Here is a 121,896-nt window from a genome sequence, read left to right on the forward strand (position 1 = left end):
AAGGAGACGCAGTTTGTTATTTTCTTTGATTATCGCTCGGCAAATTGCAAAAAAGCTGCAAGTTAACCCTTTTTTCACATTTATTAGGCAAAATTAGCGTCGCCACCATGGCTAAACATGCTAAAAATGGCTTTGCCATCCTGAGGAAGCCTTCGCCTATGGCAAAGTGGCGAATGGCTAGCACAAGCACTGGATTGGACTCTGGAGCAATGGATGAAGGTCATGCGGTCTGATGAGTCCAGATTTACCCTGTTCCAAAGTGATGGGGGCATCAGGGTAAGAAGAAAGGCGGATGAAGTGATGAACTCATCATGTCTAGTTCCTACCAGCCTGTGGGGTTAGGGTTATGATCTGGGGTTGGTCAGGTTCAGCAATGTTATGTTTCCAAAGAATGAGATCAGCTGACTACCTGAATATACTGAATGATCAGGTCTTTACATCAGTGGAGTTTTTCTTCCCTGATGGCGTGGGCATGTTCCCAGATGACAATGTGAGGATTCATGGGGCTCACATTGAGAATGAGTGGTTCAGGGAGCATGAGACGTCATTCTCACACCTGGATTAGCCTCCAGACTCCAGAGCTCAGCCCCACTGAGAATCTTTGGGATGTTCTGGAGAGGACTTTGCACAGGGTTTCGACTCTTCCATCATCAATATAAGATCTTGGCAGAAAATTAATCCAACTCTGGAGAGAAATAAATCCTGTGACTCTGGAGAAGCTTATCGAAACAATGCCACAATGAATGTGTGCCGTACTCAAAGGTAAAGGTGGTCCAACAAAATATTGAGCGTGCGACTATTTTTTTGGACAGGCAGTGTATGTATATCTCATCTGGCCTGGGAACACTTTGGAGTCCCAGAGGAAGAACTGCAAAGTGTTGATGGGTAGAGGAGTCTTTGGAATGAGCTGCTCAGCCTGCAGTGGAGATCGACTGATCTGACCAATGCCAATAATTTGGGAATCAAGAAAGGCCGATAACTGTTATTTGTAAACATTAAAAGACTCTAACAGTATGTGATAGCAGGAAACTTGTCATTCATAACTGGGCTTCTTCATTAATAAGGACGACTACAACTGAATATGTAAATCTAAATTATTGAATTAGGACGCCCTCCTCTGTTTATGTTGGATTGAATGAGATTTATCAGTGGCATCTTCTGTTCTTCTCTATTTTCTTTCACTGTTCTATCATTTTAATGTCACCAAGGTCCAGATGTTAAAACATTATTAATTATTGCTGTCCTGACACTGTTTCAGGTCCTGACACCTGTTTCAGCATAGCCCCGGCTATGCTGGGCTATGACACCTAGCATAGCCATAGCCCAGTGGTTAAGGCTATGCTAGTCGTTAGCATAGCCTTAGCCACTGTGAAAGTAGCTAATATCCTGGTTTGTGGCACTTATTTGTTTTTTGTTGAGTTTTTGCAGAGAAATATCTGAGACCACAGAGTGAAGAGAGAGAAGAGGCTGAATCAGACCTGAAGTAGCGCGTTTAATTCACAGCCATAATAATCGGCAGGCGGATAATCGGTCCATTTCTAAGCAGAATGTAATGAATGGGTTTGAATGTGTTGGGTAAATATGTAATATTAATCTTGTTTCTCTGTTGTCAGGTAGCGTGGCTCAGTCAGTAATAACATGACTTCACTTGCAGCTTGTCATTTCCTTTGAGTCACTGTGGGTCTGAAAGCTCTCTGTATTTGACTGCATTTATTTTTCTGTTCAGCTCTGAACAGTCTCCTTGTTCCTGCCACTGAAAACATCCCCACAGCATGATGATGCCATCACCATGCTCACTGCAATGAGACCATCAGCAGGTGATGAGCAACGCCTAGTGATATGAGCAGAACACAGACTTTGTACTCTCAGTCTTTTCATTGCTGTCCTGTGTTGTTAATCGAGCGGCTTTTGTCCAGCTTTCCAGCTATACAAACTGACAGAGCCCTACTGAGATGGTCATCCTCGGGGAGGGTCTTCATCTCTGCAGAGAACCTCCGTGGTTCTGAGAAACTGCTCCCTTGATGAAGGATCCTCTTACTTGTTTAGAGACTAACACCAGTGACAGTCCTGATGCTTCCAAACGTCCTCCATTTCACAGCTATGGAGGCCACTGTGCTTCTGAAAACACTCATAGCTTTGGAAATGGTTTTACATGCTCACTCTGATTTCTGCAAATTTTACAGAGTTCTTCCACTACGTGGCTCAGTTTTTGTCCTAACATGCAGTGTGAAGTGTAGGTGTGCATCTTTTTAATCTCTAATCAGCTCAATTTGCCACAGACTCCAATCAGGTTCTGGATGGATGGAGGGATACTGCCTTTTTTTAATCCTGAGGGATATTCAAGAGCAGCACATGGTCCGAATACTTTCGTAAGTTAGATTTTAAAAAATCCCATTTCAAAAAAAAAAGATGCATTAACTTTGGCATCGTAAATTACTGAGTCTAGACTGATGGGGAATAAAATGACAACTGTACTAACGAAGTAATAAGGTGCACCACAAGTGAACAAGCCTTAATACTTTCTGAAGCGACTGTATATCCAGAACCTTGACAATAAATTATAATAATATATTTTGTTTGTTTTCAAAGGGGAAGCCAGTGCAGTTCTGGCAAAATAATTGAATTTTTACATTTATGGAGCGAATCGGCTCAACCTGAGTTTTGGAACTTTCTCAAGAATCATTTGAAATTGTATCATTTGGAAGAAATTGTATTCTATTTAAATTAAATAAACTGAAAATATGAAGAATAATTTTGAGAACGTTATAAACTGAAATAGCAGTGTGTTTAAAGTAAAAAAAAATAAACTGATGTGATGCAAACAAGAAATACTTTCTGCTCAGGAAAAGCAGTGACTAACGTGTGGGTTTTTGGACCTGTTAGTTCTTAGTTTGCTTTATTAGAAAAAGATCCACGAGACAGACAGGGATGGGGAAGCTAGGACATTATTTATGGGTGGAATGTGCTCACTAATCTCTTGCTTCTTGTATTAGTTCATCTGCTGACTGTTAGCACAGTCAGCAGATGAACTTCTGGAAATTCTCTTTAGTCGATTTGACTATAACGATGATTTTGATGTTCAATTATTTTTATGTTTCGCATTAAAACATTTTTGAATCTGCTTCCATACATCCTACTCACTGACCATTTGCTTTAATTCAGGATTTAATTAATACAGATTATTGTGTTTGTCCAGCAGATCAGTGAGATATCACCCACATTCTCCGTAACAGCAGAGTATTTTCTATTTTCCGTTAAAGCGTGAAATAAAACTTTGACGTAAGACTTTCATTACAGATAACAGACTGTTGAAAGCTTTAAAAAGGGAGTCAAACCTTTTTTTATGACACATTTTCATCCTTAAAATCTTCTTAATGGCTGTTGGCTACAAATAAAATCTATTATAATTATTATTATGATAATTAGTAGATAAGCTCATTCATTGTATTGTAATGATGAAAAATTTGAAACAAAATAGCAAAAACTGCTGCACGCTGAGTTATGATTAACTCATTATTTTTTAGGCTAAAAAGAGTACAATAAGAGTAATAATAAATATTTGTTATGTGGTTTTCACATTCAGTTGATAATTTATCACCTTCACTGGTGCTTAGTTACGTTAGCTTGATGCAAATCATTGAAGTTCTCATCAGTCATTTCTGTTTCCCCATGCAATTTGCAGTTCTATCGTAACACTTTCATCATAGTTTCTTGTTGCAGCATGCACTCAGTTTCTGTTGAAGCAAAAATTCAATCCATGCATGCATGGTCACATTCCACCAGTGTGTGACAAACAACTCTGTCAACAAGCACAGCAGACAAACAACTCATTCTGGTTTTTGTTTTTACGATCACCGTTTTGTGCAGGTTTGTTCCTGTGCTAGGCAAGGGTAACGTAACATGTATGAGTGTGGTTAGAGGTTTGAAAGATTTATTTTACATCACTATGTACACTGCATTATTTGAAGACATAAAATAAAACAAGTATCAAGAAAAATAAACCCAACAGTTTCTCTATAAGCAAGCGTGAAAAATACCTAACTTCATAAAACCAACCCATTCCCTAAAACGTCAGGTTTTATCTTTGTAGGGATGAAACTCTCCTTCATTTCTGAGAGCTGACAACACCAGAGTATGCACATACACTTAAACACATATTGTTGAAGATATTTTGTCTCAGCAGTAAATTGGTGATGAACTGAACAAATAAGGCTAAACGCCATCGTCACAGAAGAGCTGGATGAGCACCTTATCTTGAAGCGCTTCGTTCTCCCTGTAGACATACATTGGCGTGTCACTAACAGACGGGCTGGCCTCCCCACCAGCCTGCTCTTCATTTCTTTCTTTATCCTCCTCAGAGATCAGGTCGTTGTAGGAGTTCACGCAGAGGTCGTGGTCCTGGAGGGACGCGGGGTAACGGACTGAAGCTCTCTCGATTCGCACCGACCGTCTAACCGGGGTGAAGAAGCGAACCTCCTGGCCGTTGACCCTCACCGGTTCCCTCTGCTGGCTTGGAGGGCACCTGAAGGAAAAGAGAAACAAAATCCATTTTAGTTCATCCAATCTGCAAGAAACACTTGTGGCTTTTCTGTATCATCATCGCTAAATGTGTGAGAGTTCAGAGACAAACACATCGTCCTAACTGACCCAAGACGCAAGGAAGTAGAAAAAGAAAAAGCGAGTTGTATTTATGGAAATCTGATTTAAAAAGCGGGCAGGCTAGCACCCCAGTTTCTAAACGCTCAGCCTTCATGGTTTGTTCTTGCCAGGCGGGAACCTTGAAAGATGAGGGAGAAGTACCTCAAACGGCCACATGAGGCCAACTCCAAAAGTGTCTCCATAGAAGTCAAGGTTAAAATAACTTTACAGCAGAAACAAACATGATCACAACCTTGAACAAAAAAATCTCTGACCTCTGTGGTTATTTTTTCCATTCACTATACAGGAGGTGAATTTTTATAAAAGTCACCTATATTGATTCTATCAGTGCTTGAAGTTATGCATCATTAGCGGGTTTCTGCAGAAATCAGCCGGTCAAATTTAATGCTTTTTAATGTTATACTGTAAAAAATTTTATGCCATGACCGTGAAGTCAAGAAAAATTACACTGGCTTGTATTTATTTGTAAAAGATTTTTTTAATAACTAATATTTTTATATATAACTGTCCCTACATTTTACTATTTCTGAATCCGGAAACATTGCCTGGAAAAATTCAGAAATGCTTTCATTGGATGCATGTAAGTGATGCTTCACAACAGAGTTCAGACACCAGAGAACCTCCGCCTGCAGTGGTGGTCGAAGACGTTACACCGTTGAACTTTACTATGCCAGTCTTTGCCTTTTCTGCGAGGCGTTCTTGAGGAACTTGTCCACAGTTCACGTCAAAACAAACCCAGGGTGAATGGTGTAAGGAAGTAATCTGCAAGTTACAGCATCAGGCTGCATGCTATTGTGGTTATTTTGCTAGAATGTGTAAACACTGTAATGTACAAAACAGGAAGTGATCAGCAAATGGAACACAAATCGACATTTTAAATGGCCAGCTTTTTTTTCCCAACAATGCGCACTGTCACAACAACGTGTCACGTTCCTGGACACCATTTCGAGTCCTCGTGATCTTCAGCCCCACAGCTTTGACCTCAAGTCTTTTAGGGTTTAGTGATTTGGCCTAATGGGAAGACAAAGGCCAGAAATACACAGAAAAAATCATTCATGAATTCTGTGGAAGACAAACTTGAAGCAGAAACACAGCGGTGCCTCGTATCGTGGTTCACTTTTCACGGTCTCACTGTATCATGGATTTTTAAATTGTATTTGGTATCGCGAGTTTTGCGGTATTTAGGTATGTTTATATAGTATTTGAACTATTTTTGCAGTAAAACAAGCATTTTTAGCCTAAAAAATTTTAAAAAATATAAAAAAATATTTAAAAATAAGAAGAAAGCATATTAAAAGAGTATTAAAATGAAATAATATCCTGCTCACTGACCATTTGCTTTAACTCAGTATTTAATGAATACAGATTATTGTGTTTGTCCAGCAGGATAGGATCAGAAATGATCATATCCTGAGGGATATATATCAGAGGGACAGCACATGTTAGAGGCTTTGGAGATAAAGTCAGAGAGGCCAGACTGAGATGGTTCAGACATGTCCAGAGGAGAGAGAGTGAATATATTGGTAGAAGGATGCTGAGTTTCCCACTGCCAGGCAGGAGGCCTAGAGGAAGACCAAAGAGGAGGTTTATGGATGTGGTTAAAGAGGACATGAAGGTAGTTGGTGTGAGAGAAGAGGATGCAGCAGACAGGGTTGGATGGAGGCAATTGATTCGCTGTGGTGACCCCTGAAGGGAAAAGCCGAAAGGAAAGGAGGAAGAAGAAGAAGAAGAGTGTTCGTCCAGCAGATCAGTGAGATATCATCTACATTCTCCGAAACAGAAGAATATTTTCTATTTTCCACTTAAGAAATTTAAAAAAAAGATTGTCATTGCAGATAACCGACTATTGAAAGTTTTAAAAGGGACTCAAAATCTTTCTTTTTAGGAGACATTTTAATTCTTAAAATCTGCTGTTGGCTACAAATAAAATCTATTATAATTATTATCATAGTAATTATTAGATTAGCTCATTCCTTATATTGTAATGATGAAAAATTTGAAACAAAAATGCAAACACTGCTGCACGCTGAGTTATGACCAACTAATTTTTTAGGCTAAAAAGAGTACAATAAAAGATATTTGTTATGTGGTTTTAATACTCAGTTGATAATTTATCACCCTCACTGGTGCTTAGTTACGTTAGCTTGATGCAAAGCATTAAAGTTATTAATATTATAATAATTATTAGGTTGGCTCATTCATTATATTCAGAAATTCTGCAGATATCAACCAGTCAAATTTAATGCTTTTTAATGCCATTTTAATGGTATACTGTAAAAATTTGTCGTAACTGTGAACTCAACAAATTACACGGGTTTGTTTTCTTGTAAAATATATTTTTTTTTAATGAAAATTGTTCCTACATTTCACTATTTCTGAATCCGGAAACCACCCCAAACAACCCATGGCCTTTAGCCATTGTCTGAATTCCATGTTTTCTTGCTATTTTTGCTGGAATTTGCGTTTTCCCCATTTCCTAGATCTCTCCTCCACTTTCCAAACATGCAATTTTTGGCAATTGTACCTGACCGGCTGGAGCAATTATCACAATGCTTCGGCATGTTTATGCAGATTTACATATCTGACAAATCGCAGTCTATAATTATATATCACTATTAACAAATATTTTTCTTGAAAACGGCAGAAACAATTTTTAATGCCACCGAGAATCAAACTTAATGATTTTTCATGCCATTTAAAGCCTTAATTTTCACAAAATCTATTTAAGGACTATTAATGCCTTTTTAATGCCCTGCAGAAACCCTGATATTGTAATGATGAAAAATTTGAAACAAAACAGCAAAAACTGCGGCACGTGAGTTAAAGTTAAATCCTTATTTTTAGACTAAAAGAGTACAATAAAAGACATTTGTTATGTGGTTATAATATTCAGTTGACAATGTATTTTCTTCATTGGTGCTTAATTACGCTAGCTTGACGCAAATCATTAAAGTTCACATCAGTCAGTTGAGTTTCCCCACGTCATTTGCAGTCATGTCGTAACACTTTCATCAAAGTCTCATGTTGCGTCATGCACTCAGTTTCCGTTGAAACAAAAATCCAAAATCAAATGCGTAGCGTACAGCGCTGGGTGCTGATTGGCTCAGCGACAGTAGCGCCAGTCTCCTCTGTCTCCAGTCTATAGCAGCGTTCAGCATCATGACCTTTCCATTCTCACTGCACTGTGCATTCATCTCATCGTCATCAGTACTGCACAGCTAATTCATCATCATCTTCATCATTTAAGTTGTAGCATATTCACCGGTGAGCACCCAGATAAAATTTTATATGCTGTTAAAATTACGTAGGTTTAAGAGTGTACAAAGGGTTTAAGAGCACAGAAAGTCTTTATAAGAGAGTGGGAAGGGTTTCTAAGAGTGTATTGAGGGCTACTTCGTGGATTCGGGGGGGGGGGTCTGGAGTGTAACCCCCGCAATAGACGAGGGACCGCTGAACTAGAAGGCTTGACTAGCAGGCAATACTGAGGTCATCTGGAAACTGAGTAGTGGAAAGTCAAGTTGTGTGTATATACATGGAGTGGGCTGATTAGATAACGGTGTGCAGGTGACACAAAAGGCCAAAAATGTCAGTGAATAACAAAACGGAACTTGAATTCACAAAGTGGGACGTCACTGAGGGACACTGAGGGCCTCTGGTGGTTGGAAGGAATAAACCAGAAGGAAAAACTTTGAAAAAGGCTAGTAAAACAGCAGCATCAGCAGTAGTATTAATACTAGTAAGAGTAGTAATAGTATGAATATTAGGAGGAGTATAATAACATCAGTAGTAGTATTAATATTAGTAGGAGTAGTAGTACTAATATTAGTAGGAGTCATAGCAGTATTAATATTAGTGGGAGTAGTAGTAGTATTAATAGTAGTAGTAGTAATAGTATGTATATTAGTAGGAGTAGCAGCAGTAGAACCTGTATATATTTCTCACTCTTACTTTTTCAGAAATAATAGTAACAGAATAAGGAGACATTAGAAAGACAAAAAGATGCAGAGTGTTGAGGAATAGATCAGCATGTCTGTTAGTTTAGTATCCTCTGGCAAAACACTGCATACCTTCTGTTGGAATCATTATTTATTTATGTTTATTATGTTTCTTTATTTGTACTATGTACTGGCCATATGTTAAGTTCATGTTGATCTGTAGGGGGAGCTAGGGTGCTGGGCTCCAGGTAATTAGGCCAGGTGTGCGAGATGGAGAGCAAACAGTTTTAGACCGTGCCAGCGTGGCAGACAGGTTTGTTGGTTTGTTTGTATTTCAGCGTTAAAGGAAATGTTTTACCTAAATTGAGAATGGTTAAAGGAATAAACGGATTGATATATCCAAAGAAGAATTTGTGTAGAGGACATTTTTGTTGGATTTGTTTGCCCGGAGCACGCGTCCAGAAGTAACATCCCATCCTCACCACAGTGGCCTTTAAACTGGGTTAAAGGCTGCTACACCTTCAATATCTAACTAAAATTAAAGAAAAAGAATTAATATAAACCTAAAATAAACATCTTTTAAAAGAAACAATATGAAGAAATTCTTGGAGTGGAATTAGCATCAATTTAGATTAAGATAATAAATCTAGTCTGAAATTAATGTAAATGCAAGAATTTTTGTATGTGTTGCTCAGACACCATCGCTGCACAGTGAAACTGTAAAATAGACAAACATCATGGTCTTAGCACGGCAGTGACAGTAAAAGTCACTTTTCTGACTGTATGGAGCACCAAAGACAATGGAACCCTGGTGACTCCACAGTTAAGGTGTAGAGAGCTGCTGGTGGTTAAAAGTTAAAATATGTGCAGGCAGTATTTGTTGACGCCTGTCTCAAATTCACCGCTGTGGAAAATATCAGCAGATTCAAAAACCGGCTACATGACGATTGCATCCATTTCAGGGTTCTCACCAGGATTTTTTTAACAGTGTAACGGCAGGTCGGGACGGTCCGACACTATGCTCACGCGCAATAGCCTTAATTAAATCTCGCGAGCGGCCGGCCCAGATGTCAGCCAATGAGCGTCACGCAGATGCTCCAAATGCTCTTGATTTAGGTCACTATTCACCATATATGGCATCACGGAAACAACCGAGACATGCTAATTGTAACCCTGAGATTGGAAGCGACCCTTAATTTTAGACGGGAACGGGTCAATCAACAGGAAAGTACGGCTGAGGTGGGGAGACATAAATTAACCTAGATAGGCACCCAGTCGATAAAAACAAATGCACATTGCGTTATCTGTCAAAATAACTCTCTTTCACAGCACCAACTGCCCCAAGAAAGAAGTTTTCTCACATAAATATGGAAATATTACGCAAGCAAATATGCTCAAAACACAATACCACAACTTGAAAGGCAGCGTAGCGGCCCTAATCACAGCGTAATCTTTTAAACTGACAGCGAAATGCCCTGGCGAGAACCAACGGTAACGAAATACTTTGACACACTCGTCTTGGCAAAAACAAGCTAAACATGTCAGTCACAGAACAACAGGACGGTTGTTGTGTTTTCTTAGCTGCTTACCTGGTAATATACTAACGTAACTTTGGAACGACCTGCCTGAGGACATAAGGCTTGCAGAGTCAGTAGCTTCCTTTAAATCACTTCTAAAAAACCCACTTTAACAGACTTGCTTTTATGTGAAGTTAACTTTGAGCTTGAATTAGTTTTAGTGTTCTATTCTGTATTATGTCCTGTTTGTTGTATATGTTTCATTATAATTTTAGCTGCCTAGTGCTTTGGTGTGATGTTAGTTTTTTGATTTTTAATTTCTCATTTGGAATCATCAGTCTTATTCTTCGATTTTTAAACTGCCATAAAAACTTTAAATGTTACCCTAATTTGTGTAAATAAAAATGTCTTTTAAGATTGATAATCAACACGTGGCTCACATACAGTACTAAGTATCGAGCTCAGCTCCCTGCAGAGAAGTAAACGCTGACTGTCCTTGTGCAGCTGAACCCTGTTTATCGAAGAGCTTTACATTCTATGACTATTTACACCTTTTTTCTTCTTTAGGATTTAAATCTTGCAACTGCAGCACACAATGCAGCAACTACTTGAGCAGGGCCATAGCCAGGATTTTGGAATAGGTGAGGTCCATGATGCGTGCGCAAAGCGCGCGCCGAAAATTTTTCAATGTTTTTTAAAAATATTTATTTTTATATATTTTTTTTAGGCTACAAGTCACACAAGATGTTTGTTGTTTAAATATCTTTTAATGATGTGAAATCAGCATTTTCCAAACAAAAATGTATATTTTTTCAAAAAAACAAATCAACTTTTTACATCAAAGGCTAGCTGAATCCTCCTGTGACCAGAGGCATCCCACCGTCGAAGGATATTCTCCCGGTTCACCTCCACTTTCTGATGCACATGCATCATCGCCAGGCCTGTCAGTCTGTCGTTGGACATGGTAGATCTAAGCCATGTCTTAAGTCTTCGCATGGCTGAGAATGTCCTCTCACAGACACAAGTCGTCACTGGCAAGGTTAGAAATATCTTCAACATACATTGTATGTTGTCTGATGAGCCAGGCGCTCATCAAAAAAAAAAAAAAAAAGCGCCGGACACGCTCTCCGCTGTGGATAAAAGTAATTAAACTCTTTGATCAGATGATCTGACAGGCCGAACGAGTGCCGAATTATCTAAAAAAATATATTGTGGTCACCTTGGTGTAGATGGGCGGGGATGTGGTCTACAAAGTGCTAATAATAAAAACACTAGTTTTTGAACGGGGTTTGGCCCGCTGCCAAGCGTGTCACAGGACGCATTTGCGGGTACGTGCATCAGCTGATCAAACAGCTTTTCACCGCAACACGCACACAGGCACAAACAGAACACAAAGCCCATGGATGTTTACCACAATTTACAATTTACAAGCACGTTTCACAGAGAGGTTTCAAGTTTTTATGAGTTTATGTTTTATTCAGTTGGGCATATTTGGCGAAAAAAAAAAAAACTCGGAAAAAATAAGTGAGGTCCAGACCTCGCTGACCTCATACCTGGCTACGGCCATGTACTTGAGTTGTGGATTAGTAGCAAAATATTTTGTACTCAGTCCAAACTGAGCAGAAACACATATGAGAAACTGTCTTGCATGAAAACAGTCGTCTTTTGTTTTTGTTTTGTTTTTTGGCATTTTGCCTTAATTGATGGTGACTGGTGGAGAGAAGTAGACAGGAAAGGAGGACCTACAAATATTTAGTTGCTAGGCATGTAAAAATAATTCAAGCCTTCCTAGGAGTTGTTTTGATCTTGGAATTGACTACTGACAAGTCTCCCTTCTCTCCACAGATGAATGCCCTGACTGGTTTTGGTGTCACCAGTGGGTTTAACTGATGGCAACCGGTGGTGAGAAGTAGACAGGAAAGGAGGAGCTCCAAATATTTAGTTGCCAGGCGTTGTAAAAATAATTCAAGCCTACCCAGGAGTTGCTGTGATCTTGTACTTGACTACTGACGAGTCTCCCTTCTCTCCACAGATGAGCGCCCTGACAGGCTTCGGTGTCTCCAATGGGTTGTTGTTACGCTCCGGAGTGCTTTCAGCTGTTGAAATGTGCTCATCCTCTTTCTCATTTTCTTTAGAAGCTGGCAAAAACATGAAAATCTGAGTTATAGCAAAACTATTTATTAAAAAAACACTGTAATGGTTCACATTTTGTTTCGATTTCACTTCTGGTAAAGCTGCCTAGATTCAATTTTTTGGCCAACAAGCTGCAAACACAAACAACGTTACCACCTCAGAAAACATGTAGCAGATACAGATTATTCAGTTGGAGTTGGAGGCAAATGTGCAAATATTCCCTCTACCTTTTGCTTAGTTTCGGTCTCCAACAGAAACATATTTAGCTCATTACATTCTAAACATTCTGATAAATTTGTCTATTACAGAAGGGAAATTTCCGCAAAGCTTTAAAATGGCTATTATTACCCCAGTTTATAAATCTGGTGCATTAACTGATGCCAGTAATTATAGACCAGTATCAATTCTCCCAGTAATGTCAAAAGTACTTGAAAAGGTTATCGCTAATCAATTGATGATCCATTTTGAAAATAATCAGTTTTATCATCCAAAACAATTTGGATTTCGTAAAAAATTTTCAACTGAGATGGCACTGTGTCACTTCATTGAGAGAATAAAATATTCACTTGACAAGGGAAACGTGGTTGGAGCAGTGTTTCTGGATTTGAAGAAAGCCTTTGACACTGTAAGTCAAAAAATACTTGTTAGCAAACTGAGACATCAATTTAAATTTTCTGCTACTGCTGTTAGTTGGCTTAGCTCCTATTTAGAATATCGACAACAGTGTGTTCGTTTAAAGAATGTGAAAACATCTCCTCTGTACAGTAAGACTGGCCTGCCACAGGGATCAGTCCTAGGTCCTATTCTTTTTTGTTCATATATAAATGATTTACCTACTATTTGTACAGACTCTGAATGCCAAATATATGCTGACGATACAGTGTTTTATGTCTCAGTAAAAAAAACCCATCAAGCTTCAGAGATCTTAAGCAAACAGATGGTCAGTGTTTTAGAATGGTTACAAAGGAACCACTTAACACTTAATTACAAAAAAAAACAGTATCAATGTGCTTTTCAATAAGAAAGAAAGTTCTAGATAAATTTCACATCACTATTGATGCAAAATAAATAAATGTGGTAAATAATTTTAAATATTTAGGAGTAATTTTAGACTCTCAACTTAAGTTTGATATACATACAAAGAAGATATCTAAAACTGTGAAAACCAGTCTGAACTGCTTTAGACTTATCAGATCATGTCTTTCCTTCAAGGCAGCTCATTTATATCTGCATGCCATGGTTCTTTCTCATTTGTCATATTGCATCACTGTCTGGGGCCAGGCCACAGACTCAACTACAAAGCCTTTATTTTCACTTCATAAACAAGCTTTGAAAATTTTAGACCAGAAGCCACAAAAATGGCACCACTGCAACATTATTGAGAAATATAATTTGTTGACTTTTTCCAATTTTATAAAATTATCTTTTCTGAAAGTTGTGTTCAAGTGCTTGAATGGACTGGCTCCACAAGTGATTGGTTCAGAACTTTACAAAGATAGACAGTTGTAGGACAAAAACTAGGAACATAACACAACAAAACTGTAAAATCCAAAGGTGCAGGACAACATTTGGGCAGTCATCCCTTTCAGTGCAAGGCGTACACCTATGGAACTCCTTACCATCTGAAATTAAATCTCAAACAGAACTTAAAAAGTTCAGTGCAAAAGTTAAACAGTGGCTTAAACAGCAGCAGAAATGTGAACATTAATTTCTCACAAGTAATTATCAGTACTGATGTTAAATGTAATTTGTGTTTTAGTTTTAATTTACTATAACTGTGTTTATTTATTTGTGGCACTCATTGATTGTATTCACTGTATTATTTTATTTGTAAAATTGTATCTGTATTCTGTATAATTAATTTTATTGTAAATCCTGACCAGGGACAAAGACTGCAAATTAGCTGAAGCTAGACGTCCGATATACATTCACATTTTCCCGTTGTGGCAATGTCGTGTGTATCATCCCTGTTAAATAAACATTAAATAAATAAATAAAAACATACAGTATGCCTAACTTTGGCTACACTCAGGCTGCAGGCAAATCTGATTTTATTTTCCTTATGTGTGACTTAAAAAAAAATAACAGTATTGAAACCAGAAATCAAAGTGATTACGGCTACCTTGGATCTCGTCCTTTTTCTTCAGAATTTCAAACACAACAGTCCGCAGCTCATCCACTGGCTGGAATAAAACAGAAGCACAGAAATTTAACACAAATGCCCACCTCAAGTCAAATTTGCACAATTTCATGCTAAAGCCACTGAAACTGCTTTGTAAAATTGTAGACAGACAGGCTGCACAAATTAAAAACCCACATTGAAAACTAACTGACAGGCTGGTAGCAACCCATATCCTGATTATCTTAAGATAAGTGTTGAGTGACGGCAGGAAAATGGAAAAGTTCCAGTCGTGTAATTGCTCATGCTAGATAAGACTTCACCTGAAATCCCACCTCACTCAACATGAGGATGATATTTGCTTTATGCTGCCATGATTGACAAGGTGAAGAAACTACAGCTGACATCTCACTGCAGAGATATAGATGGATTCTGATAAACACTGGCACTGGTGTTTCTAAGATAAACACGTTTGAGTACACTAGTATTTTTCCACAAAGAAACTAGATCAGAACGTGATGAACTTATGGCTCCCACACAGAGAGGTATTAGTCAGTGGCAGTGGAAAATTACAAAGAACTGCAACTGCTTTTACAAACACGGATAATTTTTTCAGCTAGTCATGTTAGTTAAGTTCTTATTTATTCAAGCATAATTGACATGCTTTTTTTCCAATGATCTCAGATAATGGGACACAGACCCTTAACTGGAAACATTTACCCCCAAAAGACCCCTTCTGAAGAATGAAAACTGAATCGTACAAACACATGTCCATAGGTTTGCGGTCACCTATGACGCTGATCATCAGTAAACAAAATGGAAGAAGCGTTTTCCTGCTTGTCCTGGTCTCTCAGGAAACAAAACCCAGTCAGCTGTCAGAAATGAGCAGAAACAAGCTGCATGCTTGTGTGATGCTATTTGTGCATTCGCTCAATAACCAATAAACAATGTTGGATTGAAAATATTTTTTAAATTGTCTTTGAGAGTGTTTTATGAGGAACAAAATGTGATCAACACATCCCTTTGGTGAGCAACACTGAATGTGAACATCCTCATGTTAGAAAATTCCACAGAGTAAACCTTAAAAATCTCTGACTGAAGCAGCTTTAAAGTCTGAATATCATGGATGTCTTACCTCCAGCACAATGCGAACAGCCTCTTCAAACATGGGCAGAACGTCCAGGCTGCCTTCTTGCTCCATCAGACGGACTCGACAGATCCAGTACTTGGCAAACTTCTGGGACACCGGCGGCAACCGGGAGAGGACCTCCTTGACCTTGTCAGGAGCACAACCCTGTAGGCGTGAGACAGACGCAGAAAATCAGGACATCCATTTATTTCAACCATAATGCTTATCATGTATAGCCTAGCCGTGCTGGACAACCCACGGCAACGAATTTAATTCTCTGCCAGGGTGGGTCTAGTTACCCTCGGAAAGGCTCGAGGTTGGATGCTCCTAAAACTGGCCGGACTAATCACCATGAAGTGTAGAGTCAGAAGGCGGGCGTAACTAAGCAGTGTTTCCCCTGGGTTGAAATGGCTGTGAGGTGGTGGGTTGCGCCGGAGGCGTGAAGCAACTAGGGGGGTCCGGGTCCGGGTCCCCCCCCGGAAAAATTTTGAAAATCAAGATGCAAAATGGGGCATTCTGGCACAATTTGGAGCACATTTTGTTGTATTTGTAGCCATTTCCAAAAACTAAATTAAATAAAATTTTCATGTTTCTTTTCTAAAAATTAGTGATAGGGAGAAAATATGACAAATAAAAACCCACTTGTCCTTGCGATCAAAACATGTCAACTAGTCCAGTCTATTATATTCTGGTCAGATTTCCACAAGCCATTCCAAAAAGCCACATCAGTTCTTATTACAAATTTGAAAAAGATGACAAAGGACATGAATCTGGAATCAAGAGGGGACTTTTACTTTTTTTCTAAAAACAACTACATGTTAGGTACCAAATTCCCACTTCATTTTTATTTATAATAAAAAGGTTATGTCATGACCTTCATTTTACTTAAAAATGTGAAAGAAAACTTCAACTCTGGGTTAACAACTGGTTTTCTGAAGGAGTTAGTTCTGTTTTCAAAACTGTTACCTTTTTGAACACAGAACTAGAATTTGAACACAGAAGTTGTTTTGCCATTGAATGCTATAATTTCGGGCACTCTATAAATCATTTTATCAAAAGAAACTAGGAACTTTATATTCCGTTGAAATCATTTGTCTCGTTCGTGAGAACGGGCTTTGTTGTGCCTAAATGTTTTAACGGGAGCCATTTTTGCAGTCACTGTCAATTCGTATCGCCACGGACAACAAAACAGTAAGCAAACTCAGTAAAGGAAGCGAGATCGATGCCTACACTGCGTTGCTCACTTTATTTTGATGACATGCTATAGTTTTGATACTTAATTTGACATATGTCTGTGATACACACCTGCTTTTAGCCCCGAAAAACGAAATTATGGAGCGCTGCCGCTTCTTGTCCGCCATGCTCGTTGTTCGCCAATCGGAACGACCGACATTTGACACACGAACTCGCGGGATGTCATACGAGAACTGAGTGTTACCGACCAACAGGGATGTGTCTGCTGTCTTCACCTACGGTGAGAAAAGGCTGCCATTCTGTTGATTTCAGCGGCGAATATACCGGACTTATGTGTCAATGCTTTCTAATATTTAGCATTACTTTTTTTTTGGTGCGGACCAGTGAGGCGGCAATGTCGGCAAAATTGTAATGAGGCGATAGCCTATTCCAGCGAGGCGGGCCGCCTCGTCGTTTATATAGGAGGGGAAACACTGCTAAGTGACAACAGAGGCGCAACGATTCTGACAGAAACAACCGGAAACAACTAGCCTAGCCGCGCTAGACAACCCACGGCAACGAATTTAATTCTCTGCCAGGGTCGACAACAAAAACGACAACAGTCGTTAAGCTCCATTAGCACAGACTCTGAATAATCTTTCTGTTAACATGTCTTTAATATACTTGAGCTTCACCCATTGACTGTATAAATAAGGCTTCACCGGACTCCCGCATCCTCTGATTTCCGGCGCTTTAGGAACTACGTCAGCCTATTCGTTGCGCTGATTGGTTGTATACCTACCCAATTGCTGCAGAGTGATTTGATAGACAACCTTTTAGCCCGCCTCCCTCCCTGCTGAGGGTAACTAGACCCTTGTGTCTTCAGAGCTGGGTCTAGTGCGGCTAGGCTATATCATGTATGGTGTGTGTGAAAGCCTTCCCCATCACAGCTATCCAAAGTCATCACTGGAAGACCAAATCTGACTTCACGCCATGATATGATTGGACATGGCATGTGAGAAAAGCAAATGCAAGCACTAACTGAATTTCCCTCTGAATCTCTTTTTTCGTCTTTACGCAAATATTTCTTTCACTTCTCATGTGGAAAAGCAAGCGAAAAACTATGACTGCCTTCAAGAAAGCCCCTAGAGAAAGTGTGCAAAATATACATGATTATCACATGTCAACCCTTCATATATAGAATCTCGCAGGTTTGAAAACTTTTCTTCTTCAGAGAGGTCTGACAAACCAGTTCATTCTGAGTACACCTCATCTTCAATTACAAAGTAAACAGTCAAACAATCACCAAGCACATAACTTTGAGTGAGATTTAATATACAGTGGGGGATTACATCAGATTAAAAAGGCCAAGAACTGCTTCTTTTCACTCCATGTACCTCTACAAGCAACTTAATGCAGTCAGCCAGGGATCTGTCCACAGCGTAGATGAGGGAGTGGGCCTCATCTTCCTCCTTCATGGACGCCCAAAAAGGCTGAGGCACGGACACAGTGCGCCTGACCACAGGTTTCACTGGCATTGGAGGACGTTTGTAGGAAATCCCCTTGGCTTCCCGCCACTTCTGAAGTTTTCTCCTTGAGACCAAAGTACATGGCACAGTTAAAATTCAACATTTTACTTGCCTGTATGCTTTTACGTTTTTTTCAGTTTTGGCCTCATATGAAAGAAGTAAACAGACACCGAAAGTTAGCCAGGGTTGACGCTGTTACCATATTCTGGGCAAACAGGTCTTAGTTTCAACTTCACATTTAAAAAATCATCTCATTTAACTACCCGCTGCACATTTTGAATGCAAGCATATTGTTATTTTGTATCTGTTTATTTTAAACATACTGGTAAGATACTGGGTAACTTAGTGAGGTATGTTTAAAAGCCAAATTTGTAACCTGAATCAACAATGTAATAGCAATATTCATCAATAAATGAACCAGTTAGGACTGTGCGATATCATTAAAGAAGCGGTGGTGATGAGAGTAATTACAATAATGATGAAGAAGTAATACATACAGATATCCATCCATCCTCTATACACCGCTTTATCCTTACATACAGATATATGTAACACAAATAAAAACTATTCTCAAACAAACTTCTAACTATAGCTTAGTCACAGCGATTCATTTAGATATGAAAAACCATAAGAGTAATAACACATTACTGACATACAATTAAGCTAAAAGTTTAACCACGTCAAAGTAATACTGGGGAAGTATCACCCAGCCCTAAAGGCAATTTTTCTTTTACGTCACATACAACACGGTCTGAGCTACTGGGGCTTTAAACCAGCGAACTGCAGTGGAAATGTCGTGACTGAATGGCACCTTGTAATGAATTCATGCTATGCAGTTACCAGTAGTTGTAGTGTTTTACTTACAGTCTGTCCTCCTGGGCAGCAGTCAGTTTCTTTCCCTCAGTCTGGGGAAGGACCTTGACCAGGACCTTTGGTGTCTTTGTGTTTGTGGTTTGGCTGGTAAGGCTGATGGTTCTGGCAGGTTGGGGCATCGTCTGTGACATCACTGGAGCACCTATTCGTTTTGTACTTGTGCGTGGTAACGTAGCATTTTCTGAAAAGCTTTTCTTCTTGCAGTCTGCCTCTTTACTCGTCTTGGTTTTCCTTCCCTGGTTGGTCACAACAGCTCCCGTTACCCCACCAACAGCTCTGGAATTGCACCTGCTCACTAGCTTTGAGGCGGTTTGGAAGGCAGCATTTTTCTGCCCTACAGCTCCAGATTTCAGCTTTGTGGACCTGTCTGCAGGTTCCCCAACTGATCTGGTAGTTGCTACTCTTGCCTCGGGCTTAAAAGGTGCTGTTGTGCACTTGAAGGAAGTGGATCCTGATTTCAGCCCCCTTGACAGCTGATTCTTACAAGACGGCTGAGAATGTTTACCAAGAAGTGGTTTAGAGTTAGACTTGGTCTGAGCTTGAAGTTTACTCCCAGCTCTTGCAGTAGAAGTAACAACCATGGCAGACCTCTGGGAAAGACAGACTGATGATGTAGTGCTGGAGCGTACCTTCTTAGCAACAAGAGTAGTGGTGGTGGTGGCATTAGCTGCTGTGGCAGAAGTGTGTGTTAAGTCTGACTTGGTGGTCCTTGGCTGAGTCACTGCAGGTATCAGTCCTGTTTTTGTTTTGACAAGCGGGCCAAAACTCATCCTCATACTGACTGTCTTCACTGGACCTGATGAGGCAGCATTGAGGCGGAATTTGCTGTTTGATTTTGCTCCAGCTGTACGAGCTGAATTCAAAGGGGCTTTGCCTGAAGCTTGGATTCCTGTGTGTGGTTGCTTTTTGAGATGGGTCGCTGTGTTCAGGTTGGATTTGGAGGACACAACAGAGTATGTTCTAGTGAGAGCATGGTTTAGATTAGGTTTTGTCTGCAATGGGCCACTGCTTGAAGACAAATGAGCAGCCTTCTGCTGTCCTTTCAGTATGCTGCCTTTTACATTCGCTTTGTTCGTGATACCAAATGCTCTTCTGTCAGGGTCTTGTTTGGACAGAGCATTCAGAGTATGACTTTTCGGGCCATTACCTCTGAATCGTTCAACTGGAGCTTGGTTCTCTTTTCCAGTAACAACCTGAGAAAAGAAAAACAATTTAAAAACACTGCAACACAGTAACAGCCTTATTCCAGTAAATAATACCTCTGGGGCAGTTCTGACACATTAACAAAACACAATCAAAACAATATGACAAGTCAGATAGACTATCTGGCCATCTCTGCATAAAGTCAATTTACGTCATTCTTTTGTAATTGTTTTGTTTGTTAAAATGCCCATGCAAGAATGTTGGCTTTCCTGCTCTTTAATGAGAGAAGTATCAGTCACATATTGTAGGCACACATAATTATACAGAAACCCACACCCTACCTTTACTGCAGACATCACAGGCCTCTTAACCTGACAGTCTTCTTGGAGGTTTGGCCTGAGGAATAAAATTTAGTTAATTCATTTGCCCTTTAAAATAAAAAACAAAAAATGATTAAAAACACACTGAGATCTCATGCAGAGTTTTAGTTTCACATTTACACAGGATTTGATGGCTTCATCTTTGCTTTTGCAGCCAAGTATTCCATCAACTTCTGCTTACGTAGCTCTGTAAAAGAAAATTAAACAGGAATTTAACATCGGCTCAGTGAATCATTTTCCATTACATTCAGGTTTAAATGTCATACTTTGCCACTGAACTAAAATAATGTGGACCTAATTATCCACCGACATACTGTACTTCTACTGTAACTCTTTGGAACAATACCCACAACTGATGTTGAAGATTTTAGAAGCGTCTAAAATGCCAAACACACAAATCCAGAGAAACTTACTGCCATCTAGCTGCAGCACAATTAAAACTCTTGTCAAGTGTGGAAAACAGAATGTATAGTAGTGCCAAATATTACGCTCTAAGCAGATTTACAGGCAAAAAATCAGCAACAATTTTGATCATTTGTTTAAATATTTCTAACAAACCAAAAAAAATCGCACTGATAATGGCTTCATAATTATAGACTAAATGCACCTGTACAGCAACCCATATATAAGGTGGCCTACAAAGCTAGGAAATGCTGAGGAAAATCTAACATGGTCCTATACATTTTTCACTGTCTGTACTGTCCTGCAAGGTACCAAGCACAAATACTTGGAACAGCAGATAATAGTCTCTGTGTGAGAGTCCTAACTTCCCGAACTGTAACTTTTCCCCCTGACTAATGCACCAGAGAAGAAAACAACAGACAGTTTTCTAAGATGCAGATAAACCTTTGTGAGCCACTTTCAGTTCTAATGATCAGAGGCGAGCAGATCAGTTACTGGACTACTGACACTATTCAGATCTACTTTGGGTCTTGATGCAATTATCACAGGGATCAAAATCACAAAAACAACTCCATAACATATCCATATCCTGACCCTGATATATTAGTACTTCTGCTGTTGTGTGCATGCACAGCAATGATCTCTTCAGTGATTCATGGCTGAAAAATGACCCCTTATTTTAAAATGTATGTAATTAAAGGTCTTAACAGAGAATAGCAAGAAGAAATGTCTTGAGTTTGGCAAATTATTTGGCAGTAATTAGTCAAAAGCACCCACTTAGTAATGCATTCGCTACATAAATAATGATGCCTATCATACATAACAACAGCATATCCGTAATCCTAGCATCAGGCTGCAGCGTACTATCACCATCTTTTTAATATAATATAAAAAAGCAATTTAATGGCAGACTCAGGATGGAATCAGCAGGGCCTATAAAACCTAAAATATTTAAATAAGTGCATTTATTTATTTTTATTTTGCATGTCATAGTTATGCATGACAATAATCTGGATCCAGTTATGGATGTAAGACTATTTTATTTTATCCTTGCTGTTAGTAAAAGCTTGAATTCAAATTGTGAGATGATGATGACATCTCTTGTCACACAGCAGAATCGACAGTGTTTTGGCTCAAACTGGGCAAAAAAAGTTGTGAACAGCTGCCCAATCAACTGTCTCACCAATCCCGCTTTTAGTTTAGAGATGTAGAACAGCAGCAACTAAAAGTTAATGCCAATACTGTTTAATAGTCCTTTTTCTAAACTTTTCCCAGGCCTGCAGATACCCTGTGGTATGATGCTGCTTGATTTAGGACTGAAGCCACGTTCTGAGACTTCACAAAACATGATAAACACCGCAGTACCCACAGATGTATATATCATCAAGATGAAGAAATGGGCAGGGAACGAAAGATTTCATCTTGTTTTTTATTATATTTCTTGCTGAATATGCGTTACAAATGCTTATTCACTAAGTAACGTGATATTTAAGACTGTTTGTGGCTAACGTCCGCATAACGTTATACATCTATGGGACCAGTACTAATATCAGCTTATAACTTTCAACAAGCCCTTTCATCGTAGTCCCATTTACGTTCCAATCACTAATTTATCTGACGAGTTTCCCACTAGATGTAAGGTAACGTTTTCGGGCTAACGTTAGCTTTAGCAGCGGTTAACTGTTAGCTAACCAAGAGTAGCTAACACTAACAAACGTAACTAGCTGTTAACAACTTAACAAGCACGCCGACCTTTTCTTGAAAGTATTGGTACGGATTCTCCTTGTTCCATGTTTATATTTTGAAATAAAAGCCGTTTTCTTCGTTCAGCTTTGTCCAGTTTCGTTCAAAAAACACGCTCTTATCGCGGCGATTTACAATATGTTAGACGGGCTCCATAACAACTGAGCTCCTAAATCTCGTTTTAAAATTACCGCGAGGAAACGCCTCCGCTTCTCTGATTGGACGATTTAAATTTTCAAAAAAGATCAGCACGCCTGCGCAAAAACATGTAAACAAAAATACGTGCAGACAGTATGTGGAGATTCATTTTTATGAATGCGTTTACTGTTTTTGGTAGTTTTTGTTTCTTTGTATGAATCCTGTCTCTCCAGTGCATAGAAGCAACTATGTAACTTTTGTAAAAAAAATAATAAAATAAAATTAAATTAAAAGTTGTATAACTAAAGTTTGTCATTTTTTGTTATTATTAGGATCAGTAGTAGTAGTAAGAATGTTTTTTGTTTAAAGTGATGTTTTTAAAACAATGTAAGTAAGTAAATGAAATGTATTTATATAACACCTTTCACAGATACAAAATCACAGAGTGCTTTACAACAATAATAAAATAAAAAAAATGATAAAGGTATTAAACTGTTTAAACAGGAGTGCAACAGCTAAAGCACAGTGCATCAAAAACAATAAATTAAATAAAATAAATAACATAAAGCGCTGACAAGACAACCAAAAGCCTGTCTGAATAAAAAGTTTTCAGCTGCCTCATAAAAGCTTCACAGGAGTCGACCAATCTCAGCTGCAGAGGAAGAGTATTACAGTTTTGGTGAGAGAGCATGGAAAGCACAGTCGTCATGGGTTTTGTACTGGGCTATTGGGACAAGTCGTTTTTGCTGGCCTGACCTGGAAGCTCTATTCAGGGCGTAAGGGTCAAGGAGGTCGGAAACCGACCAAGTACTACAGTACTAGCCTCTGAGGATATAACTTAGTCTGTTGTGTATTATGAAGTCATTTATCCCTCCTTGAGTTGAGTCATTTACCAAATTCTAATAATAATAGAACACATCAAACACAGAATTAGCATAGTTATAATTTATTTGGGATTCACTGCACATTATATAAACAATTGTTAGTAAGTAGATTAAAATGGTGCATAAATAGATAAATAAATAAATACATAAAAGCATTAGCATTGTGCCACAGTATTCAGCAAAATAAATACACAGGACGCTCACTAGGCATCACAATAGTGCCACCTTGTGATGAAACTTGACTATGTCAATACATTAAGCACTTCACTTTCTGTACTTTGTACATACAGTAAACACATAGTCCTGCTTCTTCATTGTTGTTGATTATTTTAAAATAGCTGAAGTGCAGTATATTATACACTCTTCAATGCAGAGATGTTTTCCTGGGATGGTCAAACTTGACCTACACATGCAGATCCACAATCCACTCTGTGTGTCTTTGGCAGGTTTTAACTCTGACGCTGGATGTTGAAGGATCGGTAGCGTGGGGCGACCTCCTGGCACATTTCCACCGGCTTGCTGTCCTGCTGCGCTGTGCTGATGTACCAGTCGGGGTAGCGGGCAGACATGAGAGTGCTGATGTTCAGTCCGCTGTCCCGTTTATAGAAGAGAAACCGCACCATGTCGCTTTCTGAGCCGATTCTCAACAGACTGTCTTTGTCCGTTACCTCCTGAGGAGTAAAAAGATCCATGTCAGAAGATTTCACAGTGGACAACATTATGCCTCAAAGGATATATTAAAATGTAAATTAATCTATACACTTGTAGCATTTTTTTAGATAATAACAACCTAGATGATCTGACAGATCAGCTTTACTTAGTCCTTGTTCATTTTTATGACATTAGTCATGTGACTTTGCTCTCAGTACTACAAAGTGTTTCATCTTAATGTGAGATTTGTGTAGTTTTACCTCCAGATGCAGGGTTGGTTCATCGCCCTCTTTGTGGCAGGACAGGAAGAGATTCGTGTCCTTGATGCCCAGAGCCACAGGTCTGGCCTCGGTGGTGGGAGCAGGGTGTATGTAGGTGGACATGTTCAGCTGAACTGAGGAGGGAATAGAGGATGCAGACTCATTTTAATGTCAGCGATCAGACAAACGTTCTGTACATTTTGGTGAAAGCATGTTTGAATTCACACAAAAAGTTTGAGGCCTGTCAAAAATCCATTATATGTCATTACCGTTTTCTGCTTCTTTATATTTCAATTCCACTGCATTTAAAAGTGTGTAAAATTCATCACTTGATGGTTCTGAGCCTCTTACACTGCAGTCAAAGTTTAAATTACAAAATCAGTGTGTGTTGTCTTACAGAATGGTGTCTAGTTTGCAGTGTTCAAAGGAGACTTGTAATCTTGGGAAATTTTAGGAAATTTATTCTGTCATCTCTGAAGATCTTTTGGCAATGTTTCAATTAAAAATCAAGCAAACAGTACACAAATGGGAAAAAATGCTAATCTCTAAATTCAAATATCTGCAATGACCCAGAGCATGTCTGTCAAACCATTAGATTTAAATGTCACATGCAATTACCTTTGCGGTTGTCACTGCCTCCCTGCAGCCTCACTGCGTGGAGCTCCATGCTGTTCTGGACCAGAACTAAGCTCCTCTTCTGACTGTCAGTAACGTCACACTGGTGCACAGCAGTTCTGCTGAACTGGCTTGGTGCGACTCCACTTCTCTCAAACACAATTTTCTCTGAGAGGAAAAGAAGCGTGTCTGGTTAGTTATGTTGTTGTTATGGTTTCTATCTTCTTAAATCACTGAGGGCAGTTAGATTCAACTTCTATTTACAGAAAATCCTAAACATTCTATTTCTGAAGACGGTTCATGTTTACTGAGTTATCAGTGACTCCAGTGACACAATAAACAATATAGATGACAGCTACTGCTTTAAGAATTTGAGATAAAACTCAATTCATTTATGGCGTGCTAACAGAATAGAGTGGAAATAAACTCCTTCCTGTGTCATTACCTTCCACGATGCTGTCCAGCATGATGTTGAGCAGGTTTTCATCTCTAAAGTCAGTGCCCAGCACCGTCTCCGACCTGCTGGCCTTCAGCCTCTCTATGGCGATGATGAGGTTGACTACACGCTTCATGGTGACAGGATGATCTGAAATCTCCAAGTCCAGTCCCTGGGGCATCTTTTGGCTCCACATATTGCTCATGTTGCAGCTCATCTCGGATTCCATTTTTTTTTAAAAAGATCTGCAGGGAGACAGAATGTATCATAAAATGTTTACTGAAATAATACAGGTTAATTATTTCCCATTAATATATCACATCTGCCTGTCTGCCTAGCAAAACTCTGCTAAACAAACTGTCTTGTCGTATCAATGTGTCCCAAAGCAAAGCAAAGATCCTGTTTAAAACCTGCCAAGACTGTGAGGGAAAAGTCAGTTTACCTGTTAAAGCCTGTAGATCAGAAGCTGTATTGTTTGCTTGGCTGTCGGTGTTGTTCTGCCTGCCTGTGCTGACCTGCAGGCTTTTATATCTCTCGCCGCATTCACGGAGGGACTTTTTTGTAGACAGGAAGTGGGCCAGTCTTTACGATTATGTCGCTGTGATCCTCTGTGATGATGAAATACTGTACTTACACTGTAGTCACACTTCACTCTAGTAAAATATGAGATTGTGACACACACAAGAGAACGTGGTAAGATGAACAGTAGTATTACACATACTGCTGAGGAGTGACTGTAGTCAATAGAGTTTTGTTTTTATTTACATTTTTAATTATATTTGCCACTGAAGCACTTTAAAGTGAGAAATGAAGTAATTCAAGAACAGTTTCTCTGATTCTATAACATAAAAAGCCTGAAAACAAATTCAGTGAAACTGCTATATAAAAAACCCACAAATTTAAAGAGAAACTAAAACATTGTTGTGCTTTGCTGCAAAAAAAAAAACAACAACAGAAAAACATTAGATTTCAATTCTGATTTAAGATTCTTCAATTATCTACTACACTGGGATGAATTAATGACAGAATGCTTTACATTAATACTGCTACACAAATCATTTCTACACATTTTTTTTGTTACATTAAGTTAATTATTTTTCCTTGGCTTCTACAATCTATTTAATAGACTTCAATTTTGTCATATGTTACCGGCTTTGAGTAAATAACCTTTATTGTTCTATATGCTTAGTGCTATATGTATTTTTTAAATGTTAAACAGAGTTGGCCAATTTTAATTCAGGATTTAAAAGATTAAGCACACACCCTGATAATCAGTTAAAGGTCACTGATGGTTCCTGTTTTCTGTGATTGCTGTTTACGATATATGTCTGCAATTCACAGTAATGTTTATACATTTTCAAAGAAGAAAATGTTATAATTTACAGGCATCTACAGTTAAAGTTTAGTTATGGCAACACAACTAGTATGTAAATGGAGTATATCCCTGGAAAGTCTAGTGACAGTAATAAAGAGAAACCCTCACACTGTACTGTAGAGTGCTGTCATCAGTTATACAGCAAATATGTGTTTAAGTAAATTACAATTGCAACACTGCAAACTTACAGTAAAATACAGCCAGCTGCGAGTATTTTTTACTGTCATTTTAAAGGAAAATGTGTTATAGTTTAGTTTGGGGGCTTCATATTTGGTATAAAGGGGATGTTCTGTAAAAATGTACGACAATATTGTTTCTGTTGGTCGTTTTAAAGTGAAGAAATAACTCAACCTAAAGCTTGTTTTTGCTCCAGTTAAAGGTCAGTCTCACACTCTTGTAGTTAGTACAGACATGTAGGTTGGTTGGTTTTTTCTAACTGTGATAAACTGGTAAATTTGCAGATGGTTGTTTTCACTTATCTGCTTTCACACACGTTGAACAAATAAGATCTGAAACGTTAATTAGACTTATAGGTGCCTTGATTTTAATTAGCATCAAATGGTTAACTGAATATAAGTTTAATTAAGGGACTTTTAAAAAAAATTTTTTTGCTGTTGCATCCCTGAGAAACACTGAAAAAAAAACACAGGTTACAGTAAATATGTGAAAGCTCACTGAATGAAATGTTAAATTTCCACAGACCGTTTGAGGTTTTGTGGTTGTTTTGATGTGAGGAAAAAATTCCACAAGTCGTAGCACTTTGTAAAGTTGCAGCACAGCGGCTGAATCTCAAATTTCTTCACTTCCCAGTCAGGCTGCGTCATCAGCGGCTATCACTTTGTGTTTCTAATTGTCTTGAGCAACAGAAAATTCAGACTGACTGGTGAGGAGAAGCCCTGTAACAGACTGGCGACCTGTCCAGGGTGTCCCCTGCCTTCACCCGAGTCAGCTGGGATAGGCTCCAGCACCCCCCGTGACCCTAGTGAGGATAAAGAGGTGTATAGAGGATGGATGGATGGATGGTGAGGAGAAGGCCTGCTGCAATATATACTGCTAAATTTATATTTTATACCCTTTGTGCTTCAACAGGGGAGAATATGCAGCTTATATATAATCACAGGTTTCCTTTGAGTTTAAAAATGTGTACAAATGAGATACTTCTCAGGAGTGCATGGACTGTATTGTGTATTTACAACTTTGTACCCTTTTTTTTTATTTTTTCAGTAAATCGACATAATATCAATTGAACTTACCAAGGAAGTCCAAAATACTTGGTATGTTTAAAATAGACAAGACAGGTATAGTCGTGTTAACAGCGCTGATAATTACAACTGTTTTCTCATCCTGACATTTAGCAGATATAATGTAAACCATCACATCATGATGTAATATGCCCATTAGTTAACACACATGTATTTATTTCTTCTGCATACATTTGGTTGCAAACCATTAGTGGATCAACTTACCCAAAGACGGGAAAATTAAGATTCATGATGTGGGAACCGTAAATGTCTGCAACCAAATGTCTCTGCAATCAGTGTTTGCAATAACTGTTGAAGTGCTTCTGCTTGCAGCACGGCAAAAAAAAAGTTGTTGAAAGTTTAACGGTAAGTTTGAAGAGGAAGAAACCAACATTTGCAAATAACATCACAGCAGAAATACAAGAAAAGCACTCAGAGAGCAGTACTCAGCCAAGGCTGCTCAGTTGTTGGATCATTTCCGATGGCTGAAATCTTGAAAAAAAAGTTATAGCAGAATGTGTCCATTTGATATAGATGTACCCACAAACAAAATGATTTTGTGCTGAACACAGGCTTGTGTCAGGCATGCGTACGTTATGTACGGATACCAAATCGCGTGACCAAATTATGTAGCGAGTGGCTGGAATTGATGGGACTCAGAAACCCCCCCACAGATTAATGTTTAATTAATCAAATTTTCCTTGCATCATTTCGGATGGATAAGTCCTGATAAGTCTGCAGTGGTCGATTTGCAGTAGGATCACAGTCATGTGATCGTCAGCAGGCAGCTGATGTAGTGTTCACCTGTTGTCATAGTTCCAGTGACACCGTACCGCTTAATTTAAAATGATACAGAAATATTTAACAAACTAGCCGTGGATCCAGACTATAAGCCGCATCACTGTCAAAATATAATCATTTGATCCTTGTGTCATTTCTGACCTTCCCTGAAAATTTCATCCAAATCTGTTAGTCCGTTTTTGAATGATGTTGCTGACAGACAGACAGACAGACAGACAGACAGACAGACTAACAAACGTATGCTGATAGTCACATAGCACCGCCGTTCCTTGGTGGAGTAATAAATGTATTTTTTAGCTGAATTCATGTGAAGAAGGTCATAACGCAGAAAATATGTAAGATTCATTCAACATTTCATACATTTATGAATGTACATTCTATAGAAAATCCAATTTGGACATTATTCAGTTACAAACTTTAGTGTAATTTTATATTAGACATGCAAATTCTCAGTGTCATTTAGCATTTCTTTTAGTTTAATTTTCTGTTACATTATCTGCGGTGTGGAGGTGAGCGAGCAAAGAGAACTGTGTGTGAGACAGCTAACTCAATGTGTAATCCAAAATTACAAAAGTTTTGTAATCTGAATTGCAAAAACAGGAAATATTTACATGAACGTTCAAACGTTTGTGGTCACTTAGAAATGTCCTTATTTTTGAAAGAAAAGCATTTTTTTTCCCATTGGAGATAACATTAAATTAATCATAAATACAGTCTAGATATGATTGATGTGTTAAATGACTATTCTAGCTGGAAACAGCTGATTTTTAATGGAATACCTCCATAGGGGTACAGAGGAACATTTCCAGCAACCATCACTCCTGTGTTCTAATGCTACATTGTGTTAGCTAATGGTGTTGAAAGGCTAATTGGTTATTAGAAAACCCTTGTGCAGTTATGTTAGCACATGAACAAAAGTAGATTTGAGCTCATCATATCAGAAAACTATCTACATGTAATTGTTGTTTATACACAAAATAATAACAGAAGACAGCCCAGTCCTTCATGTGGCTCACTAAAATGAGTCTATGCAAATCCATAAATCAATATAATTACAATTAACCAACAAAAAATCCTCTTGTACCAAACAAAAATATAAATAACTTCTAAGAAATTACATTATGATTCAGGAAATCTGCATTAAAAAAGTAAAAATCAATCAGTAAACCTGCAGTATGATGAGACCTACAAATTTCAAACCAGTAATTCTCAAATGCAGTAGAAGTTGTTTTAGGGACATCGAGACAAAATACCAGAAAATCTGGACTGTCCTGCTTTAACCCGGTCAAAAGAAAAGCAGTGGAAAGATTTGATTTATCTCAAGCGGAAGTCTGTAAGTGTGTAAATATAATAGAAGGTGTGTTGTAACCCCAATGAATCACTGGATTTTAATTCTTGCTGACTAACGTTGGAGTTCCTGTTGGCATTGGGAGCTGGAGTTTCTTTCTGTGTTGAGGCAGCACTTTCACATCACTTATTAGCTGTTTGAAACTGAGGACGTACGTGACACAGAGGAGCTACTGATAAAACACAGGAATTTGCCTTTTTTAGTCAAAGTTTAAGTTTATACTTTTACTGCAGGGACAAAAGGTCCACCTCTACAAATATGCATAATTTCACAGCTTTTAGAGCAAAAACTGTTTGGGCGTAGGTTAAGAACAGTCGCACAGTATTCGATTTTATTGGGGCCATCCCAATTTGGATGTTGTCAGCTCAGTAAATGATGTTAGTAATTGCAGATGATTCACTGTATACATAGGCCTGAAGAGTAAGTGTTTATTGAAACTCATTATGGCCAATTTTATCATTCAGATTGCACTAGCTGCAGCTTTCTGGTAACAGCCAGATGTGTCACAAAACAAGGTGTGGCTCAGTTACTTTAGCCTACAAATCATTATCTCCAGATATACTTGTTTTGTAGAGAAAAAATGTGTATGTTTTTGCTTTTGTTTTAAATCCATGCTTGTATTACAATCACCACACATGCCAAAATGATTACAGTCTGATTCTGAGAGTAGAGACTTCCTTCACCTCCTCATTGGCTCAGGGGGTGAATTATCATCTATTTGGATCATTGATAAACAGAAAATAACCCTGATAATGTTGGAAACATCTTGTGTGTGTCAGATATGAAGCTGTAACCCTGGAACATGCGGTGAAAGTAGCAACAAGGTGCATTTTAATCCAAATCATGATATTTTTCTAACATAACCAAGTTTGAGTAAAAGCAATGTAAAACAAGAAAAGCACTCAGAGCACAGTGTTCATCCAAGGCTGCTCAGATGTTGGATCGTTTCCAACGGCTGAAATCTTGAAAAAAGTCGTGACAGAAATCACGGCACTATAGAATGGAACCATTTAATATTTAATATAGATGTACCCACAAACAAAATGACCTGACACTGAGCACAGGCGTGTGTTATGCACGTGTATGTTACATACGGATACGGAATTGCATGACCTAAATATGTAGCGGGCGGCGGGATTTGATGGGACTCAAAAACACCCCCACAAATTAGTCAATTGTTCCTTGTCTGATTTCCGACGGATAAGTCCTGATAAGTCCACAGCGGCTGATTTGTAGGAGGATCACAATCATGTGATCGTCGGCACTCAGCTGATGTAGTGTTCACTTGTTGTCATAGTTACAGTGATGCCGTGCCGCTGTCTCGCAATGATACAGAAATCTATAACAAATCTGTGGATTCAGACTATAAATCTAATCAGGTGGTTCTCATGTCATTGCTGACCTTGAATGAAAATTTCATCCAAATCCATTAGTCCGTTTATGAGTAATGTTGCTCACAGACAGACAGACAAACCAACGGCAATCATCACATAACCCCGCTAAGGCTCCACCCCCTTGGCGGACAAATAGATCTATAATTATGATCAAAGACATAAGTTCAAGCTGAAAATATGCTAACTTACTTCTCTGACCTCTAAAACGTCCAAATTTACACTTGTGTTCCTCTTTATAATGCTAAATTGATAAAATTATATGGGATGATACCGAAGCTTCATTAAATGTCCCTACTGACTCATATGTTTGGAAATGATCCACTGTGATAACAACTATTTAATGGCTTGATAGCATCCAACTATAAAGCAGCTATGAAGCTAAAGAGGAACACTAGGCACTTCTGTAATTAGAAGACACACATGTAGTCCTTATCCTTCTGTTCTGACTGACTCATGGGGAGTGTCAGACACATGCTGCTGAACGGTTACCCATTAATGACCCAAGACGGTTCCTAAAAGAGAAGTGACACTCCTCTGAAGACAGATGGACAAATACAGATGGTTTGAGACAGGGAAGCAATCCAGGTTTAACTGGATCATTCATCTTTACACAGAGCAGGGGGTCGATGGCAACACTTCTCAGATACTTACGATGCAGTCTTGACGTTTCTCCCCACAAAGAGTTTCACCATCATTAACATCTTGAGTCATCTCTTTCCTGGCAGTTTCACAACCATCCACACCTGGAGGCCTGCTAATGATCAGAGCCGCTGTGGGTGCTGATGTTTGTATTCTTACATAATCAGTCTTCTGTTTATTTCCGGAAAATACGGAAGTCGAGACGTCTCAGTGAGTTTTACATCTGGCCTCTAGTCAGAGATTCGACTACTTCCGCTGCTTCATACATCTCCTTCACTACTGTTTAGAGACAACTTTATACTTTTTACTCGATTATATTTACTACTGTAGTTATGATTTAAAAGGGTTGCTATACAATTAAATGTAAGGTATTGTCAACTACACTCCCAGACACTGTGTTAAATTGTTACACATCATTGATGCATTGCTCTAAATAATCCAAAATACAACACTTTCTCGGGGGAAACTCTGCGATCTAAAGCCGTTCTTTTACATTTAGCACTTTTTTTTTACATGTTCCTGCTGCTACAGTAAAATTCTGAATGCTTGTGAAAGTGCATTTTTACTCTGTGGTGGCGGAAGTAAAACATGTTGGTGCTTCTTCCTTCACAGACTCTTCAGTCCTCGACCAGGCAGCTGTGACCAGATCAACGTTTGATTATCAGGTTGTGTCAGAGTGAAACTTCTGCGATCCTGATGAAATCGGTGCTGATACACTGAGCAGGATTTGGAGGGCGGTGGTTGAATCTTCGGCTGAGCCCTTGTGGTGGGTGTAATTTAATACAGTAAGAACAATGTGGTGAGAGGAGCCCGGTTAATAAACCAGCAACCATCAAATCGCCTGCAGCTTCTTTCTCTGTCTTCTGACGTCTGGTTTCTGCACTGAACTCGCCCCAGTTTATGAGACAAAAGGAAGTTTCATCACCTCCTATTAAATTACTCCACGGGACCGCATACTTTATCTCCTTATTCACCTCTTTTTCTCCTCTGGTGTCTACTGGTAGAACTGGTTTCACAAACAAAATTCCCAGTGATGACAGCAGCACGACTTTGGGAATTTTCAGCTCAAGCAACTTCCCAAAATCACAGAATTTCACTTCCTTGTCCACACCTTGCCCTCCACACTGGCAGCAATCAAAAACTACAAGGACGTTTCATCATCATGCGGCAATTATGTTGTCTGTGAGTAAAAAGGGCAGACATCTGAGCATCGTTTCACTGGTTTGTGGCTGAGTTAATGTGGTTTCAGAGAATTTTACTCCTTAAGAAAGAAAGAAGATGGAAAAATACAAGTGAGATCTCCATTTAGCTGGAAAAAGTTTGTAAAAAAATATCATATGGCTGATTATATTGTTTAAATAGTACAGATGACACAGCAGTAAAAGTTATTTAAGAGTGTTGGTGGATAATTGAAGAGTTCATTTGCAAAAACAGATATCTCCATTTTGATAAATTTTCAGAAAACTTTTTTTATCGTTTACTTGAGATAATATAAGTCAAACTGAAGTTGAGTGTATTTGACTCAGTAGTAAAATACATGACAAAATAGAGAAAAAATAAATTATTAGTGTTATTATTATTATCATCTCAAGTAAACAATATAAAATGGAGTTTTTTGAAAATGGAGTTACCTGTTTTTGCAAATTAACTCTTCAATTTAGACCTCAGCAAAGAGTTTCATAAATAAAACCTCAACTCAAAGACATCTGAAATGTGACAAAATGATCCAAATAAACACAGTTCTTCTATTTATTTTCAAGTGGTCCCATCTCAGTATTTATGTCATATATTAGTTTGTAAAGTAAATGTTTACTTGTGTTTGTATTGTACTCTTTTATATCTATTTATATGCTTCTCTGTTTTGGACACTCTTTATATGTACTGCACATGTAGAGATATTGACAAGAAAGTTCGCTTTGACTTTTGACCAACTTTGATAAACTATATCTGTCAAGTAATGCAGTAAAGATTTGTTTTATTACACCAATTATTTTCTGTTAAGCAAGGCTTATAAATGGGAAGAATAGCTATAGGTGTTCTGCCACAAAGATAAGATTTGTCACGTTGCATATTTATAATCTAATGTTACCAGTAACCTTTGGATTTCAACTTTAGCTGACTGTAGACTTCAGTTGGGCACATGTGCACATCTGAACTTATAGTAATACTTCTCTTGTGCATCTGGGATGATGTTTCTGCCATTAGGGTTTATATGGTGGACTTATAGTAAAGGCAAAAATAGAGTTGAACAGGTCAAAGATAAGCACAGTACATAGTATATTTGTGTAGGTATATAGAGCCCTTTAACTGCCTCTTCGTGAGAAAATGTTGTAAATTGGGAAACTGAGTGATGAACAGTTTTAATGTGATATCTGTGATATGCACATACACAAACAATACAGCATTTGTCTATAATAAGGCTACAGACACTGTCCACTTTATATATGTATGTTGTATTTGTGAATAACTGGAGCTGCAGTCGACCAAGGAAATCTTGGTTGAATAAAATTGTACCTATTTCTGTCAATCAAATGGTTGCTATCTTGAGATCCAGAGTGTTTCCACTTGTGTAGAATAGTCTGACTGCACCTCATCGGCATTATGTGAGAGTTAATAAAAATCTTTGGAATTTTTGTATTTCTTTAAACCAATCACAGTTATCTTTGGTGGGGCTAAGAACAGGTTCCCATCTAAAATTAGGAGTCGCTTCCAATCTCGGGGTTACAATTAGCATGTCTCGGTTGTTTCCGTGATGTCATGTATGGTGAATAGTGACCTAAATCACGAGCATTTGGAGCATCTGTGTGACGCTCATTGGCTGACATCTGGGCCGGCCGCTCGCGAAATTTAACAAAGGCTATTGCGCATGCGCACGCGCATGCGTGCGTGTGTGCGCGCATGTGCGTGTGGGAGGACCTGCCATTACGCTGTAAAAAAATCATGGTGAGAACCCTGGTTAGTGTAATTTTTTTGTATGATTTACCATGTTGGTTGGTGCATCATGATGTGAAAATTGATGTTTGCAAAAATCGCACCAAGCAACGGCCTTCGGGGATGAAAAATGAAGCAAACATGAAACACCAAAAAACTGCAGTTCCTCGAATGGCCACTTGAGGCTGCTTCCAATAGTGACTGTATCCCCATAGGCGACCATGTTAAAATGGACAACTTCACAGCAGAAATAAACATGTTCACATCCTGCTACAGACAATAGTTTTAGTCTCTTTAGGTACTATCTCTGTTCATGACAACTGTACAGTGCAGAATTTCTATATAATTGACCTGTTTAATTTGGATTAAGGCTTAGAATTATGCATAACTACGCACATGGCTGCTTTAAGTAACAGGTGGTTACCATCATAGAACAGTCCATGTCCACTCAGAAATCGGTAACAGCTAGAACCTCCACATTGCTTCAATTACAGTTTCCACACTCATAAACTTTGAGGCGAATTCCCATGATGTCCATGAGCTCTTGGGGTTTTCCTAATTTCAAATCCTCCAGAGCATGAGGGCTCTGATGTGGATAGTTCATTAAAAAAAAAAATCAGTGATGTCGAAAAATGTTTGTCCTTTCACCTAGTAACTACACACAAACCAAGCACTGATGTTGTAGGAAAGTAATTTTCTAGGAAAATTGTCTGACAGTATCTGTTTTGTTATTGCACGATTGTGGTTTTAGTATTTTCAGTCAAACATCCGCGTAAGATTTTCACATGGTCATGACTTTCCTGACTTCCGCTTGTCTGCTAAAAATGTATAAACACTGAAACCTCACAAACAAGGAGTGACAAACTGAGCAGCTGGTCACACTATGAATGACACAAAGAGTAAATTCACTGCACTGTCACGATGGCGTGTTCTGTTCCTCTTTTTTGTTGCGTTTCAAGCCCTCGACACACAACTGTTACGCTGTGAGGTCAGTTAAGGTGTTCAGGCCTTAGGATGGAGACTGAGGCTGTGCTCTTCACTAAACATCGTTGCACTTGAAAGGCCACAAAAAGAAAAAAAAAAGTCCTATTATCTCACACACTGCCTGTAGACACCAAAGCCTTATCACAGTTGTTTTATGGCTCTTACCCTGATTGTTTTCTTCTGACTAGATCTTTGGTTGTGTTGTATTTACTCTCAGCTGTACATCGCTTTGGGGAAATGAAATTACAGAATTGCAGATTAGAACCAAGACTTCAAATGTCCCCGACACTACCACCACCAAAAACAATCCATTAATTCTGGAAAGCTATTGAAGTAGGGCTTTTCTCTTAACGAAAGTGGGAAAATTCGGTTGGCATCACTTCACCCACCTCTCTTCTTACCCTGATGCCCCCATCACTCATCAGACCACATGACCTTCTTCCATTGCTCCAGAGTCCAATCTTTATGCTACCGAGCAAACTGAAGCCTTCTTTCCTGATTAGACTCACTGATCAATGGTTTTCTTGGAGCTACAGCTGCTAAGTCCCAATTCTTTCAGTTTCCTTCGCATTGTGAATGTGGAAATGTTCTTACTTTCACTGTTAAACATAGTTGTGAGTTCGACTGTTGATTTCTTGTGATATGATTTCACCAAACGTTTAACTGATCTCTAATCACCACCATATAAGAGTTTGTTCGGACCACATTTGTTCCTCAAAAATGATGGTTCACCACTATCCTTCAGGTTTTATTAATGCATTGGACAGTTCTTAATCTGATTTTAGTAGTTTCAGAAATCTCCCAAGTTGTTCTGCTTGATGCAGGCGGATAATTTGACCTTTCTTAGACAGATTAACATCTTTTCCATGACCAACATGGTTGTTTAAGAAATGAGAAGCTCCTCACTGCTAGCCCAGCCGCGCTAGACAACCCACGGCAACGAATTTAATTCTCTGCCAGGGTGGGTCTAGTTACCCTCCATAAGGCTCGAGGCTGGATTCTCCTAAAACTGGCCGGACCAATCACCATGAAGTGTGGAGTCAGAAGGCGGGCGTAACTAAGTGACGACAGAGGCGCGACGATTCTGACAGAAACAACCGGAAACAACTAGCCTAGCCGCGCTAGACAACCCACAGCAACGAATTTAATTCTCTGCCAGGGTCGACAACAAAAACGACAATAGTCGTTGAGCTCCATTAGCACCGACTCTGAATAATCTTTCTGTTAACATGTCTGTAATATACTTGAGCTTCACCCATTGACTGTATAAATAAGGCTTCATCGAACTACCACATCCTCCGATTTCCAGCGCTCTAGGAGCCTATTCGTTGCGCTGATTGGTTGTATACCTACCCAATTGCTGCAGAGGGATTTGATAGACAACCTTTTAGCCCGCCTCCCTCCCTGTCGAGCGTGCCTAGACCCTTGTGCCTTCAGAACATGGGTCTAGCAGGGCTAGGTTACCTCACTGCATCAGTTAGGGTTAAATAAGTTGTTGCAGCTGAAACAGATTAATCACTGCAGTTATTATCCTATGGAAGACCCCTACCTATTTGCTTAATTAAATCCAGGTGGCGACTTTTTCTTTGGACAGGCAGTGTATAAACGCAACTGCATCCACATGAAGAAACCAGGACAATCACCAAGCTCCATAGAGAAATATATCTCAGGTTTATTAATAACTTTCATCATCTTCAAAACTCATTAAGACAGAAATTATAAAACAGTATGTACACCTTGTTTCGCTGATTTTTCTCTTTAAGTTAAAGCATGCCAGAGAGAATGAAGGACAGTTTATTTTTCCCCAAATGCCAGTCGCTCCATTCGCTCTGTTCCCAAATAAAAAAGTAAAGAAAAAAGAAAAGATTGTTGTTTATCACGATTACTGACAGTGTTCTGAGGTACAAAAAAAAGATAACCAGACTCGATTCACAGGCACTCACACACACATTCACACACACCATAATGAACCCAAACCCAGTTCGATTTAAAGCAGGCGGTGGTGGCGGGGGCACTCCAACATGTACACAGGTATAAACAAAAACACATTTCAACAACCATAAAAATCTACAAAAACAGTCATTTGAAATGGAAGTGTGAGTGTTTCTTAAAAAATAACTCAGGAATGAACACAAAAGAACTCCAGCACAGTCATTAAAAGACAGCGAAGGCAACAGAACGGCGAGCCAGGAGCTGCTCAGGCTTTTTCAGACGTCACAGTGAAATTCAAAGGAAAAGCGCTGCATCATGATAAGGAGTCAGCAAAGAGCCGGTTATGAAATCTCGGCACTGCAGCAGAGCGGCTGAGCAGATTTATCTCAAAGTGGGAAAATACTGTTTTTCCAACTAAAGTGCTGCTATTATTAATCACAGATGAGCTGTTTTAGTGGAGAACAGTGGCGAGTTCTCATAAAAAGACCGGAAATGAACATTTCTCAAAAGCAGAAGTTACATTAATGGATGAGTTAAACATCAGCAGGTGGAGCGCTTTTAGTCACAGGGATTTTCTCTAAAAAATTTTAAACATATCACTGGTGTTTTCTGGACATATTTTAGGATAAACTGGTGTGCAGAGCTGAACGCTTAGTTGATATGACTACTCCAATAGCACTGGTCAGTGTTAGCTCCAGCTGATCACTTTGGCATGCAAAAATCCGTTGTATTTGATGTTTCCATGCGCTCAGAAATGTCCAGAATGTGCACGAAATGATGCAATGTTTTCACAGGAGTATTTTCTCAGACTGCACTGACAGAAATATTGGCTCTGGGTCTGAAGGAGACGGTGACGTAAAGTGAGATTTAAGAAAAATGTTGCTGCTTTTCAGAAGAAAGTTGTGGATTCAGCTTCTGATTTAAGCTTTAGTAGCTGTATTTGTGCAGAGCTTTAAAAAATCTGCTGCTAAAAATATTATGAGCAACAGCTGTGAAAATGACTTTCTTTTAAAATTTTGCATTAGTTTTACGTTGGATGCTTCTATTATAAAAACAACCTACACATTACCACATAACTATCACTGACACCACATATGGGGACATTTTAGGTTCATTTTCATCTCTATTTGCGGCTCTCCATCGGCTAATTTTGGCTCTGAAATATCTGTATCCTTCGCTTCACCCGCCAAATTTTAACTCCGCGGATAACTTTGCTAAAGCTCCAGTCTGTAGTGACTTCAGTGTTGTGAATCCCCACACTGGACATTTAAAAACATCAACTGGACAGAGCCACTGTGCACTTCAAGGGATCAGGGGAACTGGACTCAAACTTGAAGGTTTTAAGGCAACGCTGTGTTACACGATGGCACGGAAACAGTCACAGGTTCTATAAAGAGAAAACAAACCAGGTGTCAAAGACAAATCGGCTCAGCTCAAACAGCTGCAAACCTGGTTTTCCGTCAGCTTAGATCCATTTATAACAAGGAAATATCTGTTTTGGTTTTCTCTTTGTAAAAGTACATCAACTAAATGTACCTGTGAGTGAATTTTCTTGGCCTTTTCCAAAAAACTTGTGACATTCAGGCTTTCCCCGAGTATGAAAGAGATTCATCAAACTTGAACGGATCAGCTTCCTTCAAAAACAGGAAGCAAATCAGCATTTCCTCGTGCTTTGGTTCCCGATTCATGTTAAAAACCTGAATAAAAATGCTCTGTATTTCCTCTTTTCCATACGGAGGACTCCTGTTGCGTTTGGATAACAATGACAAGCTGAGCAGATGTTTCGCTGCAGCTGCACAGGCGCTTCAGTAGTTCTATTTTCACAAAGTTTCACAGTGTTCATTCACTGACAGAAGAGAAATGAAGCGATTTGAAAACACGTCAGCTGTGCCGATGATATTTTGATGCTGCAGCGATAAAAAAAAAAACAATCCACCTTCAAATACGTCGATATGCCCAGTTTGTGATGATCTGTGTCAATATCCATTTTCCTTCACCCACGATTCCCACAATACCTTTACCTGTAACTTAAAGGTCACTGGAGTCACCTGTGATTTGCGTGTCTTTAGTGGAAAAACAACATGCCAACAGAGCAGCAAAGACAAAATTGAGAGCAGCGCAATGCACTTAAAAAACTGAATGTTCTGTTGCGCGTCTTTGTGTCCTGGTACATGTAGTCATTAGTGTGCAAATCAAACCAACACTGGTGTTTCAAAAGCAGCTTTTTCTCTTTGATTTTAAAAGCAAAAACCTGATGCGGTTTTACTTCTCACTAAAATAAAAACACCACTGTGACTCTGCTAGATATCGAGCAAAGAAAAATCCATCACGAGACTCAAAGTGTTTAATTGTTTGGACAGATTTTTCTTCTAAAAACTCGTCTGAAGGTACAGTAAAATACAACTGGAGTGTATGCAGCTCTATGAGAAAAAAATGCATTTATGGTAACGTATAAAAACACACTAAATTTGGCTGATGCCAGGGCTGAGCGGTGTGTTTGGCGACAGAAATACAAATGTCAAAGTTTGCTGTTCACTATGTTAGAGTGACCCCCTTCTCCCAGATTAAAAAAAACAAAACCCTAACATAACCACAACGAAACGTTTCACAAGCAAAATCTCACAACGAGGCAAAATAAAATTACATTTCTTGCCCCTACGTCAACAAAAATATGTACACAAACATTGAACTGAATAAATAAAGTCTCAGATTTCTTAAAGTATTTTCTAGTCAGGAGGTGATCAAGCCTTCCTCTTTTGGTTTCTGTTCCCACCGAGTCAGGTGATGGCCATTTTTGGTCTCACACACACACACACACACACACACACACACACACACACACACACACACACACACACACACACACTATCCACGCTCTCACGTAAAGCAGGAAAGGACTTGTCAAGTCTCTTTGCTCTCAAACGCCGTCATCTCTGTGAAAAGATCTAGGTTAAAAAAAAAAATCAACAACGAAAAAAAAAAATAACTGCCCACCACGGTTTCAGGATGACAGCTACAGATTTCACAGAGAGAGACGGCAGTTTGAGGGCAGGGCGGTCGCAGTTAACGTACCCTACACATTTAATTTAACACATTCATTATATTCATATTGATTGTCTTAATCATGATACAGACTGACTGTCTATCAGCGGCGAATCTCTTAACAACTCTGAGATAAAGGCTCTGGGCTACTCACTGTTTCTATGCAGGACACGAGAAGTTGTATATATACACATCATATGCAGAGACACACGAGGATGCTTCAAAACGAGTTCTTGGCCTCCCATTTTGGGGCATTACTGTGTACTTTAATGCTGTGAATCAGTGTCAACAAAAAAATCGAAAAACAGACCAAAGAAGGAGAGATTTTGGAGCTGAACTGTTGCCCGATGCAACTATTTCATGCAACCAGCACCATCTGATTTCTATCGGCTTCCCAACCTGAATTCCAGCGTGTGTGAACTGTTTTCAAAGGGATGAAGATGTCTTTGCTTGTTTGTATCTGGAGGCTCAAGATGTGACCTTCTTCAGTGAAGGGGTAGTGAGAGAGACTCTGATGAACAACAACGCTTTCTCCTGTGATGTTTTCTGATGAGGCCGAGAAGTTTTCGAAGCATCCTCGCATTTCTACATACACATGTGTATATCTATCTGTATATCCACCCCCCACCCCACCAAAACAAGAGTCAGTAGGAGCCTTGTGTGTCCGTCTCACACAGATTTCGTCAATAAATATGCGACAAAAAATTTCTACGGAACATATATTACTTTGTTGGAACTCCGCTGACATGCTCGGGTGCTCTTTGTCTTCTAGCTGTATGGATGCGGTGGAGGGGGACGCAGGCTGCTACACATGCGGGTTTGGCTCGCGGCTTTTTTTCCACCACACTTGCATTTATGTACATCTGGAGGGGCAAAAAAAGGGGGGAGGAGGGCGGAGTCTCCCTGAGTCTCTTGACTGGGGGGGGGGGGGGGGGGGGAAGTGAATTGGAAAGCAACTCAAATCAGGAAACGCCTTCTGAACGGAGGCGCTCTGTGGTCCAGACAGGCAGGTCCTTCGGATGTTTGTCGTCGGTTAATACGTGGAGATGCAAACACACACACACGGATGGCGCTCTCTGTCGGTGAAGTATAGCGGGTGGTTGCCGGGTTTGCGGTGGGTCTGTTGAGTGTGAAAAAGTGGATGTGGTGAGCTTCCACAATACACTTTGGTACGTGTAAGTACACTGATGAGGAAAAACACTATGGCCATCCCTGCCTCACACGCTGCACGGACTCCTGAAGGCGCTCCAAAACACAAGAAGCAGATCTTCTAAGTCCTGGAAGACGCTAATTGGAACTATCTGCTGGTTTGTCCCTCCTTGGACAGCTTTTTCTTCTCATGCATCACTTCCAGACCTCTCTTAACACTTCATCCGTGCGTGGTTTTAATGTTCTGGCTCATCAGTGTATACTTTGGTGTGGGTGTGTGTGTGTGTGTTTTTGCTTAATCCTTGCATATGTACACAATATGCGCGCACATGGCTTGTCTCTTCGAGCCTCGTTGGCTCTTCCGAGGCTCGGGTCTAGCATTCCCGCTCGCTCGCGCTAACACGCCGACACGCAGTCCTCCCCTCCTCGGCGTACGTCTGAGCGCAGCAGTGCATGTGTGCAAACGCAGGGGAGCGGAGGATGGGGTCGGGGTCAAACGCTGTTCTCCAGCTGGCTGTGGTGGTGGTTGGCCGTGTGCGGTGAGTTCTGCTCGTTGAGGAGGAGGAGCGTCGTCTCGTCGGGCCCGTTCTCCGTCGGGGCGGAGTCGACCACCATGTCTGTGATGGTGGTGTTGGCGGTGGGAGTCATCTGGTCCAGGCGGGTGGCGTTGTGGCCGCTCTCAGGGGACTGAGGCGTGCTGTCCAGACGGGACGCCATCAGGCCGTTCTGGTACTGAGCCCGGGTGATCTGGAGCAGAGGGAGAATGATTTTACTGTAATCTGGTAAACTTTCCATTGAGCCACATTATAACTCATTTGGAGAAGCGTCAAATGATTATCTGCCTGGTCGATTATCAGGGCCGATATTTGGCGTTTACCGATTTGGCACTGAGCGATTGTTGATTAATTAAATGCTTCAGATCCGACGTAATCTCCTCTCTCTGGTCTCAGAAATGTCTCTCAAGCAGCAAAAAATTAACCAGAAACACAAATCGTTGCCACAAACTACAAAATTAGCTGCTCTGACAGAATGCTAACGGCTAGCAGCTAAGTTAGCCACAGATGATCCTGGAACACAGTCTAGAAAACAAGCATACTTTAAGATGTGAACCTTAGTGACCAATAAATGTGAAAGCACAGTGAAATATTACAAAAAACAGAGGAACAGCAGAGCTAACTGCAGGAGGCAAACCGATAACTGTGACTGAGAACCGTGTTTCTATCAGAAGTTTTAAACACAAACTGAAGAAGCTGCTTAAGGACACTTGGAACTGGAACCACTGATGTCTTTATAATTTGTATTTGTGTGAGTGTGTGTCCGTGTTTGCAGTAAGAGTGTGTGTGTAATGTTTTATATGCGTTATTTGTATTTTAAAGTCAATGTGTGGCATTTTAATATTGTGATGTTTTCATTGTGACCTGTGAAGGGACTGACAGTCCAAGTTTGTGCAGCAAACCTCCTAATCCTCTAATCTTACTTTCTCCCACAGGAGGCAAATAAACATCTTTGACTTGACAGTTATAGTCTCCCTAATGATGAAGAAGCCTAGTTATTAATAACACGTTGTCATCATCATAAATCTGTCAATTATTTTCTTAATCAATTAGTTGTTTGGTCACCAATCAACTAAAGTGTTAATTAGAGCCTCTGCTAATGTTTGTCTGCAACACCAAAATATACAGTTTACTGTTATAGAGATGTAAGGAAACCAAAGAAAATATTCAAATTTAAAAGCTGGAATCACAAAATTTCGACTTATTCTTTTTTTTGTCCACCACATAAAAACATGCAGCGTACTGTTATAGAAAAGTAAAGACACCAAAGAAAACATTCAAATTAAAAGCTGGAATCTCAGAATATAGACTTATTTTCCTTTATAATGACTCGTGATGTGATGTTTTCTGCTGTAAACCAGTAAGAAGCCCATAAAAGGGGGCTCATCTCAAAAGTAGCCACAAATAATCCAAACCAACAGTGATCTATCACAGCTAAAATCCACAACCAACCTTGACAAACTGCAGGTCGCTGAGGGCTCGGACGTAGAAGTCGGGCGTGTACTGCTGCGAGGGGATGCTGTTGTTGAGCTGGCTGTTGCTGCCGCTGACGGAGAGCGACTCGGTCCGGTCGCCTCCGCTCAGGGAGGCTGTTCGGTTCAAGCCGCTGAGGTGGGACGGTGAACGAAACTCTGCAAACAGAAAACGTTATTAGCGAGAGGGCCTGCAAGCGATTAAAAGACGGAAGTGCGTGAAAAACATCTATCGGGCCGTCCTGCGAACAAACTGTTGATCGCTACAGAAAGCTGCGGCGTGAGCTTCACTCTACTGCTTCCAAGCCATTCATGAATTCATGGTTCTACGATGCAAACAGGAATCAATGAAGACCTCAAGATGCAGCGTGGCTTCGAATGCAGGTTAATGACATGAATGAGTGATTAGCGACGAACGAGGTGTGATGGACACACAACATAAAAATGAGAGTAGCAACTAAATAAACTGTGAGAGAGAAAAAAACAGGGACGTAAACGATGAGTTATTTCATTTACTCAGAGCTCAACAACTAAGTGATGCATCTCTCACACCCAAAATCAGTGACACACAAAAAATTTCCAATTGCATGACAAGCAGTGACTCAGTCTGTTTTGACCAGGAAGCCCTACATATGCCAGACTTTTCATTTACCTACAGATACATGTAGTAGACTTTAGCTTTTATTAAAAGCTGAGCAGTGCAGGATGCAAACTAACATGTGGCTTATTAACAGAGGTGGAAACAATACTGGATTTATTCCATTTTTTGGAGGAAAAGGAAGCATCGTTTAGTTTATTATGATGCAAATTTGCAAAGTGAATACAAAGAGGTGAAAAAAAGTCAAAAATTTTTACCATCCAATGTTGGACCCACTTAAAAAAAAAGCACTATTCAGTCAGTAATATAAAACATAACATAAATATGAATGAATTCACTGATCAGCCTCTAATTTTGGTGGTTATATCAGATATTATCAAAAATAACGCCTCTTCCTATGAAGCACCAATGAGTATGAAAAATCTTTTACTGAAGGTTATTTTTAGTTATTCTGCCAGATCTGATTAATCATCAAAATGTGAGTGAATAAAAACCAAGACATTCAAAATACAATGATATTAAACTGATATAAGCAGAAAATAATACAGTTTAAAAAGCAGATGTTTACCAATTTTGCTTGAAACGTCATTCAAAAGATGAATCAATAATCATATGATGGATTACCTGAATAATCATTCCAAATTTAAAATAAATCGGGTTAAATCCCTCTTTTTAAGTTTCTGGTCCAATCAAAACACCTGGAGCAAATCTTCATTTGTACGAGTCTTAGTCATGGTTGTGAACAGGTTCTCCAACAACAATTACACCTCATAATTGATTTAAAGCCTAAAGGACTTGGCTGGTTATTTTCCACCTCTGCTCCAACACGCTGAAACCACCATGACTAACATTCCCGTGTGTCATCCAGGTGACAGTTTAGTTTTTACTGGGGCATGCCGATTAAATCCACACAAACTAATGGATGTGTCTCACACACACACACACACACGCACACTGCACACACAGGCTTCGTTACCAGGTGTGTATTATTACCAGTAGGTGTCAGTCTTCCAGCAGGGGGCCTCAGTGAGTCATAGGAAACTGTTTTACCTGGACACGTCAACTGCGTTAGCTTTCAGGGAATTAAGCTGGCTAGTTAATCCTGGTTATCTACTGCTGGTTTTATAGTTAGTGGTTAGAATTCACAGAGCCACGAAATAATATCTAATATGTTGACACTGAAAGAGGGAACCTTTGAGATCCAGTAGGGAACTTTTCTTCAGTTAGATCCTGTCAACTGGTGCGTGATGTAAATTTAATCACCCATCCAAGCTCTCAAGGGTCTATATGGACTTTCTACAGATGTCCGTACGCAAAACTAAATGTAAGGCAGTGTGGACTGGAAACACTGACTGCACATGTGCAACCTGAGCTACAAAACAAATGTTTATTAAATTCTTCCCCTGTGATTAACAACCTTTTAAATTTATCGTTAAAACAGCTGCAGTTAAAGCAGTTATTGCCAAACTTTAGAGGTGCTTTGATTTGTCAATCGATGGCATCCAGACACAGTTGGAAGGTCTAAAATCTCCAGAAATCTCGTGCTGTGTCCGCCCACTGTGGCTCAGACTAATATGGTGCTACAGCCAAATCTAGGACTAGCTGTTATGTATTTTTTTAAAATGCAAAGTAACAGCCAGTCATTTAAAACATCCACAGGAGCGTCGTGTATTTTTCTGTGTACGATGTGTGGGTTAATGTGTACGTCAACGTCCACATCTGTCAGCACAGTGACCTGGAAACCATGAATTGGCCTTTAAAAATCCAACCAAAGCTCTTAGTATTTACTTACGCTTTTCGATCACATCTTTAATCCACCATTAAATATTCAAATGAACCAAGACAGATCTGTGATTCAGAACTTGTACTTCCCTCATTCCTCTTCTATTACTCATCTGGTTAATAATTCAAACTGGCTCCACTTGCAGCAGCTACAACAGTAATGATGCTGACACACTGGTGCTTCACTATTATTAATCTAATGACACCAAGTACACTAATACATCCGTCACAGGAAGTAAACCAGTATTTTTCCTTTAAACATTATCCGCACTTCCATTCATAAATTCTGAAGCAGGACTGTCCATGCTGGACTTTTACTTGTAATGGAGTATTTTACACTACTGTATCAGTACTTCTACTTAAAGATCTGAATACTTCTTCCACCACTGAAAATTTAAAGTAAAAGCCAGTCTCTAATGCAATAATCTAATTAAGGCCTGTTTTTTTCTGCCACTATATTGGAATGAACATTAAATTAGAGAACCGTTTTAACGTAATCAAAATATTTGCATCATAATAATATCAGACTGCAGTGTAATGTTGTTTCAGAGATGGTCACATCTTGTAAAAAGTACAAGACGGTTGCTCGAGCTTTAATTTTTGCAGCTGCGGTTGTATACTTGACAAAAATCTTTTACAAAAGTTTAGATTTGTGTCTGTGTGACTAAACCAGACCGCTCGCTATTTCAGCTTCCTGGAACATATTTCACTTTTTACTTCATACGTTTAAAAGCCTTTAGTGCATTTTTCATAGAAGTGTTGTTTTAAATTCTGTCTCTGCCACAATTCTGTTCAGAAAAGTCACCTACTGGATCTTTATGAATTACATTAAGCAAAGGTTTGAAAGGAATTAACGCCTACTTGTGACCTCGTACTTGAACGCAGAGTGAGTTAGTGTTTTTAAAATAAAGCACAGAAGTGATGGGATCCAATTCCAAACAGCAATCCTCACACACAAACTCTCTCATTCAGAATTACAAGACTTGAGTTGGGATTACATTTGGAACTGGGCACTGGTGATTCATTAGTTTTTAAAAATGACTTGTGATGCTCCAACAGACTACAGCAGTTAATGCACTTTAGTCTATTTAAAACTACAGTTTAAACTACATCAAAGCATGGAAAGGACAACAATAACCAAAAAAAGGATGCATCTCAATAGCTTCACGGTCTCCTCTTCATTTATTTATTGCAAGAGCACATATAACGAGATACTGATGTGAACAAACTGAGGAAGAATCAATCTGAAGCTACTAAGATGCACCAGAGTTGACCCCTCGAGGAGATTCAAGTCCCATCTGGGCGTCTCATGATGTTGTCCCGTCCTTTAATCTTAGACGAGCCATGTGATCTTTTTTCTGCCCCCGTGTTCCTGCCAGTTTAAGAGAAGCGCTGACATTTTGGCAGATAAACTCCTTCATCAGTTTTCTTCATTTTGCATCAACACAAGCAAAGTTTCCCCTCTACATGTCTGCTGTGTGTCTGGTTTCCTTTAGTAAATGTTCATATTGTAGCATTTTGTTCTATTTCCTGCTGATTACCGATGACTCACATCTGATCTTCATCTCTTTCTATTTAATCACTCCAATGTGCTTTTCTATATAAATAATTAACTCTGTGAGGTTCAACAGGTCCCTGAACACAGTAGATGCACCTTTGTCATTTTTAAAGACAGAAAGTTCAAAGTACTGCTTTAACCTGTTCTATCATGAATAAAAGACTATTGCAGGCAAAGGCAAACCTTGTTGAAGACTGGCAATAAAATGTCCTCAGGATCTAAACAGAATATCTGGTTAAAATAACTTAGAATAATAAATTAGAATGTGACTGTTAGCATTTTTCAGGGACCAATATTTATATTTCAGAGCCAAAAAGTAAATAATATGTTACCTATATTTAAACACATTATTATTACTAACAAAGAAAATATATTGGGTTTTAATTAAAAATGCCAATCAAAAGAGCCAAAACTGCAGTTTTGCAAACGACCACTAGATGCTGGCATCAAAAGTGGGACAATCCCTATAGACACCCATGTTAAAATGTCCAACTTTATAAAATAAACTACTATGAAATAAACTATTTTACAACCCAATACCACAACGGTTCTGGTCTCTATAGATAATTTTTCACAGAGGGTGAATTTTTATAAAGATTATCTCCTTGAATTGTATTAAAGCTTGACATTGTGCACAAATAAGTGCATTAAGTTGTCAACTAGATTCTAGAAATCACTGGTGGAAACTTCATAAACACTGACCCCATCATTATCACTGTTCTATGTTTTTAAAAATATTTGCAATATATAGATTTGCTTTTTTACTCCATAAAATCAGCACCAGCCTCAAAAACTCAGGATCAGCTTGGCTCTAGTCATAATTGCAATGGATACTTGATCGTTTGACTTTTTGTTCTATTAGTTAAATGTTAAAAAGTAAACTTGGGAGTCCTAAAACTGACATGAAGTGGCCAAACTATTCACATACAATCATAACAATACTTTGAAGATCATCTAGTAATGTTGACCATGTCTTTACATCAGTCAAGCGCTCATTAAGTTGATTTTTCCAAAGAGAGAAACTGATCATAAGTCAATGCGGATAAACGCCTGTGTGATAAAATAAATCTGAATTCATGCTGCAGAGCAACGTGACCTACATTAGGAATACAGGGATTCATCACCTCCTCGCTGCCTCCTACTCACCCGCTCTGAAAAATGCTTGCAAATAAAAAGCTAACTCAGTATGAACAGATGTAAAGGAGGTAGTTTTAGTTAAACAAAGAGCTTGTTTGCCAAAACGTAGCTGCCATCCTGTTACTCTTTGCTGTCCTTAAAGGGTAAATCTACATTGAATCACAGGGAGAAGAAAGCTGCTGTTGCACCTCTGGATGGGGGCTGAAACCTGGACATGTTCCAGGGATTTCAAACCAAACTGATTGGGATATTCAGTATATAAAAGGGTCATCTATAATCCATTGTTTCAACCCCATGAAGAGCAGCACAAGAGCGGTTTTCTGCCCTCTGTGATTGAGCATTAATTTACCCAGCATGTACAACAAACAGGAACCAGGCCCACCCAGTCAAACTCCCACCCGCCCACCATGAACCCCGCCTGTCCTCGGTGTTAAAGGACCCAGACATGCCGGCGTTTACCTGGCAACCGAGAGAACAGAGAAAACCTCTTAAAGGAGAGGAGGCGAGGACGAGGTGCAGCCACTGAGAGGAGAGAAGGTTGGAGGGAGGAGGTGATGGATGGGGCAGAGGGGTGAAGGGAGATGAAGGGAGATGGAGGGACAGTCGGTGAGAGACAAGGAGACAGATCTGCTTCCAGACGGGGCAAAGGCATGCAAAAACCTGGGAGAGATTCTGTTCCCCTGAATGAACGCCATGTCAGACAACACTGTTGGAAGGGGAGGGGATTTACTGAGCTGTTCTCTGAAAGTCTGATCGATCAGACGACTGGTGAAATGGGAGAATGAGGCTGACGGAGGATGGGAGGTAAGAAAATGAAAAAATAAATCATGCTTCACACATTTCTTCCTCTCTGAATGGAGAGCCTGAAAGAGAAATCTGCTGAACATTAGACAAGAGAAAAGACAAAAAAGAAAGACAGGTGCTGGGATAAGAACATTTATGTGTTTCTATTTATGTCATATTAGGTGTTCATTGTGGCATAAAGTGCTGCCAGTCTTTGTTTTTGTGTTTTCACAACCTCTGTGCAAATCGATTAGACATAAGGAGCCTTTTCCTTTCATGGTTTAATAAGTGAACCAAACAGTAGTCATTCTTCTCCTCATCACAATCATTTGGGTATCAATCAAACATTTTCTGAACTACTTGCAATACAGGTGAGCACTTTCGATTTGCAGCTAGAAGATCAACGGTTTGCGTCTCGGCCTTCCTGGGATCTTTCTGCATGTTCTCCCTGTGCATGTGTGGGTTTTCTCCGGGTTCTCCGGCTTCCTCCCACAATCCAAAAACATGCTGAGGATAACTGGTCATTCTAAATTGTCCGTAGGTGTGAATGTGAGTGTGATTGTTTGTCTGTATATGTAGCCCTGTGACAGACTGGTGACCTGTCCAGGTGTCCCCTGCCTTCACCCTAAGTCAGCTGGGATAGGCTGTAGCCCCTGTGACCCTAATGAGGATTAAGTGGTGTATAGAGAATGGATGGATGGATGTTTGCAAAAAAAATTATTTTTATATTTTCTTACCAGAACGAGTAAGACTAAACTTTGGAGAAAAAAAGTGTTTTTCTACAAAATTCTCATATTTACTAAATAAAAGACATTTTTTTAAGAACTAGTCATCCATCCGTATAATTTTAGGACAACTGCTAAACAATAAATTAATGCCCCACATCTGAAAGATCGAGCTGTTACGAGCTGATATCTTTTACTCTAACTTCACGAAACCGTCAGACACATGAATGAAAAGACCGAACTGACACAAGCTGACCTCTGAAAGCAACGACAGAAACAGATCAAAACTGGCACACAGCAAAAAGATAAAAGCCCCTTTTTGCGTTTGAGGAACTGAAAGAGAGTGTTCGTATGATATAGAGGAAGAAACGGAAAAGAAGGGACGAGTTCAACGTTCATCAGCAAAAGAGCCACTATTGCGTTACACTTGAGCCCTCCCTGTGCTCTCAGTGAACTCTCTGCTTCATAATTACATCCAGAGAGCTCAACTTTTGAATTTACCTGGTATAAAAGAAGATATTTTTACTACTGGAAGGTGAATCAGAGGACGTTAAGGAAGATTGTCTACATAAGCATACTAAACCTGAATTAAACTATAATAATTAAAAAAAAAAACACATTTTAAGCATTTACTTTAACCCTCTGAACCCCAAAAGCTACTAGCAAGTTGGACACACGTTATCTTTAAATAAATACACACAAAAAATATCACTGTTTCTCACAGCCAGAATCTGTAGAAACGCAGAATTGAGAGATTGTGACTTTTCTGGCGTTTATTGGCATCCCATTTCATCTGGACAAACATCTAAGCTTAAAATTGTCACAATTCATCAAAGTCATTTTACTCTGCATGTTTCATTCAAAATATTGCCAAAAATGAACTGCTTTTATAAATCAAATTCTGCCAAGGAGACAGGAGAAAAGTATGGAGACTAAAGAAAATGTAAACCGTAAAATATGTGCATATATCTGCGTATGCAGAGCCACTGCTGTTTCCTGTTTCATATCTGTCGGAATGTTGTGCTTATTAGTTCCATTTTTTGATCATTTTTTCAGAGTTATTTTTTATGATTTATGTCCATATACCTTTATCATATTGCACAAAAGATATTTTTTGAGTCCTGCCTAGTTCTAGTCATGTATGTTGTTTCCACAGAGATGCAGGGCTTTATATTGCAGTGAAAAACTTGTGTGTCCGTTTGAGCGTAGTAAACCAGTGGAAAAGCTTGAACTCGTGAAGCTACGGAGACTCAAGGAGCAAATTCCACAAATCGTTTCACGTGAGATTAAGTTGAGCAGAAGTTTCCATAACGTTTACTGGCTGTGATTCACATGACTGACTATGTGTTATCCAAGTTTAACAATCCTTTAGACCAGTAAAGCACCACCAGCCGCTTTATAAGGTGCGTTTGTAAAATTTAACACAGTCCAAGGTCTGCTATGAATTCTGCTTTTATGAGATTTCTAAATTATGTTGAACGGCTGAATTACAAGAAGGTTCAGGTGTTCTTTGTTCCTGTCACATCTTTTACACACTCTGCAGTAAAACACAGTCATAATGGCATAATCATAAAAAAAAAAAAGTCAAACAAAAGTTGAATTATTTTGATTGTTCATTTAACACAAACTTGGAATCAGCATGGAAAATATTTTCTACACACTCTAGGTATCATAATACTGACTTACTAAGTGTTTAATTTGTTTCCATACTTGTCTCCTATGTGCTCTTTGTAAACACAGCCTGCAGTTCAACCAAATATTGCTTGAATTTTTGTACAACTAAACAACAAATGGCCTCACAATTTTTTTGCTTTCTACACAATCTAGTTGCGACAAATAGTTTATATTTGGTGAAAATTTCAAAGAGACATCAGTGATTTTGTTGAAAAATGACAATTTTACGCTTAGATTAGGTTAATTTTCTGTATTTAACCACGTGTCACAGATGAGTGGTTTATCAACTATTGGAAAATTTTAAATCTGTCAATTCTATTTAATTTACAGTTGATTTTCTATAATATTTGGTACAACTCAGAGATTTGTTTTTAAAGATGACATGCTTGTAAACCCCACTGACAGACTGTGGGGATCAGAGTGTTAACTGTAATGCAGTCCAGTACAAAACCTCCATGACCTCAATAATAAATCTGAAGCAGATTCATAGCAGAGCTGTTGTAATGGATTGCATTAGATTCACTGATGCACCTAATGAAGTTGCTGCTGAGTGATCACATACTGTGTATTATTTGAGGCTGCACCTTTGAGAGAAACTGTAATGACTGGAAGTGTCCACCAGGTGGCGGTGTTTGGATTTCTCAGTACACATTCTGCTCTTTTACAGCCGCTTCATCTCAATTATACTGTATGTGGATCAGTGACAGACAAAACTGAGTCAACTGAGATTTAGCAGCCTGTAATAAACTAAATGTTTTTATTATTTGCACTATGGACCATTGTGTTCTGAGTCCTGTTCTGATGCTGCCTCATTGTCTACATATACAGTAACAGCTGATTTCTTGGTCTAATACATAGTTCATTTGGATAAAACATGAGCAGTAAAATTCCTATACAGTAGGAGAGGCCCATCCATGAAGCCTGGAGTCACACATTTTGCTGACTCTTTCCTACTACTTTAAATGTTTCTTCTTTTTGGCGTGCTATGGTGCATTTTTATCAGTTAGAATTAACTACTAGGTTATTGATGTTCTTCAAGAAACTACACACACACAAAACTGTCCTTAATGTAACTGGTTGGGGAATTTTAAATCCAGAAGTCTCATTTGTTGATTTCAGCTGATTGTAGGAGTCTTTTCTCTGAGTTTCCTGAATCAAACAGCCGCAGGATGCATACGAACATCTCCTAAGAGAGATTTGCGTGCATTTATGTACGTGGAACAGCGGTGCTCACTCACACAGCTGTCACCATTTATCAGCTGCCATTAAATAATGTGTTACATAGTGGATTTACATTTATTCTTTAGTTTATTATGCATTATATGTCACTAGCTACATATCCCATGTCTCATTTAAACCTAAGCGAACTCGACTTCATCTATTTCATGAAGCAGATGCCTAAGAGAGGAACGAGTGTATTCAATAGGTTCAAAAAGACAAATTCACACTCTCTAATTTGCAAAGATAAATTTACTAGTGGAACGTTTCAGTGCTGACCTTCATCAGGCCAATTTATCTTTGCAAGTCAGACACTGCTGGAGTTCGTTTAAACATATCCCACATCTGAAAAGGGCATTTTAATGACAACATTTCCCACCAGGTGGCAGTAGAAGCATTTAAGACGCCCACAAATACACGGCAAATGTTGACGTAAACCTTGAAAATGTAAGTAAGATTTCTAGAGTAGAGCAGAGTAGAGTAGAGCAGAGTAGATAATTGAGACTCACCCAGAGTGGGAGCACTGAGCGCCATGACACCATAGAAGGAGAAAGGTCCGGTCTCAAACTTCATGTTCTCGTTTCCGGCCTCCACCTCCACTCGACCCTGATGGCGTCAACAGAAACATGGATTTCATATCAACAAAGCTGTTCAAATTCATTTTGTGCAGGTGAAATTTCTTCTGCAAACTCGTCTGTGTGTCTCTCATATGCCAACTGTTCTTTTCCATTATTTATTAGTTACTTCAGTTTGAAATGGATTAATGGAAAATGCAGTTTGTTGAAGCTGCAATCAACAGATGTGAAGGTATGATAATCCCCTGTTATTCACACCAAAGCTACTAAACATGGTCTCTCATCTGAATCTATCTTGGGGTATTTGTGTACTTTATATTCACTTAAAAACTCTTTTTGATGTCAACATGGTGTGGAGAAAGATACAAATGTTCTGTTTCCCCTACAATGGAACCCACTGTGACAGAAAGAGCGGTGGAACATCACATGACACAAAAAATGTCAAGTGAAGGATTGTTTTTGATGGTTAATCCGCTCCATAAGATTCCAGAAAGTGCGAAATAAAACCTAATCATATCCTCAACCTCCATTATAACAGAACTAAAGTTGCAAAACAACGTAATTACCGATTAATACACCCACTATTTTCCTGATCATTTTCAAACATATTCAGTTTACCACTGTGTAAGACAGTAATATACAAGGCATGTTTTCTTTTTTGTAAAAAAAAAAAAAAAAGGGCCAAAATCACAATGTATCTTAACAAGAAACTGAAAAATTGGCAGATATTCAACTTTTTTGTGGTCTATGAATGTATTATGTTTGACATACATCTCTATTAGAAAAAAACAACCAATAATGAGTTCCAAACTGTGACGTTAGATAGAAATTAGGGATTTTACATTTCATGTCTTTAAAAAAAAAATCACAAAAAACAAACTGTTTAATCTCATTCTGTAAAAAACTACAAATTCTGTAGTCATCATCACAACTGAGAAAACAACACTGACTCAATCAGCTGCCACAAAGTTCAGAGACTTTTTAGCTGAACTGCAGGCAGTGTTTAAATAAGAGATAAGTATGGGTATGAAAGACATGTTTCTTTTTTAAAAAATGTCAAAACGACATCATTTATAATTACAAAAAACTTTAAAAACACAGAAAATTGTCAGATGTTCAACTTTCTAATGGTCCATAAATTTATTATGTTAGACATAATTTATTATGTCATGAAAAAAAACACCAAAAATATGCATCAAATTGTGACATTTAATTGAAATTAGTTTATTTTACATTTCCTCTTTTAGACTTATGCCAGAAATAGATAGCTTTGTTTATTCACAATCTGTAAAAAAAAAAAAAAAAAAAAATCTATGTTTGTCATCATTCTGGGACTTTTTGACTGAACTGCAGGACTTTTTCAAGTGTTAATAACACTTGTATTGATTCCACTTTTGTTCAGATTTCAAAAAATAAGTAAAGAAATCTATTTATGTGTTGTCTCCACAGTGGTGCAGCTGGACTTCATATTGTAATGCTGGAACGAGTTGGAAAAAATGACAGGAGCAAAACAAAAGCACTGGTTCAGAGCGATAAGAGGACTAAAAAACAAAATAGATGCAAATAATTTTTCTGCTTTGTAACCCTGACTTTTAGTTTTCTAAAAATGACACAGTTTGGCCTCTAGATGGCGGTGCAATCACAGGTAAAATCCAGCTGATGTGCAGTATTCACTAGTGACTGTCCTCTGGAGAGACTCTGCATCATTTGTGGGAGGAAACATGTTTACTTTGGACTTGATTAGACTCCAGTGAGCTCCCAGCCAAACAGAATTCACATCTAACAATAGCGGAAGGATGAGGTGATGCAATAAAGAGAAACGGGAGGCAGACTCACAGAAGTTTTTTTGTAAAAACGAAAATCATTGGAGAAGGACGGAGGAAACAGAAGCAGAGAGAGGGAGATGGAGCGATGGGAGGACTGAAGGGGGTTAAGGAGGCCTCTGTGTTGGTACAGATAGTTGGCCCGGATCGGCCCGCTGGAATGTGTGAACTGCAGCAACAACACAGCACAGTTAATCCACGCTGCCATCCGTCCTTCCCTCCATCCTCCCATCCCCCAGCACAGGGACCGGGCTGATGAAAGGATAACAGGTGGTAAAATAAAAGGGAGACAGAAGAAACAGAAGGGCAAACGGGACGATGCAGGGAGCATCTAACAGCGACAACTAAATTAGAACAATCATCTCAGGATTTAAATTCCAAGATCCGATTTCTCTTTTGTAATTCTAACATGAGCTGTCCGTCTGCAGGAGTTTGATTTGTGGAGCATAAAACTACTGATGGATTCAGTTTGATAAAGTTGTGTCGCGCTGCCAAGCTGCATGACAGAAAACACAATTTGAAGCCTTTTAAACATATTTAATGTGTCAGGATGGGCTGATATGAGCTTAAAATGATGCTGAGCTGTAAAACTGGCTCCATCTGACTTTAATATTTCTATTTAACCTTCACTTGACCTTAATTGATCGCTACAACAAGCCGTAACAAAAGATGCGCTCTAAAATGCACCTTTGCAGCAATGTTTATGGGACAAACAAAAAGTTCATGAAGCACGTCTGTATGTAAAACCAGACAGAAAGGATCTGATATCGCCGTGCTATTTTAGGGTGCGTGCCAGTTTAGAAACCTGATTATTACGGGAGAGGCGAGGAGAAGGGGGTGTGCGGCGGTACTGTTCACAGAAGTAACCGAACAGACTGCTTCAACCGGAAATACTCTCAACATCTCAGAGCATTTCACAACTATCTCTGTTCAGAACCTAACACTCTAATGTCCAAGCAGTTTGTGGGCACTTTTGTTTTTGCTCTCGTCACTTTTCCACTGCAAAACAAATCCTGCACCTCTATGGAAACAACCAGTATGTCTCAGTAGAAATATCATCCAGTAATTCTAGTTTATGACAACTTAGATCTTATTTTCTGGAAACAGCACAACTGTGGACATAGAACTCAAAAATATTTTTTAAAAAAACCAGGAAGCAACATGTACAACATTTTCCAAAGCGCTCATATGTGATCACAAATGACAAAAACTACTTATAAGTCGTTTCCATACTTGTTCCTCTCTCTGTTGTGTGTGAACACAACCTGCAGTTCATTCCAGTTCAGTCAAAAAGGCTTAAAGTTTTATCACAACCGTTTTTATTTTGGCTCTTTTGCAGAATCTGGTTACTGCAAGCATTTTATTTTTGGTGATTTTTATAATATCGTCATTTTCAAACGACTGGTTCATCACAGGATTACTTCAAGACATGAGATGATCACAATTCTTACAACTGTTTTTGTTTTTACCGTTTTTGACACTAATAAATGGTGCAATTATGTTCACCTAATGGTTTAACCCTCTCGTTTACGAGCTGATGTGCAAAACCCTTTGGTTTCCTTTCTGTTTCATGCATATGCTTTGATTCTTAAGCAAAATGTGGGCAAAATATGACGACACATCTTCAAGATAAGAACAATCCTTCCATCTGTCGGTGCTCAGTGTGTGGATGAACTTATTTCACCTTCATTTCAAAAGGCACGTTTCCCTTTGCCAAAGTGTCCTCGTCCAAATTTGTCCCGTTAAATTCACTCACACCTGCCGAGTGCAGCCACAGGCGTTTACCGCTGACCTCTGAGTAATCAGAGGTCAAACGCCTCGTTCAAGGACAAAAAGAAAGAGGACCACGCCATCACTGCAAATCTCCTCTTGGTGTTCTGCTAGGTCAGAAACAAACAACCATCCAGAGGATCCCACATTCCTCCAACATCTACTCAGCTGCAAGTTTGGAAGGTTTACAGTAGAGCGACTTCCACGTTTGACCCTAGATGCAAAGGTTAAACCTGCCACTTAAAGCACATCAGTAGACTTAGAAAGATGCTCATCACCTCTCAACATATGGTCAACTCCGTGTGCATGTGGCAATCAGCTGGGGCCAAATATTTAGCCTGCAACTCGTGACCATACACAAAAAAAACCTGGCCAGCGAGCATGCCGAAGGCTCCGGGCGATTTGAGGCCGTCCACGGTGCTGCACGACCGGTGTTTAATTTAAAGGGAGGCTCGGGGGAGGGACGAGAGAAAGAATAGAAACAGGGGGAGGCGGAGGACAGGCGTGAGAGGTGTAAAGCCTGCCGGTGCTCCGGTCAGACCCGTTCTCCCAGATCTGCTCTGACAGCACTCAGACCAATATACTGCTCCAACAGCGGGTTTTTATTGAAATTAGATCACTGTGGTCCACCACTGCTGCTGTCATATTACACAGAATCAACCCCAGAGCCAGTCTTTTTTAATCATTTCTTCTTTTCTTACATCTCATAGAACTTTTACTTCACAGTTTGTAAGATCTGCAATAAAACCTGCTTCAAGCATTAATTAAGAAAACGACTAAACCACCTAAACCTTCTTGATCAGGCTTCACTGTCACACATTTGATGATGTAAAACACAAAGACAAAGGCTAAAATTTTATCATTAAAAATGCTTGAAATGAAGCTCACATGCACACTTTATAAGCAAAACTACCAATGCAACTCAGCAGAAATATAATCCAGTAAGAGCCTGAGCTTATATTAAGTAGAATTCCAGTTTACAAAAACTTAAATCTTATTTTTAGAGATTTTGAGATTGTTTCTCTGAGTCAGAATAATATTTTACTTCCTTAACAGAGCATAACGACAGAGATCTGGGAATAAACCACGTCCCTGATGAATGAAAAGATCAGACAGGTTTTAAACTACACTGTAAAAATGTAAAAAAAAAAAAAACAACTGTAAAAGTGTTTTAAAGAAATGCAAACAAGCTTTTAAAGAAAAGCTTAATAATTTTTAAGCTGATTAAAACAATAAAATAGTTTAATTTTATATATAATATAACATTGTGAAAGATTGTATTACTATTTGTGAAATTTCAGATTTGTGACGTGAACATTATGTACAGTTATAATCCACAAGGACATAATTAAGAATCAGAACTGTTATTCATATGACAGGTTTATAATTATATATTCAAATGTTCTCTGTGCAACAACAAAGAAAAATATTTGTTATTGATGGTGGTGGCACAAAGGAACAACGACCAAACTGGTTATCGTGTTGACAGATGATGTAACCACGGTTACACTAATCACAGGTGATAAAACAGCGACAGACACTTCATCTGCCTTCACTTCAAAAGCTGAGTTCAGTTTTTGGAACAAACCCAAAGCGTGTTTCCTCCCAGACTCATAAACAGCATGTCATATCCTCTGATAATGAAACTGTGCATAAAGGGGTTAAATTCAAACTGAACCATTCTTTTCTGTTGGTCTCTACTAAACAAAAGTCATTAAACATGATCAGTAATTATCTATACTGACGAAAATTAAACATCTTATGAGAAACATGGCTATGTGACTCTACAGTTTGACTAACTTCATGTTTTGTCCCACTCTGCTGACGTTGACCCTAATTTTGTCCCAGCAGGTTTTATTTGAATAAAAAATTGCTGAAAAGCTGTAAAAATCTAAAACATTATATGCAATACTATTTGAAAGTTTGGAATATTCTGATTTTTTTCTGATCTTGAACTTGAAGTCTCGATTAAATCCTTTATTTCTGATACAGATTCGGTGTTGTACTTGTGTCTTGGACAGCAATAAATTAAATCAAATCGAGTATATTTATGTGGCGGGATAAAAACAACCCGAAATGACCGAAGTGATGTATACGTTACCATCAGGCAGCAACAAAAATAAGGGCTAAAAAGTCATCAATTTGTACAAGAGAATAGAAAAGCACAGCTTTAAAACAGGATAAAAATCCATAAGATCAAAGTTTAAGATAAAATAAATATAAAAAAGGACCACTGGAAAGTACTAAAAGCCATTAAAAAACATGTACGTCTTGACATCTTACGCAGCAGAGGAACATTTTACTGCAAGATGAATAAAAAGCAGTTAATTTTTCCCTCCCTGTGTGTTTGTCAAGTACAAACAAAGCACTTTAAATTGCATTGGTCTTGTATAAAAGTTGATTTATGAATAAAGTTTGATTGAAAGCTGTCAACAAATTGTATTTTCTCATCATTTCTTCTTGTTTTTAGCACCATAAAGAACCCACAGATGATCAGCCACAATTAAAAACACCCACAGCTTTAATAACCATACTGAAAACACCCAAACACACACAATATATGGGTTTTACTGCCAAAAGAAAGCACATTACCAGCTTTGCTTTCAACCATAAAGTTGGTAATTACACAGGCCCTACCAGGAAGCACAATCTCTTACTTATTTCTTACTCAGTTCAGCGATTCGGCTTAAAGTTCAGCAGGAGTGTGTGTTTTTGCTGAGATGTGTGTGGGACCTGAACCGTAGGTGGGTCTTGGCCAAAGTTCAGCTCGTCATGAGTCATCGACTACGTGAGCGAGAACTCGGTGTCTCTGCTGCAGCGTCTATCCATCAAACTATTCACACACAAGACGCCGACGTATGGCCATTTACAACAAAAAGGTGTGGCCTTCAGCGATCAGGCGTTCTGTCTTCTACGTTTGAGGAGAGCTTCAGTCATAAAACAAAACAAAAATCAAGGTTGGCGAAGGCAGAAAACAGGATTGGAAAAAGGTGGAGTGAAAGTACTACAGTTGAACCGTAAAGGAGGGCAGCTTGTTTTGGTGTTAAAATCAGGCCCAGCCGTCAGTAAAGTGACATTTTGCAAACCTGAGAAGTGGAATGACAATTCAAAACCTTCATATGGAGCTTATATAAAGTATAGTTCTCATTTGTGACAACTTAAATCATTATTTCTACAGTTTTGGTCATTGTTTCTCTCAACAATAATAATTTACTCACCTAATAGAGTAAAATAACAGAAATGTAGGAATAAGCTGCATTGTCATAATGAAGTCTGAAGCATAAAATGATCAGACAGGTTTGAAACTACACTGTAAAAAAGTTTTTGTTTTTTTTAAAAAGGTGAAAATCTAGCAGAAAGGGTACAAAAAAGTTAAGTATTGATCCACTAATGTAACATTCATAAACTGCAAAAATGGTAAAAACAAAACAAAACTGCAAATATCCATAAATCATTGATATTTTTTAGCAGAAAACAGTGTAATTTTACACTCACATTATGAAAGAATGAACTACTATTTGTAAATACTGTGATTTCTGATGTGGACATTATTTACAGTTTTGCTGCTTTTTTGTTTTCACAGTCTGTGATTTTGTGTCATTTCATAATCTGTAACACAATTAATCACAACTAATACATCTGCAAAATAACTGTTAAAAAAACATGCAACATTTTTCAATCTATAGTATAAATCATTTTTGTTTTCAAATAAAAACATCTGTAAAATAATATTTTCTCCACTTTAAATGCATAATTAAAATAGTGTAATATCATGGTCACTCATTTTAAGAGGACAAATTATAAAATTGCAGATTTCAAATTACAGTTGAGGTCTATTTTTTTTTTACAGATAACATATAAACTGATCTATTTTTGTGTATGTTTTTACAAGTTTTGAATTTGTCTTTTAACAAAATAAGAAAAATCTGTAAAAGAACAGTTTTTAAAAACTTATTCACACATTTTTGGTAGCAAATAATAGCAAATAATAAGTTTTCTTTCAAATAATAGCACCTACCTGTAAAATAACACGATTTCCGTGAGCAAAAATTGTAAGATAGCAACTTACCACTTAAATTGAGCTTTTTCATGCGTACATTAGGCACCGTTTGGCCTGTTTTTGTGCAGTTTACAGTACAAATTACCATCCTGTGGTGTTACTATCTATTATGTGTATTTTAACAAACAGAGAAACAAGAGAGGACAGTTTGTAAAAGTGTTAAAAATGAGTCATCTGGTTGCGAAACGAGGAAGCATCAACCAGGAAAACTCTCACGCAAGGAGGGATGATGAGAATACTGTAAGAGCTCTGAGTGCAGGTAAAAGCCATTCAGTGTGTGGAGTAAGAATGACTGGAAAATACAGTTCAGAGGCACAATGAGGCTTTATGGACGCACACTGTCTGAGGACGCTGCACAACGTGTGTGCTGTATGTGTGTGTGAAGCTGAGATGAAGCCCTGCTGAGGTCTGAGGTCGCAAGGTTTGTTAATAACTTACAGCAAAACCAGCAGGGGGTGAAACACACACACACACTTCCTGACAGCGTGCGAGAGAGACAAAGACCGTGGTTGTGTGTTTGTATCTGTGTGGTTCTGAGTGTGTGTCCTACCAGCGTCGGGTGTTTAGTGGTTTGTGACCATGTGTTTGTCATAAAATGAACCGCTGATGTCAAACTGAACAGTTTTCTCAATCGGTTTCTTGCAAAGTTGCTGAGTCACTTACACTGCGACACACACACACACAATGACAAACACACACACACAGACACACGCATTTCTTCAGTGTGTAACAGTGTGAGTCAGTGTCACCGTACAACCAGCTAAACCCTGCCTGACTCTCAAGTGTTGATGGCGTGAGGACACACACACACACACACACACACACACACACACACACACACACACACACACACACACACACACACACACACACACACAACACACACACACACACACACACACACACACACACACACACACACACACACACACACACACACACACACACACACACACTGGAGCTGCCTCCTTTTAAGTCCAGGAATATTTCTTATTCTCACAGGACGCCATTTTTCCAGCTCTTGTTCACAACAGGAAGAGCTGCCCTCAAATGATGCTCTGACGTAATCCTCCTGGAATGTGCTGTATTTAAAACAACAGCGTTTACGTGACAAACACAGAAAATTAATTAGCGACAGTGTTGATAATAACTACCATTTGTCTCCAGTTTCTTGAATGTGAATTATAAATTCAGAGGTTTTCGGCACACAAAATTTAAGGCATATTTTCGTCTTTGTTGTTTGTGAAATTAAAATATAACTGATCTTTTTTTCAAAAAAAAAAAAGATCAAAAGTCCCACACAACACCAAACAGCTGTTAGCACTTGTTACTCAGTGTGGGTTCATTTTTCACTGCAATAAAAAGCCATGTATGTCTATGGAAACAGCACAACTATAGTTAGAAGTAAAGAGAACTCAGAAATGTATTTTGCAATATATGACAGTTATAACGTCATAAATCAAAAGAAGGGTAAAATTTATTTAATTCTGCATTCTTAAACATTTTACCAAGTGCCCACATGTGTTACAATACTGGAAAAATGGTGCCTCTGCTTCCTATAGATATTTTACTACTTGTATTTAAAATGTGTTCCTGTGCTTGTTGTCAGTCTGTTCTGTTTGAACACAGCCTGCAGTTCATCCCAGTTCAGCTGAGCTTCTCTCAATGCAAAGTCGCTTTGGATAAAAGCGTTTGTCAAATGAAATTATAGAAAAGTTTTTGAATTTTCTTCACATATCTGTTGGTTGGAGCCGAGTCACTGATGGCTTCACAATTGTGCCAAAAAGCACAAAATGTTTTATATTTTTCAGACTAAGCAGACCTTTAATAAATGTGTCATTTTGAGGTCAAGCCAAATGACACAAAAGCATGAAAAAGCAAAATAAGGCACAACGATAAACAATTCCAACAAATATGCGTCCAGTTTCGTTTAAATTCCAATTCATTCTATAGGAGATGTAACGTTTCTGTGGGAACTGATGGCAAACGGTTTATTATTGACAGTTTTTTTTAAATGAGACCTGTAGAATAAAGTGATTTTTAAGCTTTTGAAGAAAACTTTTAGGAATTTTTAGCAGTTTAAGATTCAATTCAGATTTCAGTTCAGGCGGAATGGGAATTATTAGTTCCCCAATCTGACAATTTGTCCTGTTTTACAGTTTCTAGCACTGATAAAAGGTGCACTTCTGGTGGTTTTCCTATAGATGACATGCTTTTAAAACTGCTGGAAGTTTTAGAACAGCTGAACAGTGAAATGAACCTATTTCCTGCAGCAGGGCAACATGCTGTACAGTATTTCTATCGGGCCTTTAATTTCTATTCTTGGTTTATCTACAGCATCTGGTAAACACAGTCCCCTTACAGAAAACTCACAAAAATTTACAGTAAAAATGACACGAAACAGTCCAAAAGCAGGACTGATACAAGCTCTTAAGTCACTGCTGTGAAAATACTAGCACCCTCCTATCTCAGTGATTTTCCTGCTTATGACATAAAAGAACTAAACTTCTAAAAATGTGAAGAAGAATTTTCTTCAAAAGGACATTATCAGAACATTTCCGGAGGCTGAATACGTGCCGTGAACACGAGAGAAATCTAGCTGTGCCTGTGTGGGGCGACTGCTTTATGAGAATCTCAGAGCATCTTTATAGACGGATGAATCACTCTGGCCATAAACAAACAGCCCGTCTGCTGACACTGAAGATCACTACCAGGGAAACACACTCACACACAAATCATACACTATAAAAGGAGTGGAAATCAGACGCTGAATTATCTGCATCTGAAGCTTTGTTCATGAGTCGACCAGATTCCAACAAATCAAATGGAGACGCACAGAACAGAATATAAACAAACATGTAAATATGGACACACAGTCAAACATAGACTGGAGTTTCTGAAAAATAGTTTCCACAGTCACGCAGCAGAGATGTCACTGGATGCCTACGTTACCCACAATGCCGCAGTTTGGTCTAATATTATGGTATCTTATATATGGCCTGATTTTCCTTGTAATTTTTATTCAGGCAGATGATCAGATTTCACACAGCTCTGTCTGGAGACACAAAACTCTGCTTACAAATTTTCTCACATATTCACTAGTGTTGCTTAAAACCTGCTAACAGGCTTTAATGTATAAAATTGGCAGCTTTATTTGGCTCCAGTCAGCCAATGTTACTGCACAAACCTACTGCTAATATTAACTGAGCAGGTACGGTGCCCTTTTTAAGTATGTGGAGTGAAATTTATGCTTTTGCTACTGTTGGCATCTGAATTAAAGACCAAAACAGGGCATTTTGCTTCCATTCCACACTATTAGAATGGGAAAGTAGCATACACTGACCAGCCAAAACATTAAAACCACTGATAGGGGAAGTGAATAACATTGATTAGCTCATTAAAATGTCAAGGTTTGGGATGTTTTCAGTAGCAAGTGAGTATTCAGATCTTGAAGGTGGTGTGTTGGAAAAACAGGGCCAAAGTGTGACTGATATGGTACGTGTCCACCTGATGCGTTTTCCCGCATCCGAAAATGGCTCGCTCGGTGGTCGTGTACTTGAGGCCAGTAGGCAGTGTTCAACTCCTGCCGGCCTTCTTCTCCAACTATCCTGCCCATCCCTGACTGGAAAAATGCATCGACTCCAGGAGCATTTCAAGCTGGACCAACATAGTGGCTCGGTCCAGCTTTCTGTTTTTTTTACGAAAACAGTTCAGCAAAAAGTATTTCTGAAAGCATTTGAGGTGAGAAAACAGCTGCTGAATCTGTCCTTGTTTTAGTTCAACAACAGCTAGCTTAGACGATGCGTCGGAGCACCGTACTCCGCATCAAATCTGCATAAAGTAGAAGTCGAGTCTACTTTATGCAGATGAGCCGTACACATTCAATGAACTTAAATAAAAACTTGTAATATCTCAGAAACCGTAGAAGTACAAATGAAAATATTAACAGCACAAATAAACACAAATGAAGCACTAAAAAAGTAGATCGGTCTGGTTCATTTTGGAGCAAGCTCGGGGGATGATGATGACCTCTGAATGACCTAAAAAATAATCTGTAATATCTCAAAAACTATAGCAGCACAAACGAAAATTTTAACAGCACAAATCAGCACAAACGAAGCGCTAACCACTCCGCCTGTTTGCTTGGATTTTGTATGTAGATGAGGGGTCAGCTAGCCTAGCCGCGCTAGACAACCCACGGCAACGAATTTAATTCTCTGCTAGGGTGGGTCTAGTTACCCTCCATAAGGCTCGAGGTTGGATGCTCCTAAAACTGGCCGGACGAATCACCATGAAGTGTAGAGTCAGAAGGCGGGCGTAACGAAGTGACGACAGAGGTGTGACGATTCTGAGAGAAACAACCGGCGCACAATAAACAGTTATCTTTCGACTCGGCTTTGGCCACAGCCCTTAAAGATATGAAGCTAAAATTCAACTTGAAAGATAAACAAAGGACGGCACTGAAGTGTTTCATTGAGAAGAAAGACGTATTTGGACTTATGCCGACGGGATATGGCAAATCCTTAATATACCAGTTGGCTCCGCTGGTTGGGAAGCTAATGAGACTTAGCCACAATCCGCCGGTGCTCTAGGAACTACGTCAGCCTATTCGTTGCGCTGATTGGTTGTATACCTACCCAATTGCTGCAGAGGGATTTGATAGACAACCTTTTAGCCCGCCTCCCTCCCTGTCGAGCGTGCCTAGACCCTTGTGCCTTCAGAACATGGGGTCTAGCGCGGCTAGGCTAGGGGTCAGCTTCACTGAGCTGCTTAAAGCGCACTGGACCAGCAACATCGTTCATTTCACATAGACATAAATGGGATGCGGGACATTGCCGGATCAGGTGGACACTATGATACCTGAGCATTTCCAAAACAGCAGATCTTGTGGAGTGTTGCTGCTATGTGATGGTGAGTATCACCACAAGAGGTCCAAGAAAGGAACCCAGCTAAATCGTCATGGGTGGCTGTCTAAGGCCGGTCAGTGTGGTCCGATGCCACAGCAGGTTGTAGCACAAATTACTGAACACATTTAGGGCTAATTTCATGCTTTCTGCATCCGTCTGATAAGCAAATGTGCACATGACTCTGTTCATACAACAGAACCATGCATGTCTGTGCACACGGTTGTGACGCCCTTCTCTAACACAGAAAATAACCACTTGGATTGACTGAACTGAAGCAAAGTATCAGCGAAATTTCCTGAGATGTGTCGAGTTCAGTTGGCAGATACAGCACGGGACATCTGGAGATTTTAGGACTTCGCACTGTTTATGGAAAGCATGTTAAAATCAAAGCACCTTCAAAATGTGGCAGTCATTACTGTAATTTAAACTCTGATAATAATGAAATATCAAGGTGTAGATAAATCCTGACACATGTGCAGTCAGTGTGCAAATAATCACAAATTTAGGTTTTGATTAAATGTTATTTCAATCAGTAAGTTGTGGTTAAACATCCAATATAACAAATGTCAGATTAAATCAGCATCTTAAATCTTTCTCATCCATCTTTCTCCTTCTATTTAAAAAAACACACACAAGAGAATAGAGCAATTTTCACACACACACACATGCTACTCCAACACTCTTTAGGTGAACCTGAAATCAATAATTCATTGAGTCATCTGCAGCGTGTCTGTGATTGCTGTGATAAAATATTTACCAGCACAGGAGCTAATGAAAATTGTCGGTCGATTGTGAGACAGAAACCCACGTTAGGCAGGAAACGACCCACACAAAGGGGCCGCAGGTGGTTTTAAAGTTGTCGTCAACCTTAAATTCAACCTTGCTTTAGCTGATATTGACATTATTAGAGATATTTTAACAGTAAAAAAAAGCTAAAACAGTATTTCTGAGTGAAGACAGAAAACATCAGTTGAGAAATACTGTTTTATCTGCAGAAGCAATTACAACTACAGGCTCCGGTGGTATCTCTCTCACTGCAGAAAGCAAAGGTGGAAAATTATTTCTCTGCCACGCTGACACTAAATGCCGCCGCCTTCTAAAGGTTTCAGGGGATTATTCCTCGTGTGGGGTCCACGACAGCCTCGATATCCGGCCTCCCACCGGGAAAATCTCTCCGAGGAGAGCGGCGGAGAGAAAGCCGAAATAGATCTGTGGATTATTGGACCCGGCTAATGACTGTTTGGGGACAATGACGTAACTGACGTGTGGGAAATAAATGTGTGTGAAAGGGTGAGATTAAGACAATGAAGCGTAATTTTCCCACCCTGTTGGATCTGAGCGCACATGTACATGTACACAGAGCAGAAGCACTGATAGTGACTTTTTATGTATTTAAGGTGTCTGAACATGCAGAGGGAGGCAGAGATTGTCAGACTGAAGAGGGTGTGTGTTTGTTTGTGTCTGGGATTAGTGTATTGACAGCTGACTGACAGCAGGACAGCATATGATGTAATGGGGATCAATTAATGCAGAGCAGCACTCCTCCCATCACAGTCTTACTAAGGTCACAGCTGTCAGAAACCTCCTAAGTTACTCATTGAAGAAGATTATGGATCATTATTTCCATTTTTATTTAAAACAAAGAAGAATATGGCAATATATTTCTGCTACTTGTTAAGGAGCACAATGACAACCATTTGGTGCAAATTAATTCAATGCAATTTGCTGGTTCAAATCTAAATACTTTAGGGTGAAAAAGATAAAAATCTACATCTAACGAACAGTGTTATATTTATTGAACATGATACCAGTCATCTGGGCCACCTTTTACATTCACTGTAGGAGCTACAACAATTCAGTGCTTATTTGATTTTTCCCCTGAACTCAGCAGGTCAGCGGGTTTGAAAAAAGGGGATGTTATAAACAAATCACCAAAAATTACACAATTTATCAGAGGCGGAAGGAAACAGTAAAACAGGAAGAATTTCTGACGGTTATGGAACTGATTGTGTGTGATGTGCAATTCAGCTGGGAAAGCTGACCAAATCAGCAAAATTACAGTATTCTAGATGTCTCAGTTGAAAAATTGACAAAAATTAAAAAGAAACTGCAATAAATTGAAAACTAAAACTTCTGTGCTTCTCAACATAAGTGAGTAGATTTTAAGGACTCAGTCACATGACAAAAAGTCAGCGATTCTTCAGCTGAACTGGGTTGGACTGCAGGATGTGTTCATACAGAACAGAGAGGAGACAAGTACGGAAATACATTCAGAAAAACATCTATAGTATGGCAGTTATTATGATTTTCAAGTATTGGTAACAGTTGTGGGCAACCAGGAAAAAATGTTGTCCATATTTATTGCGGGGATTTCCAACTTTAGTAAAACAAATATGAAAAGAAATCCAACGTAAATGTGTCGTTTGTTTATGATTTATGGGATTATAACCGTGCTGTACTGCACAAAATGACATTTCTGAGGTCTCCCTACATCTAGTCACGGTTGTGGGGTTTCCATAGAGGTGTAGCATTTTAAAATCCGATAAAATATTTGCTTTTTCTAGTTTCAGCTAGAAACAAGTCACTGTTGGCTGGTTTTCTCTGGGTGCTACAGGTTAATCATACAGTCCAAAGACATGCATGACAGCTTAAACACAAAATAAATACTGCCAAAGATCCGTCAGCTGTTGCTTTACTTCCTTTTCTACAGTAAAGAACACTAATTGACCGTAAATCACATTAAATCATTTTAAAATAAAGTGTCTCAAAGTGCAAGCAAAACAATCCGATACAATTAGTATTCGTCTTGTGGCATTGTAGAAATGCAAGACTTCCTTCCCTGAAGTGAAATTTTAGTAACAGCTGCTGCATGAAGCACAACACTACAGATTTTGAGTCACCAGGTGAAGAGGTGGAAAGTGAAAGAGTTGAGATGAAGTAACTTTAACCTCCAACCAGTCTGGCACTGAAACAAAACTTTCTCTGTAAACCTTCAAAGAGGCTGACTAATCTCCTTACAGAGTTGATGAACTGCAGGATTTCGTGGCTCAGTCTGACTTCCAAACCGTTTATTTATAACCTTTATTTACACTTGGAAAGACACGCTGAGGAATGAGAGCTCTCTTATACAAGTGTGCCTGGTTTCCAACGTTCAAACGCACGAAAATAAATAAAGCAGCTGCTCAAAGAATAACAAAAACTTAACAAATAATAACAAGACTAATTAGATCATTTCAATAAGAATGCAAAATAACAAGTAGGAGCATCCGTGTGTGAAGAATTAATGCACCAAACATGCACAGCTAAGACTATTGGAATGCTTAATGAGGCCTATTTTGAGACTAATTTTAAGCTTTAGCATCTGTCGGAGATAATCCCACCAGAAGCAGACTTTCTAAATGGAACCTATAACCGGCCAAAATGTTTGGTATAAACCAGATCTCCGGATGAGAAACGAGGAGAAATACACTGATAAAAGAGAAATTAAAAGCCCTGTCAACCTTTATACAAACACAGGAACGAAGGATCTCCTCTTATAAAAACATAAAAACCAAGACAATGTTCTCGTCTTTTCTTCACCGCTTGGCTTTAATTTCTCTCAATAGACTATCAATGAAAATAGATCTTTCGATGTAATCTTGACAATTACAATGTTTGTCAAATCACCACTTCCTGAAAGAAGCATTTGGAAGCTTTAGTGAGATTTCACTCAGAAATTAAAGCCAAAGTCGGCGATTCTAATCCGATTTGTCAAATTCAGTGCATGATGGGGAAAAAAATCTGGTGATTGCAAATGCCCAGCGTGTCCTGTCTGTAGTTTAACCTCCTAAGACCCGAGCTTTGGTTTGGTTTGCATTTTAGTTTTTTTCTACTCACCTGGGATAAGGAGTAACCAATAAATATGATCACTGGATAATATCTAATATCTGATTATTTTATTACATTTGCATTATTTTATTTTTTTTACTAGATTTACATTGATATTACTATTATTTTTTTGTAGTAGTAGTGGTTAAAGTAGTAATCTTAGTATTATTATTAGTATTAACAATATGCCCTTTTGAGGAAAAAAAAAAAATCCAAAAACAAAAACATGTCCACATATGTGGATGTCAGGTCTTAAGAGGTTAATAAAACAGGAAAATCATTTTTAACAGTTAAAAAATTATTGACAATTTTTAGATCCTATTATAAATATACATTTTACTTTTGAATGACAACAAATATCTATAAAATAAGAATATTCTCTGCTAATTTAAATTTATTTTGTGGTCAAACATGGTAAAAGAATGAATTACTATCTCTAAAGATAGACTTTTTTAAGTGGATGTCTTTATTTTTTTGTACTTTTAAATTAGTATTTGTTGTAATTTTACTAGATATTATCTGTAATTTAACAAAATAGAGAAAATCTATAATAACACATTAAAAAATATTTAAATGATACTTTTTTTTTCAAGTAAGGGCAAAAATCTGTACAGCTATTATATTTTTGGATGATTTCATTACAGTAAAAATATTGTGTATTTTTATGGTCAAACACTTTAAAAGAATGAATTACTACTTGTAAAAATACATATGTTGGATGTGGACAATATTTACTCTACTGGCCTCTTTTTTCCAGTCAGCTTTTAAATTAATAGTTTTTCTGTGATTTCACTGGATATTATCTGTAATTCAACAAAACAGGGAAGGTTTTCTTATTAAAATCATTTTTACAGTTCATCGTAAAGCATTCACACACAATTTATGCACAATACACACACCACACAAAAGCAGTTTGCAGTCAAGAAATGCAAACAGGATATCCATGTGCAGGCCGATCATGTCAAACGCATCACCGATAAAAGATAACCTCAGTCATACTGAGCTGTGCAGAACCAGAAAAGGAAACAAAAAACATTTCTTAGGGTTTCAAGAACCCCTTTTCGATATTTCTGTTCTTGTTGAGTAGCTCGTGTTAGGTTAATTTTGAGTACTGTGAACACACAAACCCAATGCAAACCAAAACAAACACTCGTTGCTTTATCAGCTGTTTCAGGACTTGTGCAGGGTGAACGCTGTGCACGACGCCTACCACCATCTGTCACAAGCTGCAGCTCAGAGACACATTTAACAACAGGACATGCCACTCAGCGGTGAGGGTAAGTTGACAGGGGGAGAGAAGAAGAAAAGGAGGAGGAGGAGATGAGGGCAAAAGAAAGAAGAAGAGATGCGCGCTTCATATCCAGGCTGAATCAACAGGAGAATGACATTTAGAGGGCAGCCGGTCTATAAAAAGTCATCTGATGACATTTCATGCCCACATTCGGGTCTGATAAACTGCTAATATACTCTGTTAAGTTCAATCCCTCTTTAACTGAGAGTTAAAAATCGAAACTTCAAGCCCACATGGATGAGAAATCAAGTGATTAGTACTAATATATGTTTCCATAACAACATATGATCAAAAGCTCCAAATCCGCCACCAAACAGAGCCAGTGCTACGTCTGTTTGACCAGCTGCTGTTTCCAAGGTGAAGAATGAATTTTGACACCAAAACAAGGCAGAATCCGTGACAGGGTCTACAACGTGTTTTGCCCGATGGAGGTCTAGCACCGAAACGTTGCACTAATAAATGCAGTTTTACAAGTTAGACTGTGTGGGGGAGTCTGTTAGAACCTGCTGGATAAAGAAAGATCTGTTAGGTGAGATGTAGCCTTAAATACTTCCAGGTTATCTCAAGAGATCAATTTATGATCAGTGGAGCTGATGATCAAATCCCATATTTAGCATTTATCTGATTATTGATATTGTTGATTTTCAATCAAATAAATACATTTTAAAATGTGCTACTCTATCTACAGTCATTTGGTGTCACTGAGTGGTGCCCTGCCCACAGCACAATCTGACTGGCTGCATTTTTGAATAAAAATAACAGATGACAAAAGTTCTCTTTTAATCAAACACAAATAACAATCATTTCAATAAACTTTTGTGTTGCAGTTTGGGTCATTCTGAATTTAGATATTAAGAGGTTTGTTATTATTTCCTTCAGTTAGAGTTGCTTCCTAAGCACAAAAAGAAAAAAAACGACTATTCAGCTGCAACTCTTGACATTTTCTGAGTTTAGAAGTCTGTGTGGATATACAAAGACGCAAAAGAAATCCACTACCATAGCGGTGTCTACCACTCTGGATCTCTGCATTCAGACAACCGGCTTCACTAAAACTGAAGCAGCGAGCAGTGATAGACCGAAGCGATGCTGCGTACCTGCAGGATGAGGATGAAGTAGTCGACAGGCTTCCCCCTCTGGTAGACGTAGTGGTGAGGCGAGCGCTTGTCACTGTCGTTGAACTTGATCTCCTGGATCACGTCGGGATGACGCAGGATTCGCAGCAGCACCTTCTCTGAGATCTGAGATGGGCTGAACAAGCTCACCTCTGCAGGAAGAGGACAGAAAGCAACAGAGATATTTCACACACTTTCCTTTAAAGGAGACTGAAAGCCTGTTTGTGGTTCCTTTTTACTACGCTAATTATTCCAAGTATGTTAGCTGACGTCCAACAGTGACCAAGACAAGGCTCTTATTAGTCTTTCATGTCATTGTCTGCAGTACAACATGGAATTAAACTGTGACATAAACAGTGTTCCAAGTACATGCAGTCATACAGCAGGTGAGTCTATACTTTACAGTCCAACATGACCCACTAATGACAACGCTACAAGGGCTGTTTAAGCAGATAAGCTTAAAACGCTCTACAAAATAAACTAGGATTGCATTTTTATTTTATCTACATCTTAATTTATTTCTGTACTTAGTTTACACTTTTCCCTTTGCTGCTGTCAAACTGCAAATGACCCCATTGCCGTTTTGTCAAACTGTAAAGAAGGATTCTTGTTTTTACCAGCTGTAGTATTTGTGTTAAGTGCAACAATGTGAGATTAGTGGAGAGGCAGAAAATTAATAAGCACCAAATTGTAGGGCTGGTCTGAATAGTAGTTTCTTGCCTCCGAATATTGTTTGTGGAATTATAGTGTTTGTGGCGGAGACTGTCCGAATATTCGGATCCGTTCGGATACCAAAATTAATATCCGGATACCGTCGTAGCGACCGAATATTCGGATATTCGGGATATTCCAGTCCAGCCCTAACAAATTCAACAATAAAATAATTGTTTAAACTTGTAGGATGTATTTTTAAGAAGCTGATGTTTCAGCATGTAAAATACAAAGAGGCGATGCTTTTCTATGTTCTATGTGACAGAAAACTGAATATCCTCAGATTCTGACTGTTCATCACATAAAAACAAGACACGTGAGAGCGTCAGCAGGCCTGTGATGGGCATTTTTTTCTATGTTCTAAGTCATATTCCTGGACTTTTTGAAAGACTGGTTGGGAAACAAAATCAACTGGAAGTGTCAGCAATCACAGTCGCCACAAATGTCTCAGTCCCCACCCAAAGTGAGAACAAAGACACCTGCACCCCGCAAACAAAGCTGTACGTAACACACAGTGAGAGGTGAGGCCTTTATAACCAGCATTAGAATCCATCATGTAAACTGCAAACACAAGCCTTTCATTCTAGTTTACATATTAAGCCAGCAAGTTCATCCATTTCACTCCAAAAAAAAAAAAGAGAGAACTGTGTGTTGCTCAGATGCAGTGATTTCCTACAAAGTCACACTTTCACAGGTTATGAAATTTAGACTGTTTGATCAGCTCAGAACAACTCAACAGACTGGTGGAGCTCGATGTTGCAACACTTTGAACTTATGTACTGAAGCATAACATTATGATGTAATAATAAACTTGTCACGCCTGACTTTCCCTGTTTGGAACACATGAATCAGAAATACTACAGAAACACCACGTCAGATATCAGAAGGAATGAGAATAGAGCTGGGAAGAACTTATTTATGTGAACAAGAGCAAAATAAACAGAGAAACGGTCATGCATGATTATAATAAAAACAGAAATCCAAGTCCTGTGTCATGAATCAAGAAAGAAAACCGACTTCCTGAGAAAGAAAACAGAAATACAGTCAGCAGACACTGACGTTATGCCTGCAGAGGCAGACACATACCACAGAGTGTTGAAGGGAGGAAGTGCTACGTCATGCCAGCAGCGGCTAACAGCTCCTGGCAGAGGATATCAGCTAACACGCTAACCAGACAGATTGCAACACGTTCTCAAGAGACTTGCAGCAGTGATGGCATCCAATCTAGTCAGCCAGAGACTGTGGTGTGGTAGGCACAGGCAGGCATACTGCTTGGGTCTGAAATAGATCTTCCAAGTAAATAAAGAGGCTTAAACCTGCATGTATGGACACGACTTTTCTGTCAGATGGCAGGATGGAAGAATCAATCACTTACTGACAGCCAGAGGACAAACATGCTGTGGCTACATAGCAAAGACATATGTTTAAATTTATATTTGGCTTACAGTAAAGCAAGGAGCTCCTGGCTATGTGAAAAATAATGCTGTGATGAGTCACTGTGCATGTTTTTATCAGTCCAGCTCCCACCTGTAGCCAGGAAGCGATGAGCAGCCAGCAGCAGCTGAGGAGAGATCTTCACTTTAGATTCACTCTCGTGTTTGAAGGCCGAGAAGTCTCTCTTGTTCTTATTGGGCGCCACCTTTTTCCTGGTGCGGTTATCGGCTGAGCAGCAGCAAACACAGGAGAAAAACGTAATCATTAATAAAGTTAAACTCAGATAAAAGTTCATAAAGGTCAAAGCAGTTAACAGAGTGAGGCAATACTGCACACAAACTTTAAAGCGGGTTTGTGAAAGAGTCACTTGTTGCTTAATCCTCTAAACCAAAAAACCCTCCAGCAGGTTTGAAAGGCATTAAAAAATAAACAATCCACAGCCAGAACCTATAAAAACAAGGTTATATCTGTGATGTGCCAGCTGAATGAAAACTTTACCAAATCTGAGCTTAAAATCGTGATTTCCTTAAAATCTCGTTACTTCATTTTTTGAAAAAATGCATAAAAAATGCTGGCTCTTACCAGATTCTAGAAAAAAACAAAAAAACTCTACATCATGGTAAACTTGAGAAGCCACAAAAATACTTTTCAGTTGAACTGCAGGCTGTGTTTACGAAGACAACAGGAGACAAGTATAGAAACAAACACCTACAGTATGTCGGCCGATCATTTTATTAGATTTTTTAAACACCTCAAAAATGCTGTACTAGCAAAATAAATAATCAAAGAAATTTAACTTACATTTTTTCCTTTTTTACAATTTGTGGCATTATACATTAGTAATATACCAAAAAATAGATTTTTAATTGTCTCTACCTCTAGTCATGGTTGTGCTGTTTCCATAGAGTGAGTAAAAATGTGACAGGAGAAAAAAACGTTTAGGGCTTAGAGAGTTAACATAAACTGATACAAAAGTCTGAACACCTCAAGCAGTCTATTTCTATTCATCTCAAAGAGAACAATAATACTTTAGATTTGAATAATAAAGTAATTAAAAAACTAATTGTGATGACAGTAAACATCAGCTAAGTGATAAAACACAATAAGACAAACTTACTGTAAAGATCTGATTCATCCAGAATCTCTGATTTAATTATTTCTTCGATTACGTCCTCCAGAGTGACCAGACCCAGGACTTCGTAGAAAGGATCTCCCTCCCCTTCGTTGTTCACCTTCTGCACAATGGCCAGGTGAGATTTTCCTGAGTGGGACAAAAAAGAGTTTGGTTACCAATCTATCTCTTAATTAAAGCCTTTCAGTGAAGAATACAAGAATCAGGGTTAAAAGACGATTATTCTTCTTGACGTCAGAGTCCAGACGATTTGCATTAACAACCAGAACAGTAAAATAAAGCAAGAAATTCAGATCAGCATCTCAATTCAGACGTACCATTCACACATACAGCACCGTTCAAAAGTTTGGGGTCTCTCAAGAACTGCAGTTACTGGTTTTTGGTTAATGATCTGCTGTCAGTTTTTTTCTTCAGAGTAGTTGATGCTAGAAATGACCACTAATAAAATTTACAGCAGATGGAAAACTGGACAGTTTGTGTGACTGTCCAAAACACAGCAAGAAAATGCAAGAATCATGTTGAAATCATCATCAGAGGAGAGATAAAACTCTTCTGTGGTTCTTTGTAATTTCAAACACTCGCTAACAGCCTTGTGTTTGTTTGTATCTGCTAGCTGGTGGTTTTTCGTTATCGTTGTGTATTTTGTAATTACCTGCTGCTGCATATTTGTTGTCTTTGTGTACTCTGGAAGCGCTTGCTGGTTACTCAGGTTCTTTGTTTGTTCTGGACCTGTTTAATAGTGGCTTCTTGTTGTCTTTTTTATGCTCTGTATCCACTTTAAACCTGTTACTCATAGCTTTTTGCTATCTGAGGTTTGTTGTACTGACTGAGGCACTTGTTCCGCCTGAAACTGGTCCGGGTTCAGCTGATTTCACAAACCTGTACACACGTTAGTAATTTTTTGTTTAAATTGGGAGTTTAGTTTTCTTTTGTAGTTTGCTTAGCAAGTTGGAATCCTGCTGGCATTCTTTTGATATCATATGTTTTATTGCCTGTTTTTTTTTTCCTCTTTTATCTTAATAATGTTACTAAGCACTTTCTTAAACCCCAAAAACATGGTTTTATGTTGCTTCCCTACACCTAAAAAAACCTGGGTCACAAAAGACTTCAACAAATGCCTTTAAATGCTACTATTTCGACACTATCAACACTGCAAACTGAAGCTGTGAAATATGGTTATAGTGGTACAATAACAGGAAGTGCATTTATTTACAACAGCACTGATTCAGTTTGTTGCTTAAGCTGTTATGTCACTACCACATTAATTCTGACAACTATATGCGATCCTCTGATGTTTCTTTTCCTCTGTAAACAAATAAAGACGCGGGTGAAGAAGGACGGTTTGATTTGGCTGCTGGTAAAATGCTGCACAGCACTGAGTCACTATATAAACAGTTGTCAGAGAGATCAAAGCAGTGCGAGGTAATAAATTGAACATCCACTGAGGATATCAACACTTGGTCATGTTGGTATGTCATGTAAAAGCTATCCTCAAGCGCTTTTATGAGCCGTCACCTAAAAACGCTGCCGCACTTTGATCAGATGATGCTGCAGCGTTGTCTCAGCTTTACTCTACATCTTCATCACAACGAAACCAGCACAGAATATGATATGCCTGAATCTACACGCTTTAAAAGTTCATGCTCATTTAGGCAATTACATCATGCAATATTATCACTGTTTACCTTTTCTCCGATTCACTTACTGTCACAGGCTGTGTTTCCATGTAGCTGTCAACTGACCTTCGGAAAGGCCACAAAAACTTTTTGAAAGGAAAATGCAAATTAGTTTTGGTTCCATTAACTGCTCTGGAGCAAACAAACTACACTGTGTCGTGTCATCAGGAGCTGCAGTATGACTGTATATGACCAAACCAAACAGAGTAGTAGAATCCAGAAAAAATAAAACCTGTTGTTTGCTAATTGCCAAAGGGAAAAAAAAAAGCCTTAAAAAAGTGAAAAGTCTCCAGGAATTACTTTCAGTTGGGCTACATGCAGTAATACTTTCCTGTCAGCTCATATTTTCCATGTTTCAGAATCAGAAATACTTTACTGATCCCTGAGAGGAAATTTCTTACTTGCTCCTATTCAAAGTCCTAGAAATATAAGTAAAACATATATCGATAAACATAAATAGAAAAATATGTCCTGAAAATGTAAACATGAGTAGATAAAGTTGAGAATAAAGCGTATAATGTCTGTGTAAAATTGTTCTAAAGCAGGGGTGTCAAACATGCGGCCTGCAGGCCAAAACCGGCCCTCCAAAGGGTCCAATCTGGTCCGCTGGATGAAAATTACAAAGAAAACATTACCAGCAAATGGTTAATTTGTAAAACTGTAAATTTACAATAATTTCTAGATCTTGATATTCTGTTTTGATTATCAACTAAAATACTGCATTGCTCATTGTTCTTTTGTCATTTTGTGTCTCATTTTTGGAATATTTTGTCATGTTTTTGTCTTTTTTTGTCATTTGTCTCGTGTTTTTGTTGTTTTGCGTTTCCTTTTTGTCTTGCTTGGCTCCACTTTTTGTTGCTTTGTAACTTTTGTCTAATTTTATGTTTCTTTTTTGTCATTATGTGTCTCATTTTTGTAATATTTTGCCTTGTTTTTGTTGTTTTTTGCTTGACTTTTGTCATTTTGATCATAAAGTAAAATATTATAATGTCCGGTTCCAGATCACTGAATGTTTTGTTCCTTTGTAGACACTCTTTGTGATTTGTAAGTTGTAATGTTTAAATGATAAACTGAGGCATAATATTGCTGAAATTGAACTTCTTTTTCTTGATAAATTCCAGGTTGTTCATAATGTTTTGTCAAAAGATAATTCCTTAAATGTGAACATTTTCAGAACACACTTTTCTTGCACTAAAAGAACGGAGCATTTTGGAGTTGTGGTTATTTATAGGCTATTATTTTATGATTTTACTGGTCCAGCCCACTCAGATTGAGCTGAGCTGAATGTGCTCCCTGAACTAAAATTAATTTGACACCCCTGTTCTAAGTAATCAGTTAATCGCCGAGTTACACGTTTGCTACTTCAGAATTTACTTTAAAAAACTTTTTATCTCTCACAATGCACATCACCTCCTTCAGAAAGTCAAAAACCACCTCAATCAACCATCAAAATTTTACTGCACAAGTTTTTTTCCGCAAGTTTGCCATTTTCATGACCTTTTTTTAACACAATTCTTCCAAAAAAAGGAAAGAAAACATGTTATACAAAGACAGCTAATGTGGCAAATTTACGTAAATGCTGTTATGTCTTCATCACAAGACAACTGTTGCTCATAAACGCATGTAACAGAGCATGCTCACATGATTCAGTTTTGTACATTACAACATTAAAACCCCACCATTGTGACCAACACTCAAACCAAGAAGTATTGCTTCCTGATAACCCCTCTGCTCTGACATTAACCCATCAGCCCACGCCCTCCACCTGCACCACAAATAGCCTGTTAATGTGTACAGGTGCTTACAGCTGGCTCTGGACTTCGGCCACGAGCGTTACCGTACAACATGAGAACACACACGTGGGCACAAAGACACATACACACACACACACACACACGCCCTTCTGAACTCTTCAAACGACAGACTCTTCAAAGTGCAGACGGACGCCGGACCAGCTGCATCTCCGTGTCCAAACAGGAGTCGGCCTCTGAATTATTAAAACGCCGACAGAGAGAAGCATCAGAGGATATCGGAGGGGTTTGGTCCGCGGCTGGATAATTTCCTCGACTCCACCCAGACAAACATATGAAAAACAGCTGGTTTTGAAGTGTCACAATCATACGCACACACACATGCCATTAAGAGATTAGATTTGAACAGCAGGATGACGATTGGATTCCTAAATATAGGAAGAGCTGCTGTCCTCACGGTCAGTTCTGTTACACCACAAACACATTTCTATTATTTATACTCATATTCTCACCCAAAACCACAACGATAAGACAAAGAGGAGTAGGGAACGACAGATCACCGAGGTCCGTCACTGTCTTTGTTTCCAAAATGAAAGCAGCAGATCAATGGGATTTACAAAGAGCTCATATGACCAGCAATTAAACGAACAACAAAGTCTCTAAGTGTTTTTTCTCTGTACGTGCGTGCCCTTGATGTCTGCCTGCATGTCCTGGCAAAGTGGGCGCTGCTGGCACGACGACACAAACACGCTCCACACATTCTCAGCTTCGACCTTGCTCGGTTTTACTACATGAATAGACTACAGGGAGTCCATTTCTCACTCAGCCGTCTTTTACAGGGGGGAGCCGACGACACTAGAGGTCGGGGTGGGAGGATGATGTAACGTACATTTAGTCTGGACGCTCGAGGCTCCAGAGGAGGCAGCTGGGCTGGACATTCATCGCTGAATGTCAACTTACAAACAGTCCAAACAGATCCAGTATTTTCATGGCATGAGCGCCAATCCAAGGTCATTCATTTTATAAGACAGAATGTTTTTCACCAAATGCACAAACTGTTGTAGCCTCACGGGGTAAAGTGACATTTATGTGGAACCTTCATGCCTTTACATTGCCATAGCACCCTGGCAGCAGCCTGGATATCAACAGGAATCTGGGATTCAGAGTCTAGTTCAAGGACTCTTCAATATGTGCACAAGGTTGGAATCATCTCTACAGTTAATGGCAAACCTGCTCTGAGCAACGTGTTGTACCAAAGTGGCAGCAAGGGCTTTGAGTTTCTTATTTCACGAGCTCTCATGTCTTGTGATTCTGTACCGTCCAATATATAATGAAGGCAGTCACAGTTACCTGAGCTGACTGCGATTATTTTACATCATCATTAAAATTAGAAAACAGAACTGTCATATTTTAGTCCATTTTAGTCATTTTCCACCTTTTGAAAAAAAAATTAACTAAATATCAATAAGCTTCTACTGAGATTAACTTCATGGACTGAAGCTGCAAGACCAAACACTACAACAACACTGTGGGAACATTTTGGTTTGAATGCAAATGAAAAAGTAGAGCTGAGCAACTTTAAGGAGGCGCTTTGTTGGATTTGCAGCAAAAAGGTGGCAGTAGAGGTGCTGGTATCACTAATTTAAACCAAACAGAGGCTTAAGATGAACAGAAACTCATCATTCAATCACAGCTACTTTAGTAACGATTAATCATCAGCTAATATTTTATGATCATGATGCCACGGATGGAGCTAAAGTGATGTAATTACACATTTATGAGCATGCTGCGCCTCCTATCAAATCCCACTGCCTGTGTCGTCATAACTGACTCATGTTTTCATACGTTGTGTCGCTCACCAAGTCCTTATTTCATCAGGAATGGCATCACATGAGGGAGGAATGATATATTTCAGTGGGACCTTTATAGCGTGATTTTGACAGCGTGGACAACATTAGTCAGCGGTGTCCCACGGTAAGAAAGCCTCTGAGTGCGTTCATTAGCGGAGGGTTATTCAATCCACACAAGTTCACTGTAGCAACAAAAACAGAGACATCATGTAATGGAAAAGGCACTCTGTGTGTGTGTGTGTGTGTGTGTGTGTGTGTGTGTGTGTGTGTGTGTGTGTGTGTGTGTGTGTCTCCCTGCAGTGCTGAGTCAATATTTCAGAGGAAGCAGGACCCCAGGGGACACACTCACCCCCAGCTACTAGAGAGTCACTTGAGAGTCTATTGACACACACACACTACTAACAGACACACAAAAACACACACTCCTGCACTTTACAAAGAAGTTAATCCAAATTCAAGCTGCTTCATGATTTTAGAGCATGACCCGTGTCCTTCGAGGCTGTGGTTTAAAAAAAAAAAAAAAAACTGCTGATTTTCAGGCGAGATGCGTGTTTGTCACAAAATATGAGATAAGAAAACCAAATCAGTGCAGCACACTCACCTCAGGCTCACTCTCTCTCTCTCTCTCTCACACACACACACGTCACTTATCAGACAGTGAATATGAAACGACAGCAGAGGGGTTTTTGGTCAATCCATCCCACCGCCAGTCATCGTTTTACCAGCTGTGAGCCGGAGTGACAGTGAACGCCTCTGGCACTCCTTGACTTTGTAAAACGTTTAGACTGGTCACCTCTGAAGTCACTCTTACAGGAATGTCTTTTAGCGTAATAATCCTTTAACTAATCTCCACTTAGTATGCTGGAAAGTATGTGCACTTTGAAGCTTTAGAATGAGCTGGAAATTAGAGATGAGATTCAAAATAAAAGCACAAAGTTAAAATGGGCTGTTTGTTAGTTGTCAACGTGGGACTTTCAATGCCATTAAACAATTTGTCATGTCTTGGGCTGATATTTGTGGACATCATATTGTTGGTGGGTTTTTTCTACTACAATTCAGCCACACATGAACATCTTATTAATGCTGACAGCAAAGAGTAACGCTGCAGGTATAATACTAGTAAGAAACGAAATCCCTGTGGAAATTTACAGTTGCAGTTGGGGACAGTTGCTTGTCTGGAGGACGCCACACAACAGTATTTGGGAGCCCTGGAAGATCATTTAGTTGGTTAAATACTAGTTACACAATTCTAACTGATGGACTAAATGTTTTCCTGTAAAAGATCACAATCAATCCAGTTATATACAGACGCTAAAACACGGACACTTTATTAATCCCCTGGGGAAACCGCAATCAGCTTTCTGAAAGGGATCTTTTTGCCTCACATACTTTAATTTTTGCTATTTTTAGTATAACTTATGCTAATACTTTTGCTGCAGGACTTTTACGTGTACACATATTTCACAAAGTGGTATTACTTACACTTAATTAGAACAGCAGGCTGCATTTACACACACAGGAGACGCGTATAGAAACAAATTTAATTGCGAGTAGAAAAGTGTCTATAACACGTAGCGACACCATTTTTTCTAGTATTGTAACACCTGTGGGCACTTGGAAAATGATTCTACATGTTGATTCCACATCTTTTCAGTGTTCCAGTGTTTTTTTTCCCCCTTTTTTACGAGCTGTGTTGTACTGTGAAGAAAAAAACTTTACTTCTAGTCATGATTTACAAAGAGGTAAAAGACTTTATATAGGTAGTAAAAAATGAGCCCAGACTGAGGGAAAATGTGATCAGAGTTCAGAGGGTTAAAGAGCGGAAATTTTTGCGATTAATCACGTCAAAATTGTTACATCCTCATTATTATTACAAGCAGCCTTTTTGCATTCATTTGCCGCTTGGGAAAAGTAATTTAACACTTGCAGCTTCAAACCCATAAAGGTCTGAGCCTCTTTACAAGAAACTGAAGCGAAACATCTCCAGTCATTTCAAGATGATGAAGGTAGCTGACAAGAAAGGGGACAGATTGAAAAAAATCGTCTCAGTGTGTGTCCTCCAAACAGGGGATTTTGTGTTCAAGGGGGGAAAAAAAAATCTAACACAGATTTTCTCCAAAACAAAACACGCAGCAAACTGTGAGAGCAGAGGAGAAGAACTCGCTAAAACAGGAACCGAAAAACACATTGACCTTTGTCATGAACACGAAACTGTGCTGAGCGACAGACTGCAGCTTCTCTCTTCTGTACGCAGCACTTCTACAACCAAACGAACAATAAACCTTTCACACAAACATTTCAGAGTTCAGCTCTCAGTATGAAGTTGCGGTTTTCTGTTAATCGAGTCCGATCCGCTACCTGCTCGGGTTTTTAACGTGAGGATTGGCTTTCTTTCCTCACTTTCATATCATCATTAATTGGCTTTCCCTGCTCTGTGCTCACATGCAGATATTCACAGCAGGTCGGGTGACCTTCCAGTCTGCTTCTCTGCCCTCTGGCTCTTCTGTCATCAGGCTGTGAGCCGGCCTGTTTGTTGACATGAAACATCGGCGACAAAAGGGATGAAGGGGAGAGCGATGAGTCTTTATGGGAAAGGAATGCCACACACATGCTGCCCACGCACAAAACACAACTACAAATCAGCAGCAATGACCATCGACTCCAAAACATGCTCGCTGTGAGAGGACGAAACAAAACCACGCGGCTGCAGATGTCGGCATGCATGCTCAAACGTACATGTTTGCACATGTACATGTCGAAAAGCTTCTTCTGTTGGACAGGTCAAGCTCTCCTAACCTGTTTTTCCACTTAAACCTGGCCTTGCCTCCACTTTTCTCTGACCTGAAGCCACAGTAGATTAGTAAAGCAGTGGCTGAAATGGTTGTTTCGTGTAATGGATTCAATACAGATCCACCTCAGTGTTTTTCGTGTCGACATTTTAACCACTTTTGGCTGCAGCAGAGGCGGTGAAATGTTACGGCTCGGGCTGTGTTCAGACTTTCAACAGAACTGCATAAAAAGAGAAAATCCAAGCGTGGTGCGTTGGTGTGGACATGCTGCCCAAGATTACGAGTGAGGCAACATGAAATACACACCAACACCGAGTCCAAGTTTGAAGGCTTATCAGACACCAAGACGGTGCACAGCAATCTGTTCAGTTACAACCCTGCAAAGCTTTTACAGCAGCAATCGTTTGCTCGCATGTCTTCACACTTGAAAGGTAAAAAAGCAGAGTCAGCACAACACAGCAACATGGTGCAAGAAGCACGTATTTAAGTAGCCAATGCACTGTTCTTCAGTAGTATAACACTGTACTGTGTCAAAGTGTTATACTACTGAAGAACAATAAGTAGCCTATTAAAGTTAAAACTATTATCTGACTAACTGAACATTTAAGTAGCAAAAATAGAAGTATTTGTCAATTATTAACCCATTGTAGCTAAATTATTGGAAGAAAATGGCCAAAATGAGCTGATTTCAGCTTTCACTCTGGTTTTCTGTCGTGGCTGTGACTAAACTACAATAATTTTGCCTTGGAACAGCTGGTTAGAAGAAACTGTTGGTGCAGTTTGTGGAACAAAGAGGTTATCAGCTAATCATCAACAAATTAATTACCAATTAAAACAATAACTGCAGCCATAGAGAGTGAATCTTTGGACGACTGTCAATGTGATTGCAGTCTTTTTATTGCCAATTATGGCTGTAATTTGAATCATAATAATAACCGGACTGAGCACAAAGCGCTTGCACTAGAAACTGGTCAAATCTGGAGCCGTACAGTCTTGAATCTCTTTCTGTTTGTTGTGCAGCATTAATTAGCTAGCTCTAGTCTAGTTTATACACAGATCAGCCACATTAAAGACACATATTATGCTTTCTAGGGTCTTCCCTTTTCTTTAGTATACTAAAGTTTAGCTGTGCATGTAAAAGGTCTGTAAACTGACTAAACCACCCAACTTACAAGTCTACACAAAAGGTTGTTAGTCTCTCTTACAGAAGACACTGTTCCTTTCCTGCTTGAAACAGCTCATTTGAAGTCCAGGCTTTTCTTGTGTTACTTACACACGTGGACAAAATTGTTGGTACCCCTCAGTTAAAGAAGGAAAAACCCACAATTCTCACTGAAATCACTTGAAACTCACAAAAGTAACAATAAATAAAAATTTATTGAAAATTAAATAATCAAAATCAGCCATCACTTTTGAATTGTTGATTAACATAATTATTTAAAAAAAACAAACTCATGAAATAGGGCTGGACAAAAATGATGGTACCCATAACTTAATATTTTGTTGCACAACCTTTTGAGGCAATCACTGCAATTAAACGATTTCTGTATTTGTCAATGAGCGTTCTGCAGCTGTCAACAGGTATTTTGGCCCACTCCTCATGAGCAAACAGCTCCAGTTGTCTCAGGTTTGATGGGTGTCTTCTCCAAATGGCATGTTTCAGCTCCTTCCACATATGTTCAATGGGATTCAGATCTGGGCTCATAGAAGGCCACTTTAGAATAGTCCAACGCTTTTCTCTCAGCCATTCTTGGGTGTTTTTGGCTGTGTGTTTTGGATCGTTGTCCTGTTGGAAGACCCATGACCTGCGACTGAGACGAAGCTTTCTGACACTCGGCAGCACATTTCTCTCCAGAATGCCTTGATAGTCTTCAGATTTCATCGTACCTCCAAAGAAATTAAAGGTGAACTCCAAGGCCAAGGTACATCAGTGTCAGATCGCACCATTCGTCGTTGTTTGAGCCAAAGTGGACTTCATGGGAGACGACCAAGGAGGACACCACTGCTGAAAAAAACTCATAAAAAAGCCAGACTGGAATTTGCAAAAATGCATGTTGACAAGCCACAAAGCTTCTGGGAGAATGTCCTTTGGACAGATGAGACCAAACTGGAGCTTTTTGGTAAGGCACATCAACTCTATGTTCATAGACTCAAAAACCAAGCATACCAAGAAAAGAACACTGTCCCTACGGTGAAACATGGAGGAGGCTCAGTAATGTTTTGGGGCTGCTTTGCTGCATCTGGCACAGGGTGTCTTGAAAGTGTGCAAGGTACGATGAAATCTGAAGACTATCGAGGCATTCTGGAGAGAAATGTGCTGCCTAGTGTCAGAAAGCTTGGTCTCAGTCGCAGGTCATGGGTCTTCCAACAGGACAACGATCCAAAACACACAGCCAAAAACACCCAAGAATGGCTGAGAGAAAAGCGTTGGACTATTCTAAAGTGGCCTTCTGTGAGCCCAGATCTGAATCCCATTGAACATATGTGGAAGGAGCTGAAACATGCCATTTGGAGAAGACACCCATCAAACCTGAGACAACTGGAGCTGTTTGCTCATGAGGAGTGGGCCAAAATACCTGTTGACAGCTGCAGAACGCTCATTGACAAATACAGAAATCGTTTAATTGCAGTGATTGCCTCAAAAGGTTGTGCAACAAAATATTAAGTTATGGGTACCATCATTTTTGTCCAGCCCTATTTCATTAGTTTGTTTTTTTAAATAATTATGTTAATCAACAATTCAAAAGTGATGGCTGATTTTGATTATTTAATTTTCAATAAATTTTTATTTATTGTTACTTTTGTGAGTTTCAAGTGATTTCAGTGAGAATTGTGGGTTTTTCCTTCTTTAACTGAGGGGTACCAACAATTTTGTCCACGTGTGTATGTCACCACGCAACACGTTTCCATAACGTCGACCGGGTTTGCGTCTAATTTGGTTCTCCAACAATAAATGAGCAGCTTCCTCACAGTCCGTCATTATGACTCTCTAGAGCCACTTCTACTATCGCCACATCTGATCCGTACTCCTGGATTTGGTCTTACAGTAGATGTTACTTCACTTTTATCAGTCCAGCTGACAAATCAGAGCAGACTAAACTTTTGAAAAATCAGTTCTTAGTAAGACAGAGTGTTTCAGGCAGATGGTGAGAGGACGCACTGAAGCAAAGTTCAAGATGTGTTTTTGAACATTTGAGCATGTAAACATACTCGAGAAGAACCCAAAAATGAAGTTAGAAACATTTAAATGTGCATAAAACGGGCTCTTTAAGTGAATTACACTTAGAATTTCATTAAAAACTGTGGAAAATCTTCCCGTTATTCATGAGGATGACACTTTGACTCAAGCCATCAACTTAAACACTACGATCATTTGAGTTTAACTGCACCATATGTGGATGGCAGTCAAGACGGACCGCTTCCACCACCCTTCAGTCAGTACAGGACATTTCAGAAGTACAGTGATTTATTGAAATGCTTTCAGACGCATATCGGCTTGAACACATCAGGGCAGCCTGTTAACATGCTCTACAGGTGGTCTGTGATCTCTGTTCACGGTTCAACCTCCATTTCCTATGAACTGACGCATAAATCAGCACTCGATCAGTTTGCCGTTGTTCACAAATCAGCTGAACAGATCCGTCCGTAATGAAAACACTGACACTCAAATACAGTGGAGAGAAATACAGGACAAGATCTTTTATTTCTGATGTGTCAGATATTCAGACTGTCAGGGCTGAACCGGGGAACAACCATGGGGTCTGGTTTCAAAAATTGCAGCTGTCTTGATCTCAGGATGATATCATTGTATAACATCAGCACAAGTCTGGATCAAATCAGACATAAATCTAATCGGTCTGCATTGCTGGTGATCAAATCATCGAAAGTCTTACTCATCTTGAATATACTACTGCCACCAACTAAACCCCACTACTCTTATGGAAATGGCAGCAGCCTCCTACAACAGGACGATGCATCCCATCGGCAGCCAAAAAAAACTGCTCAGGAATGCCTCACTGAACACGACAAAGAGCTCTAGGTGATGGCCAGCCAATAAAATCCTCAGATCCCAATCCTAGCCTGATCCACAAAGGGCCGATGTCACTAACCTGATGCATCGAGGTTACTTTGGTGACATCAAGAAAATCTACAAAACATTAGGCAGAAGGCTTTACCATGGCATCTCTCTGGTAATTCGACAAAACATAGCAAACACCAAACTAGCATCAAAGTCAGATATGTCCAATGATGCTCAGCCCTATTGGCAAAAAAGTCTACTCTAATCTCTGCTTTTCCCAAATACTTCTAAACACGAGATGAATGGTTCTACTACGTTTATGTTGCACGCAGTAATATGTAATACAATGTGCAATTCAAACAAATAGACAATACAGCTGGGTGTACTTGTGTTTGGGGCATCAGTACGTTTCTGCTGAGCTGCTCTTTCTCCACGCTGACTGATATGATTGCAGCACGCCGTCTGGAAGTGTTGATGTAATGTACACATGCACACATGTAAAAACATACACACCAATTTGGAGTGGCGAGGGCAGCAGCTGCAGCGTCAGCACTTCAGGCTACTCTGACAGGACAGGAAAGGAGGAAAAAAGCAGCAGGCGGCTGATAACGACACAGAAAGAATCTGGCTGCTACTGATTTCCAGCCACTGACGGTAAGAGCTTTGATTAGGAAGAGTAAAAGTCTGTGCAGTCCAGATCCACCCTTGTTTGAAGCCTGTCCACACTTTCCACAGCACTGATGTGTCTGGGCTGCAGATAATGATTATTTTAATGTATTATGGCGATATTATATTACCAAATTATGGTTAGATTGATGCTCCCAAGGTGAAGAATGAACTTTCAACCTCAATTTAAATCCTTAAAGTGCTCAGAAATGTGGAAATATGGAAGAAGATGCTGAAACTATTAATCAATATCAGCGATTCTATTCATTTGAAATCAGTTTGTGTACATTTTTTTTTTCAATTTAGGAGACGATGTGCTCAGCATCACAAGACAATGTGCTTTACAACCTAAAAATGACAACAAATACTGTATGAACACATTTTCTTCGCTGACACTGAACCCATTTAAGAAAAACAGTTTTTCTGCCTGGGAAGCAGCCTGTCTTTTACATTAACAAAGTGTTTTCAGACGCTGTTATACGCAAGAGTCAGGAAATAAAAAAAGAATTGGTCGCAGATCCATATCAATCACCCTAGTTTTGTGTAATACAAATGAAATCCGTGCACTACAGGGAGAAAAGAAAGCTGACAAGAGGGTGAGTGAGTGAAAGCCGGTGTGTCTGTTTACTCTGTGTGACTCAGCAGAACACCTGAGGGGGACGTCTCTTAAAAATAGAAAGGCAAATATTTGTTGACAGACACATACAAACATGACTACCTGCAGAGAAATGACAGTAGTAGAGAGTTCATTTATGAGTCAGATTTTAGGTAGATATTCTACCAAAACAAAAAGGCTGGCCTACAGTACCTCAGCATTACTGCGGTCAACTTGTTTGGCCAGAGCACAAGAAATCTTGCATCATTCCTACCACAGATAAGATGCTAAATCTTATATATTTTCCCAAGTAAACGGGTTTAAACACAGCTACTAAAAGCCACCATTTTCATGTGCTTAATACAATCAGGCAGGCATCAAAAAAAGAGCTCCTTTGTTGACGGTGTTTGGTGAACAACATGAAAATAAGCAGAACAGAGTGAAGGATGTGCAATAAAGCAAGCACACAAAACAAGTTTACTATTCAGGAACATGCACTATTGGCACACATCCTGCACAGAGGCGACCAAATTTACACCACAGGGATCTTTGTCAACAAGCAGAAACCATGCAGCTTGAATGAATGTCAGTAGTAAATGTGCAGCTTCCAGAATAACATCATCATCAGCGTTAATATTTCAAACTCAGGAAACCTCTCCACAGCCACAGAAGACATTATAAAAGGTTTTTTCACAGTGCTGAGTACCACACATTACAACAAAACTCATCTTGTAGAGCGCCGGTTCAAAAAATCTGGCGATGACTAAGGATCCAACAGTTTGTCAGTGCACAGAAGAGGCACAATAAAATGGAAGTAGAACCATTTCCACACTTGTCTGGCACGGTCGTTAACAAAGTAGTGCTCAATCAAAATGGGTTTAGTGGCTGAGAGGAGGGCAGCCGATGCCACATATTCTTGCATTTTCTATTCAAACTTAGATTTTGGCTCACTATTTCTACTTCTACTAATGTAAATGTTGTGTTATCACTATTCTATCAGGGACAGCATTTATTCTCATGATACTGTAATTTTTCCAGGGCAATATCTGGCTAAAGAATTCCCTTCACAAGTAATAAAGTTCTGTCGCATCTTACTTCAGATTTGTAACATCACATTTTACATTCAACAACAGCATTCATCATCATCATATAGTAGTGTCTCCTCAAATTGATCTGTTAAACACGTTGATATCTGATGTTGCAATAAGCATATAGTGTCATGTAATGTTCCTAACAGTTTATCTTAGCTGATTTAATAACACAAAATCTCTCTGTGCAGTGGCTAAATGCTCCATTTTAGTACCTCTTTTGTTAAGTTCCCTGCTAATTTTCACTTAATTCATACTTAAATGTAGCCTAGCCGTGCTAGACCCATGCTCTGAAGACGCAAGAGTCTAGGCACGCTCGACAGGGAGGGAGGCGGGCTAAAAGGCTGTCTATCAAATCACTCTGCAGCAATTGGGTAGGTATACAACCAATCAGCGCAACGAATAGGCTCCTAGAGCGCCGGAAATCGAGGATGCGGTAGTTCGGTGAAGCCTTATTTATAAAGTCAATGGGTGAAGCTCAAGTATATTACAGACATGTTAACAGAAAGATTATTCAGAGTCGGTGCTAATGGAGCTCAACGACTGTTGTCGTTTTTGTTGTCGACCCTGGCAGAGAATTAAATTCGTTGCCGTGTGTTGTCTAGCGCGGCTAGGCTAGTTGTTTAAGGTTGTTTCTGTCAGAATCGTCGCGCCTCTGTCGTCACTTAGTTACGCCCGCCTTCTGACTCTACACTTCATGGTGATTCGTCCGGTCAGTTTTACGAGAATCCAGCCTCGAGCCTTATGGAGGGTAACTAGACCCACCCTGGCAGAGAATTAAATTCATTGCGGTGGGTTGTCTAGCGCGGCTAGGCTAACTTAAATGTGCTATTTTCAGTCTTCAGATGCGTGGGCAGACCTTTTATCATTTACCAGATGATCAGCTGATGTCTATTATGACATTAAATGACATTTAAACCACACGAATAATGGGCTGGCTGGTCAACTGGTCTATCGCTACAACAAAGCACAGATGAATTTTAGTTGGGGTATACAGATCTGATTTGTAAACCAGATTTCATGAGTTTCCGGTCAAAACTGGACGAAGTTTAAACACATGTAGCTTTTAATTTTTCACACACTGCCACACAGAAGCCAAACGTGTAAAAAAGTAAAAATCGAGGATAAATTAGGAACAAAAGAACACAAAAATCACACACATTCCAGTGATATGTTCTAGTTGCTGGACAAAAACATGTGATATCTCTCTGGAAAAATATAATCCGCAAACTAGTATAGATATATTCCCAAAAACCTTTACTAAATAACCACCTGATGGTTGATGTTTGCAGCATAAACACTCTTCTTCAGGCAAAAGAACATCCAGAGGTGCCACCTACGAATATAAACCAGGAGAGGTCACCGGACAAATCAGCTGGTCTCCATAATCATTTGAGCATAACGTCTCATAAAATGACCGCAAAGGCTTAGAGGATTGACAAAATATATTCAACATACATACAAAATATATATACAAAGCTCAGTGATGCATGTAGAGTATTGATCATCTTGTGAATATCAACAGGCCAGTCAGACACACATATACAAAACCGATGAGCAAATATGGAGAAAAGTCCTCATAAATCCTGAATCTTTAACAAGTCATAAACAAAGCATGACTCTGCAACTGAATGTCCCATTTCATGCTTCAAATGTACTCCTAAACAGCTTCTAATGAATAATTTAGGAGGGACAATGTTTTCAGAGCGTTTAGCTATCAGTCCTCTCACATTTTCATTTCCCTGGCATACCTCCAGCTCTAATTTGAAAGTTGCAGTTGTTGCATAACCTGCTAACCGCTTTCTACCAACCTGTGGGTTTTTCTGACTTGCACGTTTTAGCACGTACAGTCGCTACCACGGGTAACTGAAGCTATTCTTCCCCCTGAGAGTCTCAGCAAACAAAAAAAAAACAAGGACAGATGGGCTGAGACAGAAACAGGGGAGGGCAGAGCGACAGAGAGACACACCCATCACACAAAACGAGGAGTGGAGTCTCAGGTTTGCTCAATGACAGCACTATCAGCCTGACATTGGGTAATCTTTTACTCAAAGCCGTAAAACTCAGTGTTCTTTTATGAAAAACATAAATATTGCCCGTCACCGTCCTCTTAAAGAGTCACGGTCATGCGGGTTACATATTCAGGTTAGCTCAGATTTCGAGTTCGAACAAGGGGCTGAGGAGGGAACGTAGTTAATGAATGTCCTCCGATGTATGGCTGTGCAAATGTATGTGTGTGTCTGTGAGCAGGGAGTGTCACAGGTCGCATTAAGGCTTAGAACAGCGTCTAAGGGCCTGTGTGTTTGAGCAGAATACAAAGGTCGCCGAGGCCAACATGTCAGAACTCATAACAAAGTGAATAGTTAAGGTATGATCAAATAAAGGAAGAAACAAAGGAAGGGTTGGGAGAAAATAAGCAACACGCACCACCAAGGGCTTCGCAATGCATCGTGGGTCATGTGTCCGCGTGATGCAAATGTCATCTTCTGCCTAAAGTCTGCAAGGGTCCACGTGCAGCTCAAAATTAGAGGTCGAGCTGTCTGAACTTGCCGTTCACACCAACTCCATGCACATTTTGTTGCATTTGTGTATTTTTTTTACGTTTTTCTGTTGTTCAGCCACACACGATGAACACAGGAGTTGTTCGTCTTGCTCTTATGTGTTCAAGTGTAGCACAGAACCACAGCTTGACTAAATGTGCATATTAAAAAACAAGCATGCGTTCCAATATCCATATTAGCATACTTGCTAGCATGCCAGAAAAGGAGCTAGCACAACACAATGTCAAACGCAGCGCGCTAAAAAATACCTGGATGTTCTACTATATCTGGTTGGATTTTGAAGTATGCAAATCAGCAAGCTTTTCTGGCCATTCTGACCCACAATCCTTTGCACAGTTACATCACGTGTGTCACGGTGTCCCACGTGAGTGCGAACAAGCTTGCACTGCCAGGAGTGCACATAAAGACGACAGCACATTTTCATTTACACGCTGCAACGGTGAAAGTTTAAGGCCAGTTATAATCAAGGAGTAGTACTTCCCAAATGTATGTATACTGCACAAAACAGTATGTTATAAGGTTAGCTGCAGTATGTACTTAAAATAAATGGAAAAGTATGCAATCTGGAAAGCAGTATACATGCAAAGAATCATATATGGACAGTACATGATTTGAATTGGGGTGCCTGTATAGCTCAGCGGGTTAAGCGGGCGACCCATATACAGGGGCTGGTCCCAACGCAGCGGCCCGGGTTTGATTCCCCCTCATGGCCCTTTTTCTGCATGTCTTCCCCCGACTCTTCTCCCCTCATTTCCTGTCTCTCCTTCACTATGCCTATCAATAAAAAAGCCGAAGAAAGGCCAAAAAAATGCAGCAATTTATGAGAAAAATACCAAAATATTACCTCCAGAGAAATTATTTTTAGTTTTTAACAATGAACTTTTAGCTGCATCCTGATTCTGTCGTAATTATTTAGCATATAAGTTGCCAGAAACTACTGAAGACTCACCATTTTAAATTTCTATAGCCATGATTTGCTTATTCTGTCCAACTAACAGTCCAAATTACCACAATTTACACTGATAGAAAAGAGAGAAAACCTGCAAAAACGTTTCTATAGTTCTTATCTGTCAACATGCAGTAGTGTTTTTGAAAAATCCTTAACACACACTAGAATCTAACCACTTGTTGGTCCACTAAATCTCATTTTAATCTGTTTTGGAGCTCTGGCTGCCTAACAGACAAACGGTCATTAAACCGTAGTGCATAAAACGGGATCCTGGAGGCTGGGTGGGGTGGCCAGATAAGTGCCCAGACACAGATAAACTGCAGACAATGTAGACGCTCCTGACAACCACAAACAAAACACGAGCTGCTTCATTTCCTGAAGGGCTCACAGTGTTAAACTACTACATTATGTTTAGTCTTCGAGTCCCGACCGCCTGCCTACTCGCTCACACCCAATCAATGAATCATATGTTTTCTCTAATTATAGCATCCAACGTAGAACTCAGTTAAAGCAAAACAGGTGTCATTTTTCTCCAGAAAATCAGTAAGAAATCACAGTTTTTACAGAAAAGAAGGAGAAATGTGCACAAAATATGAAGGACATTCACACAGGATGGTAAAAAAAATCTCAATAAAACAGTAAAATCAAATGTGTTTCGTAATTGATCCATGTGTAGAGAGTTACATAACCACTGAATGCACCACAAAGCAAAGACTACAATGTTAGCTTATAAATATCCATTACCTGTGAGTTCAGTTTGATGTTATTTTTACATTTAATAACAAAAATAATCACTCGGGTATAAAACAACAACCTAAAATTATCCATTTTGTCTATCCGTATGAAAGAAAACAGCGAACACAAGTACAGAAAAGAAGATTAGCAACACAAAGAAAGATATTCTTGTGTTTTTTTTCACTAATATATGCATATACTTGTATAATCAAAGTGAAGACTGAGCCCTGAGGGTCAACATGTGGTCCAATATAAGCCAAACCTGAGGGTACAGCATGTGACAGTGTGTTGACAGAGTGCCGTGCGCCTCCAGTGACTTCACGGTTCACTTGTGTTTGTGTGTTTTCTAAATTATGCCCGATGCCCGGCGTGCATTAAGTTTAACCTCCTAAGCAGCAATGACAACACCAGAGGCACAAACGGGCGCTGTCTATATTTTCTTAGCACTTTCTGTTAATTATTTTTAAGAGGGCCGAGCCATTTTAGTGAATCTCAGCACTAGTTTCCATAATATACACCACGTTTATGTCTGCTGCTATTTCCTGTGATGACACTCATCAAAATTGTATCTCTTCTAATAAGGTCACGTTGCAGTCCTTCTGAAAGGTCACAGCACGTTGACTTAGAAGCCTGTTATTTATACTTGACATACACACACAGACACACAGAAGAACTATATGCAGCAGCTGTTGGTTATTATCTTTACTATCAATCCAGAGCTCATCTTGTTCCTCTAAAGTCAACAGTATAAAACCAAAACTGAGTGGATTTGATCATTTGGAGTTTATTGTGCACACACAGACACAGCTGGATGCCATCGCCGTGGTAACTGATGCCAAGCAGCAAGTGAGAGGAACTTGAGATGCTGGCAGGGAGTCAGGTCAGAAGAGAAGCAGGGGGTCGGCAGGAAATCAAGCCTGTTCACAACCTCATCAACGCAATCCGCCACTACCTGAGCGCTTAGAGATGGCAGTATCGAAAGTTTATCCATCGATCACTGTCAGCAAGCAGCTGCCATGTATTTGTTAGATTTCAATTTAAAGCTTTTATGGCTGATCTTCCGGTCGAGCTTTAGCGGCTGCAGCTAATCGAGTCTGATCGTTCTGTTTAATCTAAACAGACACTTCCTGCCTGTCTTATGTGTCAGAGGATTTCTCAAGCAAAAACCTACTAGATAGTCAATAGCAGAGCTTCGCTGTAGCATCGACATTGTGATGTGTGCATCCGCAATGCTCACGTTGCTTGAAGTTCAAAGCGAAATGGGTCAAATTAAGGTTCTTTTGGTGCCTGGCATAAAAATAGAACTTGTACAGTTTTCAGGTTTTTGTCAGTGGATTCAGATTTTAGCATTCTCGAGCACAGTAAGTTGTTTTCTCTAAGTTTATTCACAAGAGATGAACCTTGTTGGCATGGAGGCTACACGTACAAGGTAAAATGAGCGAGGAAAAGGAGGGAAAAACTAGAAAAGAAGATTTAGTTGAGAAAAGAAATGCAATCCAAGTTATATGGAGACACTTCAGCTACAGAAAGGATGGTGCTGACCGGCAACAGGTATCTCCTTCCTCGTAATCCTTGTAGTCACTTAACGCAACACAACTAAACAAAAATAAAATCAGCACCACAAACCTCTGTATGACAGGTCTGATTTGAATGCAATCCAGATTTTTTCTGCTTTGTTTTGGGAATTATTTATTATTTTCTATGCAGATGTACTCATCTACAAAATCATCCCAATCATTCTATAATGGCTAATTCTTTCCAAATACAATTATTCAAGTTATCTGGTGAAAAGTCCTGTATTTTTCCATATTGCATAAAATCTCAATGCCAGTTTTTTTTTTTCATGCTGTGCAGCCTTAGTCATCAAATATAAATGCAGACGATTAATGGCAGGAAATAGCTGGCATCTGTTTTCACATGAAACCAGCAATGAGACCACAGATACACATCAACCCCACAGTGATCATGTAAACGCTGTAAGTCGTGCATCTCTCCTCTAAATATGAGGCTCCATTTGAACCTATAGACATGAATTTAAGTTGTTTCTTAGTGTAAATATGAAGATTCTGCATTTACACCCTTCTCATGTCAGACAATCACATTTTAAGCCTTAAATAAGTGCATTTTGCATATTTGGATCATTGATTCACCTCAAAATTTTACTCCTCGACACAAAAACACTGTTTTACTACCTGCAGATTTAAAATATTCACTTTTAATAACTGAAGCCCTAGAACAGGCACAGAAAGGTAAACCATGAACAACATATGAGTTCAGATGAATTTATACTTTTGCTATTTCTACTAAATATCTGATGCATGTAAGACCTTTAATCGTTGAACACATTTCGGTTGACTGCCTTAATCTAAAAGCTGTTTACTTAAATTTTTTGACCTTCATATTTCCGTTAGAAGGCTAAGAAGCAGATCCTGACGCCCCCACCACACATAACATCACATCACAGGATGCCATCAAGCAGCTGCATTGCCCAAAGCTTTTCAAAGGGAAGCAGCAAACATTCAGCTGAGGCTCCATCAAATATAACACTAATCACACCGCAGTAATCTTACCATCCAGTTGTTGCAGCAATGTAATTGTACTTGATATCTGGTTAAAAAGCAAATGATTCACAAGTCGTATCTACAGCTAAACATGTTGTTCATTATTAAGCTGAGGTGTGGAGAGCTTCCAACTCAAGATTTTACACACGGCAATCTGAGTGTATAGTCTCATAGCTACTTACAGTAAATCTCTGCTAAACTTTCAGCCAGTGTAGATTGGTTTTAACTCTCCGTTCAGCCGGATTTATGTGTGTGAGTAGGCACTTCAAGCTTGTTGCCAAAGCCTCCCACCTCGCCAGCCAAGCCCCCTCAGATGAGCCGCAGAGCCCTTTCTTGGCCAAATGTCACACAGCAGTAGCAGCACCATGCGCCACTACAGCGGCTCTAATTAACAGAAGCAGTGGTGAGCAGGAAGCAAGTATTCTGCTGGGATTCATCTGGCGAAAGTTCAGTGAATTTTTTTGCCTCCGTTGCTGCGTCTCACACTGATACTTCTACAGAGACAGAAGGGGAAACAGTCACTCCTCACTCTGCCATGATATAGACACAGCAAGTCAGTGTGTGTCTATATCTGTGACCTTGAGATGCCTGAGAAAGGGAAAATATACCCCTGCGGGAGATGGCGTCAGTGTATGGACATCCTCCTCAGAGAGAGTGTGTGAGTGCATGAGTGTGTGTGTGTGAGGCAAAACAGATGAAAACCTGGGAAGTGTTTTGACATCTGTAAACACAAACCTGCAGGTCACATTTGATATCTGATAAAGACTCAACAGCAGTTCTCAGCGGAGCCATTTTTGTCTGACGCACAGATTTGGTTTAGCAACACTAAAGTTCCTGTTTTTAGTAGGAAATCCAGCTACTTTCTCATTGATGGTTTTAACAGGAGTTTCTTTAGGCAAAATACAATAAATAACAAATCTGGAAAATTGATTGACTTGGAGAATCTCTGCCACTAGAACTAATATTTTTTTATTGAACAGTGAAGACAAAAAGGAGGCTGTCTTCAAACTAAATATTTGAAGCACACAGTAGTGACAGTCAGTGTATCTACCAGCTATTTTGAGAGTGCTCTTTGCTCTGTTGCAGGCAGGATAAATCACTCATTCCCCAGATAAAAGTTTCTACTACTGCTGGGTTTACTTTACACATAGGTCAAGCTCAGCAACAGACTGATGATAAATTGATATGTTGGCCTGGCAATGTTTGGCTTCACTTGGCCATTTAGAGGACAGAGTCAGTGCAAATCAATAAAAAGTTGCACTGAGTGATCACCGTTCTCCTACGAAGACACACTTCTCTCCTGATGGGAGTGGTCGCTTACATGGGAACAATAGTTCCATCTGTAAGAGGTCCCTGAAGGGTTTAATAAAAATGATTTGAATCACACACACCAATGTGGTCTTCACAATCACCAGCTCTCAGTCAAACTCAACATCTGTGGGAAAATTTGGACCAAAATTTTAAACAGTGTCTCCATTATAATCTTGAAAACACCTAAAGAAAGAATATGTTTTGAAAGAGTCTGATTCTGTCCCTTCAGGTGAGCTCCAGAGACTTAAGCTGTTTTGTCAGCGCATGGTGGCCCAACACCTGACTAAAACAGTTTTCGTTGGATTTTCCATTCATTTGTCACCTGTCAGTAAAACCTCATTGTTTAAACATTGCCTAACTTCTCACTAAACCTGACTGAACACACTGTTCATTGATAAGATCATGGAGTCACGGCCACATGAAAGAAATAAGGTACTAATAAAGAGGAACAGAAGTCGCAAAATGTTAAAGCCTAAACAAAATGATACAACATCACAGCCAGCCTCTGACTCTGTCGACACAAATCCACCTTACCTGGCTTTGGACAACCATAAAACTGAGGTTCAAACCATAACATTTCCACAAACCTTTCTTGAACTCCTCCAGCATGGAGTCCAGCTTGGTGTCATGGAACACAAAGTGGACTGGGTGGTTGTAGAACTTGGTGATGGTCTTCAGGGTGGTGCAGTCGTCCGGGTCCACGAAGGCCAGGTCTTTGACGTAGAGGATGTCCACGATGTTGGAACGCTCATCTTCGTACACTGGTATCCTGGTGTATCCGCTCTCCATGATCTCAGACATGGTGTTGAAGTCCAGCACAGCGTCGCTGTGGATCATGAAGCAGTTGTTGATTGGGGTCATGACATCCTCCACTGTTTTGGTCCTGAGCTCCAGAGCCCCTTGGATCATGTTGAGCTCCTCTTTCACTAGGTCATTGTAGGGCTCTGTGACCTTTAACATCTCCACCAGCTTCTCCCGGTTGTACACGGTGCCGATCTCCTGGCCCAGCACGCAGTCCAGGATCTTGCTGATGGGCCAGGAGAGGGGGAATGTCAACAGCATGAACAACTTGGTGACCAGGATGGTGTTGGCTCCGACTGCCAGACCATGCCTGGAGCACAGCGCCTGGGGGACGATCTCACCAAAGATCACGATGCCGATGGTGGAAGCCACCACTGCGCCCAGCCCCGAGCCGATCAAGTCGTCTAGCAGGATGGTGAGGGTGGTGTTGACCAGGACGTTCCCCAGGAGCAGTGAGCACAGCAGGTAGTTGCCTTTCCTGCGAATGGGCTCGATCTTCCGCGCGTACTTCTTCTCCTTCTCGGTGCCGCAGCTCTGGACGATGCGCAGCTCCATCGGGTCCAGCGCCATCAACCCCAGGTTGAGCCCGCTGAACATGCCGGACAGCACCAGCAGGAAGGAGATGAGGATCACCTGCAGCCAAATGGGCAACATGGGCTTCTTCTCCTCCACCACCAGTAGTCTGCCGTCCTTGTCGTCCAGCAGGTACCACTTCTGCTGCTGCGTGTCGCGGACGCACACGCCGAACACTTTTGCCACTTCGCTCTTACGAAGCTGCTTGATGCTGAGGCTGACCACTCCGGAGGTGTTCTGGTTACTCACCACCATGGGCCCATGCACCGCTATATCCTTCGTGTGTTCGGGACAAGTCCTATTGAAGCCTGTACCATCGTCCTCTTGGCCACTGGAGTCCAGTTCCATGAACCTGATGAGATCCGAGCTGTTTGGGAACAAGTGGAGCCCGTAGAACCTGAAGAAGATGTTGCTGTCCTCGGTCACCTGAATAACCCCCGTCTCGGTGGTCGAAGCGGGTTTGTCGCTCCTCTCCAGCCTCATGCCGAGTATCCGAGTGGCGCTTCTCGACTCCGAAACCGCCGCCTCGGTCTGGCTGCCCGCAAAAACACAATAAAACACGAATAAAGTTAGCGTGAACCTCCGTCCACTCGAGTCTATCGCCATGTTTGTGTCGCTCTCTGCCAACGGGGGAACTGACGTCACCTACTCCTTTCCCCAGACCTGCCCCTTAATTTGCATACAAACATTTAGCCAATAAGCTGGAGATACGTCACACATAAACTTCGTCGGGGCTCCGCCAGCTCTAATTTTTAAGGTTGACTGATGGTTTGCTGTTAAGGTCGACCGAGTGAAGTTCTAAATTTCACTCATGCTTTTCATTGTTTGTTGTTGACATCAGAAACACAGGAAGGATTTATTTATTTGCATTTCTAATATTGTGTATGCAGTATTTTTCAAGACAGCATTATGATGTATTTTTACAAATAATTACAAACTCGTTTATTCATAAAAAATGATAGTTATTTATTAACATCCTTGACAGTTTTTTAAGTGAAAAATCTGAAACTCGGTATAGAAACAAATTAATTTGTTTTCTACAGAAGAAATATACCAAATAAATTTACATTTAGGTACTATTTGATGTGACTCATTATTGGAAAAAAATAGACTGTGGTTTCTTTTCTGACATATCAGGTTAAGATCTAAATGCTGATAAGAGACTGTGCTGACATGCAACATCAGCAAAGCCAATCAAACTCAAATGTGACTTATATATTTTAGAAAACTGGGTAAAGAATATTGTGACAAAGACATAATTAAATTCTAATTCGTATGGCCCTGATGATGACTGCTTTTGGGAACAGACAACTGGGTGATGAAGGGAGATGATTGTTTTTCCACTGAAAGACTATGCTTTTTGCATTTTCTGTGGCTTCTGATTGTGACTTATAATAAGGCTCTAGTGTGGTGAAAAATATGGGACTATTTGAAGCCAGCTGTGTAACTGTGACAAAGCAGAAACACAGACAAGGCAGCCAGGAAGGAGACACCAGCCTCCCAGCCGTCATACTGTCATCCCTGTCCCATGACTTGGGCAAAAAGACTGAACATTTGATGCAGAAAGACAGACCTTTGGTGGATGCACTTTTTGCACTTACTAAAGGTTTCTCCTTATGTCTGAATTCTTGCTTGTGTTGTACGTCGCTTTGGACAAAAGCGTCTGCTAACTGAAATTGTAGAATTGTAGACAAGAGAAAGAGGGAAGACTATGATCTGAGTACTCATTGCCTGCAACTGCTTGAGATGTACACTCCTCATGTTTGAGGAAAAACAGCTATAAAATATTAGTTCAAAAGACTGAAATATAATGAACTATCAGGGTGAATAAAACAATGTCTCAAAAGTCAATTTTTATGGAAATGCCTTGTTTTCATTGTGGTGAGCATAAAAGTATTTCTGAGAGCAGAGCACCATCTTGTGGTGAAATTGTTGACAGTGCACCCTAACAGACTGAAAGAGATGGTAATCAAACAGAAATCAGCCCAACTTTAAATGCTGTACATGGCGAATACAATTCTGTACTGAACGCAGTAACTTGAAATGCATAAAAGCAAAGCTGTAATTAGCATTCAACCTCTGATGAGAAAACAACAGCATGAAGTCACTAAACTGAATGCAGTTCTGTTAAAATGACACTGCATCTGACTGCAAATCAATTTTTCTAACTTGTATGATAGGTGACAATATATGTTTAAAAAACACAAATTATGAATGGAAATGTGTGGCAAATTAGCACACATTTCATTTGATAATGTCTCAACTGCATATTTAAGCATCACATTCCATAAAATTCAAATATCCAAAATAACTATCTCAGAGTAACTAATGAACCACAATCAACAGGTTATTTTTTTTTTTACCAGTAAAACATTTCATTGTTTACCACATCTTGGTGGACTGACATGATCCAAAAGCTTTTCACTCGTCACAGCAAACATTGTGACTTTTCAGTGCAGAAAAAAGTGTATTAATACATGTTCAGAATGTGTCTACTGATTGTTCGGCCTTCAGTTTTACTACCTGCAATATTCCCAAAATCATCAAATTACTATTTTTGATTTAAGAATTATTCGGTCAAACTTGCACTGGCCACAAATACCATCTTAATGGGTCTATATCTGTGAGATACTCGTGTTTAAGCCCAGCTGATACGTGGAAATTTTTTTTTATTATTGTTACATTTTTACAATTTTGGCAACTAAATATTTTTGCCAGTTGTGTCATATACAACATCCTACTCGGTTCAAGGGGATATTTAGTGGTAAATTCAAAGATGTTGTGAAAAGGAAATTACATTATCTGAAAAGCTGGACAAGATTTTGTGATATAATTTCTGTTGTTTAAAGAGTGTCAGTGCTCTCCAATCAGATGGTTTGTTTGGTGTCACTTTCTGTGCTTGTACCCAACAGTATCCTCTTTAAACCTCTGAGGGTTAACTCTATTCGTTCTTTCTTTCTTTCTCTCTTTCTTTCTTTCTTTCTTTCTCTGTGAACATCTCAAGCCAATCTTTACTGATGCTGATTTGGCTGCCGGTGGACGGGAAAACTCTGTACGCTCTAACCTGCAGAGGTCAGTACAAGCACAGTTATCCGTTCGGCATTACAGATGTCAGTGTTTGAAGTAAACGTTAGCAGAACAAAGTACTCAGATCATTTACTGAAGCAGAAAATAAACAGTGAAAGATGAAATCACAAGTAAAATCCATTCAAAATGTTCATTAAGTCAGAGTAAAGAACTATGATCAGCAAGACATACTTTAATTATGAAAATTAAAGTTGCCCAATGCAGGAGACTGTTATAGTGTTATATATTATATGATTAAATTGTTATAAGTCATGTATTTATGTAAAAGCAGGATCTTGTGGCTCATTATATTTGCTTTATGGGACTGCAGCCAATTAACTTTTTTTTCAATATGGTGATTTTTTTTGTCTTACAAAACAGTGATATGATGTGTAAAATAAAAATTCAAAACTATCAGCAAAATGTCTGTGTAAAATGCATTTAGAATATCTAAAAATAGAAGCAGCAAATGCCAGTATTTAAAGCTGGAACCATGAAAGTGTATTTATTCTAACAGCCAGCAGGGGGCAAAACCTCTGTTTGCACAAAGAAGCCACACTGCATAGAAGTCAATGAAAAAATGACTACTTCTCACTTGATTTGTTACCTCAGTAAACATTTTCCTAATGATTCTATGGTCTCACTTAGTATATTATGGTGTCACTTGTTGTAAAGTATATGATTTGTATGTTTTTCGGAGCTGTCTACCTTGTTAATGAAAAGTTGCAACTATTTCATCATATATAATGTCTCAAGTTTTCTGTGAGATCCAGCACTTACTCTTTATATTTCAAGAAATAAAAATAGAGGCTTCATAAGTGTAAACTGTACCAATAGGTATGTTGACCTTTTATAAACAGTGTTATGGTTATCAAGTTTTCTAAATAAAATACTTAGATATAGCACCTTTAATGAGTGGTCTAATCAGTTGTCCCTTATATTACTAGAAGTAATGTGTGTGACACAGCAGTTTTTCTGTCATTAGATAGATCAAAAGCTGTAACCACAAAATTTAAACATGAAACACGGAAGTAAAAACATCACATCTTAGCATCTTAACATCTTGGGACAAAACCACAGCAGAGTGTGAACTTGTTTCTCACAAGAAGAAACTCTGCATCCTGTCAGTCAGTCGGTACAAACCAATTAGTGCTCAGGTAGCACAATGATATGCTGGTATTACAATATTCTGTACATGACACACACACAGACGCACTCATCAAGCTGGGTGGCAGCATTTCTAAGCTTTCACTAAAACAGATGGACCTGCAGTTATGTCCTGCTTCCATTTTCTTGCATTGCAACTGTTTAAATATTTAAGCTGTTTGATACGAATAGTTGTACTGAAGATTTATGACGGATTTAAATTAGCTTGGAAAATGTCTCTGATGTAATTTATTTAGAGTAAAGATCATTATAGATTACAATACTGACCATGTGAAAAAAAGCATTGTTAGCTATGCACAGGGTTAAAAAATAAAAAGTGCAGCAAACCACAGTAGAAAATTTGATGGTGTCAAACCATGCTATGCATGATTTAAATATTTTGATCTTCAGCAACATGTAAAAAGAGTAATTTGACAGTGAGAAACCTACAAATAACATACACTTTTAGCTGATGGCAACTAACTGTATACATATTTTTCAACTTAAACTGGCAGACCATCCATCAATAACGTATATTGTTTATCTGTGTTTTTACTGAGAGGCAGGAAGTAACAGGGTTTCTACTACCTGCTCTGGTTTATCTCATTAAATGTGTACAAGGAAATGAAATAAAGTTCTGGTTAGAATTACTGTGATTTGAAGTAATCCTAGCTCTATTGAGCAGTTTATGGTTTAACTGCCAAAATGTTTGGATTTCTAATAGTCACTTTGACCGATATTATCACGTTAGAGGGAAATAACGACCTCTGAACTCTGTGTGGATCTCCACTGAGGAAAATTTAATACATCATAAGATTAAGACTCCACTAACAACTAAAATAACACAAACATTTTTCCAAAAAATGAAATTATAAGACTAAAGAAACAAAAAAATAAATAAATAAATAAATAAATCAGCTTTGAATTCTGAAATTTTTCAAATCAGTATTTTTTTTTTTTACCAAATTTACAAAAACAAATCATTTTAAATAGAATAAATAAAAACTAATTAAATAAGAAATGCAATATTTTATTTTTCAAAATAAAAAAAAACAATAAACAGAAAACCTCAATCAAATTCAAATCCAAATTTTCCATTTCAAGATATCTCTAACATTAGGTTGCCTGAAAAAATAAAGATTGTGAAAGTTACTTTAAAATTCTAACTAATAAGTCTGTTTGTTCTTTGCACATCAGACAGATTCCTTGAACTATAGTTAGATTAATGATGGCTGCAGTCGTTTTAGGTGAGCTACTTCTGTCAACTGACAATGATGTGACACATAGAGGAACAAGTATGACAAAGAAAACACATAAATACATACAAGCTACTGACAAAAATTAATATCTTCGAGGTTCAGAGGGTGTTTATTTCAGTTTACACAGTGATTATCAAATGAAGTGAGCTGTCAGCTGTATTTTTGGAGGTAGACCTGCTTAAATGTACAGTATCTTACTAACGTTGGTGGGATGAAAGCCGCTGTATTTGCACATGTAGTATTAAAATAACCATTTGTCCCCTAACAATCATACACCTGGTCTGATTAGGTTTGTGACGGAATCATGATAAAGTGATAGATAAAGGCACAGATCAGCAGGTGTTTACTCATCAAAGCTCAGTGGACACTTTCCTCGGTTTTACCTCCTCCTCATTTCGTGGGACGTGGAAGTCCACGTATGGACACGACTTGGTGTTGAGACACACCAGCTTCTTCAAAGTGGAGGTTTTGACGATGTTAAAGCCCGTCTCTCCTCCGAAGGTGCTGGGCTTCCAGTACTCAGGGGAGCAGATGGGGTTTCCCAGAAGGCCTTTCAGGGAGAAGGGAGCACCCATCTCCACCATGCTCTCACCAAATATGCTGTTAGGACGAGCTTTCTCCAGCAGGACGCCGGGGTAAAACTCCAGAGCATCTATGTCTCCGTAGAGTTCCTCTAAGCCTCGAGCCATTTCTGAGTCATCTGTTTGGAAAAGACTAAATTAAGTATGAGGTTTTCTGTTACAACACCACTGTTTACCAGTTTACTTTGAATGCACAGTGCAAAAAAGAGACTAACAAGGGAGGCCACCAAGACACCTAAGACTACTCTGAAGTTACCAGCTAGTATCCACCACCATGCTGTACGGTGGGGATGGTGTGCAGTGTTTAGTTTCTGCTAAATATGATGCTATGTGTAGTGAACACCAAGTAAATGGGGGAAAAGCTTTATTTTAGTCTTATCAAACTAAAGAACCTTCTTTCAGTTGACACCAGAGTCTCTGATATGCCTTCTGACAAATTCTAGTTGAATCTTAATATGAACTTTATAAAATAATGGCTTCTTCCCTCTGTCCCATACAGCTTTGACTGGTGAAAAAGGCAACAGTTGTTGGATGCACAGTTTCTCCCATCTCATCTGAAGAAGCTTATAACTCCTTCAGGGGAGTCACTGGTGTCTTGGTGGCCTCCCTCACTCGTCTCTTCCTCGCATGGTCAGTTTTGAGGACAGATTTACATATATGCCATGTTTCTCCCATTTCTGTACTGCAATGGACATTTAGTGACTTTGAAATTTTCTAGTATCTAACCCCTTTATTATGCTTTTCTATAACCTGTTGCTGACTTGCTTGAAGGGTTATTTTGTCTTCTAGTTATATCCAGGTCAGTTAGTAGGGCTAATTAGCCTTAACTTTCCAAATAAAAGCGAGTTGACCTTGCTTCTACAGCTGGTCCTCAAAGGTGTTGAATGTTTTAAAGGACCAGACAACAGCACATTGCAAACACTATGAGGGCTTATTGCAAAACATCTTATATCATCAGCTATGACGTACTTCAGTTTGCAGTGTACCACAGACGTTGACAGATCATCTTCTAGTCATGCAGGAATCTTAACGAGCACCACATGAAACGGACAGTCCATGCTCCCACCCAGAGGCATTACAGTTACATTATCATTTGCACTTCCTGACAGAGATGGGAGGAAAACTGCCTACAAACATTTAGGACCTTCCATGCATGTGTGAGTGATAACAAAAGGAACATGTTGGTGTTCGTATCTCCTCACCAGTGAATTCATCAAAAGACTTGTATGGTTTCAAGTTAAACTTCTTCCTGTATTCATTGAAAGGCTGCACACGAGCAGCTCTGGACTCTCTGATGACCATTTCTGCCACTCTAAGCACCATTTGATGAGAGTTGCGACCTCCTCCTATCTGAAAAACAGAAAAGTTACTAAAATGCTATTTTGATGAGAGCTAGCAACAGGTAGCAGCACCCAGTGATCTGCACTGAGCATCTTAGGCAGAAATGAGTCTTGGCGTATGTCTCAAGATGCGGAAAGATGTTGTTTGAGAATACAATCTCTCATTTGATTTTAGGAAGTAACTGTGAGGGGAAGTTCACATTAATGTGTCTGTCTTTAGAAACATTGCGGTTTAGTGGTTATGAAAATGTGCTGTGCATTACCACCATAGGCTGCATAGGCTGAACGTGCTTTTGCTTCATTCATAGTTTAAACCAATAGTTTAACCTATGAACGGCACTTCACTGTTTACACAGGTTACAAGTTAGGCGACTTTGACAAATCACAACATCTACTGAAAGATGTTCCATGACAAACACTTGCATGCAAAGGTTTAAGCAGTTTAGCAATGAGGCTGTAGCTTCATAAAACACTTTTAAGACGATAAAGAAAACAACTTCCTCTGTGACATTTCCTGTTATATAATTCTATGTGATACATGCAAATCAAATGAAATTAACATCAACCTTTTGGCAGTTATGGCACAAATACAATTGCCTTTTTTTCCTGCAGAATATGAGTAAAAGCATATGAACAAGAAGCAGACAGCATGTTGCAACAACTCTGAGGGTCAAACCAGTGTTTGAGACATTTGGTGGTGAGACTATGTGCTGGGAACTAAAGACTTGTTTTTTATTAAGGAGGAGAGTGTAGCTGAAAATATACTGTGGGTTGTTGCTCAAAAGTCTGTGGCTTTTGTGTAGCGAGCTGCTTTGTCTCAGGAGATGTCTTTTCAACTTGAGCATCAAAAACCTGAGTGAAAACACCAGAAATTCAAAGAAAGTTGACTTGGCCGAAGAGATTGATCGACAGAGGCTCAATGCTTCATTTAAACATTCACTGAAGCTTCAGTTTCATTAATGGGACAAAAATGGAGCAAACAACATTTAACCTGAATCAGTGAGGAGGCTGATACATCCTTATGTTAACAAATGTAGCAAATATAAAGTGTTTTCTGTAATTAAATTAGATTTTCACTGGAGCTCTTTTCATTTGGCCAATAGCATCCTTTATACCAACCCACCTTTAGAATTACAGTCACAAGCTATTTATAGTAGTGAATACAAACATGCAATTTTTTTTTATTGTATTTGAAAAATTTGATTTAAATTGGCTATAAAACTCCACTTGTGTGCATCAACCATTGCTTCAAGCATTGTTGGTTCAGAATGAAGATAACCAGGAGCCATCACAGAACCAAATACTGTAAAATATAAAATTTCCCCTCATGGTTTTGGATGTTTGTCTCAACTGTGAGGATCTGTATGCTGGAAAAGATAACATTTAGTTCAAGCTAATCCCAGCAGGATATTTAAGATTCCATCCCAGGATGACTTTTACCTGGATACACGTCTGATATAAGTGGGTTTTTAGTTTCATTTTGCAAATCTGTTATTACTTGTGCTGCTATAATTTGATTCTTGCATATTACCTGTCCTGCAGGCTGTCGAGAGAAAGCATCCACCAGCTTCTCCACGCCATAATGCATGAGGAGGGAGGTGTTGTATAGAAACTGAGAGTACGGGATTTCCTCTCCGTCGATGAGGAAGCTGTCAGGCATCAGTGGGTGCCAGTGGTAGAGCTGGCAGAACTCCAGGGCGATACGATTGCTGTACTGGAAACGTACGCCGAAGAGCAGCGACGGGTCGAACTTCAGGTTCAGCAGGTAGCCGCTCAGGTGCTGCACGTACTCTTCTATTATGATATTAATGATCTCACCTGGAGGAAAATGTACCATCAGCCAATGTGAAAAAGTCAAGTAAAGTCAGTGAACTAAAGGAAAAGATTTAGAGAAGGCAGAAGAAAGTTGAAACAGATCATATACCTGTTTGCACCTGTTTCTAAATGACTTTATGGCACATGGGTTGGATTAAACAGCGCCCATGTGCACCAGAGCACGTTTTAAATACAGCCATTTAATGTCACTTTAATGTCCAGCAGGCGAGGCTGCAGCACTTCATAGGATCCTCCTTGAGCGTAAATGGGAACAATGTAGATAAGTTATAACCTCCCATCTTTGTTCTTGAAACATTCTACATTGGAACTTGAAGAAATCCTGTTTAATTCAGAGCTGTGTTGATGCATGATGCATGTTATTTTGTCTTGATTTGATAGTCCTGAATTAACAGTGACATCTGCAGCTGAACCACAAGTTGATACGGTGCACAATACATGAACAAATTTTACGTTTTTGATCCATTCTGTGTGATCTTCTGAAAATCTGACATGAAACAACCCACTGGTGTTTTGTTGAAATCTAATTCAAGTTGGTGAAGCAGAGTCAAAATCTATTTTTTTAAATGAATGAAATAGGAAGTACTGGAACAACAAACAGTAACGAGGACAGTTATTTGGCATAAAAAGTTTGTTTGGCGGGGAAAATTGTTCATGTTCTATTCTGGATGCTGCTTTTCATACTTTATCAAGCTTTTTGTCCTGTTTACCAGCTTCACCGTTTTGCTTGTTTTGCTACTAATACAGTCTTCCATTTTCTGGTGGTTTTAATCTCAATTCTGGCGATGGGACAGCACTTGAAAATCAGCACTTTAATATCGATGTTAATTCATGTGCACTGATTCTGAAAAACAATCAAACCATAATATTGGGAAAATAATACCTGACCTGTCAGGAGATCACCAAAGTCATTAAGATACATCAGCTGGGAGCATTAATAACCTTACATGTTATTATATCAATTTGAAATTGAAACATTTTACAGGAGAAATGGTGATTTTGACCTGGTTCATTATCCAGGGTCCACGTATGTATGTCTAAAGCCACGGCACCAGTGTTGCAAAGGTCAGTTCTTCACTGCATCCACCTGTAAACAGTCTTCAAAAGAGTTGTTAATAAAAAACTTAAGGGACTTTTATTCACCAATGATAATGAGTCTGGTGGTCTGGAAAAGCTGCTCATCATCCCAGCTGGGATGTTCGACCTTCAGGATGTCACAGACTCTGTTGTGCTCCCTCAGCCATATGGTGGCGTACATGGTGAGGCCCGGCAGGAGGCCAAACACCTCCTGACCGATGGCCAGGCGCTGCTCAGCTGGGAAGCCTTCAGGGTAAACCATGTGCACAGGGACCTCAGATACCGTAGGTGGGTACATCTCACCATTTACCATCTGCAGAACATGAACCATGAATCCTGTTGGTTTGTTTAAATGATTTCAAGCTAATCAAATATTTGAATATCCCATTTCCTTTACTGCATTTAAAAAAAAAAAAAAAAGTCAATAAACCATTGCCAAGGTCTGCCTTTTTGTGCCCCAGTGCAAGTCATGTTAAATCCAAAGGCGGATCTGATGTGTTTTGTGTATTAACAACATCCTGAAGCAGTGACTTTAAGATAAAGATTGTGGGAAGTATCTTAAACACCCATTACACCACAAGGCCTTTTTCAGAGGCAAGATAATCACAAGTCAACGATATGGCCTCTCTGTTCTCTCTTTTAACCACTATCACTGTTATCTGAATAATGCAACACGAAATTACAGAAGTTAAAATGACACACGATTAAAAGGTATTTAAGGAGAAGACACACTTCTGGGGTGATATGACTTATGAGGAGGTAAATTTAAGGTTGGCATTGATCAAAAACTTATTAGCTGTTTTTAGAGCACAGAATAATTGTTGCTGTCACTTTTCACTTTCAAAATAAACAGTTTCTCAGAGAGAAGATTGAGATAATTTCCTGATAAGTTTAGCATGTAGAGAAATATGTTTATCTGTTTTTGATTCCACTCTTCTGTCTCTACAATAAATAAATCTGCATCTAGCAAATCTTAGCATAGCTTCTCATTAAAACTGAAAATCTTCGTACCTGTGCAGTCCATTAATTCACATCTTGAATATTAATCTGTATAAGAACAGTTAACTAAACTGACTAGCTAGCTGGCAAAGCTAACTGTCTGCTGGCTCTAGTTAGCAAGACTAGTGTTAGCTTAACAGCATTAAATGTGCAAAATATGAGTTTAACATCAGTGTTTTGGTATGAATGCTTTCAAAATGAGATGCAAGGTTCATATCTGCAACCTTTAGTAGAGGTGCTAGATGACCATTTTTATCATGTTTAGGTAGTGGCAGGCTAGTTGTTGCTATGCAGGCCTTATGCTAAGCTAAGCTAAGCTAACACTGTCTGCTACAGTGAAATTTATGTGTTTTGTTTCTTTACATATTTGAATTTAGATCCAAAAACAATAAGTCAAGGCAGAGATTGACTTTATATTTCTCAAAACATTTTAGCTATTTCTTTATTACCTGATATTTCAGTTTTCCATCTTTATGAAGCCGAAGTTGATGTTGTCTATCCAGGTCGTCTCCATAGATGTTGCTTGCATCTACCTGGTGAGTAAGATTTAAAAAAACAACAACACATTTGGTACTAAATTCAGTTAACAGTCAGCCACACTTACAATGAACAAAAATACATACGACAGACATGCATGACTGGTGCTTACTCTTTTTTCCACAGATTCTAGTCAGAGCAAACACTTAATGTTTGGAGAATTTTTAAATGTTTTTTTAATCAAGTAGGTTTTAATAAAAAATCACAGTTTTAAACTTAGATTTGATTATTTTTTTTCCAGACAGAATGGCTCATTCCAGGTGAATACTTTAACAATCTTTTAAGAGATTAAATTACAACGATTATCCTTGTTTTTACCGTTTTAGGCTCTACAAAATGGTGAATTTTGCTGATTTAAAAACAACAACAACATGTAAACCTGCTGGTGGCTTTTGGGGTTCAAAGGGTTAATTGTTTAAGCCTTTGAATTAAATTCCTCTTGCACATGGCTGCTGAATGCACAGTCAGTCAGTCTGTATCTCACCCCGTGTCCTAGCGCTTTGGTGAAGCCTCCTCTAACTCCATGGTTTGTCTTGAAGAACTGGTGTGTGAAGTGTTGAGCCATGAAGGCAAACATCAGATTGGTCCCCTGAGGATCCGGCCTAAACTTCTGCCTCCTGAAAAACCTCTCAGCCAACTCTTTGGCATCAGGAAGAACAGGTTTTCCTGCACAGAAAGAAACATTTGAAGCCTTCCTCAGCAGTTCTGTGGTCTGTGTTTGACTGTGTCGGTCTGACCTTTAGTTCCCATTGGTAGTGGACAGTCTTCAGGTACAGGAGGAAGGAGTCGGGTGTAGTAGGAGATGTTGTAGTAGGACTCCCAGCTGAGGTATCCGTATTTGGTGTTGTAGGTCGGAGGGCTTGGAACAAGGTCACTTCTGACTTTGGGAAACAGTGATTTAAAAAAAGATTTAATACACATGTCTTTATTGTGTATGTCACAAAACCTTTTCAATGGACTAATTCAGCAAAAATAACAAAACATAGAGATGGAAGGCCTGCAGTGGAAACTAAAAGACCAGCATAATGTTTATCTTATCACCCTGCAATACGAGCCCCAGTTCACCAAATTCAGCTAAGGATCTTCTCACAACATTTTAGAAGGAGAACACAGGTGTTGCTAACGACATTAATGAAGATTCTGTTCTAGTTACGTCCAGAAAAATCAGTTAATGTGATCTGTACCAGCTGTGTTTGCCTGCAACTTCATGTCAAAATAGCCACCATGAAAAAGGTCTATTTACTTAATCAGCCAAATAAGTCAAATTCCTTCTTCGGAAGCCCATTTGATATCCACCTGACTTGTTAGCATCCGTGGACTAATTATTACCAGCACAATACTAGTCATTTACATTGAAGAGAAACAGTATGGAACACAAAAATATTATTTCGCAAACACTTGGAAAAACCTGGAATCAGCATGTGCAACATTTTTCCTAAGTGTTACCAAACTTTAAAAAAAAATGTGAGTCTACATACCATAGATATTTTACTACTTAGATTTTTAATTTGTTTCTATACCTCGCTCCATGTAAACACTGCCTGCAGTTCAGCAGAACGGTCCCTGTTTATATTTTACATGTTTGTTTGTTCATACCTTTTTAGTGCACTAAAGTGACAAAACCTAAGACATTTCAGAGGCTGGAGGCTTGCACTGAACACTGAAAAGACACACAGGAGCTCTGTGTTATCTCTCTGCTATAGATCAACGTACCAAAGTGCACACTGAGCTCTTGGAAAAACTACGGTGAAGATTAAAACTCTGTTTAGAGCAATGACCTTTGAAAACTGGTGTTGATGCATGAGAGATTCTCACATTGAGTGTCATGCAGATATTACCACAGACCACAGTAGACATTATCTAAACCAGTCATGAACTCATCAATATTCATAGCCAAATAACAGAAGAACTGCAGTAAATGGTGGGAAAGAGTTGAGTAATTAGCTCTGGTTGACTTGTTTGGGGGTTTTAATCATTTCACCAACCTGTCAGCACTAATCTCATGAAGGTGTCTCGCAGGAAAGAGTTGTTGATGAAGTTCCAGAACCACTGGAAATGAGTGAGGATGAAGTGGACCACGGAGGGTCTGGGCTTCAGCAGGAGGCGAAGTCTGGTCCACAACTCCGCTAAAGATCAAGAAAAATCTCGTTTTTGCACCATTTTTGATAAATACATTCAGTAAGCGGCTTATGATCAGTAAATAATGGCTTCACTAATAAATAACAATTCATTTAACAATCTTTTCTAGATCAGCTTTAATAATTACAACCCTTTGGTATTCATTTCCCATTAAAATAGCACTTGTTGGATGTTTTTAGCTCCTTAGTTGATCAGGAAGTCAATCTTAAGTTAGGTTAGCAGCAGAACATGTGGAGTGCAGTGTAGCTATTACCAATTTTCTTTAACATTTACATCTGTAGAAACAGTTAAGTTCTATATATTATCACTACAATAAGTGCTGAACTGTAAACTTATTGTTATGTAACTGTCTGTTTCATGACTTATTAGAAAGAATGAGACATCTCTGACATTTAATGAGTTAAAGGTAAATGAGTCACCTGCTAATGAGTTTTTCCATAACCTGGCAACCCAAACTAGATAATATTATTGGATAACGAAAGCTTTGTGCATAAAATGCCATTATTAAGGCCTCTAGTGCTGACTGAACTCTTTATAAGGGATGTCTTTAGGAAAATGGACAGAAATATCATTAAAAATCTCAGTTATTTAGTCTAATCCATGCTTCTGAATGTGCATGACGCAGTGATAAATGAAAAGAAAACTGAACACTATTTCTAAAATAAACCATATTATGTGATTTGGTTTAGCTAAAAGTAGTGGCACAACTTTATTTTGCTAAAGTTGGGGAATGGTTCAAAGAAAACTGTGCTAAATACAACTGCTGTTGGCAGCACTGTTGTGTTTAAAGCTTCATGTTTTGTTGTTTCATTTACTCTGGTATCCTCCCATATGTGTCTGCTGGAGGTGTCTCCTGAACAGAAGCTTCAAGTTGCTGTGTGTTGGCCATGAGCACTTCCTCATATTTTTCTTTGTGCACAGATGGGCGCAGATGCAGATAAAACAAGAGGACAAAGACACAAAGACAGTGTGTACTTACGAACAGTGCAGTTTTCTCCATAGAAGCCGGTGCGAGTGCAGTCACACTGGTAGCTGTCTGTACCGAATCGCACACACACTCCTGAGTTCTGACAAGGGTAATAACAACAGGGATTCACTGCAAACCAGAAAAGAGATTGTTGTTATTAGTATGAATGAATGATGGGTAGAATGTAGCTCCTTGTAAATGAAGCAAACTCGATGGCCAAGTGTGGTCAGTCAGGTTGCACTGGAACGAAGACGGATGATCTTAATCTTAATATAAAAATCCTCGGTACAAAGTGACTGTCCAGGATTGGGGTTAACAGCAGCTAAATAATACATCAAATGATCACAAAGACATTCAAAAGAGCTAAAAAGAATAGCAAAGAAACCAAAAAGATGCATAAAATGATAGAAGAAAATGTAACAAAACGACCACTGAAAGAAACACAAAACAGTGACAGAGATGCCGAACCACCACAAAGACACAGACAATGACGAGAAAGAGATACAAAACAGCTACAAAGACACACAGAATGACTACAGAGATTCAACATAAGAGATACACAAAACTACTGTAAAAAAAACACAGAAGATAACTAAAAAGGCCCACAAATTGGCCACTGTGAAGCAAAACAACAAAGAGACACAAAGCAGTGACAGAGATGCAAAGCCACCACCATTTATTTAGCTTTTACATGCATTTTTTGTAGCATTTCAGTCATTTATGACATTAAATGCACAATCTAGCTACCAATAAAGCATACTTTAGGAACTTTACTTCTAGGAACCTGTGCTTCAGTATTTTGCCGTGATATTACTCATTTCCCATATTTCTGTGAATCTACGCCTCAGTTCAAATCTTTTAAGCTCCTGTTTGAAGTGACTCTTAACAACTGGTGCAATGACTGACACCGAAACAGGCAACTAAAAACAGACAACCAGAAAGTGTTGAATGAATGGATGAATTAATTAAAATAAAATTTAGAGCTGAATGTTCCAAAGAAAGTCTAAAACCTTATGTCAACTTAGCATTACAAAAATGCAAACAGTTGTGGCGTTTCTTTAAATACTATGACTGAGGGGCCTCTGAGCAAAACTTTTTACCCACCGAGTGAAACTACGCTGCCTAAATAAAGGTCAGACAGTGTTTTTGCATATGACTTTTCTCTCAGAACCCAGTGTCTCTGCTTTCTAACTGAAGTTTGTGCAGAAAGTTGACACTGTCTGCACCCAACCAGCCCCTATATGTATCTTTAACACTCCCTTTGGTAAGGCTTCCTGTTCTAACTTCACACTTGCAGAAGTTCTATGAGATAACGCGACACTGCAGCGTTTTCTTCCTCATCAGTTGCGAACGAGAGAACAGATAAGCAGCCTGCATGAAAATCGAACACATGAAACAAAACGAGAAAGTGATAAATGCTGGTTGTTTTGTGTGAGATTCAAACGCTGGAAGCAGACAGACTCAAATCCAGTCAAAGTCTGAGCACTGTGTGTTGTCAAATCAGGTTGTCTGAATTTAATCAATGTGTTTCTCTTTGATATGATCAAAATTACAGCCTTTCAGGGATAAAGCCGGCTCCAAATCAGGTAAAAGCCTTGTAGACTATCAAATATAATCTATAACCTAATTACATCAGACTGAAGCTGTGCCATTGACATTATCAAACATCATATTGAACCTCAAAATTAATCGGATATCTGTAAGTCAAACAGGTCTAAAGAGGCTCATCTTTCATCTGAGACTATAAAGAAAACAATGGGTGTGATTATAGAAGTGGTCAAATCGAAGAAAAGATAATATTCAGCTTGAGTCAGTTTATAACAACCCAGTAAATCTGTTGAATAAGAATTATGGATGAAATTCAGTTCATTTAAAGTGCATTTATTCAAGTATTCTGATGTGAGCAGCATATCAAAATATAGCACTGTAATAGATTAAAATGTACAGCGTTCAGGCATAACATTATGACAGCCTGCCTAATATTACGTAGGCCCCCCTACGTTGTCAGAAATGCTCTGAACCATTGGACCTGGACCAGTCGACCTCTCAGGGTGTCCTATGGGGTCTGGCAATAGGACGTTGGCAGTGGGTTCTAGGAAGTTTGGAGGTCAAATCAACATCTTGGGCAATTGTCATGTTCCCCAAGAAGTTTTTGATTGTTTTTGCAATGTGGTGGAGCGCATTTTCCTGCGGGGGTAGTTCTAAGACTCATCAACACGGATGCAAAAATCCAAGGTTTTCCAGCAGAACACCACCTAGTAACAATGTGATCAATGCTATTCACATTACCCATCGCTGGTCATAACGTTGTGGCTGATTGGTGTATGTGTTTTCTCTTAGTTTTGGTACTTTTAGTACAATTATGAATCCTGGAACTTTTCTTTTGATGCAGTATCTTAGTTGTGTGGTGTGTTCTGTGTTCACTTCCTCTGTGACAATGTGAGTCCTTCAAGCATTTACTATCAGTGTGTGTATTTTTAGTAAATAGGTCGAAGCACACTATAATGCTGTACAAGAGCATTTCTAAATGATATACAGTGTTTATAGGAATTGTAGCTTTTCCTGAAAAGACACATTTCAAATAATTACAATCCTGTTTTTGCTTCATCTGTTTAAACACTATCTCTCCTCATTCTTATGTGCAGAAGGAGTTACAGTAACTGATGCATGAGTGAGTATGTGATGGCATGACCAGGCTGTCTATGGAATCCCATCATGTTCCATCTTCTTCTTTCAGTGAAGCAATGTGGTGAAAAACTACCAAAACTCCATCCATCCATCCTCCATACACCGCTTTATCCTCATTAGGGTCGCGGGGGGGCGGGGGGGGGGGGGGGGGTGCTGGAGCCTATCCCAGCTGACTCGGGCGAAGGCAGGGGACACCCTGGACTGGTCACCAGTCTGTCACAGGGCTACATATACAGACACATAATCACACTCACATTCACACCTACGGGCAATTTAGAGTAATCAATTAACCTCAGCATATTTTTGGACTGTGGGAGGAAGCCAGAGTACCCGGAGAAAACCCACATATGCACAGGGAGAACATGCAAACTCCATGCAGAAAGATCCCAGGCCCACCCCGGGATTCGAACCGGGATCTTCTCGCTGCAAGGCGAAAGTGCTAACCACTGTGCAGCCCTACCAAAACTCTCACAAAGTAAATAACAAATGTCCTGTTAAACATTTTTAGAACACTTTTTGCTTTTTCTAAGATGTTAGTTCCTATCCAGGCCTCACAGCTTTTGGATACTTTTTGTCTTGTATCTAGAATCGGAGGCTGTTGGGGTTTTTTTCCTTGGCTTTGGTTGGAGGTATGAAGGACCTCCTGTCAGGTGATCTTCAGCCTTCTGTTGTCAAGCATGTTGTGTTAAAGGCCAAGAAACAGCGTATTTTTTAATCTTAAATGCCCATGTTTGCAGGCCCCTACAGTTCAAAGTTGAAAATATCACATGTTCATTCATAGCGTAGTTAATTTTTACAGTTTTCTTTAATGTGTGTATCTTAAATTTTTACTGTGTGTACTCATTCCTTTTGTTTTAAGGTACTGGTTGCCTAAATTTAGCTAATTCGAAAGCGCATGACCTTTTTGTATGTACTTGCAATTTGTACTGCAGCTTCCCTTACAAACTATCTATCTATCTATCTATCTATCTATCTATCTATGCAGCAGCCTATCTATTATCGTTCTTATCTATACTAAATAGAGGAGCGTAAAATAAAGCGTTGCTAAGCTGTCAACACTTCCTCCACCCCTGCTGCTGAAGCTGTCTCTTAGTTTTCCACTTCCTTGGAGTTAATTACTGACAGTTTGAGGCAGTGTTCAAAGAAAATGGCTTATTTATATTATTTCTAAGAAAATCTAAGTAGATTTGCAGAAATGTTAACAGAAACAGATGCAGACAGGTGACATCCTAGTGAAGTGTTGGGCTGCAACATGCTGAAGCTCTAATTCTTATTCCATCAAACACATCAGTCCAAAATCTCACGTGGCCATTCAGTTTAGTTGAGATCTGGTGACTGTGAAAGGCCACAGCATCAGATCACACCATTTTCAAACCTCATCCTCCCATCAGGATAGAAATGTTTCTTCTTCAGAGGATAAATGTGATCGATCAGAACAACTGTGTATTGATTTGCAGTAACTTTTCCCACTAAGGGGACAAGTGGAACCAAATCATACCAGCAAAGTGTCCCCAACAGCATAGCAGAGCCACTGGATGCCATCACTGCAGGGGTAAAAGAATTCAGGTTTTTCCTTTAATCTTTCACCCATCTGTACATCTGTTGCTAAGCACCGTTACTATGCAAGCTGGAGACCAGAGATCCCGTTATATGTTCACAACATGTCAGAAATAGGAGACTGGATGTTGCTTTAGGACACATAAAACAACCAGCATCCCTTATTTCTGAATTATGTGAAAAATATTGAAAAAATTTCACCTAAATGTTGAATGTTCAGCAATTCATTTTTTTGTTTTACGATTAATTAGCTTTATAAATAGGAAAGAAAGAACCACATAGGTCTGGCACCATTAAACACACAAATAATCACTACATTCTCAAAGAAAATTGTGACAAGAGCAGTTTAGGTGCACGATAAATACAAGAAGTATGAGAAAAAACTCACCGACACTTGAGTCACCAGCAGATGAGCTCTCCAGCAGCATCAGGTTAATAAACACCCAGATTGAAAAGATGCTTAACTCTATTGAAAAGAGAATAAAAGGCAGCTTAATATCAATATGATGGTTTAAAAAATGTCAGAAAGTGTTTAATTAAATATTTTTAGGACTCACCTTTCATGTTTATTTAGATTAAATTAAATCAGTAAAGTGTTGTTTTACAGTGTTATTTGAGAAATAAAGGATGGTTCCCCTCTCAGTATAACAGCTGAGGCCTGTTGATGGTCGACTTGCTTTATAAGATCAGCAGAATGGGCGTTAACACGGCTTCCTCCACTTCCTCCATTTAGTCTTCAGTAGATATTTAAAGAAAACCTGCTGCAACTGCATTAAAATGTCTTATTTTAATACATTTTATCTGCAACAGGTGGACAAATTGTTTGCAAAATTATGTTTAAATGCATTTAGTGAGTTAAAAAAAAGTCTGTATTTTTGCTTTAGTGTCTTTCAAATAATAAGAGTGAAAGGACATAAGGGCAGGTGGAGGATAAAGGAGAGATTTAAAGTGCTTTATCTCCACCTGCTGGCAAATTAATATAACATCACTTATTATAAGAAACTTGTCGAATTCATGCAAAATGAACACTGATGTCTGTATCCACTCAACAACTTATTACACTTCATTACAATTTGTTGTGTGGTGTCTACTAATCCTGGATTAATCTACTTAAGTAAAATTATCTTTGCATTTTCTCACTTTCACCCTTCAAATTTTTGTTAGCTTTCATCATTTCAGCAGCTGAAACGCTAAGGACACACATCTTCAGGAAATATCATGAATCTCCAGACACATTTCATGGAAAACCCTTCTTTTAGAGCATTCCTCTGCATTTTCTCCCATGCAGAACTGATTAAACATGGAAAAATAAACAATCAGGCAAAAATGGCACAAAATCTATTCAAGGTTTTCCAAATTGTGGAAAAGTAGCTTCAATAAAATTTCAAAATTGCATTTGATCACATATAAAAGTTGTCAATTATAGAGCTAAATATATAATTTTGATAAAGAGAGCTATCAGTCCCTTTGTATTTGTGGTTAAAGGATGTGATTTCCTTTATTTATTCTTATTATTTTTAGTTTTGTTTTAATAAAGAGGATTAAACAGATCTGCCTATTGCCCTCGATAGGTTTTGTTTGTCATATATAGGAAAACTTGTTAGAGGGCTGAGCTCAGATGAAAACAACACAGATACAAACACTAACACTCGTGACGTAGCAGAAAGGGTAAAGAAAATGCACAGAATTGTCCTTTTTTTTTTTTTTTTTTTACCAAAACAGGAAGTAGAGGGAGGAGCTAAATCAGACGCACCTGTGAGCTGAAAAATGGAGGGAAGCAGTGAGCTGGGAGAGCTGAAATTAACAGAAGATCTAATCCAGTTTTTGCTCATGTTTACTTTAGCATTGTGGCCTGTAAAGGTGAACTGAATGGCTTTGCAAGAAGGATGTGGTTGGACTTGGCCAAAAAGGAAATACAGACCAAGCAGACCTGGATGTAACTCATTTAACTTCTTCTTCGGCCTTCTTGGACTCTGGTGGATATCTATGGCTTTGCTGGGCCCTGGAAAAGATAAGTGTCCTTTTTTTTTTTATTTACTAATTTT

The 121,896-nt window shown here is 39.2% G+C and overlaps 4 protein-coding genes across 5 annotated transcripts; all 4 read right to left on the reverse strand.

The window, feature by feature from the left end:
* Positions 1-3,909: 3,909 nt before the first annotated feature.
* ckap2l (cytoskeleton associated protein 2-like) lies at positions 3,910-22,921 on the reverse strand. Its single transcript, XM_022207697.2, has 9 exons — positions 22,745-22,921; positions 20,711-20,777; positions 20,552-20,606; positions 19,059-20,260; positions 18,063-18,258; positions 15,499-15,657; positions 14,367-14,427; positions 12,087-12,249; positions 3,910-4,522 (listed from the first exon to the last, which is right to left on the reverse strand). The coding sequence occupies exons 1-9, from the start codon at positions 22,782-22,784 to the stop codon at positions 4,213-4,215; spliced, it is 2,253 nt and encodes a 750-aa protein (XP_022063389.2). The 5' UTR covers positions 22,785-22,921; the 3' UTR covers positions 3,910-4,212.
* An 882-nt stretch (positions 22,922-23,803) lies between these two features.
* LOC110960458 (interleukin-1 beta) lies at positions 23,804-26,445 on the reverse strand. Its single transcript, XM_022207703.2, has 5 exons — positions 26,162-26,445; positions 25,729-25,964; positions 25,287-25,451; positions 24,669-24,802; positions 23,804-24,428 (listed from the first exon to the last, which is right to left on the reverse strand). Exons 2-5 carry the CDS (start codon positions 25,946-25,948, stop codon positions 24,207-24,209), a joined length of 741 nt encoding a protein of 246 aa, XP_022063395.1. The 5' UTR covers positions 25,949-25,964; positions 26,162-26,445; the 3' UTR covers positions 23,804-24,206.
* Positions 26,446-41,426: 14,981 nt separating this feature from the next.
* LOC110960453 (metal transporter CNNM4) lies at positions 41,427-101,313 on the reverse strand. 2 transcript variants are annotated; one of them, XM_051950911.1, is made up of 8 exons: positions 99,876-101,313; positions 76,724-76,867; positions 75,700-75,834; positions 73,444-73,613; positions 54,566-54,662; positions 50,116-50,178; positions 44,562-44,740; positions 41,427-43,302 (listed from the first exon to the last, which is right to left on the reverse strand). In XM_051950911.1, the coding sequence occupies exons 1-8, from the start codon at positions 101,266-101,268 to the stop codon at positions 43,048-43,050; spliced, it is 2,436 nt and encodes an 811-aa protein (XP_051806871.1). In that variant the 5' UTR covers positions 101,269-101,313; the 3' UTR covers positions 41,427-43,047. The 2 variants fall into 2 exon arrangements, with proteins under 2 accessions (XP_051806871.1, XP_022063391.2); XM_022207699.2 differs by lacking the exon at positions 50,116-50,178 and having other exon boundaries at positions 99,876-101,312.
* Positions 101,314-106,221: 4,908 nt separating this feature from the next.
* On the reverse strand, positions 106,222-120,522 carry ptgs1 (prostaglandin-endoperoxide synthase 1). The gene is made up of 11 exons (XM_051951262.1): positions 120,409-120,522; positions 120,240-120,317; positions 115,619-115,735; positions 114,486-114,626; positions 113,238-113,381; positions 112,985-113,166; positions 112,413-112,496; positions 111,031-111,277; positions 109,586-109,872; positions 107,917-108,064; positions 106,222-106,833 (listed from the first exon to the last, which is right to left on the reverse strand). Exons 1-11 carry the CDS (start codon positions 120,413-120,415, stop codon positions 106,484-106,486), a joined length of 1,785 nt encoding a protein of 594 aa, XP_051807222.1. The 5' UTR covers positions 120,416-120,522; the 3' UTR covers positions 106,222-106,483.
* Positions 120,523-121,896: the final 1,374 nt, after the last annotated feature.

Source organism: Acanthochromis polyacanthus, chromosome 7 (genome assembly GCF_021347895.1).
Source record: "Acanthochromis polyacanthus isolate Apoly-LR-REF ecotype Palm Island chromosome 7, KAUST_Apoly_ChrSc, whole genome shotgun sequence".
In the NCBI taxonomy this organism is placed as follows: Eukaryota; Metazoa; Chordata; class Actinopteri; family Pomacentridae; genus Acanthochromis; species Acanthochromis polyacanthus.

What these genes read in the sequence shown, in the direction of transcription:
- LOC110960458 (XM_022207703.2), bottom strand. Translation starts at nt 25,948, where the DNA reads ATGGAATCCGAGATGAGCTGCAACATGAGCAATATGTGGAGCCAAAAG. An exon ending in AGGCAGTGACAACCGCAAAG is followed by an intron (nt 24,803 to 25,286) that starts GTAATTGCATGT and finishes TTCCCTCCTCAG; the next exon opens with TTCAGCTGAACATGTCCACC. An exon ending in AACCAACCCTGCATCTGGAG is followed by an intron (nt 24,429 to 24,668) that starts GTAAAACTACAC and finishes TTTACTCCTCAG; the next exon opens with GAGGTAACGGACAAAGACAG.
- ptgs1 (XM_051951262.1), bottom strand. An exon ending in TGCTGGTGACTCAAGTGTCG is followed by an intron (nt 115,736 to 120,239) that starts GTGAGTTTTTTC and finishes TCTGGTTTGCAG; the next exon opens with TGAATCCCTGTTGTTATTAC. An exon ending in CACCAGACTCATTATCATTG is followed by an intron (nt 109,873 to 111,030) that starts GTGAATAAAAGT and finishes ATTTTCCTCCAG; the next exon opens with GTGAGATCATTAATATCATA.
- LOC110960453 (XM_051950911.1), bottom strand. Translation starts at nt 101,268, where the DNA reads ATGGCGATAGACTCGAGTGGACGGAGGTTCACGCTAACTTTATTCGTG. An exon ending in GCTGGAGGAGTTCAAGAAAG is followed by an intron (nt 76,868 to 99,875) that starts GTTTGTGGAAAT and finishes TGTCCCACTCAG; the next exon opens with GAAAATCTCACCTGGCCATT. An exon ending in TCTGTTCTCTCGGTTGCCAG is followed by an intron (nt 44,741 to 50,115) that starts GTAAACGCCGGC and finishes TTCTGTTTGCAG; the next exon opens with AGTTTCGTTCACCGTCCCAC.
- ckap2l (XM_022207697.2), bottom strand. Translation starts at nt 22,784, where the DNA reads ATGGAACAAGGAGAATCCGTACCAATACTTTCAAGAAAAG. An exon ending in ATGAAGCCATCAAATCCTGT is followed by an intron (nt 20,607 to 20,710) that starts GTAAATGTGAAA and finishes TTTATTCCTCAG; the next exon opens with GCCAAACCTCCAAGAAGACT. An exon ending in GCATTAAGTTGCTTGTAGAG is followed by an intron (nt 15,658 to 18,062) that starts GTACATGGAGTG and finishes TCACGCCTACAG; the next exon opens with GGTTGTGCTCCTGACAAGGT.